This window comes from Pyrus communis, chromosome 16, assembly GCF_041283825.1.
Source record: "Pyrus communis isolate YQ-2024b chromosome 16, ASM4128382v1, whole genome shotgun sequence".
Taxonomy (NCBI): Eukaryota; Viridiplantae; Streptophyta; class Magnoliopsida; order Rosales; family Rosaceae; genus Pyrus; species Pyrus communis.
In genome coordinates, this window is record NC_142580.1 from 16878634 (window position 1) to 16996624 (window position 117991).

At 37.1% G+C, this 117991-nt stretch overlaps 4 protein-coding genes, 1 long non-coding RNA gene and 1 pseudogene across 5 annotated transcripts; 3 read left to right on the forward strand and 3 right to left on the reverse strand.

The window, feature by feature from the left end:
- The first annotated feature begins 34833 nt into the window (after positions 1 to 34833).
- On the forward strand, positions 34834 to 39493 carry LOC137730867 (putative pectate lyase 8). The gene is made up of 7 exons (XM_068469859.2): positions 34834 to 35389; positions 35785 to 35838; positions 36361 to 36435; positions 37567 to 38209; positions 38292 to 38395; positions 38514 to 38652; positions 38748 to 39493. Exons 1-7 carry the CDS (start codon positions 35286 to 35288, stop codon positions 38967 to 38969), a joined length of 1341 nt encoding a protein of 446 aa, XP_068325960.2. The 5' UTR covers positions 34834 to 35285; the 3' UTR covers positions 38970 to 39493.
- A 26473-nt stretch (positions 39494 to 65966) lies between these two features.
- On the forward strand, positions 65967 to 70287 carry LOC137730512 (uncharacterized). Its single transcript, XM_068469502.2, has 2 exons — positions 65967 to 69308; positions 69589 to 70287. Exons 1-2 carry the CDS (start codon positions 66380 to 66382, stop codon positions 70107 to 70109), a joined length of 3450 nt encoding a protein of 1149 aa, XP_068325603.2. The 5' UTR covers positions 65967 to 66379; the 3' UTR covers positions 70110 to 70287.
- A 5583-nt stretch (positions 70288 to 75870) lies between these two features.
- LOC148690063 (uncharacterized) lies at positions 75871 to 77055 on the reverse strand (annotated as a pseudogene).
- Positions 77056 to 86989: 9934 nt separating this feature from the next.
- Positions 86990 to 89164, reverse strand: LOC148690064 (uncharacterized). The gene is made up of 3 exons (XR_015957990.1): positions 88717 to 89164; positions 87502 to 88044; positions 86990 to 87403 (listed from the first exon to the last, which is right to left on the reverse strand). It is a non-coding gene; the product is annotated as an uncharacterized LOC148690064 (long non-coding RNA).
- A 319-nt stretch (positions 89165 to 89483) lies between these two features.
- On the reverse strand, positions 89484 to 93502 carry LOC148690065 (uncharacterized). Its single transcript, XM_088687494.1, has 3 exons — positions 93377 to 93502; positions 92136 to 92270; positions 89484 to 89630 (listed from the first exon to the last, which is right to left on the reverse strand). Exons 1-3 carry the CDS (start codon positions 93500 to 93502, stop codon positions 89484 to 89486), a joined length of 408 nt encoding a protein of 135 aa, XP_088543620.1.
- A 17507-nt stretch (positions 93503 to 111009) lies between these two features.
- LOC137732790 (uncharacterized) lies at positions 111010 to 111693 on the forward strand. The gene has a single exon (XM_068472060.2). The coding sequence runs from the start codon at positions 111010 to 111012 to the stop codon at positions 111454 to 111456; it is 447 nt and encodes a 148-aa protein (XP_068328161.2). The 3' UTR covers positions 111457 to 111693.
- Positions 111694 to 117991: the final 6298 nt, after the last annotated feature.

Consider the following 117991-nt stretch of genomic DNA (forward strand, 5'->3'; position numbering starts at 1 on the left):
AAGATACAGGAATCAGGCACATCCAAATACTTATAAATTCATATTGGGGAGGAGTGGAGAATAATTTTGGAAAAGGGGATTCATTATTCAAAACTTTGGTGGGTGGGTGATTGATTAAACAGTTTGCTATATGAAAGGCCTCAACCCTAAACGTGACAGGTATTGATGCATGAGCAAGTAGTGTAAGTCTAGTTTCTACCAAACGACGATGCTTACATTCTGCTAGGCCATTTTGTTAGGGATGATGGGGACGAGTAAAGCGATGATGAATCCTATTGAGTGTTAAAAACTTTAAAAAATTATGGCTCTTATATTCTCCTCCCTATCAGTTTGAAATGATTTAATGATCCTGCTAAACATGTTTTCAACTAGTTTCTTGAATGAAACAACAATATATATTAAACACTTCTAATTTGAGTTTTAAATGATAAATCCAAGAATATCGTGAATAATCATCAATAAAAACCACATAATATTTAAAACCATCAATCGAATAAGATGGAGAAGTCCATACATCTGAATGAATTAAGTCTAATGGCAACTTTGAAATTGAACTAGAAAGTTGAAATGGAAGTTTATGACTCTTGCCTAGAGGGCATGAATGACATAAAGAAGAAGTCACATGGCCATGAATTGGCAAGTTATTTCTTGCAACTAAAAACTTTAAAATTGAAATAGAGGGATGTCCTAATCTAGAATGCCACACTGCATCTGACATGCGACCACCAAAGTATGCAAAGACACCATTATTGTTTTTGGATAAAAAGCTTGAAAAATGATAGAAGCCGTTTTTACTCCGGCCTTGCAAAAGGGTCCTCCCTATTGTTAAGTCCTGAACACAATAAGAATGAGGATATAAGGTTAGTGAGCAATTGTTATCCTAGGTAAAACGATTAATTGAAATTATATTGGTGGAGGCACTGGGACAATATTAAGTTTTGGAAAGACTAAAGGTTTGATTTGAAGTTTGAATATGGAATCGACCAATTTTAGAAATGTGCAAACATGTACCTCCAACCACACTATTCATGTGGTTATTGCCATTGCATTCTCTGGGATTTTCCATCTAAGCCAAGTCATGTATGATATGGCGCCGAAATCGAATAACCAATTTTGAACCTGGGATGTTACCGTGGGTTGAGCTTCATTAGATTGAGTAGTAGTAGCAGAGGCTGGAGTTTGGAGGCTGGGACGTGACCTTCATATGCCATGTTCAGACGATTGTAACAGTTGGTAGCAGAATGACCATGTCGTGTGCAAATTCGCATTGAACTCTTACAAGAGGGTGAAAACCATTACCACCATGTTGAGGAACAACACCAATAACACCATCATTTGGAGCACGAGGTCTTACTTGCTTGAAAGTGTTGCGACCACTAGGAAAAGGCCCACGGCCACCACGTGCACCGCCAACCTAAAAGCCATGTCCTCCACATCCAGCTGCAAGGGTAGTGGGAGCTCCATCAACAGTAAAGACATTGTGGATCTTTTGACGGCATTCTGCACTGAGGAGTAGTGCCTCTAGAGCGCCATACGAAATGGCTTCCACCCTAGCTTGAGCAGAAGCTATTGTACCTTCGTACACAAGACATGTTATTGAGGATAATGGCCACTAAGTCGGAGTCAGAAACTGGAGAGGTTTCACCATAAAACCAATTAGCAATATGAAGAGTAGTCCAACCTCTTATAAGCGCTTGCAAGGTTTCTCCTTTCACCAATGTGGGACTCTTTTACCTTCACATCCTCACATGTCCCCTCATGTGTGATGAATTTTCAAGTCAAACACGTGGACAACACGAATTGGGTGTGACCGTTGAGCTTCACACATGGAGCAACCTGTCCTGATACCATAAAAGAGAAGTATTCACATATAAAGTTTGAAGGCTAAAGAGTTGTTGATGCTTAACTCAATTAATTCTGAGTGAGGTTTTAACTAGATGATTTACATGAGTCAACTACAAGGAGTCTTATCTCCGATTACAAGTTTACAAAACTGAAAATATACATGAGATAATACAAGTGATTGTGAATCCCAACTCTTCCAGGAGTATATTCAACATAGTTGTTACAACAGACTTGAGCGAGAAATGTTGTTTAAGATATTTGAAAATTCGTGGCTTATCAGTTATAACATTACGATAATTATGTAATATTGGAGTGTAAATTTGAACAGTAATACTGTAACCTTTCGTTAAATGTTGGATAATTACATCATGTTATAACACGATTACGATGTTTGAGATTCCATAGAATCCTCCATTACTTTATAATATGATCTCTCATTCCCATGAATTATTTCTTTATCAAGAAAAGAAGGGCTAACTTTTCATATCATGAAAACTAAACAATGAACAATATAAAAATAAAATGTTGTTTTGATGAATGATTTTCTTCAAAAAGATGCCATAACATATCATTGTTATTCTCTGTCAACCATTAAAAAAAATATATATATATATAATAAAATAAAATTAAAAAAAAAAAAAGCCCTTGGCAAATGCAGCTAGCCAAATTAAATTAAGAATTTCAAAACCCTCTTTTTTTCTGTTTGTCATTGTCTCTCTCTCTCTCTCTCTCTCTCTGTGTGTGGATAAGAAGCTTTTGAAAGACGAGATTCTTTCAGTTAGGATTGTTGCATTGCATAATTTTTGCATTTGCACCACCAACCTGCTGCCTTTTGACCGTACGTACAATCCACGTGGACTCTCTGCTGACGTGTCACAAAGGAAGTCTCTTCAGCCAGAAAGAGATTCTCTCCGGATCTCTCTCCAAAACCTAAAGATCAAGTGATATAACCCTTTTAAATTTGACTCAACGACTTAAAATTATTACAATTTTTAAAAGTTTTTACTAACTTCCTTTTTTTTAACCGTTTGATCAAATTTCAAAAATCCGGATCACTTGATCCTTGAATTTTGAAGGGAAAGATTCGGAGAAGATCTCTTTCTTGTCCCGCCAATCACTCCCCAAGCAAAACAATTTTCCAGTATTCAATTAAAAAATTAAAAAATTAGAATGACAATTAAAAAAAGAAGAAAAATGAAAAAGGTTGAGAATTCAGAAGGTTCCTTAATAAGCGTTGCTGGCCGGGTGGGGTGTGGTGCGGTGGTGGCCATGTGGGTGTGCATTGCATGTGCCGCTGTAGTCGGTTGGTTCGTGGGTGGCTCCCATCGTTGGTCCCACTCCGACCACATTTACGGACCCACTGAAAAGGGTTGGTGAGGGAGGTGGTGGTTCATGGATGGGTCCCATTCGGATTCGGATCAAACATTCAATCTCCCCAGGGAGTTAATAGAGAAATTTTTTAATGTGCAGAAAATACAGTTTAACATATCAAGTATTATAATATAAGTAGTTAAAATTTTTCTATTTCAAGTATCTAAATACTTGTATTAAATTATTTATTATGCCAAATTATGTTTCTAGACACATTGAAAAATTTATAGAGGATGCATGTTTTGTTGCCAAGAATGTGATTAGAAAGAAAATGAGCATTTATAGGATTTGACACTTCGCGTTCTTCACTGACTTTCACTGAATTTTATGTACGTTATCATCTAACAGCTAGCCTATGTTTGCACGAGATGATATCATGTTTACTTACGTCCATGAGAAGAAATGAAAATAAAAATAAATTGCTATGAGATATAATTAAAGCTCAGCCTTATTTATCTCACATCTTTATTTTTAAGAGTTCATCTTTCTTCACCGTCCTAGAATAATGGTGACCATAAAACATCACCACATTGGTTGTCATTCGATAAATGAGATTATAGAAATCTTAAAATTTAAACTAATATAACAACAATCGATGTGATAATGAAATCATCACCATGTTTAAAAAGTAGTGAGAAGAAATATTTTTATTTTTAAAGTACGTATGTCATATAATGTTGTACTTTAACACGTAAAAATTAATCATTTATAATTACCGATCAACATTTTATGTGTTAAAGTTTGATGCAGTGCACCAGTACTATAGACATTCTTCTAATAAATGATTGAGCATTCGTTTAGGATTTATTACTTCCATAGATGCTCATATATTTTTGTGTTCTTCAAGTTGCCAGTATATACGTGAGATGACCATTCGTTGGCTAGATACAATTCTATGTTAAAGAAGCAAAGGGGAACAAAAAGAAGGCTCTAGTTTGCTAGGAACAATTTGGGGCCATTCGTTTCCATTTTAATGCAAAACTATTTTTGTTGCAAGTTGCAACATGAAGAAACTTGCTCTTTCACAATAAAAACAGAGTGCAACATATATGAAAGGTGACAGAAGAGAAAACAATCAGCATCTTGTTACCACCACCTGCAGACTCAGACAGTGGTGGCAATGGATTGTGTTCGGGTTATCTATTTAAGTTGGTATTGTGTTCATCTCAACTTACAAATTAATTAATTAATATGCAAGTCGATATAAAATAATAATAATACAAGAATTCATACATTATCCTAAAAATAATAATACAAGAACTCATACTATTCATATTTGTGTCATGTTTGAAGTTGTCAGCCTAGACTTCACTTAGGTTAAAAATGACTCTCAATCATCACTTCAACCGCTTTTCTAATCTTTTCACCTGTCTGAACAAGTTTACATTATATTAGATCTCATGTTTTCATGTTGAGCAATGGTTTGAGGAGTCTCCTCTTATAGTTTATATGTGAGAGGTTAATTGCCAATATTACCGAAACAATTTTTGATAAAATCACATACATAGTAATAAATAATTAAATTAAGGACAATATCAATGACGGTAGTGGAACATATTCGGTCTAAAAGTTTATCATCATTTCACAAAAAGTTATTAGTAAATGGTGAATGAAGGGACATGACCGGTTTGCTAGCGAGTGTGCTGGTTTGAGAGAGCTCTATCGCTTCTTCTTTTTTTTTTCTCTCTTTTTTTATTTTTTTTATTTTTTTATTTTATTCTTTTTGTTTCAAAAATGCAATTAGTTGTGGTTTCATACAAATGACGTCGATATACGTTTCGAACGTGAGACTCTACATTATTCAACAATCGTTACCATTTAATATTACTAACTCCACGCAATAATTAGGTGCTGTAAATCGGTTAGAGCAGAAGATATATATTAATTCCATAGTTCTTGAGCCCTTTTTAATTATCTCACCAGCTCTGAAGTACTATAGCCAGATCAATTTGGAAAATTTGTGGGTCCTTAGATCACATGTGCTCTAGTTGCATGCATATGTGGCTGTGCCCCATCGAACCCACAAAATGGTTACAAGGAAAACGAAAGCCAATTTCACGTCCAACGAGAATGACATGTTGTTGGATTAGACACGTAATGATATTACACTGCATTGAAGCATGTAGGGAAGTTAGTAACGAAAGCCAATTTCACGTCCAACGAGAATGACATGTTGTTGGATTAGGCACGTAATGATATTACATGTTGTTGGATTAGGCACGTAATGATATTACACCGCATTGAAGCATGTAGGGAAGTTAGTAACGAAAGCCAATTTCACGTCCAACGAGAATGACATGTTGTTGGATTAGGCACGTAATGATATTACACCGCATTGAAGCATGTAGGGAAGTTAGTAACGAAAGCCAATTTCACGTCCAACGAGAATGACATGTTGTTGGATTAGGCACGTAATGATATTACACTGCATTGAAGCATGTAGGGAAGCAAACTAACTTCATAGATAAGGATGGGGATTATTACACTGCATTGAAGCATGTAGGGAAGCAAACTAATTAACTTCATAGATAAGGATGGGGATTATACGAAAACACACCAGACATTCAAATATCTAAACATCCCTATACATGCTTGCTTCGTTTTGGGTTTGTCCTAAAAGAGAAATTTTTCATTGTGACGGGAACACGGGTGCTACACCACTTGTTTTTATGTAAGTGGTGAGAAATTTTATATTTTAAGTTATCAACTTGTTAACACATATCTCACCATTTATACAATGACATGTGGTATATCACTCCGTGTTCCAATCACGTGGTGTACCACCTCGTCCTAAAGTGCTACTGATTTTAGCTTTGAGAAACATAATTAATCAATGGAAGTTTCACATTTTGTTAAAAATAAAAAATAAAAAATTTAGGGATTTCAAACACTTAACACTGAAGTATAACTACGGCTGAACGGTGTAGCGCTAAAGCGTCGATTGAGTCTTGCACGTTATCTTTCTTGTGAGACAACCTATCATGCATGTAAAATGAGTTTCACATACATTCTTGGAGAACCTGGCGAAATACGTCGTGAATACTCATCATCGATATATAAAGTTCGAACAGAATAGTTCTAACCTTCTGATCCCACGCCTTAATCAAAGGATTAATCATAGAAGAATATCAATCACCCTCCATCAAACTTATTTTCTTACAGCCTGGAACAAATGGAACAATCCCCTCTAATGCATGTCCAGTAAAGGATTTAATAATTTACCAAAAAACAAAAAGTAAAGGATTTAATAATAAGTTGAATGACAGCCATTCCGGCTTACCTTTCACATAACAAGTTGACTTTAGAAATTAAATTCTCTATTTATTTTCCAATTAGAGAAAGATTAGATTAAATTAGCTCTTTAGCAATGGTCACGTGCAAGACACCTATCCTCCCCCAGAGTGTAAAGATGTATTAGATGTTTCAGATATTGACAAGTTTATGTAGATTAGGTTGCTAAATAGTTAAGTTTGTTAGAAGTAATTAGATTACTTGGTGACTAAGATAGCCTTGTCTGTATATATGTGCAGATATTGTAACTCAGATTATTCATTCAATACATACAAGATATAATTCCTTTCTCTCTGTAAAACTGCTATTCTCTCAAATCTCTTTCTCTATCAAGAACACATATGATGAACAAAAATTTCTTTGTATTCTTACATGGTATCAGAGCCCCAAAGAAGAGAAAATAGTGAAAAAAAAAAAAAAAAGATCCTGATCAACTGTTTTTTTTTTTGAAACTATTAAGAGAAAAAATTATATATATATTTCCTTGAGAAAATAATTGTCCTTCAATGATTGAGAAGGCCGAAATCATGAGAAGACTCTTTATCCATGTATTGCAGATAAAAAAATTAGTGAGAAAGGGATGGGCGTAGATGCCTGATTGTTACTGACGAGCTAATCTTACTTAATCTTTATCTGTTTCACTTTAGAATAAAAATTCATATATTGCAAATAAATAAAAATAAAAGAAAGTGAAGAGAGACGAGCGTAAATGCTTGGTTATTACCGATGAACTAGTCTCGCTTAATTTTTCATGCTTCTCTTAAAGAAAATCTCCACGTCTTGCCAATATAACAAGGTTTTAAAACCATATTAGATTTTTTATTTTTTATTTTTTTTATAATAAAAACCAGATTAGTGTTAGGGTTAACGCATCTGATAAGTTGACCACATATTTGATGACCCCAGCAAATACAGAAAATGGTGCACATCAGCACATGGGAAACATTATATCATGTAATGATCTCGATCATCATTCGTGCACAACCACTCATAATGCTGCTATATTCACGCGTTGATAGCTGCAAAACTTTAATATTGTCTCGCAAATAATCCCATTTATTTGGCCATTTAGTACTACGATCCAATAGTATTCCTCTTTATTTGTAAGTGAAAGATCTTAGACTTGATTATCCCCAAAAACGTATTTGAGCCATATTATTACTAGTCTATTATGAGACTAAGCTTATCCCCCCCCCCCTCCTCTATTTTAGTGTAGATAATATTCTTTTGTTCAAGCAAAAAATTTCCATTAGTTCGGATAATGTGTGTGCGTATTCCAATTTCCATGGCCTAATTAGTTTAACTTTAGCCATCGTTCCAACCCCATCGCAAGAGAAGAAGGGAAGGGTACCTGTAAATTGGTTGGGAGGTGACCATCGAGCTACAAGATACATCACATTGCATATGAGTTGCCATGTGCATGGTGGAACACCATGCATGGGTAGGGTACCACTTATGACGCCTTAGCACCATGCATGGGTAGGGTACCACTTATGACGCCTTAGCTTATCACTGCATGTTTATCTTTCTACGCACAAAAACTAAGCAATCGTTCCACAAAAATTAAGGAGTTGCGATCATCATATATCTAACCGACAGTATTCAACACAATTATTTTTTATAATATTGTTTATCATGCTAATGAGAGTAGTTTATTTAAGGATTGAGATATATTAATGTTGTTCACTTATTTTTTATCCACTAATCTCTATTATGAGCTACAAAGTAACACATTAGACCATTTTTAATGGACATGTCTGATGCGAAATATATAAGCACACAAATTAAAAGCCTCTTTTGACAATTGTAGTATATGTATAAGTAGGGATCGTTCTAAACTGGAGATTAGGATGGATTGCTAAATCACTTGAAAACTGACTCAAAAACGTAAAACAAAGGTTAAAACACTAAACTAGACTCAAAGAATGCAAAACTAAACACTAAAACACTAAAACAAACCAAAAGACTCAAAACAGCAACAAAACACTCAAAACTGCCTTAAAAACACAATCTGGGCAGTTTTGAACACCTAACACTAATTTGGACGAATTTGGGTTATAAACTGAATCAAAACACTTAGAAACACAAACTAAGACACTTTCTAACTAAATTGAAGCACTAAAGTAAAGGGGCATTTAGTTTTGACGAAATTAAAACAAAGAGCACAGATTGTAATAAAAACAGATTGTAAATACGAATTTGATGAAAATATGGATGGAATGCTAGCTAGAAGGTTCTTCTCCACACATCACACTTGCACACAAGATGATTTTCAGTTGGTCTTTCGATGAATCATGAAACTCAACACCCGGGTTAATTAGGTTCGCTTAAATTAACCTTCAAGTTCTCCTTAAGTTAATGAATTGGATGGGACATCGCATACAACAATTCAAAACATTCTCCAAAAGTCCTTTACGTGAAAAGCACAATAAAGATACAATCAAAGATCATTAAGCAACATGAAAACTATAAGTGTTGACGAGACATTCGTTACTATGATGAGCATGAAACTAGTGCCAAGAATTCATTTAACGCGATCGTTTATAAGCGACCTCCACTACTTGTGAATATAAGTTTGTAACTATTAGGTGAAACTTACTTATATTCTAGCATCATATTCATGCATGAAAACTAAGCGTGCACTCTCAATAAACATACACAAATAAGTTATCAATCAAGCAGTTAAACAAATTGAATCCACAACTCATGAAATTCCAACTGAAGGTAATCAATATATATCGCAAGCATAAACATGGTTTTGAATCACCCCCTAGCTAACTAGGGATCTAGCCTCTCATGTTCATAGAAAGAGAAACACAATTGAAATTAAACATAGAGAACAAAAGATTGATTACACCTAAAACGCCCAACGATTCCACTTTGAATTTCTGCACGTTCAAGCTCCTCTTTCTTCTTCTCCTTGCTGCGGCAGAGAGGTTTTAGGGGATTTTTGGATGTGATTTTGGTTTAGGAAGGGAGTTAGGATGGTATGGTGGTGCGGCAAGGGGTGTGGGTGGTGTATGGAAGTGTAGAATGGTGGCTAGAATGGATGGAAGGTTGCGGCAGAGATGGAGAAGGTTGATGGTGGCTGCGGCAAGGGGTGGAAGGTTGCTGGAATGGATGGAAGGAGGATGGTGGCTGCGGCTAAGAGGTAGAATGCTGAATGAATGATTAAAAGGATCCTCTAGGGTGCGGCAAGGCTTAGAATATATAGGGTTTTCAGAAATTAAAACCCTAACTTATTTTTGTTAACTAAAATTAAGTCAAAAGCTTCTAGAATTAGGAAATCAAATCAGAAATTAAAATGAAATAGGCTAACATATGCGGCTAGGGTTTTATTTAGAAAGGGGAATGTGTTTAAGTGCATAAAATAGGACATAAATACCCCCCTTGCACGTCCAGGGATGGGGAGAAAGGGAAAGGTGCGGCAAAGGTTGGAAGGAGGTCTAGGGCCTTTGTTTTGTGTCCTAAAGTGCATACAAGGCCTTCAAAGTGGCTGGAAAATAAGGACTTTTAAGATTAGGAAAGGTTACCAAAATGGGAAACCTAGGCTTAACTTTCCTACTTCAAGTAGGAATCCTTGTTGGAGTAGGAATCCTCGTTGGAGCAGGAATCCTCGTTGGAGTTGGAATCCATCTTCAATTAGGAATTCATATTTCTTCAAGTCTTCAGCTCATTTATTCATCTTTTGCTCCAAAAGACTCCAATTTGCATCTTCTTGCACACTTTGGCTTTATAATCTGAAAACACACAAAAGTGACTCTAAACACTAAAATAACTAAGGAAACACAACATAAATGCACGAGAACAAGCCAATTAAGTCGCATAAATATGCTCCTATCAAATTCCCCCACACTTAGCTTTTGCTAGTCCTCGAGCAAAACAAAACAACTAAAGAAAACAAGACGAAACAAAACAAACACAACATAACCTAAACCTTCCAACGTTTGCCTCAGGGATTTCCAATTAACATGACATGTCAAAGATCATTAGTCACATAGCTTTTAGTCTTCCTTCCCCTCGAGCACATACTTAATCATAGTCACCATTCACTAGCTCGCATTTAATCAATTAAAACACATTTTGAATGTAGTAACATGCCTTAGAGAATTCCCTCAATTCCTCACTAGTTATGCACTCAATTTTCACTCAGATTTTCTGACTACACACCCTACAATAGTTATATGTGAGAAGATTGATGTAAACATGAAAGACTAGTACTCACATATGTTATAACAAAGAAAGCAATTTCTGGAGTAATTAAACATGTTTAGATATAATCTCATGAATGGAATGCTACTACTTAGATGCGAGAACCAGTGACACCATATGCTCATACCAAATTCAAACTCCGCAACTTGAAATGCACAACACTCAAGATAGAAGTCAAGGGTTGTAACGGGGCTTGGGGTATTGGCTAACAAGGAAAGATAGGGATAAACAAAAGTTCTTTAAGCAATAGCAAGCAAAGTAATGAATTTAAGACTTAGAATTCACTTGGAATGCAGAAATCAACTTTTAGACATATAGGGAAGATTCAAGCAACTCTTAGGGCCTAATTCATTGTTTTGGACCCTTACTTCAACAAACAATACTTTGGAACTCTTTTCACCTCTTTTCAACTCTTTTTCACTTTTTTTTTTCTTTTTCTTTTTTTTTTCACAACTTTTTTTTCTTCTAGCCGTGCCTATGGCACATAAACTCACATCAATAATCCTTCCCCCACACTTATTTTCTGCAACACATTACTCAAAAGGAATTCATTTTTAGTCATGCTTACTATGCTTCAAGAACAAAGGGATGGATGGTCCTAATCTAGGCTAGGTGAGGATAATATGGGTTAACAAAGAACATGGGCTAACACGGCTCAATGGGGTTAAACTTAAACACAAAATGAGTTAAGGGCACACAACTATTTTGCTTTGATGGTGGTCACTACACAACTTCATCTTGAATATGTGTTATGCAAATCAATAACATGCTTTGAATGAAATGGGCATGAGTTCTAGCATTTGGAACTAAATGATGAAACGCCTTCTAAGTAGTAACCAAGCAAAGAATAATGAGATCATGCAACGACTTTAGAAAACAATGATGCGCAGATTATTACTCTCCAAATAAACGTTTAGGCTCAAGTCTCACAGGGATGTAGCGTTAGTTTGAGTTCATTCCTTCAAGCATGTTACAAAAACTAATTTTCCTTTGTGATTACATGTGAATTCATAAACTATAACTACAACCAAGCATAAACCAAAGAGTATATCAAACGTCCAACCATGTTTGTAACATTCTTTAATAGTCATGACATTAAAAACCAAATCCTCATCATTGTGTTGGAAGGTGACATAAAACACAAACAAACACACAAAAACAACTTTTTTTGGGTTTTTCAAAACAATTTTTCAAATTTTTATGGGTTTTTCGGATTTTTAAGTCAACACACACTAAAACACTTAAAAACAACAAGGAACAACATTGGAAGTTATGGGTGATAAAATCCCACGAATTTGCATCAACAACACTTAGTTACCCCCCCCCCCCCCACACACACTTAAATCAAACATTGTCCTCAATGTTTCAAGCCTAAAATTGCACCAAACAAAAGTAAACACACAAACAACAACTAAACACACTAAGCATGGCAGAATGTAAATAACAAAGAGAAGAGGCTAGGGACGCAAATCTGGTTATGGAGTGTAAATGCCATCCTCTCCTTGGTGATTGCATGGGTTGCCTCCCACGAAGCGCTTGCTTTAACGTCTTGCAGCAGGACGATGGTATGCTCATTCCCCATTGGAGCCCACGGCATGCAATGGGATCTCCTCCACAACATGCTCAACAAAGTTCTCATAGTAGGGTTTCAACCTATGGCCATTCACCTTGAATTCTTGTCCAGTTTTCAAACTTTGTATTTGGACTGCACCATGCACAAAAACATTAGTGATAACAAATGGACCAACCCACTTAGAACGTAACTTACCGGGGAATAACCGAAGACGGGAATTAAATAACAACACTTTCTGCCCGATTGAGAAGGTTTTGCCTCTAATCATCTTGTCATGGACGGCCTTGGTCTTCTCTTTGTAAATCCGGGCATTTTCATAAGCCTCATGCCTAATCTCTTCGAGCTCGTTCAATTGTAGCTTCCTATGGGTTCCAGCTGTATCCACATCCATATTGAAGGTCTTGACCGCCCAATGTGCCTTGTGTTCAAGCTCCACGGGTAGATGGCATGGCTTGCCATAGACTAGCTGAAATAGGGACATACCAATGGGCGTTTTGTAAGCCGTTCGATACGCCCACAGTGCATCCTCCAAACGCAAGCTCCAATCTTTTCTATTTGGCCCAACGGTCTTTTCCAAGATTTGCTTTATTTCTCGATTTGAAACTTCGACTTAGCCACTGGTTTGGGGGTGATAAGGTGTGGAAACCTTATGCATCACTTTGTACTTCTTGAGCAATGCCTCAATGGTGCGGTTGCAAAAATGAGACCCACCATCGCTTATGAGCACTCGAGGCATCCCAAATCTAGAGAAAATGTTAGATTTTACAAAATCTGCAACAACTCTAGAATCGTTAGTTTGGGTGGCTTTAGCTTCCACCCACTTTGACACATAATCAACGGCAAGTAAAATGTAAGTAAAACCAAAAGAGATAGGGAAAGGACCCATAAAATCAATACCCCAAACATCAAAGATTTCAACAACAAGGATTGGGGTTTGCGGCATTTGGTCTCTTTGGCCTAAACTTCCTGTTCTTTGACATCGATCACATATAAAGCAAAAAGCCCTAGCATCTCTAAACAATGTAGGCCAATAAAAACCACTTTCAAGAATCTTAAACGCTGTGCGTTGTGTGCCAAAGTGTCCACCACATGCATATGTATGGCAAAAACTCAAAATGGAATTAAACTCAGATTCATGAACACAACGACGCACAATCTGATCAGGGCAGATTTTCCACAAATAAAGGTCGTCCCAAACATAAAAACGTGCATCCTTTTTTAGTTTATCACGTTGGGCCTTGCTTAAGGTGTTAGGAACTTGCTTAGACACCAAAAAAAAATTGCCCAAATCGGCATACCAAGGGGTACTTACCTCAACGGACAGAAGTTGTTCATCCGGAAACGTTTCTGAAATGGGGAGGGCCTCTTCTTCACGCACCATTCGACTTAGGTGGTCAGCCACCACGTTTTCACATCTCTTCTTGTCTCTAATTTCAATGTCGAATTCTTGAAGTAGGAGCATCCAACGAATGAGCCTTGGTTTGGCCTCCTTTTTGGTGAGAAGATACTTCAAGGCTGAGTGGTCAGTGAAAACAATTACTTTAGTACCAATGAGATATGATCTAAACTTATCTAATGCAAATACAACCGCCAAAAGTTCTTTTTCAGTTGTAGAATAATTCAATTGAGCATCATTTAAGGTACGTGAAGCATAATAAATAACATGTGGCTGTTTGTTTTTCCTTTGGCCCAAAACAGTTCCAAGGGCATAATCCGATGCATCACACATCAATTCAAAGGGAATGGACCAATTTGGTGGAGTGATGATTGGTGCCGTGGTGAGGAGGTCCTTGAGATGGTTGAATGCTTTCTCACACGCCTCGTTGAACTCGAAAGATACTTCCTTTTGTAGGAGACGGCATAGGGGTTGTGCAATCTTGGAAAAGTCCTTGATAAATCGTCGATAGAATCCTGCATGACCAAGAAAAGAACGAACCTCTCTCACCGAAGTAGGAGAGGGTAAGTAGCGTACAAGATCTATTTTAGACTTATCAACTTCAATTCATTTTTCAGAGATTATATGACCCAAAACAATACCTTGTTTAACCATAAAGTGGCATTTCTCCCAATTTAACACAAGGTTTGTTTCAACACAACGTTTCAAGATTAAAGTGAGATTAGCCAAACAATGTTCAAAGGAATCACCAAACACACTAAAGTCATCCATGAATATCTCAATAATCCTCTTAACATAATCAGAAAATATGCTAACCATACACCTTTGAAACGTGGCAGGAGCATTGCACAAACTGAATGGCATGCGTCGATATGCAAACGTTCCAAAGGACAAGTAAAAGTGGTCTTTTCTTGATCATCCGGGGCAATAACAATTTGATTATAACCAGAATATCCATCAAGAAAACAATAAAATGAATGACCCGCTAACCTCTCAAGCATTTGATCTAGGAACGGCAATGGGAAGTGGTCATTCCTTGTGGTGGCGTTTATCTTCCTATAATCAATGCATACACGCCAACCGGTTTGGATTCGGGTGGGCACAAGCTCATTCTCTGCATTCTCCACAACCGTCACTCCAGATTTCTTGGGAACACATTGGATAGGTGAAACCCAATGGCTATCGGAGATGGGGTAAATCACTCCACAATCAAGGAGTTTGATTATCTCCTTTTTCACCACTTCCATCATCGGAGGGTTGAGACGGCGTTGAGCCTCTCTAGTTGGTTTGGCCCTCTCCTCAAGAAATATGTGATGCATACATGTTGAGGGACTAATACCTTTGATATCGGCCAAGGTCCAACCTAGGGCAGATTTGAACTCCTTCAAAACACGCACTAGTTTTTCTTCTTCTTGTGCCATGAGTGATGAAGAAATAATGGCAGGTAAGGTCTCATTTTCCCCCAATAAAATGTACTTCAAATGGCTAGGTAGTGGTTTGAGATCAAGGGTAGGTGCCTGAACTATGGATGGAAGCAACTTGTTAGTCGAAAGGGGAATTGAATCAAAGTTAGAAGACTTACCATCGTGCTTAGGCAATGACTCAAGGGCAGCAACCAACTCAATGCATTCCTCACTAGGAGGCACGGCATGCACTAGAGCATGTGTGCCATGGGTTAGCAAAAGTTCCCCCCCTTGGTTTTGAGTTCCATGCTTCTTGTAATGACATTTTCAAGTGCATCGGCGTTCAACTCTTCAAGATATCCCTGCGCCAAAGAGTCAACAATATCAATGGAGAAACATGAATGATCCTCACTAGGATACTTAATAGAATCAGAGAGATTAAAATTAACAACTTCCCAATCAAATTTCATGGACAAAGTTCCATTAAACACATCAATCTTCGTCCGAGCCGTCTTCATGAATGGCCGTCCAAGGAGGATTGGCAACGAAGGGGCATGGTCAGATTCATCCATCTCGAGCACATAGAAGTCCGCCGGAAAGATTAAATGATTGACATGCACTAACACATCTTCCAAAACTCCCTTTGGATAGGCATTAGATCTATCGGCCAATTGTATGATCACACCATCATTTTTCAATACTCCTAGGTTCATAGATGCATAAATTGAATATGGCATGACATTTATAGAGGCACCTAGGTCTAGCATGGTAGATTCAAAACGAGTGTTACCTATGACACAAAGAATGGTAAAACTACCCGGATCTTTGCATTTGGGGGGTAGTTTGCGTTGCAAGATGGCGGAGACATTTTCACCTACCTTTACCACCTATTTGGTCGACATCCTCTTCCTAGTGGTGCAAAGCTCCTTTAAAAACTTGGCGTATCTCGGGATTTGCTTGATTGCATCCAAGAGGGGTATGTTAACTTGAACTTTCCTAAATGTCTCAAGGATGTCATTCTCGGCTGCTTCTTTCTTTGTTTGCATGAACCTACTAGGAAAAGGCACATTCAAAGGAAAAACATTAGTAGGAACCGAATTTGACACATTCTTACCCTTGTTGGACAAATTGGACAGTTTGGGATCACTAGAAACTTGCGGCAAAGGTGTTTCAACCTTTGTCGTGGGTTGGCTTGCTTCCTCCTCTTCGATTTTCAGTTTTTCATCCTTTTTGGGACCTGATGGTGATGGTGTAGGACCTGCCCCAACTTCTTTTCCACTTCTCAAGAGTATGGCCTTTGCACTTTCGAAGCCTCCCTTTGGGTTTGGAATGGTAGAACTAGGAAGTTGGCCTTGGTCACGAAACTTCCCTACAAAATCTGCAATCTGCCCAATTTGTTTCTCCAATTGATCCACCCTCTTGTCTTGGTTTTGCATGGCTTTGGCTTGATTTTCTTGCCCCTGAGACAAATTAGTTAGTAACTTAAGAAGTGTATCATTGTCTAGGGATGTACCTAAAACATTTGGGGCAGATTGTTGTAGAGCATGTGTGGGTGCGTATGGCTTAGTGAAGAAACCCAGGGGTTGTTGTCTAAAGCCTCCTTATTGTGGTGGTTGTTGGGGCTTCCTCCACTTGAAGTTTGGGTGGTCTCTCCAACCTGGATTATATGTGTTAGAATATGGATCGTTCCTTGGTTGGTTTTGGCCTTGAAATCCAATTGCATTTGCGCTTTCCCATCCACCATTTTCAATTAGTTGTGGGCACTTCTCAGAAGCATGTCCTTGGATAGAACACACTCCGCATACAATTGGTCCTTGCATCTTCATTCCTTCGGCCATATGAGACACAATGGAAGTAAGATTAGCTAATTGTGAATGAATGTCGGGTGTGGAACTTACCTCATTAACTTGCTGCCGTGGGGGTCCTCTTTGGCCTACTCCTTCGTATTGTTGAGCGTTCAACGCTCGATTAGCAATTAAGACCTTGGCAGCCATGGGTGTCTTGTCCACCAATGCTCCACCCGCCGAGGCATCGAGCATTTAACGTTCAATGGGTAGGAGCCCCTCGTAGAAGTATTGTAGAAGTAACTCCTCCTTCATCTGATGATGTGGACAAGAAGCAACAAGTGATTTAAAACGTTCATAATATGTAGGAAAAGACTCACCTTCTTCTTGCTGAATTCCACTTATCCTTTTACGTAGAAGGATGATCCGAGAAGTTGGGAAAAACTTCTCCAGAAATGTCCTCTTCATACTCTCCCATGATGTGACGGTTCTGGGAGCTAATTCATACAACCAATCTTTGGCTTTGTCCATTAAAGAGAATGGAAAAGCCTTCATCTTCAAAATACTTCCATCGACGTTGACAGGAGTCATGCTTGAACACATTACTTCGAATTCCTTCAGATGCTTGTTCGGATCCTCCATGGACAACCCATGGTATTTTGGAATGTGGTGGAGCAAACTTGACTTCAACTCGAACTTTTCGGTCTTATCTTGGGCAGGCGTGGGATATTGGATACACAAAGGTGCGGCATTATTCAATCTCGAAGCAGAAAGCTCCTTGAGTGTCCGGTTGTCCACGGCCATGCCTTGTGTTTCTTCAAAAATCCTTGCCGTGGCCTCTTCTTCCTCTTCTAGGACTTGTTCTTCAAGGTCAGGTTCCGGGCTTGGTGGATTTGATTTGTGTTGCTTCCTCTTTCGTCTCAAAGTCCTCTCGAAATCGCTGTCAAAGTCCAAGATATGCTCACGAATCGGTTGAGAACTCCGAGTCATACACTAGTACCTAAAACAAGAAAAACAAAACAAGGTCAGAAACTTCAACAAACTAAAATAAACAGAAAGTAAGCAATCCAAGGGATTAGCAAAGTTGCTAATCCCCGGCAATGGCGCCAAAAATTTTGATGCGAAATATATAAGCACACAAATTAAAACCCTCTTTTGACAATTGTAGTATATGTATAAGTAGGGATTGTTCTAAACCGGGGATTATGAGGGATTGCTAAATCACTTGAAAACTGACTTAAAAACGTAAAACAAAGGTTAAAACACTAAACTAGACTCAAAGAATGCAAAACTAAACACTAAAACACTAAAACAAACCAAAAGACTCAAAACAGCAACAAAACACTCAAAACTACCTTAAAAACACAATCTGGGCAGTTTTGAACACCTAACACTAATTTGGACGAATTTGGGTTATAACCTGAATCAAAACACTTAGAAAAACAAACTAAGACACTTTCTAACTAAATTGAAGCACTAAGTAAAGGGGGATTTAGTTTTGACGAAATTAAAACAAAGAGCACAGATTGTAATAAAAACATATTGTAAATACGAATTTGATGAAAATATGGATGGAATGCTAGCTAGAAGGTTCTTCTCCACACATGTCACACTTGCACACAAGATGATTTTCAGTTGGTCTTTCGATGAATCATGAAACTCAACACCCCAGGTTAATTAGGTTCTCTTAAATTAACCTTCAAGTTCTCCTTAAGTTAATGAATTGGATGAGACAGCCCATACAACAATTCAAAACATTCTCCAAAAGTCCTTTACGTGAAAAGCACAATAAAGATACAATCAAAGATCATTAAGCAACATGAAAACTATAAGTGTTGACGAGGCATTCGTTACTATGATGAGCATGAAACTAGTGCCAAGAATTCATTTAACGCGATCGTTTATAAGCGACCTCCACTACTTGTGAATATAAGTTTGTAACTATTAGGTGAAACTTACTTATATTCTAGCATCATATTCATGCATGAAAACTAAGCGTGCACTCTCAATAAACATACACAAATAAGTTATCAATCAAGCAGTTAAACAAATTGAATCCACAACTCATGAAATTCCAACTGAAGGTAATCAATTTATATTGCAAGCATAAACATGGTTTTGAATCACCCCCTAGCTAACTAGGGATTTAGCCTCTCATGTTCACAGAAAGAGAAACAAAATTGAAATTAAACATAGAGAACAAAAGATTAATTACACCTAAAACGCCCAACGATTCCACTTTGAATTTCTGCACGTTCAAGCTCCTCTTTCTTCTTCTCCTTGCTACAGCAGAGAAGCTTTAGGGGATTTTTGGATGTGATTTTGGTTTAGGAAGGGAGTTAGGATGGTATGGTGGTGCGGCAAGGGGTGTAGGTGGTGTATGGAGGTGTAGAATGGTGGCTAGAATGGATGGAAGGTTGCGGCAGAGATGGAGAAGGTTGATGGTGGCTGCGGCAAGGGGTGGAAGGTTGCTAGAATGGATGGAAGGAGGATGGTGGCTGCGACTAAGAGGTAGAATTCTGAATGAATGATTAAAAGGATCATCTAAGGTGCGGCAAGGTTTAGAATATATAGGGTTTTCAGAAATTAAAACCCTAACTTATTTTTGTTAACTAAAATTAAGTCAAAAGCTTCTAGAATTAGGAAATCAAATCAGAAATTAAAAGGAAATAGGCTAACATATGCGGCTAGGGTTTTATTTAGAAAGGGGAATGTGTTTAAGTGCATAAAATAGGACATAAATACCCCCCCTTGCACGGCAAGGGATGGGGAGAAAGGGAAAGATGCGGCAAAGGTTGGAAGGAGGTCTAGGGCCTTTGTTTTGTGTCCTAAAGTGCATACAAGGCCTTCAAAGTGGCTGGAAAATAAGGACTTTTAAGATTAGGAAAGGTTACCAAAATGGGAAACCTAGGCTTAACTTTCCTACTTCAAGTAGGAATCCTTGTTGGAGTAGGAATCCTCGTTGGAGTAGGAATCCATCTTCAATTAGGAATTCATATTTCTTTAAGTCTTCAACTCACTCATTCCTCTTTTACTCCAAAAGACTCCAATTTGCATATTCTTGCACACTTTGGCTTTATAATCTGAAAACACACAAAAGTGACTCTAAACACTAAAATAACTAAGGAAACACAACATAAATGCACAAGAACAAGCCAATTAAGCTACAAAGTAACACATTAGACCATTTCTAATGGACATGTCAAATTATTAGAGTCGAATTTCAATTGATGGTTGATGTGGCAATTTGAAGTCTTATGCTAAATTTGTGTTTCTCCAACCAAGTTGTCAAATATATATATATATATATATATATATATATATATTTATTAATGTAGAGCTTTAAATGGCTATATTTATTAATTGTTAGAGTGAAATCGAGACAACTAAAACAATATAAGTCTCAACCCAAGAACCAAAAGATCAAGCAATTATTACAGCATTGATTTGCATATGAAGAACAAAGGATAAACCACATATGATAGAGAACTAACCTACAGACATATCCATTGAGGTAGAAGCCATGACTCTTCTTGCAGACAACCTTCTCTTATCTGCAAACCTCAATGCTCTCCCAAGAATAGGTTATTGGTTTGAAAGTGAGAGCGTTGTTTGTGAGAACAGTGACTTATGTTTATATCCAATAAGGAATACTATTCCTCATACCAGAATGAGTTCTATACTTGTGCACATTCAAGAGTTCTCAATATCCCAATCACAATAGGATTTACTCTAGCCAACATGACTAAGACTTCTTTATGATAATTTAATTATCCCAAGACATGCAAGAATCATACTCATATACCCTAACATTCTCCCACTTAAGTATGATTCATCACAATAGATAATCATCTCAAAATATCATAAAGGTGATCACACTATGATTCATCATAATAGATAATCATCTCAACATATCATAAAGGTGATCACACAAGTCTTTTATCAATTACACCAGTGCACAGATACAACCAGCTTACACAAACCAAAACAATGAATTTGTAATTTCCTTTGTAACACGGAATACAAAATCACCTTACAAATCACAATGTTCAGTTTATGCTTATAGCAATGCATCTCAATACAAGAGTGAACCAAAACATATACTCCCATTCACATAGCCCAAAATCGATATAAAAAATATCTATCAATTTTAATAGTAAACTGTTAACTCAAAATCATTCACTATAGGGTGAACAACAGTTATGACACATTTGACAGCTTTATCAGTATTAGAAATGATTCACAAGCTCTTATTGGATTGAAAAATTATTCTCTAGAACAATTAATCACAGAAACATCTGGAAAAATTACACTGAACAAAATCATAACTAACTGCAAACAAACCAAACAAGAAAAGCTAACTAAAACACTTAACTTCCAGAAAATTCTTGCATAATATTTTCCTTGAAAAGTAATCCACTGCCATATTCTAGTAGCTCTAATAAAATTTCTGACTACAATAGCAATTACTCCCACTTTTCAAAAGTTTCCAACACTCCTATCCGAGTAACATGAGACTTGAAAATACCATTAGGCAAAGTTTTTGTTAGAGGATCAGCAATCATCAAATTAGTAGTCAAATGCTCCACTATAATTGCACCCCGTCTAACTTTTTCCTTAACCTTCAAGAATTTCACATCCATCAACCTTGAAGCTGAAGTTCTTTTGTTATTCTTTGAGAAAAACATTGCATAGCTATTATCACAAAACATCTTAATCAGTTTCTGAATTGAATCTACAACTTTTAAGTCACTGATGAAGTTCTTAAGCCAAACTGCCTATTTCATGCCTTCAAAGCATGCCACAAACTCTGCTTCCATAGTAGATGTATAAATCACAGTTTGCTTGGCACTTTTCCATGAAATGGCTCATCCATTGAGCATGAAAACATAGCCTCCAGTCGACTTTCTCTCATCCACGTCCCCAGCCAAATCTGAGTTAGTGTAACCAATAAGCTCTAATTCATTTTCTCTGCCATAGACTAGCATAAAGCTCTTTATTTTTTGTAAATACCTTAAAACCTTTTTCCCAGCTATCCAATGTGCTTCATCTGGATTTGACTGAAACCTTCCCAATAGACCAACAATGAACGCAAGATCAGATCTTGTGCAAATGTTTACATACATTAAACTGCCTACCAGAGAAGCATATGGCTTCATATCCATTTTTTTCTTCTCTAACTCATTCTTTAGACATTATTCTCAAAAAAACTTGTCCCTTTTATTGACAGGTACATTAGCTTTGTTACATTCTTCCATGTTGAATCTTGCTAAGACTCTTTCAATGTATCCATTTTGTGACAGTCCCAATAACTTCTTCTTTATGTCCCTCACAATCTCTATACCCAGAACGTAATGTGCCTGTACCAAATCCTTCATTTCAAATTTTGAGTTGAGCATAGCCTTGGTTTCTTGCAATAATTGCAAGTTTGAACTTGCTATCAGAAAATCATCTACATACAGTACCAAGAAAATAAACTTGGAATATATGCAATCATCCAGTTTATTTTCAGTAAAACCATGTGCTACAACCACTTTGTCGAATTTAATATACCATTGTCTGGAAGATTGTTTAAGTCCATAGATTGATTTATTCAACTTACAGACCATATTTTCCTTCCCCCTTTCAGCAAATCCAGGTGGTTGAACCATGCAAATGTCTTCCTCCAAGTCTCAATTAAGGAAAGCAATTTTAAATCCATCTAGTGCAACTCTAAGCCATAATAGGTTGTTAAAGCCATGATTACCCTCATGGAGTCTTTTGAACAAACTAGAGAAAAAAATATCATTTAAGTCTACCCTCTATGTGTATAACTCTTTACCACCAATCGAGCTTTGTACCTTTCAATCCTTCCTTGAGCATCTCGTTTGGTTTTATAAACCCATTTGCAGCCTATAGGTTTTGATCCACCTTCAGAATTCACCAAAGTCCAAACATTGTTTTTTAACATGGATTGAAGTTCTTCTTCCATTGCTTTCTTCCATAGACTTGCTTGAGCACTTGACATTGCTTGAGAGTATGATAAAGGGTCATCTACATCTCCCAAATCAAATTCAGTTTCTTGTAGGTACACATAGTCATTTGAGGATTGTAGGTTTCTTCACTCTAGTTGATTGCCTTAGAGGTTGTTGCACCATTTAATGATCCTGATGTTGAATATTTTCATTAACCATTGCTAAATGCTCATCAACATATGGTTGTGCACTAGTCTCAGCCATTTCTAAATCTTCATTGTCAATTGCAGATGACACATATGAGAAAATGGGAATTTGCACATACTGATTCTCTGCAAGATCGACTTCTGCAGGATTGATTTCTTCAAAAATAAAGTCTTCATCTTCTAAATTTGCAATATCTTGTTCTTCTAAGAATATTGCATTGTGAGTCTCTTGATTTATTGAATGAGCTTATGGGCAATAGAACTTGAAACCTTTGGATTTCTCAGAGTATCCAACAAAATAGCATGTAGTGGTTCTAGCATCTAACTTCCTTTCACTTGGATTGTAGAATCGAGCCTCACATTTGCATCCCCAAACATGGAAATGCCCAAAACTTGGTTTTCTACCTATCCAAACTTCAAATGATGTCCCATTAACAAATTTGGTTGGAACTTTGTTCAAAATATAGGTTGCAGTCTTAAGTACTTCTCCCCACAAGAAACAAGGCAATTTAGAACTTGAGATCATGCTTCTGACCATCCCAATCAGTGTCCTATATTCTTCTTTTTGATACACCATTTTGCTGTGGTGTGCCAAGAGTTGTATACTGTGCCACAATTCTTTGATGTTGAAGAGAGAGTGCAAAGGGGCCCTTCTGTTGTCCAGCCTCAATATACCAACCAAAATACTCCCCCTATCTGATCTAACAATTTTAATCTCTTTATTTAATTGTTTCTTGTCCTCAATCTTAAAGATATTGAAGCATTCAAGTACTGCTGATTTTTCACTAATGAGAAGGGTATAACAATATCTAGAGAAGTCATCAACGAAATTCACAAAATAGCTATTTCCACAAATGGTTTTGACAGGGAAAGGACCACAAATGTCAGAATGCACAATTTCTAAAAGATTTTGACTTCTCTTTGCATCAAAATTCCTGATATTAGTCAATTTGCCTTTCATACAATCAACACATTATTTCGCATTTTTGAAATCAATTGCAGGTATCAAATTCTATTTAGCTAGTTGCTTAACTTTTTCTTTTGAAATGTGTCCCAGCCTCTTATGCCATAAATCAAAAAAATTTTCTTGTTCATGCTTTCATTTGGTGTTGATATTCAAAACGTGAGATGATTTGTTTTCAATGACATGATCCAATTTCCACAGTTCATCATATATAGTAGTTGTCCATAAAGGTGAATCACATTTACTTCTTTTAAAAAACTTAATGATGTCATCATCATAGAGAAAACCAAAACCTTGTTTCACTAATTTGGATGAAGAAATCAAGTTTCTTCTCATGGCTGGGATGTATAAAACATCTTTCAATTCAAGAACAAAACCCGTTTGCATTTTCAATTTTACAATTCCAATGGCTTCAACTGCTACTTTTGGCCCTTCTCCAACGTAAACATTATAAGAAAACTTATCAGTTTGTTTTTGTCTTTCAAAACCATGTAATGTGTTTGTTATATGCACTGAACATCCATAATCAAACAACAATGAATTAGCAAGAATTTCAACGAAGTTTGAATCCACACAAACATAGACATTAGTTCTACCTGTACTCTTCAGCTAATCCTTGAATTGCTCACAATCCTTTTTATAGTGACCTTTAAGCTTACAATGATGACACCTAATTTTAGTCACATCTTTTATTTTGACACTAAAATTATTAGATTTAGAGGGTTTGGAATATTTAGCAAACTTACTAAACTTATCAACATAATTCGAAGGTTTAGATGCCTTACCAGAAGTCACAATGGTCTCTTTATGGCCAGTTTGCATGAAGTTCACAGATTCTGGCTCCTTACCCTTCTCTTGCCTCTGCCGAGTTTCCTCTTGCACACATTGAGCAATTAATTCATCCACAGTCCAAGTCTTGTCTTGAGTGTTGTATGACACTTTCAGTTGACTATATTTGGCTAGAAGAGCTTGAAGTATCATAAGGACCAATTGCTTCTCACCATTATTCACTTCCATGGAATTGAGTTTTTTTGTAGCATCCGTCATCTTCATTATATGATCTCTTATTGATGTATTCCCTTCAATCTTGTAAGTTGTCAACATAGACATATACTGACTAATTTCAACCTTCTTAGATTCCTTGAACTTGCTTTCAATGGCCTTGAGATAATCAACCGCGAGATCATGTTTCTTAATTCCTCCTCTCACCATGTCTGTCATCCCACTTTCAAGAATGAATAAAGCAATTTTGTTGGCCCTTGCCCACCTTTCAAAATCAACTTTTTCTGATTTGGTACTTTTATCTGTCAATGGTGATGGCTTGGGCGTGTCTAATGCAATATCAAACTCATTTAGAGTCAGCAACATACCAATTTCACGCTTCCATCTCTTATAATTGCTTCCACCAATGAGAATCAGAATAGTTGCCAGATTAAGGGTTTTAAGTTGAATTGCAGGCATAGAAACTCCATAGATAACTCATGGTTTTCGTTTCGAACCAGATCGGAGCAACAATAAACAAAATAGTTAACTTTTGCAGAAGTATCAGGATGTTCATACTAAATCGAATTTTTTTTGTTTTGTTTTGTTTTGTTCTTTTTTTTTTTTTGTTTTTGTTTTTTTTTTTTTTTTTTTTTTTTTTTGTGTGGATTCTAACAATTGAATCAAAGAACATCATGAATAAAGAAAACGAGATTAACAAGAATTACCTCAAGGATCATTATCTTTGAGGGCACACAACGGAATTTTAATTATTGAAACATGAATCCATGAATAATGTGTTTCCTAAAGTGTTTGCGTGAAACTTAACTTAGAACCCGATGAGAAAACGCAGAAGCAGCATTCTGGAAAGGTTCACCTTTCCCTTAGACCAGTCACGATCGAAATTTTAAATTTTTTAAAGAAAACCCTAGTTTTGACCCTTTATATCCCAACGGTAAAAAATTTCTTAAAAAAGGTCAAAAAAAACGATGTCGTTTATTTAATGATTGTTTTATCACAGATTTGTTCTTCCATTCCAGTTCGAAAAAAACTTCATAACTAAAATGTTTTATCAATTGAACTTAATCACAAGATTTGGTAGGCTCTGATACCACATGTTAGAGTGAAATCGAGACAACTAAAACAATATAAGTCTCAACCCAAGAACCAAAAGATCAAGCAATTAAATTACAGTATTGACTTGCATATGAAGAACAAAGGATAAACCACATATGACAGAGAACTAACTTGCATACATATTCATTGATGTAGAAGCCATGACTCTCCTTGCACACAACCTTCTCTTCTCTGCAAACCTCAATGCTCTCCCAAGAATAGGTTATTGGTTTGAAAGTGAGAGCGTTGTTCGTGAGAATAGTGGCTTATGTTTATATACTAATCCACAGATTGCCCTATTACAATCTAATAAGGAATACTATTCCTTGTACCAGAATGAGTTCTATACTTGTGCAAATACAAGAGTTCTCAATTCCCAATCACAATCGGATTTACTCTAGCCGACATGACTAAGACTTCTTTATGATAATGTTAATTATCCCAAGACATGCAAGAATCATACTCATACTCTAACATTAATTTGTTGAAACATAATTTTATTGGTTCAAATGTTAGTGGAATAAGGGACCTACCATTAAATTAATAAAAAAAAGTTGACGTTGATGTCAAATTTGACTCCTAAACACAAAGGCTTCAAATCCAGCTAGCAAATAACACTTCAGTTGGAAGGATTTTTTATGTCAAATTTGTAGTCATATCTCCACCTAAAATTTGACATCTCATTTAGATATTGAATTTCTTTTCTATTTTTTTGTTTAGCTAATCTACCATGATAAGTAAAAAGGGGTGAAATAACTTTGTACGGGCAAAAAAAAAAAGAGAAAGAAATCACACTCGTCAACATGTGAAGAAGTTGAACATACTGCTCAGTCATAGAAACCCAATTGAGATATGTTGAATCTCGTCCCGCAACTAGAAGAAGATCACTTCGAGAGAAAAACTAACTAGCAAGAACTTGAGTTGCGATCAAACTGAATGCATGCAAATAATTAATAAAGTGATGTTTTAGAAGGTAAGTGATAAATAGGCCATCAAAAGGACATATTTTCCTCAAATATATTTTACTTGTCTCTTGAAGATGCACAGCCATCTTTAGTGTGTTCTAACTCCCGAGGTTAGTGTTCCTTTCAAACAAAGATAAAAACTTATGACCTTTGATGACTTTTTAGTTTTCTTATTTAACATAAGAATATGTACATAGATTCTAATATAAGTGATATTCTACACTAAAAGAAAGGAGAAAAGTGTGAAACCTGAACACTATGAGTTAAAAAGGAAAACCCTAATCAACACGGTATCCATCACTTAGATTAAAGAGATTCTAATTTGAATATAAAAAGAAGAAGAACACCTAACTTGCTAATTTAATTGGTTTAAATTGCCGAATTACTCGGCGACTAAAAATGGTCTATCCATTAGAGAAGATTGTGCAGCACAAATCAAGGGTTGGTCGAGACTGTGCAAGTCCTGGCTGCAACTCGCTCGCTTTGGGCAAAGGAGGAAAAAGCACAAAGCTAATGAAGTTAGACTCGCCAGATTTTTTTGGTAGCAAACATTGGCCTACGGAATCTCTCTTTTACTTTCCATTATGTAAAAGGTGCAATTGAGTGAAAATTAGAAGTGTCAAAAGCAACCCAACTAATTGAACCCTCTCTCTCTCTTGCGTGTATGCCAAGTATGAAAGATTGTTTATGCTTGATGGATTTGTGGGCCTCCATCAATAATCTCACTCGTCAAGGAACCAAATTGATCAACAGTGGTTAATGTTAAAAGAAAAGGAGAGAAATTAATAACCACATTATTATTAGTCACTTAGTACTACGGTCTAATAGTATTCTTCTTCATTTGTAAGTAAAAGGTTTTAGGTTTGACTATTGTCAAATGCGAGTTTGAACCACATTATTGCTAGCCCATTGTGAGGCTAAATCTACTCCCTCCCTCTTAATGTAGATAATATCGTTTGTTAAAAAAAAAATAATAATCATTATGATTAACTAAACATTAATGACTCGTTTGAAATTGTTTTAAAAGTTACTAAAAGAGCTTTTCATAATAATGGTTTTAAAACCAATCCTAGCAAAAATCCTGAAAAAAGCACTTCAAGTACTTTTGTAACCAAAAAACATTTCTTTTAAAACCATCTTTAGTCATTTTAAAAGCATTTCCAAACGAACCTTAAGAGACTTTCAAAATAATTCCCAACCAACATGGACCATCTGATTAGATGCAATAGTTAGTATATTACAAATGTTTGAGGGCTATGCAAGAAATTAAAAGGGTTTGGAAACTAAGAACAACAAAAATGCAGCACATTTTTCTTTTATATATATATGTGTGTGTGTGTGTGTGTGAGTGACATGAAATATGTTCCGTTCTAGTCAAGTTAAAAATAAAAAACATGAATCTTACTTGATGATCAAATGGTGATGCGGCTGTAAATTCAAACATAAAATTAAGTTGACACATCTTGTGATATGTGTGACATGCAATATATATATATATATATATGCGCGCACAAATAGCATTTTAGCTTGACCTTTGTGAGTTTTTTATTTTACAGGCTAATGATAGAGTTAAGCTTGTAAACTCAAAAAGTCAAAGCTCATAAGTCATAAGCAACGGAGTTGTTGATGATGCTGTTTCTATGCATGTCCACCTTTTTGCACTGCATGATGAGAGTAAGAGCATAAACCCTCTCCAGTAAAATGGAAGGGCGTGCCAAGTTTGCCATGATGGGAACCACCATTGCTTGTTGCATGGCAACATTATCCTGCCCCCAAAAGGTAATTAATATAAGCGATGGTTTACATTTATCGACACTACGAAGGAGAAATTGAGCTCAAAACACAGTGCATTAATTGAAAAGTTAAATTCTAAAAATTATAAAGACAATCTACCACTTACTTACAGCTCGAAAATTCTAACTTAATCTTCCAATTAAACCTTTTATTTGGTGTGAAAAGGAAAATATAAACTTTCGCCCATTTTCTTGGGTCCAACAACATTCAAGTTTGTGTTCCCGCTTACCCGCTAACTTTAATTCTTTTTCCTTTTTATGCTTTTTTTATTCCATTCGATCTTTTCGAACTTGTTCATATCTTTTTTACCATTTCAACTTAGTAATACATTCAATTGTGGTGAAGGTAAAACTGTAAAATACGTAGCCAGTTCTGGTCGACTCGACATCTACATTCCAATCTTGAGAAATATTAAGGACTCTCTAAAAAGTGAGAGTTTTTATAAACTTTCTATCATTTCATGTTTTCAACACAATATGTATAATATTGATATGAGAATTCACGTTAAATTGTGAGGTAATAGAAAATTCATAAAGAGTACACTTGAGAGAGTCTCCTTAACATTTCTCTCCAATCTTTTATGGGTAAGTTGTGATTAGAACATATGTGTGCAAGTAATAAGGGTAGTTGTCGTTAACTGAGTAAAAACCCAATATAGACTTTAGATCACTTTTTTGCAAGGTTCTAAAAGACGTTAGGCGCTAGTCGGGTAGCGAGTTGGGACCTAACGCCTAGGCAGCTAGGCGGGGTCTAGATGGGCGCCTAGGCAGACTAGGCGGATTTAACTAAATCCATTATATTTAATGTAAATAAGTGTATGTTTATACTTAAAATATATGTAATTTCATCATAAACTACAAAATAGAATGACACATGTATTGTGAAGTATTGGAACATAATGAAAACATGGAGAACAAACATATAATGTGTACTACAATTTATTAAAAAAATAAAATGCAAAATGAAAGTTATCTATTTTCTGTCTAACTGTGTCACAACCTAAGCGGGTCTGAGCGGGCTAGACGGGTGCCTATGCAGTCTAGGAGGGCGCCTCAGCAGGTCTAGGTGCCATTTCTTAATTTTCAAATGCCTAGACATTAATTGCGGCAGTGGCCAGCCGCCGAGGGCTAGACGACACTAGGCTAGGATTTTTAGAACAATGCTTTTTTGTGTCATTTTACTTTAATGTCTCATTGGAGATATTTTTCAATGTGTCAGCTAAACACGTGATAGAACTTCACATATTATTATACAATTAGAAGAAAGTTTTTTTTTTGTTTTTTAGTATCCCTCCAATTGTATAAATGCATGTGGTATCCCGTCCCATGCTCCGGACACACTAAAAATCTATTGTCTCCTTGTTATGAATGGGACCCATTAAAAAAATGGAGTTTTAACGAAATACTCCCGGTACTGTTCACTTTTAACGAAAATGACATTTTTACCTTTCCTAGTACTATTCACTTACACATTTATTTATCATTTTTCATTAAAACGAAAGTTTTTAAGGATTTTTTTGTTAGTTTTCCTTTAAAAAAATCCACATTTTTTTTTCAACTGTAAGATACTTAATTGTTTCTTGTGAACCAAGCAAAATACATACCCTAATTCGATCATCACGTCACTTATGAACTAGCAAGCAACTGTATCTATGTATATATAGATTATGGATACAAAAGACACGTCATAAACGTAGTTTATTATTTTCAAATAATAAAATGATTCTAATCAAATACGAATCGATACTTTAAGATCAGCAGTTTAAAAAAAAATTTAAAAAAACCTATCTAACATGCATTAAGATATTGCTTCTGCTTTGTGATAATAAGTACTCAGGCCATATATCCCTAAGTTCTTTTTTCCTTTTGTTCGGTCAAATATATTTCTGTCATATCCCGGTCCAGGGCGAATCACTTCCCGGGCCCGCTCCACCACCGTAGCATGATATTGTCCGCTTTGGGCTTACCATTCCCTCACGGTTTTGTTTTTGGGAACTCACGAGCAACTTCCCAGTGGGTCACCCATCATGGGATTGCTCAAGCCCCCTTCTCGCTTAACTTCGGAGTTCCTACGGAACTCGAAGCCAGTGAGCTCCCGAAAGGCCTCGTGCTAGGTAGGGATGAGAATATACATTTAAGGATCACTCCCCTGGACGATGTGGAATATCACAATCCACCCCCCTTAGGGGCCCGACGTCCTCGTCGGCACACACGTGGCTAGGGTTAGGCTCTGATACCAAATTGTCACATCCCGGCCCAGGACGGATCACTTCCTGGGCCCGCTCCACCACCGTAGCACGATATTGTCCGCTTTGGGCTTATCATTCCCTCACGGTTTTGTTTTTGGGAACTCACGAGCAACTTCCCAGTGGGTCACCCATCATGGGATTGCTCTAGCCCCCTTCTCGCTTAACTTCGGAGTTCCTACGGAACCCGAAGCCAGTGAGCTCCCGAAAGGCCTCGTGCTAGGTAGAGATGGGAATATACATTTAAGGATCACTCCCCTGGGCGATGTGGGATGTCACATTTCAGTTTGAACAAATTTACATATGCATGATCCATATGTTGACAATATAATTACCAAAAAAAAATTGTACCAAGAATTCAAGATTACGTTGTTGAAGAGGGTTTGGAGATTTATTTGTAAAACTTTAGATTAAACCAACAAGTCTCTGTGTTTGCTCATTGGTCATGTGCTTGTGGAAAGTTCTTCAACTAGCTCTTCATTTAGTGGTATTTTATTTTAGCAATAAAATTTTAAATTCGAATCTCAATACTTTTTTCCTGTTAATTAAAATGATATTCTTAGGATTCATTTCAAAAGAAAAAAAATGACATAATATTGCATGGCACAGGTGGTCGTGACGGAGGGTGGAGTAATGGGCAGGGTCAACCCTAAGGGTAGCCAGGTAAGATGACCGTCTAGGCCCTCGATTTTTTTGGGCCCAAATTTTTTTTGATATATCTATTTGTATTATAAATACTATCAAAGTAAGATAGATGACACCGAAAGCATGCTGACGTTGTGGAACAGCCGTAGTGGTTGCTTCTTGTCCCTTGTTTGAAACTCAAAGCAGCTCTTTCATATATATATTTGTTAATTATGTAACTAAAAAGTCCATGCAATAGCCCAGAAGACTCCCAACAAACATCCAAATACAATTAGGAAACCTAATCTAAAAAGAATTTTTTATTTTTATATTTGGCCTTTCAAAGGTAATATTTAAATAGTGTTTGTGTATTTTTTTTATATTAATTTTTAATAATATTTGATATAGAAATATATTTTTCTTTTCATGTATTTAGTAAATTTTTTTCTACATATTAATGTATAAAGCATCAGGCGTCAGTACACTATAGGGCCCCAATTGGAAGGCTTGCCTACGGCCCCCAAACTCTCAGGGTTGGCCTTGGTAATGGGTTATGAGTAAGGTTAAGATTAGGTTTAGGTTAAGTCTTGGATTTTCTACTCAATATTACTATGATCTAGTAATATTTCTCTTCACTTATAAGCGAGAGGTCTTATGTTCGATTCTCGTCAAAGGAGAATTTGAACTATATTATTACTAACCCATTATGAGGCTAAGCCCACCCTCTCCCCTTTAGTGTAGATAACATCGTTTGATAAAAAAAAAAATGCTTGCTTCAAAGAGAGGATGTTAGATCCCACATTGCCTAGGAGAGAGGATCCTCTATGCCTTATATGTAGATGCCCACCTCCATATAGCACGAGGCCTTTTGGGAGATTAATGGCGTTGGAGTTCATCAGAACTCCAAAGTTAAGCGAGTTCGCGTGAGAGTAATCCTAGGATGGGTGACCCACTGGGAAGTTCTTGTGTGAGCTCCCAGAAACAAAACCGTGAGGGCGTGGTCGGGGTCCAAAGCGGACAATATTGTGCTATAGCAGAGTAGAGCCTGGGATGTGGTGGAGCCTGGGTCTTGATGTGATAATTTGGTATCAGAGCCACTATGTCATATGATGCGAGTGAGGGTGGATTGTTAGGCCCCACATTGCCCAGGGGAGAGAATCCTCTATGCCTTATATGTACATGCCCATCTTCATATAGCATGATGCATTTTAGGAGTTCACTGCCACGAGGCCTTTTAGGAGTTCACTGGCTTCAGAGTTTATCGGAGCCACTATGCCATGTGATGCAAGTGAGGGTGGATTGTTAGGCCCCACATTGTCCAGGGGAGAGGATCCTCTATGCCTTATATGTACATGCCCACCTCCATATAGCATGAGGCCTTTTAGGAGTTCACTGGCTTCAGAGTTTATCGGAACTCCGAAGTTAAGCGAGTTTGTGCGAGAGCAATCTCAGGATGGGTGACCTATTGAGAAGTTCTCGTGTAAGTTCCCAGAAACAAAACCGTGAGACCGTGGTTGGGGTCCAAAGCGGACAATATCGTGTTACGGCGGAGTCGAGTCCGGAATGTGGTGGAGCCCGGGTCGGGATGTGACAAAAGATTAAAACAATTGCCTCAGAATTTAAGGTGAAAATTATGGATGGGATCCGGATAGATAATTAATTGTGGTACCAAAAAGTTTCACAGTTTTGGTGACAATTTCTCGTGCATTAAATTTCAACGCTATTTTTTATTTATTTATTTTTTTTTTTTTTGCATTATTTGTAGGTGAAATGGATGGCTTCAATTCTTGTCCTCCTACCAAAACAAATATGAAACCAACTCCAGAGTTTTTGCATTACATGTGAAAGCCTTAATCATATCTCAACCCCACTACCTTTACCACCCAAAAAAAAAAAAAAAACATTTTGCCCGAAATGATCTAAAATCAAAGTCTAACTGTTGAAATGACCAGTATTTAGCATGTCATCAATATTTTATCGCTATATCGTCGATATTTGACCATTATGTCGTTGATGTTATCATTTCAATAACCAGGGCCTGGAATTAGATTGTTTTAGTTAAATCCCAAAAAAAGCATGAGAATATATATATATATATATATATATATATAAGATGCCAATTGTGAATTTGTAAACTTGTAAATTCATTGCTTTCATATTAACATGGTGTATAAACATGCACACAATTTCTTTGTTATTTATTGCCTAATGTTGCAAATATGAGATTAACCAAGTTGGCTAGAAGCCTAGAACAATATCTTCTTCCATAAAATCGCTTGTACAAAAAACAAACACATTCCCTAATGTCACAATAAGCTATATTAGTCCCATTCAATATTAACAACAGACTGGTCACTTAGTACTACGATCTGATGGTATTCCTCTTATTTGGAAGTGAAAAATCTTAGGTTTGAATCTTGTGGATGACGAATTTGATACCAAATTAAATTGCACATTATGCCAAACTACTCATTCTCTTAGTTTAAAAATATCAATATACTTAAAAAAAAAAAAAAAGAGACTGAAATCTAATAAAATTCCAGACTTAATTATATAACAAATTAGATTGCACATTATGCCAAACTACTCCTTCTCTTAGTTTAAAAATATCAATATACTTAAAAAAAAAAAAAAAAAGAGACTGAAATCTAATAAAATTCCAGACTTAATTATATAAAAATTTAGAAATTAAAAAAAGAAAAAAAAAGAAAAAGAAAACTGCCACCAAACGATCCCTTAAATTCCACAGCAAAGTGTTGTGTACACAAGCTGTAAGCAAAAACGTCCCTCCCTCTAAACCACTTGAAAGTCGAAACCCAGAGGGGCAGTCAAAGGAAAGCTCTTAAGGCCGTGATTGGCGCCTCAAATTACATATGGACCCAAACACGCCATTATTAAAAAATAATTAAAAAGTTATAGAAAAAAAGTAATAAAAAGAAATAGCTTAATCCGTAGCGCAAAACCAGCAGATTACCGTGACGTCTGTCCCCGTGACCCCCGTCCGTACTCGACCTTTCTCTCTCCCGTAACGGCCTCGTCCGACGTGGCAAGAAAAAGCGTTGAGCCGGAGAAGTGCTGTTAAAAGTTGGTTGGAGCAGCGCAGTAAAACGCAGTGAAAAGTGAAAATCCCTGGCAGTAAAACAAAGACGGACAGTACTAGGGAGTATGGAGGGGTGGGGCAGTTAATGCAGGAGGTCGGGGTTGTTTGGTTGTTGGGTTAGAGAGAACCTAATCCAGGGGAGCGAAAAGAAACAAACAGTGAAAATTGGTGTTTGGTGTTTGTTTGTTAGTTAACTGTAAACGGCGTTAGAAGGGAGGAAGGAGGGGGTGGGTGTGCATTGTAGAAAGTGGGGTGTCTATATAAAGAGAGTGATTGTTTGTGGAAGCTCCCCATTCTCTGACTCTACTTGTTTTGCTCTGCTCTCTCTCTCTACATTCTTTTGTGTGTGCGTGTCTTTAATTTCTCTCTGCTCCCACATTCCCTCCTCCTTACAGAAACACAGAGTTAGAGAGAGAGAGAGAGAGAGAGTTTTAGAGGGAGAGAGAGGGATTGCAATAGCAATGGCGGTGTTTAATAGTAAGAAGAAATGGGTCGGTGCGTTCGTGACGGTGCTTCTCATGTTCTGCTTCGCTGCTGCTGCAGTGTCTGAGATCTCTCGCAACAGGTTCACTTCTTCTTCTTCTTCTTCTTCCTCTTCCTTTCTCTCTCTCTCTTTCTCTTTCTCTCTCTCTCTCTACATTTCCTGTGAACTTTAGTGAGAGAAAGTGGGCAATGGGGGGGGTATCTGACTGGAAAATTGGACCTACATTCTTTGTTTTTTGAGTAGAAACTGTAGTACGGACCAAGAATCTGAAGATTCTATAACTTTGAGGGGTGGGAGGGAGGGGGGTGAGTTGTAGACGACTCCATTGAAGCATAGGAAGAGCTCAGACTTAGTGAGCGAGAGAGGTCTTGGAGTTGTCCGTACATATTGGGGGGTGTTTGGTTACATTTCGTACTTCAGTTTCCTACAAATTTGTTTATCTGTATGTTTATTCTGGTAAATTTGTTAATGTGCAGGAATGGAGGAACAGACAAGTTGCAGAGCTCGAGCGACTCGTCAATGGCAGCCAGGTGCGTACCCAACTAAAACCTTAATTCCTTTTTCTTCTTCGTCCTTGTCCACGTGGATGGATCTCAACCGTCGCCCTGTCGGTTCAGTTATTTTGGGCCGGTGGATGATGTTTTGTTCTTACACTAAACCAGTAAAATAAAAAATTTCAACCGTCAAGATCTGGATCCAAAGATCTCAGCCGTTTATTCCGTCATGTTGTGGCCCAGGAGCTGGGACTCCCACCCTTTTTCAAATTCCCGAATTACCCTCGTCCAGTATCCATAATTCCACATATGCACCACTCGCCGACCAAAACGCCCATTAATGGTTTTTACTCGAAAGTATCGGTGGCCCCGAGCTCTGCACTCGCACACACACACTCGCTGTAAATCCTGCTTTCCTCAGTCGTTTGTCCTTTACTTTTGATCTCCGCGACCGAAACGTGTCGCTCTCCCATTGGCCAAATATATTCCGATTGACGCTAATCCAACGGTTTTATGGGTGAAAGTGAATGTTTTGGGTTTTTCCTTTTTTTTTTGCAGAGTGGCTGAAGATGACCAAGGATTCAACAAGCATGCAGTTGAAGACCCAGAAGAGATTGCTTCCATGGTTGACATGTGGGTAACTTTAGCTATTTACCTCTCTCTCTCTCTCTCTCTCTCTCTCTCTCTCTCTCTCTCTCTAACGTATGATCATGTTTGACTGTGGAAATGCACATGGGGTAATCTAGGATAAGAAAAACATAATTTTTATTTACTTTTGGGTTGAATAGTAGAAATTTGAGTGCATTGAGGGATGGTTGGTGGGGTAGTTCAGGGGCTGGGTGAGGCATGGTAGCTAGCTCTTAATAGTGCTCTTATGAAATTTGGACCTAACCAAACTGACTCACCCAATTGCCAATTTACATTTAACCCAGTTTCTAACTTTCAAAAATGCCTCAAGTTATTAGAATTCAGTGACCCATTTGCCAATTTGCATTGGAATATACTTTCCCTTTCTTTCATGCCAATCAAATCTGGTGAGATCCGTTCGTACTTCTTCAAATTAGGCCACCCAAGCCTTTATGCCCTCTCTCTCTTCCTCATGAATTTGATAGGTTTAGGCACCACCCGTTGGCTATAGGCTATTACATTTACATAGAAGAAAAGTGGTAAGAAGACTCTCTGAAAGTCGAACTCTCCGCCACTTCATGTTTTTGAAACAATGTTTTATAATATTGACCAGGGAATTATGCCAAAAACATGAGGTGATCGAGAATCCATAGAGAGTTCCACTTTGAGTCTCCTTAACATTTCCCTTGCTTAGAATTGCAAATTAGGCTTTTTAACTGTTACCGTGGAGGCAGGCAATCTTTGGTTGTAATAGTTTTGGTAATTATTGATCTTACGGTCTCTCTCAGTTTATATGGTAAAACTTTTTACCAATGTGATAGGTTTTACTTTTTACCCATGTGCTGCCAGAGGAACTCTGTTTCTGGACAAAAATCATAGGGGAGTTTTTCTATCCGTTACACTGATGAGATAAAGACCAAATTGTCCTCCTCGCAAATGGACAAAATACTGGTTTTTTCCCTTTCGTTCGAGTGCTCAGGATTTGGTCAAATACAGTAGAGGACGAAACAAGAAAGAAAGTAGGCAGAAATTGCCTCCAATAGATTAATCTCAGTGCTAATGAGTATTTCACTTTAATTATTTCTTAAACCATGTTTGATTATAATGTTGACAGTAGAAACACTGTTGATATTGCAGGAGTATCCGAAACAGCACTGAGAGGAGGAAGCTGGGCTACTTCTCCTGTGGAACTGGCAATCCAGTCGATGACTGCTGGCGATGTGATCCCAACTGGCACAAAAACCGCAAGCGCCTTGCAGACTGTGGCATTGGTTTTGGCAGGAATGCCATTGGTGGTCGCGATGGACGCTTCTATGTTGTCACCGACCCTAATGATGATGACCCCGTTAACCCCAGGGCTGGCACTCTCCGCCATGCTGTCATCCAGAACGAGCCTCTCTGGATTGTGTTCAAGCGAGACATGGTGATACAGTTGAAGCAGGAGCTCATCATGAACAGCTTCAAGACCATTGATGGACGTGGAGTCAATGTTCACATTGCTAACGGAGGATGCATCACAATCCAATATGTTACAAATATTATCATTCACGGCCTCCACATCCACGACTGCAAGCCCACAGGAAATGCTTTGGTGAGGAGCTCGCCTACTCACTTTGGGTGGCGGACAATGGCTGATGGCGATGCTGTCTCCATCTTCGGGTCAAGCCATATTTGGGTTGATCACAATTCCCTCTCCAACTGCGCTGACGGTCTAGTTGATGCTGTCATGGGCTCAACTGCAATTACCATTTCCAACAACCACATGACCCACCACAATGAGGTGAAGTTTAAATGCTTCTGAATCGACTATTTACTTCCATGTGAATTCTTTTTGTTGTAATATTGACATTGATCAAAATCAGGTGATGCTGCTGGGCCACAGTGATAGCTACACCAGAGACAAGCAAATGCAAGTCACAATTGCTTACAACCACTTTGGAGAGGGACTTATCCAAAGAATGCCTAGGTAGGTAGTTAATTCGTCAATGTTGGTTTGGTTTGTTGACAGCAGATATGAAAATACCAAGTTGTTGTACGATGCATTTAGTGTCGATGCTCATAAGACATGAACTGTGATAATGCAGGTGCAGGCACGGGTATTTCCATGTCGTGAACAACGACTACACTCACTGGGAAATGTATGCCATTGGTGGAAGTGGAAATCCCACCATCAACAGCCAAGGCAACAGATATGCTGCTCCAACCAACCCTTTTGCAAAGGAGGTATTTATTGCAGTACTAATAATATTTACGTTTCAATTAGTTCATGTTTACCACCATAATAACCGCTCATTGGGATGATGAATTACATTGTAAAGGTTACCAAGAGGGTTGAGACGGCTACCACTGAATGGAAGAACTGGAACTGGAGATCAGAAGGAGATCTGCTGCTCAATGGTGCCTACTTCACTCCATCTGGAGCTGGAGCTTCCGGAAGCTACGCCAGAGCCTCAAGCTTGGGAGCCAAGTCATCTGCCATGGTTGGATCCATAACTTCAGGTTCCGGTGCACTTCCATGCCGCAGAGGCCACCCCTGCTAGTATCTCATATTTCCAGTTTACCAAAATTATATAGTACTACTCAATTTCCATCCACATATTCCATTGTTTTCTACCCCAATCTTTTGCATTTTTCAAAAATTTGGCAAGTGTACATTATTTACACATGTCATCATATCGTCCAATCCACTCTCCCTCCCTCCCTCCCTCCCCAGATTGTCCCTGTGTTATTGGTCAACCTCGGTCTGCTTCAAGTGAAAAATACAACGCCATTTTTAGGAGCAGGTACAGAAGCGTTGTTCATTTATTTTTCTTCGTTGCCCTTGTGGTCTCGGTCTGTTTGATCCCTTGGTATTCTAACTACCATTTGTGTGTCAATCTTCCTCCTCCCATCAGTGTGAGTCTTTTTTATACCTCTCTGCATACATTTGGGTTTTTACAGGGATATGAATGATTTTGTGGGTTTTCTTTTGTCCGGAGTCTTACAAGCAAGCAAGCAATAGTGTGATATGAGTGTCAAACTTTGAGTTATGAAAGGAAATAGCAAGTGCAGTCGTGTTTTCTTACTTTTGTTACTTAATTTCACCTTTTTTTTCTTCTTTTACTTTTGGCAAGTGCAATGGCAATGGAAGCTATCTTTTACTTTTGCTTTTGTTTCTCTGCCGGCACTCGTTACTGTTTCCATGTGCTCTCCCCAACACACCACATGATCACATCAAGTGATTAACCAACACAATCACCTTTTCCTTCAACTTTCTTCCTCATCATCATCTTACCAAATCATGAATTACTAGACCCAATTTGCTTAATTAATTTGGGATTTGTTTAGCAATAACCGTATCATCATCAATCATGACTCGGATTTGATATTTTAATGCTGGAATTTTGTCCCATCAAAATGCAATGCACCATAATCCATGAATGAAAAGATAAGATGGCTACGCCCCACACCATCTCCAAGTGAAAATTGAATAGGTTTTGTAAAACTAACACGGGTTTTCTTTCGGAGCTATTATCAGCACTCCAAATGTTATGTTGTACTCTTCCTTGACGAAAGACAAAAGAGAGCAAAAAGTGCATGATGACTATTTTAAAGTGCTAATAATAATAATTCCCTTTTTGTTAGTTGATATTGTTAGTTGATAAAAATCAAACTTCAGAACAAAAACCAAACGTGTGGTTGTGTAAGTAATATTATATCGCAAGAGATGTTTACTCAAATGAAAAGATTCCGAGTTGAAGGCTAGGATTATTTGTGGAACAGAAATTGGTATATACACAGATATACCAAGCAGTACAATCCTTACATAGTATAAGTACAAACCAGGACTAATCGATCGAGATCGAGACCTACAAAGAGAAACTGAAAGCCACGTATTTAAGTGCAACCTAAAATTCCCAGCGGATTTATTTTTTCCGAGTGAACCTTGTCAATTCTATGTGGTGTCCCAAATGACCCACTACCATTTTTCTTGTGGGGCAAGAAATAAATGTTTTGGTTATTGCCCACCCCCTCTCTCTTCTAACATGGAGGTGGGCATAGAAATGTTTGTAAAATAGCACATAAGTGGAAACAATGGTAGTGATGCGTCCTATTTCATATGTTGGATGATGCGGCCCACCACCATTTTTCTTGTGGGGGCAAGAAATAGATGTTTTGGTTATGCCCCCCCCCCCCCCCCCCTCTTCTAACATGGAGATGGGCGCATAAATGTGTGTAAAATAGCAGATAAGTGGAAACAATGGCAATGATGCGTCCTATTTCATATGCTCCTCCCTTCCCCCGGAGGTGGGCGCAGAAATGTGTGTAAAATAGCAGATAAGTGGAAACAATGGCAGTGATGCGTCCTATTTCATATGATGGATGATGCAACCCCATCAACATATTGGGGAAGGGGAGGGGAGGGGGATTGGGATGACCATTTTGCAATTGCATGTGAGACGGGGACCATTTGGCATGTGACAATTGGGACCATCCAAATTTCTCTTTCCGAACTTGTGTATGCACTTACAATGATATACTTACACGTAATCGAATTTAAGACATTCTTACAAGTAAAGAGGAATATCACTAAACTACAGTTCTAATTGACAGTGATTCATTGACTTTACTTCTCGATGAGTACAATAGTACATATATATAGAGTAGTTAGTGGACAAGAAAACATTGAGGAGTGAAAGTTTGTTAAGTACTTAAGACTTGAGAAGAGAATTCGAGTCTAATAGTGTAAAGTTTGTAACTAAACATGGTATTAAAGTGATTGGTTGTGTGATAGAGCTAAAATCATGTTGCCAAATGTGTTTTAGTAGCCATTAGTGGTATTATACTTTATTTATAAATGAAATGTCTGAGGTTCGACTTTCATAGATAACAATTTCAATTTTCTAATTATGGCTAGTTCATCGAGTGATTTAGCCTAAAACCTCATCTCCTAATATTGTTGTATAAAGAACAACTTTCGAGAAGCGGATTAAGATTACGATAGGTTAGAGGTTGTAACGTAGCATTGAAAATATAAAAGTTACGTGTTATTTAGGTTTTCACATTTTATTGGTAACCCCCAAATTTGTCTCTGTTTTGGATTTTTTGTTTAAACTGAATTGACAGCCCAATTTCAACAAAACAAAACAAAATCCACAAAAAGAAATGCCAGCCCAACCAAGAAATAAGGATTGTTGCACCGACACTCACTAGGGTAATAGTGAAATCGTGTCAAGTCGTTTAATTGATCATCACCCGTTTTGCTTTGACAAGGGAAAAAAAGGGACAAGTACAAGTTTTTGTTTAAACATGCTCCAAGGGACAAGATCTCTAAGGGTGGGTGGGTATGGTAACCTAAATAGTTGAAGTGACTACTAGTATTCATCTTCGTAAATGTTCTCTCGTCAGACTGTTTAATAATGTAAGTTTCTTATGTTGCCATATCACAAATCCAAAACACTTGGTCATGTTGATTCGTGCTTGAATGAATGATTCAGTTTACAGTCTTAACAATGTAATGTGTGCAAAACTATATAGAAGTATAGATATAGGTAGCCACATTTCTAAAGTATTTTTACTTTTTTGAAGATGGATGAGGCAGCCCTATTTGCTAGCAGTTCAGGTAAGAATTTGGATTTTAAGTATTTGGTTGGCAGAAAAAAGTCTCCAAATTGTGTGAACATATGTAAACTTTTTTCTCTTCCACATTAACTCAAATGTTTGTTAAAGTAGTTTGAAAGTTGATTTTTGCAATTTAATGGTTGTCCAAAGACCAAACCCTAATCTACATTTGGATCATTTACTGGCTGCTCCCTAGTTGACATCAAATACGTCATCTAGTCCCAAATCTATCTACTTCTTCTTCATTTTTATTTTTATTTTTATTTTTATTTTTTTAACAAACGATATGATCTACACTAAAGAGATGAGAGAGTGGGTTAAACCTCACAATGAGCCAGCATTAATGTGGTTCAAATTCGCCATTGGCAAGAATCAAATCTAAGATCTCTCTTTTACAAGTGAAAAGGAATACCATTAGACGTACTATATGGCAAATCTATCTTAAACAACTTTGGGAAACTTGTCCTTCATTTTTTAAGACTAAAAGTTGGGAACTTTGGCCTCGTTTGATACACGTGATTGGATTGGAATTGATAACTTTCGAAATTTAATTTATTTTGAAGGTAGATTAGTATGATTTTTCCTTTTGATGGGATTAGAAGCTGATTAGTTTAGAAGGAATAAGTTTTCTTTTCGAGTAATTCGTGTCCTACCTCCAAATTGATCACAAAATTTTCATTTCTTCTTTCCATACACTTTGAAAATAGTGCTTGTTCATTTCAATCCAATTTTCTATACCAAACGAGGTTTTTGTCATTGAGGTCGCTACTACTTTTAAATGGGCTCTATCTTCATATAACATCAACCACCAACACTCCGTTGGCATTGTGCTGAGGCTGCTGCATCTAAAGTTCACAACATTAGTAAACATTGGAATGCAGGCATTACAGCTAGGGCAAGTCATTTTAACGGTTTCTTGTGCAGTCTAAAATATATGTAGCAGAATAGAACTAATATAAAATCACAATGGCCTATGGACTCCGGTAAGTAGTCTATACTTCACTTTCGTCTATGGTCTGCCCCACTCTCTCTTCAACTTAGTTATTAATATTTCAGAGTGGTGCAAACTCCCGACTTGGCTATTGAATGAATCTTATACATATAAGGAAAGTTTATGTATCTTTCCTTTAGAACAAAGTTGCCTCATCCCTACGAGTTCTATCATTAAAAGTGCTCCGATTGCGCCTAGCTGGAAAGGGAATTGTTTCCTATCTTCGGCTGGTAAGCCTTAAAGAAAACATTGATAAGGGGAAGAAAAGGGGGTCGGAATAAATTTTTTTAGGTGTAGCTATACTAAAGTAAGTAATTGGCCTAACCTTCGGTTTCCGTAAGCAAGTTTTTCTTTCTCACTCCTTTTGTTATGTACTTTTTTCTTACTTAATCCATAATTTTGTGAAGTGCGGGGCAAATGGTGGCCTCTACTTATACATCCAACTAAAGGCGAACTATAGGTATTGCAAGTAAACAAAGCGCCCTGCCCGTCTGAGTTCCAAAGGGGCCGCTTGCTTAAAATTTTTTTATTATAAACAATCAATGCAATTAATTAAAAATGAGTAATTTCTATTTATTATTTTCAAGTTTTCCAGTTTTATATATATATATATATATTTTTGTGAATACTCAAAAATGTATAAATTTCGTTATATTAAATTTTATATGATCAAAATATATTATTCGCAAGTTAATCTTCTTGTAAGAAGATGAAAGTATTATCCCCTAATAAAAGAGATGGGACAATCCAAACATTGGTATCGGGTGGATGGATTAAATTATTGGGTGGAACACTACAAGCAATTTTGCTTTTTTGGGTTGTATTGGGCTTACAAGAGGCTATTTGGACCTGTCGCTGCTAGGCTGTTTTCATAGCCACTGCTTTAAGGTTTTCATTCAGGCTTATTAATGACCATGTCAATAAATAAAGGTCCAAATTGGAGTTTGAAACATAAACGACCAAACTGATCAGTTGGTAAAACATAAAGGATCATTTGTGATAAAATTCTATTCTTCTAGTTTTAGAACATGCTAATGCATTAGAATTGATCTTTATTAGTAAGTAAGAGATTTAACGTTCGATTTTTAATGGGCTCCCATGTAAAATACAAAAGCCTTGCCAATCAAAGTATGTCCATTTTCTTTCTTTTTCTTTTTGTAACAAAATGGTATTATAATTTACTCTAATCAGCCACTTAATATTACAGTAGTGATATTCTTCTTTACTTGTAAGTTAGATGTCTTAGGTTCGATTCTTGCCAAAGGCGAATTTGACCCACATTATTGTTAGCTCATTGTGAGGCTTAACCCACCACATTCCTTTAGTGTAGATAATATCGTTTGTTAAAAAAAAAAAAAAATTTACTCTAATCTACATGGATGAAGATTCAAACTTAAATATAAAAGGACAAACATAATACTCTAGCCAACTAACCGGCCCGACCCACGTGTGCGAGCATACCCGATTCTTGCCTATCCTTTTTTTTTTTTTCCTGAAACCCAATATAGAAGGGAGCAGAAAAGCTTTTGTGGCTTGTGCTCAGCCCTTGTATGCAAGTCCATATGCTATTGTTGGTCTTTTCCAAGCGTCCCTCCCTTCCAAGCAAATGGGCTTTAGCTTGTTAATTAACACGACCTCATCAGGTGAATGAGGAACCAGAAGACACAGCTTGTCTTATTTCTACATGAGACATTGTGAATATATCATTAATGAATGCTTCCTCTTCACCTATATATACACGTTGAAGGTTTTCATGAATGAATTAAGAGCTTTGCATCAAGTGTACGTTTTATTTATTTACTTATTTTTTTTATTTTTTTGAAAGAGTGACATTTTATAACCAAAGGCAAAACACCAGAGCATACAATAGTCCAACAGGCAAGCTCCAAGAGAGGGCCTCTGAAAAACCTTGCATGGAAAAAAACCACTTGGGAAATATTCCAGTGAAGGAAAAGAGACCGAGCAAACCAACAACGACTATGACAGGACATTTAAATAGTTACAGACTTCGATAATAAAATATTAGCAAGCCAAGGGGGGCCAACATCAGTCAAAAAATCGAAGCCTTGATCATGAAAACCATGTCTCGCAATCTAGTGACGGTCCTGAGTGAGAAGGCAAACCATTTCCACGTAGCTGCCTTCATGCGCTAGGCATAACTCATCTAGGGAGACGAGATGGATTATGTTGTGCGAGTTTGATTCAACAATAAGGGGAAACCAGCCTTTATTAATGGGACTAGGCATAGCAACAGCCCCCATTAGACGTCCATGGCAATCACGAACAATCACACCTGCACTCCTCCTACCATCAGTCAAGTTCAAAAGCACCATCCACATTTAACTTGAACCATCCCTCTGGCGGAGAGAGCCAAATAGAACTTTGCACCTGTAAAGGAACGCTTTTATGGGGAGAGAGATTAACATTTCTAAACTCAACAACATAGTCCTTCACTTGTCGGATTAACACATCAAATTCCATACCTTGGGCCTTGAACACAAGTCAGTTTTTGTCAAACCAAAGCCACCAAATCCAAGCTGCAAATAGGGGAAAGAGCAGAGGTGGAATTGAGTCCTAAACTTCTCTTAGCCAATCAGTGATCACCACCATACTGGAGCACCAAACTAACCTAGGAAACCCCAGCTTCTCCTAGAACCTTGTGCAGAAGTAGTAGTCACGGAATGCATGAAGAGTAGATTCCAAAGCATTTAGGCAGCCTGGGCAGGTCCAGTCATCAATAATTCGACACCGTAGAAGGTTTTGGCGAGTCAGAATATAATCATTTGCAACACGCCATAATAGATGAGATACCTTAGGTGTAATTTTAACCTTCGAGATTCGTTTCCAAACCTGAATGAGAGGTGTTTGGTTACAAGACTGTATCCCTATCAGGTCTCTGTACTTTAGCGATACTCAATAGCCATTCTTGACAGTATAACATCCATTTGTTTTAAGGTGCCATATCCGGTAGTCATTCCTATGATCAAGCAAAGGAATGAACAAGATTGTTTATGGCTCCTCTCGATCAAAATTATCATAAACCTTCGCTACACCCCAGTTGTTGCCATCCGAGATGAGAAGGTTCACCGTTGAATGGAGTGGTAGGTTAGGATGGAAATGCACTCTGAAGAACCTTTCGTGTGGGACTTATGCATCTCTATAAATTTGAATTGGCTCGCCATTACAAACTCTCTACCTAGACCCATGATGGAGTAGCTCTCAACCCTAAAGTAAAGATCTCCAAGTATAAGATGGGTAAGAACCTAATTGAGCATCCATAAAGTTGGAATCCTAAAATACCAGGCTTTCAGTAGTCTCGCAATGAGGGACTTAGGAAATTCCATAAGCTTCCACCCTTGCTTCCCCAATAAAGCCTAATTAAAAAATGATATCTCTCTGAACCCAAGATCACCTTGGCTTTTAATCTCGCACAAATCCTTCCAATAGATCCCTCGTCCATTATTATTAGACCACCAGAATTTCGCAATAGTACTGTCAGTCTCTCCACAATTTGCTAGGGGTAGCTTGAAGACACTGGATTTACCCTTAGTCATGTCAAGTGTCAAGGCCAATTTTTTCCTACCGCATTTACCCCTTCGCTTTGGACAATGGATCGTTTTGAAGGCAACAAGGATATTATCCAAGATCATTCTATTAGGAATAAAGGCACTTTGTAATTCTGAGATGACAGAGGGCAAGGTTTTTTCATACACAGTGCAAGAACCTTGCAGATGATTTTATAGATAACATTGCAGAGACTAATCAGTTGAAATTCCAAAGCTCACATAGGAAAATCGAGCTTCAGAATTAGAGCAATCAGAGTTTGATTCATAGCTCTAACATTACCACTACCATTCAAAACATCCAAGCAAGCACTACACACATCATTTCTAACAATACTCCAATTTTTTTTTTTTGTAGAAGAGAGCTGGTATACCATCCGGCCTTGGGCACTTCACAAGCCCAAAATTCTTCACAACAGTCTCAATTTCATCCCTAGTAAAAGGCCCAATGAGACCATTTCACAGATTATGGGGGACCCAGAGTTTCATAGCATTGAAAATCTCGTAATGTAGATTATTCCGATCAGAGGTTAATAGTCCCTTGTAAAAGTCAGCAAGGGTGTTAAAAATATCACCGAACTTTCCCTATTTCCACGATACCAAGTTGTCAGCACAATGACTTAGTTTACCACTCATAGTATGCTCAGTAGACCACGCATTCTAGATTACCTCATTACACTCATCAGAAGTATTCCATAATTCTTCAAATTAAAAGCGACGACACCCCCCCGCCCACCAGTACCGATGCGAGTCACCAGTAGAACAGAGATTATCCGTCGAGATTAAGATTGGATGATGATCAAATGAGTAAGGAGTAAGGTGGTGTGAGGTATGCGGCCAAATAGGTTGCTAAAAGCTTCATTACTGAACCCCCTGTCGAGTCTTGCCTTAACATTGTTGGGGCCCATTCTCTTACTACTCTAAGTGAATTCATAACCCAAGAAATCAAATTCCAGTAGTCAAGCATCTTTAATAGCACTTCTAAACTCTTCAATCTGTGTAACAGGTCTGAGACGGTCCCCCGATTTCTCACTAGTATTAAGGATCTAATTGAAATCGTCATAGCAAATCCATGACCCTCTTCAACTTCGCTAAGACCACGTAGCAGTTCCCATGAATGACACCTCAGTGTCTGAATAGGATGACTATAGAACCTGGTAAAGTGACAAATGGTCTAGTTCTCATATTGAACATGGCCATCAATATGGCTAATTGAAGACGACAACAGAGAGACAGATAGCCTGTATCTCCATAAAAGGCATAAACCACCAGATCTTTATTCTCGGGAACATAGAAAACCCCTTTCACACCAAACGTCACTTTAATCTTCCCATTTACACCGCAGTCATTCTCGTTTCATATAGGAATATCAAGTTTGGCCTCTTATCCTAAAGAAAATTCTTCAGGTCTCGGAACATTCGTCAGTTGCCAAGTCCACGAATGTTCCGGCTGAAGACTAACATTGGGTTTGGTGGGGCTAGCACTTGCCAGCCTTCATCGATTTCTTCTATTTGAGAATAGTTGCAATCTTCTTTCCCAACATCCATTGCGCCTCAGGCTCTTCCAATTCATTCAAGGGACTAACCACAACATCCTACAGATTAAAATCCTCAGTCTTCTAGGTAAGCTTCCTATTTTCCAGTTGTTTTGGACCTCTGACTCCGCGACCTCGTTTGCCTCTCCTGCAAATTATTACAGTCTGGGATAATTTTCCCACAAAAGAATAAGTCTTCAATTTCTTCTCAGCGATTGGGGGATAAGATTCATCCCGATCTCTTCTTTTAGGGTTTCCCACCATGGCACATGAGGGACCATCTTTGTAATGAGGTGTCGATTTTTCAGCCACAACAGGATTAGCTGAGGCAGTTGAAGGAGGTGGGCTAGGCAGAAACTCCCCACATTCCAATTCAAGAATTATTAACAACCCACTAGGCCCAGCCTTATCCTGTAGGGTACTTGGGTTATCCAACAGTCTACAAGCATTGTTAAAAGCCCAAGGAGGGACCTTCCGTGGATAAACCAGTTTCTTTCCAATAAGAGTCCATTAACAGCCAGAGTATGAGTCACATTCCGGTAGTGAGTGCCGAAGCTCTCCGGATTATCCATATTGCTTTAGTCTATAAGAAATGCCTTTCTATGTGTACCTACAGACATGTCAGTAGAGCTAGTACCGACCTGAGTCGCTACACTTGTAGAGATTATCACATCAATTTCTGTCCTGACAGGTGGGAGGTGCCACGTACATCTGATAGCCTAGAAAATGTCAGGTTATTCCGTTCTTCACCTACTTGCACATTGTAGGACCCTGCTGCCACTTCGTTTAGCGACCTCATCCCCCATCACCGCCACCACAGAGCATCCGTTCTGGCCACCACCAACCAGACATCATAATCAAGAAATAGACTTGTAGACCTTTTGGAGATGATCGCCGCCCGAAGCTTCGGGTTATATCTGTTTTCACTATACTCTTCTTGCCAGAACTTGGATCCAGTAAATGGCACGATTCGCTTCAATTTCATCAAGGGATAGGTACAGGGGCCAAAGTTTTACAGTGAAATGGGCCCCCTTGATGAACTAGGGGTTACCTTCAAGGATTATTTTAGCCACTTTCTCATCCCCAACTTCTATGGCATAGACATTCTCTTTAGCCTGAAAGATTTTGATGTTTCCCATTTTCCTCCAGAGATTTCAAAGCACTTCTTTGATTCCTACTCAGCAATAAGGAGACCCACTAAATGGACAGGTTCATCATTCATTTCATCTAGATCTAGGCTATCTTCAAAGTTGATGGAGAGATAATCCATATACTTTTCATCAATGAGAGGATCAAGATGCACCACAAACAACTTAATAGGTTACCAAAGGAACTCATAGAGAACATCGACTCAAGAAAACCATACTTGGAGATACACAATCTCACAAAAAGCTTCAAAACAGAGCACATGGCACACACCCACATTCACCAGATTCACCGCACCTCACTGGAATCATCACTCACCTTCATCGGAATGTTTACACTTACATGTATCAAGAATTTTAAGGTTACACTATAATACACAAGAATAAAACTAACAATCCCTAGTGAAGGTTAATGGAGAAATTCTTTTGATGAAGATGAAAAACTTTGCCGTTTGTTAGCCTAAAATCATGTTTACATCCAGTTTAAACTTAGGGGCAAGCTGTGTATGAAAAATACATAAATTTATTTGAATCACCAAAAAAAAAAAAAAAGTTATCCTAGGTGTTATAGGGCTCGTTTGGAATTGTTTTTAAAATGACTGGTACTGCTTTTCTTGAAATTGGTTTTGTTTGTTTTTTTTTTTTTTTTTACCTAAAACTTGCTTAAGATATTAAGTTTGAATCTAGGGTAATGCGACCTACACACCTATTTTTACCTCTCACACAACCCTCTTCAATTTCCGGTTGTCGGATCAGATCAAATGAATTGAAAAAGATTAATAGACAAAATTTAACAAAGGCTTGTACGAAGTAAGAAAAAAAAAAAAAAAAAAAAGGTGTATGACTAGCACTACCGTAAATCTAATTGTCTATTTTGGATTTGAGGGGTTTTATTAGGTTTAGAGGTTATTCTATGGAGCTTATATTGGAATGAAAACTACATATGAGAAATGAACTTAATTAAGAACTTATTAGGTTTAGAGGTTATTCTATAGAGCTTATATTGGAATGAAAACTACATATGAGAAATGAACTTAATTAAGAACAAATCTCATTTTCTTCCTTGCAGAATGTAGTTCATGATCTGAATCGTTTATATTTTAAAATGTAGTTTCATGGTCTGAATTGTTTATATTTTAAATACATCTAATTTTAAACATCAAGCATACAAAAACTATTCTATTAGAGATGAAATAGTCATCTAATTATAGTTGAAATTTTGAAGAACAAAATAAATTGATCAAAATAGAAAAGATTTTAGTACTTTAATTTACATTAAGGGAAAAAGAGCGTTAAAACTCAGAAGGTAGGAAATTGAAAAAAATACTCAAACCGATCTACCACTTGCAAAACACTAAAAAGAGTTTGTGTTCATGATTGAAAACCAAGACCAATAATTCCATTTAAGTGTCAAAGTTTCAAGTGGCGTTCTTGTATCGTATCAACAATTTACCATTTCATCAAGCAAAGTACGTGAAGGCTCCAAGCAACATGTCATGGTGAGGTGCCCTTTCAATGTCCCTTCTCCTCCACCTAGTCTTTTCTACAATTTGCTATATTTTATCAAATTGCTTCAAAAAGGTTGAGACCTGAGAGGTGGGTGGATGTGAGAGCAACTCCACAGGGACAATAAGGACTGGTTTGGTACTAAAGTGCTTTTATTAAAAGTTGGTATAAAAAAAAAAAGCTGAGCTCAAAAAGTTGTTTGGTAAACACTTAAAAACAACTTATTGTCATAGTTTTGAGTGAAAGAAAGTTGAAAACGTGAAGCATAAAAAATGAGCTTATTCTCACAGCACAGCAGAAATAGTTTTTTTTTTTTTTTTAAAGCACATCAATACCAAACCAGCCCTTAGCCCAATGGACTAGTGACTTTGAAGACCCAATAGCCAGAGCAACCTGATCCAGCCCAGAGGGCGATTGGGTAAGCTGGGGGGGGGGGGGGGGGGGAGGGGGGGCGAGTGAGAGGCATGACTCGAATCGGTGGCCCAAGAGCCCGAAGACCAAGTGATGCAACGCTAACGTCATGGTGGTGTCAGCCACTATTTTATTATTTTTGCGTCAGGCGTGTGCAGGCACGTCCCTGACAACATTTCAGGTGATGGGGCCCGCGGTTCAGATGGCAGAAATGTTACCGTTGGTGGTCACATGTCACGTTCTCATCCGTTGGATTTCCAACGGTAAATTTTTTTTTTTTTTTTAGTCAAACGGCAGAAATTAATTAAGGTAATAAAAATGTTAAAAATTAATAAAAAATCAGAAATTAAAAAAAAAATATATATATATATATATATATATATATACAGAGTTTACTTTTCTATAAATACCTTCTCATTATCTTCTACCTTACACCATAATTTCATATTTTCTCAAATACTTTCAACCACATTCCAATCTTTTTCTCAAAGTTTCAATCCAATTGGTTTCCAACAAAATGACTAATGATGCAGGTACGAATTGGACGCTTATTGAAGATGTTACGTTGTGTTCTAGCTGGGTTGAAGTTACTCATGATCCGATTACGGGTAATGAGATGCAGTTGCAAGAAATGTGGAGTCTTATTCATACCAATTATATTGAGAAAATTGGTGGGAAAAGAACCAAAGAATCGATGTCTAGTTGTTGGAGAACACTCAGCCAATTGTTTAGTGTTTGGAGAGACACCTTGGCACAAGCTAGTGTTAATCTTCGACATGGGGAAAATTTAGCGAATTAGGTAACAATATATTATTTATTTGTTTGTACTATACCCAAATTTACATTAGATACTTTGATTATAATTATTTCTTCTCCCGCATTATGTAGATACTTCAAGCACAAGCTTGGTATAATGCCAAAACTAAAAACAAAAACAAATCATTCACCCAGTGGGAATGTTGGAATATTGTCAAAGATTGTCCTAAATTCAGAGTTGTGCCTGTCGGTCCATAAGTTGCCATGAACAGCACCCCTTTACACTTTACTCCTGTTCATGACTCGAATATTCATGAAACCGACACAGAAGAAGTGCCGGAAACGCCCCTTGAACAAGCGTTGGGGTCGACCTGTTATCCAATGAGGCCTCAAGGTAAGAAGGCTTCAAAGAGAAAAGGGAGTGCTTCCAAGAATGATTATGCAAAATATATGGAATAACTTGTTTGCCAAGGTGAATTGATTTTGGCGTGGGAAATGGCTAAATTTGAGGCTGATAAGGCTAAAGAGGAGGCAAAAGCTGCAGCTGTTGAGAATTATTTCAAGTTAATGAGAGAGAAAGAAAGCTACTTAGGCAAGAAAGGGAAGAGCTTAAAGAAGAAAGGGCTCAACAAGATCGTGACATTATGAAGGAGCCTGTAAAGGGGAAGTCACCGGATCCTAAATATTTTTGGCATTCGAAGAAAGCGGATGTGGTGCGAATGAGGCATGCAAGGGAAGTGAGAGTAAGAGGAGATGATCCTAGCACCACAAGAGGAGATGATCATAGCACCATAAATTGGTTAGGTGATGATTTTCCATTCATGAGGGACTAGGGAATTTGTTTTTAATTGGAGCCCATAATTTTCCAATCACTTTAGGTTATAATTTCTTATTTATTGAATAGAGTACTTTATGTTGTTTCCAATTTATTGAATTTAGTACTTTATTTAAACTAAGAGTATATTTATTTAATTTGGTAATTTATTTAAACTAAGAAAATCCTTATTCAAAGGATATAAACACACTAAATAAAATTACAGAAACATACCAAATAAAATTACAAACACACCAAAAAAAAAAAAAAAAAAAAACTCACTAAATGAACTTAAAAAACACACCAAATAAAATTAAATGAACATACCAAATAAAAACAAACACACTAAATGAACTTAAGTTTCTTGAGCTTGTTTCAATTCCCACTGGTGTTCTATCAAGTCAATTTGTCGGGTATTGTGCATATATGGGTCTTGAAGTGCAGTATATCGTTGAATGAGCCTTTCATTGTAACGTCCATCCATTTGTAATGGCTCATGTTGCATGGGTTCTTTGGTGGCGTCATGAGCACAATATATTTGTGTTCTAGAATTGTTCATCGTGTCTGGCTCATATTCATCAACGACATCATAGTCATACTCATCTTCCATAATCATGTTGTGAAGAATGATGCATGTCATCATGATGGATCGAAGCGACTCTAAATCAAACATTCTGGTAGCACCCTTGACAATCTTTCCCAATGAGCTTCGAGGATACCAACATCCTTCCTACACCCCTCTTGACAACTTGCAAAGTGTTTTTCCTTTGCACTTCACCGATGCGGCATTGTTTTGACAAACGATGACCACCTTGAGTAAATGCCGTTTGCTAAGTAGTATGGCCTGTGGTACTTATGTCTGTTGACCCAGTACGTGACTCTTGGTGTTTTTCCTTGCAGGACATCGTTGAACACTAGGAATTGAGCAAGGACATTGAGGTCATTTTGAGCCCTTTTTGTCCCCATAAGCTCCTTGCCATGCACTTGGACATTTTTTCCAAGTCCAGTGCATACAGTCGATGCTTCCAATCATCCCAGGAAGACCTCGCATCTCGGCCTTGTTCAAAAGCCTTTACAAGTCCATCTCAGTAGGTCTCCAAAGGTACTTTGTAATGTAGATAGATTCGATTGCGGAGCAAAACCTTATCAGGGACTCAACAATGGTTGATTTCCCCATCCTCGTTATCTCATCCACTTGGTCTGCAGATGCTCTATATGCAAGCATTCACAAGGCAGCATTAATTTTTTGCTCAGGAAGGAGACCTATAACACCAAAAGCATCACTCATTTTCACAAAGTAAGAATCATGGTTGCAAACAGCAATCATGATTTTGTTGAACAAATGTTGTTCCATTCTAAAACGACGTCTAAAGTACGTATCAGGGAATGCACTGTTACGGACAAAATAATCGTCCAAGAGGTCCGTTCCTCATCGTTGCTTGCTTTTATCAATGTTTGAGGAACGGCTGGGCCTGCAGATATGAGCCACATCTTGGATAACTCAACGGAAATGTGAGGTTCTTTGGCTTCTTGCTTCGTTATCTCTCCTTTTACACTCCTCATCCTTTTCCTCTTCCATCACATTTTCGCCCACCTGGAGATTGAACATTTCTTCCCCTTGCTTAAACAATTCTTTCTCTTACTCATCAATTTCCCACAACATCCTTGAAGAAAATATTGTAAGAAGGAAGCAGAAACTATGAATAATGATAGAGATTTTGATTTTGGTGTGTGATTTCTGCGTTATATGGAGGAAAAAGAAAGGATTAGGTTGTAGATAATGCCACGTGGCATGCCGTCATTCGTTAAAAATCTTATCGAAATCTATTCTCAAAGATTGTAAACAAATTGTGACATGTGGTGCGACGTGATTGGTTAAATTTTTTATCGAAAATCTATCCTCAATGATTCTGAAAGGGTAAGATACATGGCACGACGACATTGGATAAATATCTTATTGAAATCTATCACCAAAAATTGTCTTTTTGGATAATGACACATGGCGTAACGAGAACGATTAAAAATCTTATCCGAAATTACAAATAAAATTATTTTGTATTATTTTATAAAATAAAAAATATTAATATTTTATTGCCTATTGCCATGGCTATTTAATTTAGGGGTGGAGATGCAAAAGGCAATTACTATTCATTAAAGACAATTACTGTTCACTGGAGTCTATTCAATAGTGAGTTGCCCCAGAGGGCCTTTGCAACGCTGGAGTTGCTCTGAGCAAGGAAGGGTATTTTTTGGATGGGCTTGTGACTTACCTTTATTTTATGAGAACTTTAACGAAAAGCTTTCTGTACTGTTCGTTTTAACAAAAACCACATTTTTACACTAAAAAGTCAATTCTGGTACCATTCACTTTACCCTTTATTTTGTCATTATCGTTAAAACTCAAAGTTTTCAAGCTCTTTTCATTAATTTTCCTTTATTTTATTTCCTCTCACTTTATTGTCGTGTAAATAAATCACTAATACTTACCATAGTGTGTATAATATATAAAACATTACTACAAAAATGTGACTGTACTAATTTTATTATTAAATAAAAATGTTTTGTCAGTATCGGTATTTTTCTTCATTTGCCAGTGAGAGATCTTAGGTTCAAATTTCGTGAATGATGAATTTGATATCAAATTAGGTTGCCCATTGTGTGATTTAGCTAAACTCTCTGTTTTTTTAGTGTAAAGTATATCGTTGTACTAAAAAAAAAAAAAAAAAATTGGTGTGATCAGATAAACAAAAGAAATCAGGGGAAGAAATGTTTGGATTCCCAGCCTCACGTGGAGTGACCTCAAAATAAGGGATGTGTCTTTGGTCTTGTTGTCTTCGGCTAAAGGATTAGGGTTAGGTTAATGGCTACCAATCCTTTCAAACCACTTCCTTCCAAAACCTTAATTATTATTTTTTCGGATAATTTCCACTTTACTACCTTTAAATTTTGCCAACATCACACTTTACTACTCTTACTTTTTTCCGTCTTAAAATCTCAAAAAAAAAATTTCCAAGTATTTGTTTTATGTGTAAAGCTCAATAGACACACGTACTCTATTTCGCCTAGCTTATATTATTCACGTGTTGGGCTTGAAAATTTCACATACATGAGGGGGCAAGTTAAAAGTATAAATCCCACAAGAATGAATTTTGAATGTGTGTAATTGACTTATCTTACATATTGCCAATTAGTTATATGGTAAAAAAGTTTCTTCAAAAATATTACGGCAAAAGCATATAAAAATTTGATTTTGTGGTGAAATATGAAGGTTCTTCCATTAGATGCTAACAATGGCAAAAATGTCTCGATGATAATTTTCCCCTTTTCTTTTCATTTTAAAATTCCAAGTTTGGTATTTCTTTTTCTGTTGTCGACCTGCCTCTCACTTTCCGCATTTGCAGAATCTCTCCTAAGAAATTAAGTATATCTTAGATGACAATGGATGCAATTTTCCATCTCTACCGGATGATTGGTAGAATGGCTTTAAGATTGAACATCGACAACTCTCAAAGGGCACATTTTTGTAGTTCTTGCAATTTTTAGCTACCAACGAGCTTGGAATTGTATGGCGACATTATTTCCACAGTTTTTTTCTTAGCTTATCAACATATGATCAAAATTGACTTATGAATCCAGGTGGGGTCCCATTAAATTGAATGTTGTTGGTGACTCGCATAACATACTAATAAAACTTAGCAATATTATTCTATGTAACATATTGAAATAGGGATGCTCGGAAAGTCTTTAGTTCTGCAGAGCATTCACAAATTACAAGTAAAAACTAAGCTCAATGTGTAAAATACTGAATAACAAAGATGTACAGCTCAAAAATGCCATTGGATCTAACGGCAACCTGACCCTAATCTATTTTTTAAATGTATGGTACCCTTACATTTGTCAGATTAATTATATAACAAAAAAATATAAATTAATAAAGTATGCAGAATGTTTAGATTGGTGTATATTAGTTAGGCCAAACAAAAGAAAAAATGAAAAGGAAAAGATTAATGTATATGATTATTGTTAAGTCACGCTTAAGGCGCATGGCATTGTATAGCATAAGCTTAGCGGGATTAGCAATCTACCATCATCTTCTGCACGCTTAATCCTCTTCCAATTCACATGCATGTAGCTAGCTAGCTAGCCATATACATGTGTATGATCAGAAATTGTCACAGAGTTTCCCGTCAACTTTGTAACAGCTAGTAATGGTACAAACTCACTTGGTGTTGTTAAATTGCATTATCTTCTTGTTTGCATAGATAATTAAACTATTATTTGTTGTGAAGAAATGCATGTTGATATGGTTGTGAAATTGAAGCCGAGTCAGGAATGGTCTAATATCTTGAGACCAATTTGTGGTGTGTGCCAAACATGCATAATTAGAGGGACTGCATGGGATTTTATGAGGTTTTTGATCATGCTCTCTCTGCTATTTGTCTAGAATTTCAACCTTTTTATTGGATAAATCGATGTTGAATTGTTATACAAGATATATCATGCTTCCTTTCTATATGTTCTAAAGCCATATGATTAACATGGCCTGCATTAAACTCTATAAATATTAAAGCATTTTTTGACTGAAGGGCTTCATAAAAAATAGACTGTATTAGTTTGACCCACTTATGAAGCTGCCTGCAGATTTTTTTGGACTTCGGTTGACCCATTTACGACTTGGTTCAAATTAGTTAAGTGCTTGATGTAATTGAATTACCAAATTACGTTGGTCAAACAGAATTAGCAAAAGCCACATTCTCCTTTTAGTTTCTCTTCTCATGACAATTTTATGCAATGATATATATACTAAGGGTAATGCTAGAGGGTGAGGGAACAAGTGAGGCAGCGTGTTAAGCATGTAAAATCCCACAGTGAGAATTCTAAGCCTTGAGTCATAATATACAAAGTAACGTAAGCAAGTTGCTTCACACTAGGGTAAGGAATTTAACGAAGCATACATGTTGATTAGGATTCAAATTTAGACACGGGTTAATTCTAAGAATTAGATCAAAGTTTAGGTTTATCCAATATTTAGGTGTTACAAACCCTATGTGGCTTACAGATCGAGTAATTGTTGAGTTGACTACGTTCATCTTGTGAATATGTGAATGTAGGTGTGTCAACTTGCAACCGAGCTCGGTCGGGTGAGTATAATAGATCAGTGGTGGTGTCGAATGCGCTGCTCACTTCTACACTTATGGTCAAGGAAGGAAGACGCTTCGTTATTGGGTTCTAGAACCTGAAGACAAGGTTTCTTAGTTCATAGCGAAGTTTAGGATCTCTTGCACCAGGTTCAGCCAATTTAACTATATTTGTGAGAATATAGGTGTGCCAAATTAGTATTATGCTAAAGGGCATGTACTCAAAGGAGATAAGCATTTTAATGGTTTTCGGCAATCTGAATGCTGAACTGTAAACTGCACCTAAGAGTAACCAATCATAGAACACTTTAGCTACTCCTATGCTGCTTAATTATGCAGCCAGTGCTATTTACTTATCCAAATTGAAGGTGCCACCGGTTGTCAACAAAATGTTGTTTACTTATCCAAACTAAAGGTGTGTTTACTATTGATTTCATCAAGGGGATTATTGATATTTAGTATTTTTCTTAGGGATGTGAGAATGGTTCGAGGGCTTAAAGCATTTTAAGTTGTTTGTTGAGTTGACAGGGCTTTCCATGTTGCAGAACCTCTTAGATTTATAAGGATGTTGTGACAAACAAGTCTCCCAAGATAAAGTTCTTATGGGACTATGTAACTCGCCATTTACCTGAATATTCTTTCTTTATCCCTTCTAATATGTTCCTTAGCTGAAATTCACCTTTATCTAGTCTCAGCTTCTTGATTTAAACCAGGATTATGAACTTAGTCCCTTTAGCGATTAATTCATTCTTATCTAATCAAGAAAGAATTTTGATCCTTAGAATATTTCACACAGAGGTCATTCTGATCCTTAGCGATTTCAGTTCACTAAGGGCTCGACGGAGTCTTTTCGTGAGCTAAAAGCCCACTAGTTTGAGGGATTATTGGTGGGCCGAGGATTATGAATTTTCAACTTGGGTTAGCCCAAACATTAGGATATTAATCGAGCCTCAATACTATTTTGAAATAATAAAGATTCAAATTTGGATACAAGTTGATTCGATTTGTATTCGAACAATTTACATGCCTATAGTGTTGTACTTTTATGTGCAATCGAAATTGAATTCTAACAAAGTACTAAATATCATCGTCGTGGACAAAAGCAAAGAAACAAATAATCTCAAAACAAGAATACAAGAGATTAACATGGTTTGGCGTAAAGCCTATGTCAATAGGTGAAGTATGGCGATAAATTTCACTAAACAAATGGAGATTAAAAAAGAGTGTTTAACTCTCGCCACCCAAATCCCAAAAATTTCAAACACTAAACCAAACCGATTAGATAATTGAAAACAAATGGAAGAGATTCTCCAAAATTGTTCTCCAACTCTCAAACTACAAATTGACTCTCAAAAATTAGCCACCCAAATAAGCCACACAAAATAAACTAACCCTAAGCCCATTTTATAGAATATAGGACTTATACAATGAGAATCCTAATAGGAAGTAAAATTCAAATTCTAATAGGCAAGGAAATCAAATCCTTATCTTAATCAATTGTTAAATTAACGAAACTTCTCCATCGAGAAAAGAATCCAACTATGAAGTGTGAAACATAACCCATATAGGACACAAAAATAACAAGAATTGCGAGATGATTTCTCTGCCCTTTTTTGATCAATTGCCCTAGAACTTTTCAAACATGTCTTCTATACTTTTGTCTGATCAATCATCACTTCTAGATTCGTATCTAACACTTTAATTTTGAGCTGTAAATCACAAAAATCTCTACCTTGGCGAGAAATTAACAAACTTCCAAAAACAAACTTCAAATTGCGATACCAAAACACAAAACCGCCAAATTGTTTCGAAACTGATCTCCTTGATAACTCAAGATATCTTAAAGTCTCAAAACTTGAAATTTCCTTCTACTCCTTCTCCAACGAAGTCTATTATGAAAACTAACAAATATGGGCTAAAAAAGTCTATGCAAAGCTTGAACAAATGAACCAATGAGTGTGTGCTAACTGCACTCCACCAAAGGAGCTTGAGCATCAAGCTTCACCTTCTCGCTTAATCTCTAGGCGAGTTCACAACTTCTTCTGCAATGTTCGTCTTATGAGCAGAAGAAGACTTATCAGATGACTTCATTTTCCTCTTGAGTCTAGGGTAATCAACTTTCCAATGTACCTTCTTATAGCAATAACTACAAATGTTTTTTTTTTTCTAAGTTCACCCTTATCCTTATTCTTTTCTCGAGCCACCAAAGCTGAATCTTGTGTGCCAAGCACCTTGTTTAAGCTCTTTAGAATTTAAAGCCGCTTTAACATTCTCCAAACTAAGACTTCCTCTACCAAATAGCATGTACCAACAAAGTGATCATACGATGAAGAGAAAGAACACAACAAAGTTATTGCATGGTCCTCATCACTAATTTGGCCGTCCACACTTTCCAAATCCATCATTTTCTATTGAACTCATCAACATTCTTATGGATTGACGTACTTTCAACCATAAGGTTGCTAACTCATCTTCAAATACAAACGTTTGGCAAGGGATTTTGTCATATACAAGCTCTCCACTTTGAGCCACAACTACGGTGCAAATTTAACGATACAACTTCACGTAAGACTTCATGAGGTATAGTTAGTAGGATTGCTCCAAGTGCCCACTCCATAACGTCTTCCTTCTCCTCATCGGACCACAAATTTGACAAAGCCTTCATACCATTTAGTGCCTCCAAAAGCCCTTCTTGAATCAACAAAGCACACATCTTCAATTGTCAAATACCAAAAGCACTCCCATCGAGCTATTCAATATCGACTTTCTTTGACAGCACAGAAGGCTTCATAGCAACCAGTAAACAAAGCCCAAGCCGAAACTTGAGTTCTGGTACCAATTGTTGTACTTCTATGGACAATCAGAATCCAATTCTAATAAAGTACCAAATATCAACATCGTTGGTGACAGTGAAGAAACAAACAATCTCAAAATCAGAAAACAAGAGATTAACGTGGTTCGGTGTAAATTATATGTCTACAAGCAAAGCACGGCAAAAAATTTCACTAAACAAACGGAGATTACAATAAAATGTTTAACTCTCACAACCCAAATCCCACAAATTACAAACCTTAAACCAAAGCGAGTAGAGAACCCAAAACAAAAGGAAGAGGTTCTCTCAAATTGTTCTCTAACCCTCAAACTCATAAATTGACTCTCACAAATTGATTCTCACAAATTTGCCACTCAAATGAGTCATACAAAATAAACTAACCCTAAGCCCTATTTTAGAACTTATACAATGAGAATCCTAATAGGAAGTAAAATCCAAATCATAATAGGCAAGGAAATGCCACTTAGTACTACGGTCTAATAGTATTCCTCTTCACTTGTAAGTGAGAGGTCTTAGGTTCAATTCTCGCCAAAGCCGAATTTGAACCATATTATTGTTAGCACATTGTGTGAGGTTAAGCCCACCCCTCCTCTTATTCCTTATCTTAATCAAATTGGTAAATTAACAGAACTTCTCCACCAAGAAAAGAATCCAATCATAAAGTGCGAAACCCAATCCATATAGGGCACAAAAACAAAACAGGAAATGCGAGTGGATTTCTTTGCCCGTCTTCGATCGATCGACTGCCACCTCCAATCGATCGCCTAGAATTCTTCAAACAATTCTTCTCTGCTTTTATTCGATCGATCATGACTTCTAGATTCGTATCCAACCCTTTAATTTTGAGCCATAGATCACAACATATACATCTTGCCCAAAATAATTTAACCCATTTTGTACTCCTCACTCCCGCAAAAGACAAACCCAAAAAAATAAAAAAATAAAATAAAAAAAAACAAGAAAATTTTATTTTGACATTTTTTAGAAAAAAAAAAAAAAGCATTTCTTCTATGTCCTGATCCAACATGGACAATGTTTACGTGAATGTATATAATTGCTTTAAAATAAATCGTAAGGCACCTTATAAATGTCCGACCTCTTTTTGAACCCTAATATACTTGTCTTACCTATATCAAGGAAAAAACAATGGCCCACTATTGTAAACAATGGGTATGTTTGCCCACATGTATACAGTAAAGATTCATATGCTAAATAGTGAAGTTTTTTGTAAGTTTTCAATGTAGTTGCTCTATAAATGGAGCACTACGAGTGTTCAAAATATATGATACAAAAGCAATAAGAAAAGAAGGATAAGTTAGAATATTTTCAGTATCCTCTTATTTCTCTCTAATATGCAATTATTTTGTGTAATATTTTGCAACAGCCTCGCTTCTATCCCTAGCAAAGGTTATTTCTTTAACTTTTGCCTATTTATAAGGTGCAACAGCCTTGCTCAAAATGGTTTAGCAGAGGCATTTATCAAGCGGCTTCAATTAATAGCTCGCACTCTGCTCATGAAAACGAAATTGCCAGTCTCTGCATGGAGACATGCCATCTTACATGCTGCATCATTGGTTCGACTGAGACCCATAGCCAACCACCAATACTCATCAATACAACTCGTGTTTGGATATCAGCCAAACATTTCACATTTACGAGTTTTTTGTTGTGCTGTTTATGTGCATGTTGCACCGCCACAACATACTAAAATGGGGGCTCAGCGTAGATTGGGAATTTATGTGGGTTTTGATTCACCATCTATCATTAGATATTTGGAACCCTTGACATGTGATATGTTTATAGCTCATTTTGCTAATTGTCATTTTGATGAGACAGTCTTCCCGTCGTTAGGGGGATAAAAGACCATTCCAGAAGAACGACAAGAGCTGACATGGGTTGTTTCCACCTTGTCTCATTTTGATCCGCGAACCATTCAATGTGGAAATGAAGTGAAAATGATCGTCCATCTTCAAAGTATTGCTAATCAAATGTCAGATGCATTTAATCATGCTTCGAAAGTGATAAAGTCACATATACCAGTTGCAAATGCGCCTGCAAGAATTGATGTCCCTGTTGGACAAAATAAAGTGGCAGCGAATGATTCATCTAGTGTATGCCTGAGGCGTGGTAGATCCCCGGGTTCAAAAGATTCTACCCCTCGAAAGAGAAAGATGAGGGCACAGTTAAACCCAAATGAAATCATTCAGGAAAAGAAAATGAATGATAAATCCACAATTCATAATTATGTACTTCCAGAAAAAGAAAATGTCCTTGATGAGACATCTGTCCCTGAAGAGACAGAAGTACATGAAAGCAAAGAAATATCCATAAATTATGCATGTACTAATGAATTGTGGGATTGAAATGAAATAATCATCGACGACATGTTTGCATTTGCAATAGCCACTGAAATTATATTAAGCGATGACATTGAGCCCCACTTTGTTGAAGAATGCAAACAAAGACAAGATTGGCCTAAGTGGAAAGATGCAATACAAGCAGAATTAAATTCCTTGGAAAGGCGAAGTGTTTTTGGACCGGTAGTCCAAACCTTGCCCGGTGTAAACCCCATGGGTTACAAATGGATATTCACAAGGAAATGCAATGAGAAAAACAAGATTGCAAGATATAACACATGACTCGTTGCACAAGGTTTTTCACAAAGACCTGGAATTGATTATGAAGATACATACTCTCCTGTAATGGACGCAATTACGTTCCGTTACTCAATAAATTTGGTGGTTTCAGAAAAACTTGACGTGCGACTTATGGATGTCATCATCGCGTATCTATATGGAGAATTAGATACTAACATATATACGAAAGTCCTAGAAGGACTTAAGTTGCCTGAAGCAACTAACAAACCACGAGGTATGTTCTCAATCAAATTAAGGCGATCATTATATGGGTTGAAACAATCTGGATGAATGTGGTATAATCGTCTCAGTGAGTATTTGATTAAAGAATGATATACTAACGATGTCATCTACCCTTGTATGTTCGTTAAGAAATCAAATACTGGATTTGCTATAGTGGCAATATATGTCGATGATATGAACCTTGTTGGAACCCCTGAAGAGCTCAATAAAACTGCTGCATATCTGAAAAGCGAATTTGAAATGAAAGACCTGGGGAAAACAAAATATTGTCTCGGCCTGCAGATCGAGCATTGTGTTAATGGAATTTTGGTCCATCAATCAGCTTACATTGAAAAAATATTGAAGCAATTTGGCATGGACAAGGCTTATCCACTTAGCACCCCAATGGTCGTTCATTCTTTGGACATTAAGAAAGATCCATTCTGTCCAAAGGAAGATGATGAACTGGTCCTTGCTCCACAAGTACCATATTTGAGTGCAATAGGTGCTTTATTGTATTTAGCACAATGTACTAAACCAGATATAGCTTTTTCAGTCAACTTGTTAGCGAGGTATAGCCTTGCTCCAACAATTCGTCATTGGAAGGGAATCAAAGATGTATTGCGATACCTTCATAGAACAACAGACATGGGTTTATTCTACTCAGAGAAATCCACAAATGACCAAATTCTTGTTGGATATGCAGATGCTGGTTTCCTCTCTGATCTGCACAAAGCCCGGTCACAAAATGGATATGTGTTCACTAATGGAGATACTGCAATTTCATGGTGATCAACAAAGCAAACATTAGTTGCTACATCTTCCAATCACTCGGAAATAATTGCTTTACATGAAGCAAGTCGTGAATGTTCTTGGTTAAGATCAATGATCCATCACATCCGGAATTCATGTGGTCTACCTTGAAAGACAGACAATCCAACTATCATCCATGAAGATAATGCAGCCTGTGTTGCCCAAATGAAGGAAGGATTCATCAAGGGCGATAAAACTAAACACATATCTCCAAGATTTTTCAGTGCACATGTGCTTCAGAAGGCCAAAGTGATTGACGTCAAACAAATCTGTTCCAACGAAAATTTGGCAAACTTGTTCACCAAATCTCTACCAAAGTGCACATTTCAGAAGTTAGTACAGGGAATCAAATTATGTTGGCTTACAAATTTGAAGAATGTGGAATCAGGGGGAGATACAATTCAGGGGGAGCATCCATAATACATGCATGTTGTACTCTTTTTCCTTTGATTAGGATTTTTCCCACTGGGTTTTTCCTATCAAGGTTTTAACGAGGCAACACAAGCATGCTTAACACCGTATCAACAATCCGGGTAAAAGTTGTACTCTTTTTCCTTCGCTATCGTTTTTTCCCATTGGGTTTTTCCAAGCAAGGTTTTAACGAGGCAACTGATGTTGATATGTGGGCATCCAAGGGGGAGTGTTGTAAACAGTGGGTATGTTTGCCCACATGTATACAGTAAAGATTCATATGCTAAATAGTGCAGTTTTTGTAAGTTTTCAAAGTAGTTGCTCTATAAACAGAGCACTACGAGTGTTCAAAATATATGATACAAAAGCAATAAGAAAAGAAAGATAAGTTAGAATATTTTCAGTATCCTCTTATTTCTCTCTAATCTGCAATCATTTTTGTGTAATATTTTGCAACAACCTCGCTCCTATCCCTAGCAAAGATTATTTCTTTAACTTTTGCTTCTTTATAACACCCACAAAATTATGATGATAATTTAGTAAGAACAAATTTATCTCTATTGGACCCAAAATCGATGCTGCTAATATTGCAGACGAAACGTTTGGTTTGGAAACTTGGTAAAAGAGAAAACGTGATTGCATACATGGCAGACGAAACGTTTGGTTTGGAAACTTGGTAAAAGAGAAAACGTGATTGCATACATGGATGGGAGAGAGAAAGAGATTGAAAATTGAAATGTAACTGAAGCCTGAAGTCCAGAAAAAGGTTTTGAATCTGGAAAATACGTGAAAGATAGTAAGCATTGTCCATGGGGAGTGTCTGTTTGCGAATTTTAATTAAGTAATGGTGTTGGCTTCAGATTGAGACAAAAACAACACTGACTTGGAGTTGGAGCTAGCTAACGGCTCTCCTCACTTTTTGCTCTAATGGAGTCAAAAAACAACATTAAAATAATAAAACACCTTATTTCATATCATCTCGTGCACAGTTGCATACACACTATAGTGAAGATATACAACAACAACAACCATTTTCTCATTAAATGGGATCGGCTGTATGAATTCTAAAACATCATTACGCTTGGTTATGTGCCACGTCTCCTCCTAGCTAACTACAATGAAGAAATATATATATAAACAAAATATTAATATAATCTAATTTCATGGGTATCTGCCTTCTTGTGTCTCCCTTAACCTGCGCGTGAACCCACCAAGCAACCCCTCCAATTTTCTATAAATATATAATCTCTTAAGTGAGAGAGAGGTGTGGGGTGGTGGTGCAGGAGGATGGTGGAGGTGCAGTGTTTGTTGATCTCAAGGCAGTGGGTTGGTTTGTTTATTTGGTTTTGAGGTGCTTTCTTTGTGTTCTGTGCTTTGCTTTGGGTAGTGTAGTTGTAGAAAACTAGAAGTTCAGTAGTTTACTGCTTGAGTTCAAACCAAGAAAGCTAAAACACACACACAGAAACCAGAGAGAGGAGAGAGAGAAACCTAGAGAGATAAAGAAACAAAGAGAGACAGGGGGCTGCAAAACCCAAATGATGCAAACCCGAGAAGAAAGGTTTGGAAATTGAGGCAAATGTCTACAGTGCTGCCGCCCAGCTCGAGGCAATCCTTCCCCATCTTCTACACCTCCTCCTCCTCCCACTCTTCTGTTTTTCTCTGTCTCACCCTATTTTTACTCTACACACCCACCTTTGCTTCTGCCGCAAACCCCGAAGCCACCCTTCTCTTCTCCTGGCTCCATTCCTCTGCTTCGCCGCCACCTTCCTTCTTCTCCAACTGGAACCTCCTCCACCCCAATCCATGCAACTGGTCTTCCATAACATGTTCCCCTCAAGGCCACGTCACCGAAATCACAATCCAATACATCCCTCTCCAGCTTCCACTTCCAACCAGTCTCTCCGCCTTTACCTCCCTCCGAAAACTCACCATTTCAGGTGCTAATCTCACCGGAACCATCCCCGCCGACATCGGTGAATGCACCGAGCTGCAAGTCATCGACCTCAGCTCAAACTGTCTGGTGGGTTCAATCCCGCCCAGCGTTTCGAGGCTCCGAAATCTCCAAGACTTGATCTTGAACTCCAATCAACTCACTGGGAAAATCCCAGTTGAGCTTGGCACCTGCATTGGACTAAAAAACCTCCTTCTCTTCGACAACCAGCTAACCGGGTCGATTACGGCGGCGCTCGGGAAGTTCACCAGCCTTGCAGTTCTGAGAGCAGGAGGTAACAAATACATTGGTGGGAAAATCCCAGAGGAGCTCGGAGGCTGCAGCAATTTGACTGTCTTGGGGTTGGCTGACACCCAAGTTTCAGGCACTTTGCCTGCCTCATTGGGTAAGCTTAGCCATCTCCACACCCTGTCTATTTACACCACAATGATCTCCGGCGAAATCCCACCTGAAATAGGTAACTGCTCTGAGCTTGTCAACTTGTTTCTTTACGAAAATAGCCTCTCCGGTTCGATTCCACCGGAGCTTGGTAAGCTTAAGAAGCTGGAGCAGTTGTTATTGTGGCAAAATAGTCTTTCTGGTCCAATCCCAGAAGAGATTGGGAATTGTAGCAGCTTGAGAATGATTGATTTTTCTCTAAATGCTTTGTCTGGTACTATACCTTTGTCTTTGGGAGGTTTATCGAATCTTGAGGAGTTCATGATTAGTGACAACAATGTCACCGGTTCGATCCCTTCCAACCTTTCTAATTTGACGAACCTGATGCAGCTGCAGCTCGACACGAATCAGATCTCCGGTTTGATTCCACCGGAGATTGGGATGTTGTCGAAGCTGACTGTTCTTTTCGCTTGGCAAAACCAGCTTGAAGGAAGCATTCCTTCAACTCTGGCTAGCTGTAGCAGTCTCCAAGCACTAGACTTGTCACACAATTCGCTCACTGGTACCATTCCTGCCGGCTTGTTTCAGCTCAAAAACCTCACAAAGCTTCTTTTGATTTCGAATGACATTTCGGGTTTGATTCCACCAAGTATTGGCAACTGCAGCTCTCTGGTTCGGCTGCGGCTTGGGAACAACATGATTGCTGGTGGGATTCCGAAAGCAATTGGAGACCTTAGGAGCTTAAACTTTCTTGACCTGTCTGGGAACAGCCTTTCTGGGCAAGTGCCTGATGAGATTGGGAGTTGCACAGAGCTACAGATGATAGACTTGAGCAACAATACTTTGGAAGGTCCCCTGCCTAACGCGTTGTCATCACTATCAGGACTTCAAGTCTTGGATGTTTCGATTAATCAGTTTTCGGGGCAGATACCAGCAAGCTTGGCTCGTCTTGTTTCGTTGAACAAGCTTATTTTGAGCAGGAACTTGTTCTCTGGAATGATACCTACATCGCTTGGCCTGTGTTCGAGTCTCCAATTGCTTGATCTTAGCAGCAACAAGCTCACTGGCTCAATCCCCGTGGAGCTTGGGAGGATTGAAGCCCTTGAAATCGCGCTAAATTTGAGCTGCAATGCACTCTCAGGCCCCATCCCACCTCAAGTATCAGCACTAACCAAGCTTTCAATACTAGACCTTTCACATAACCAGCTTGATGGGGACTTGAGTCCACTTGCAGAGCTCAATAATCTTGTCTCTCTTAATGTGTCATATAACAAACTCAGTGGCTACCTTCCAGACAACCAGCTTTTTAGACAGTTGTTACCAATGGATTTGGCTGGAAACAAAGGCCTTTGCTCTTCAAATCGCGACTCATGCTTCCTGAGTGATGTTGGCCGCGCAGGACTAACAAGAAATCAAAATGAAATAAGGCGGTCACGCAGGCTTAAGCTAGCAATTGCATTGCTGATCACCCTGACAGTTGCAATGGTGGTTTTGGGGATCCTTGCAGTGATTAGAGCGCGAAGAGCTATCAGAGATGATGACGAATCAGAATTGGGGAACTTGTGGGCTTGGCAGTTCACCCCATTCCAGAAGCTAAATTTCTCGGTTGAGAAAGTGCTTAGATGCCTGGTGGATGTCAATGTAATTGGAAAAGGATGTTCTGGGGTTGTGTATCGCGCTGATATGGACAATGGCGAAGTCATTGCAGTAAAGAAGCTCTGGCCAGCAACAGTTGCTGCAGACAACGGATGTTGTAATGATGAAAAATGTGGAGTTCACGATTCATTCTCAGCGGAGGTCAAAACACTTGGCTCAATACGTCACAAGAACATTGTTCGGTTCTTGGGTTGTTGCTGGAATAAGAACACAAGATTGCTCGTGTACGATTACATGCCTAATGGAAGCTTGGGAAGTATTCTACATGAGAGGACAGGGCATGCCCTTGAATGGGAAGTTCGGTACCAAATTTTGTTGGGTGCAGCTCAAGGCATTGCCTATTTGCACCATGATTGTGTACCTCCAATTGTTCACAGGGATATCAAGGCCAATAACATCCTCATTGGCCTTGAGTTTGAGCCTTACATTGCTGATTTTGGCCTAGCCAAACTCGTTGATGATGGCGATTTCGCTCTGTCCTCCAACACAGTTGCTGGTTCCTATGGCTATATTGCTCCTGGTAAGTGATATTATAATCACATACAGCTTAATCCGTATATATGTCTCTTAAGTCTTACCATGATTACTTTGTTAGTGGTCTAATCACAAACAATCATGTGATGTTAATGTTTTCTTTAAGTAAAATTTTTGCATAAATTGGACCCGTTAGAAAATTTTAATAAAAAATAAAGCTGGGCGGACACTAAACAGACAACAAGGGGACCTATTTCCCATTCCTATTAACTTGTAAGTACGTGATTTGAACCAATTAGTTAACTTAACTTACTTCCCCTTTTCAGAATATGGATACATGATGAAGATCACAGAGAAGAGCGATGTTTATAGCTATGGAGTTGTTGTATTGGAAGTCTTGACAGGGAAGCAACCAATAGATCCAACAATACCAGAGGGGCAACATGTAGTGGATTGGGTAAGACAGAAGAGGGGAAGCATTGAAGTCCTCGACCCAAGCCTCATATCGAGACCCGAATCGGAGATAGAGGAAATGATGCAGGCATTAGGCATAGCCTTGTTGTGTGTAAACTCAACCCCTGATGAAAGACCAACCATGAAAGATGTGGCAGCAATGCTAAAGGAAGTCAAACATGAGAGGGAGGAGTATGCCAAGGTTGATATGCTCCTCAAAGGTTCGCCCACAAATGACACTCGCGAAAATAAGAACCCTAATGGAGTTTTGGCAACCTCATCATCAGCAGCAATGAAAAGCTTGTTCGCAAAAAGCAACAACACAATTTTTTCTGCATCCACATTGCTTTACTCATCATCCTTCTCTAGTGCCAATAAAATGGGGTTCAAGTGATTAGTTAATTATGTGATATACAGCTAATTAAGCGAAAGATTGTGATTTTTTGTTTAGTTTCTTCAGTTTCAAACTCCATTGTGTCATTGATGTATAGAAGAAAAGGTTTGACATTTGTTATAACCAAGTGCAGAGCATCAAATAAAGCCAACAGTTGTAGGCTTGGATTTTAAGTAAATTTTGTCGATCATGTGCATCCAGGTTTAACTAGTCTTGAATGCACAATATTTGTCATGGGAGATTTTTAGTTATCACCAGTTGTATGTTCCTTTACGCCTTTTCCTTATAAACACAATCACAATCACGTGACGAGCAACATAAACACATTAATATACAACCGATTACAGAGTAGAGCAGATTCACTCAGATAAGAGAATGCTCGAACAAGGACAGAATCTAGGAAAACAGTCCAGGAGAAATCAATGCCCTGAAATCATTTTTTTTTGGTCGAAAGTGTCCTGAAATCTTAACGAATGATGATGAGAAAGATGATTCATGATTTGACCAATCAAAATTCTGTAGGGTGGATCCCAGTATGAAGTGGGAGTGTGTGATTGCTTGCATGTGTGGTAGTGGTACAATAATGGGGGTAGCCTGGGACTGGACTTTATGATGCACCTTTCCTCATTCCCTAGTTGGTAATTAGTTTGAAAGAATTGATTCCTAAATTTGCACTCAAGAGTACCTTTCCAGAGATCTTGGACTGCGACTGCTGTGCTGCTTTTACGTATGCATCACTTTCTACGATTGCAGAACAAATTTTCTTTGTCATGTGTATCTAAATTCAAATGGTCTAGTGCAACCTTTTGGTTCAATATAATCTAGGAAAATATACACAAATGAATCCGATTATATACTTTTAGTCGAGAATACAAACCAGAAGGACACTAAGACGTTGCAATAAGGACTAGAAGCTTTATAAGCGGTTCTATTTTTCTGTATTGTCTCTATGATCTATTATCTTGAGTACCAAGAAACCAGTAGGCTGACTGCCAGGACAAATTGTGCATCATTCTCATTATCTATGAACAATTTTACACTTGCCACTAGCTTTTTTTGGTTGAAGAATTAGGGGAGAGAGAGAGAGAGAGAGAGAGAGAGAGAGAGAGAGAGAGAGAGAGAGAGAGAGAGAGAGAGAGTACTAGTACATGTGAATGGCTTTTAAAAGACACAAGATTGACAGTTTGAACACCACTCCTATATAAAAGCAGAACAAAATTGACAATAGGGACACATAATGCACTGAATCAAGCAATTACAATTAGGAACAGTCCTGCTTAAGATGCAAAACATCTGGTAAAATATACAAAAAGATGTATCCTTTAACGGGGTGTTTGTTACACCGGAATGGATTGGACGGACTAATTTTAGCTAGTGAATCGATTGGACTGGTAAAGTATAAAACAGGAACCAAAGAACAGCAGATGAACTATCAATTGCAGTTTTAATTGGCTGATTAAAAATGATAAAAAAAAATCTAGAGATACGGAATGAAAACTGAAAGCATGATTTGTATGTCATCACATGGTGATTGGTGAGGGGTCACAAGTCGCATATTATCTTCGAAAAAGTGATGCCACTGATTAAAATCTAGTGAGTGTTTGATTGTGATACTCTTTATGGTGAAGCAAGGACCAAGAAAAGCTCCTCGAAACTCTAATTTCATGTATGAGTTATTAGAACCAATCAAATATCAATCATAATATATATATATATATATATATATAATTACACAATTTAATACGAATTACAATTTCACTATATATACAATCTACTAGAATATAAATAATTAATAAAATTGCATATAAAATCACAACAATAATCACTGACTTGATTTCGAAAGATAGAGACATAAATACGCCCCTAAATAGTTCACGGACGTCTATCTTGCAGGATACAACTATCTAACCCAAGTTCTTGCACTCGAACTTGGATTCTTGGCGAATTTGCTATGCGAAGGATCAAAGAGAGAGTGTGGACTTGTATTCTTCGTTTTTGATATCACAACCATATTTATAATGGCGTTTTTGCAACAATTATGGCTATTATGCAACTATCTAACCCAAGTTCTTGCACTCGAACTTGGATTCTTGGCAAATTTGCTATGTGTTTCTCGGTGAAGTAACAAAGAGAGGGTGATGGAACTGTGTTCTTTGTTTCTGATATCACATCCATATATATATATATAATGGAGTTTTTGCAATAGTTATGGCTATTCATTCTTATCTTTTCACAAAGGATGTAACTATTTTTTGTAAACAGTCTTATCCTTTCGAAAAAAACTGAATCCCAAGGCTCATCTTTAAGATTTAATACATATACCAAAACATTCCAAGTCCAAGGCCCAAGGTCCATGGCTTTAACCCAATTTCTTTCAAACAATAAGTGAGTGAACTCACTTATAAAGAGTAATTAGGGAGAGTTTATGGTCGATGTGGGACAATGGTCCCTCACAAGTTCCAACAATACCCCACATTTTCTATTCAAACTCTAGCAATATGCCACATTTGAATAGAAAACAAGATACTAACTAAATTAGTAATGTCTTTCTTTCCAAAGAACATAGATATGATACGCATCGAGATAAGTGTCTTTTGGACTTAAACCTTTTCTAGTGAGTACTCATCGGATTTACTTAATGAAGCTGTGAATTTAATATCTTGAACTAATCATTCTTAGTAGTAAATCGAAACAGTAAGTATCACACATATCACATCTTGGCACACTTCAAATTCATACGGTTGTGTTCATTTTGGTCTTGAACATATCCTGATTTCATGAGACCTCTAGAGAATTGTAGCCATAACAATTCTCAAAGATGCAACCTCACATCAATCTCACATAGGTAATGCTAATCAAGAATATATGTTCTATTCATCTTGACCATAAGATATTAGCATTATTAAGAATAATGATTCACCCTCTTCGTCTTACAGGCAACATGCTGTTTTCCATCATAGGAATCAGTAAAGATTGTGTGTTTCTTACCTTGAGTTTTCCTCAACTAGTTTGCCTATTGAACCTAGACCATGGAATCTCCAATTAGCTAGTTTAGGTTTCCGTCAAGTTATAACTCATTGAGTTGCCTTTAAACCCATTCCCCTCAATGTAAATGCCACTTAATCCTTAGGCCTTTTGTCAAAGGATCGGCAATGTTCTCCCTTAGATTTAATATAGTTAATGGAAATAGTTCCATTCTTGAGTAGTTGTTTAATGGTTCTATGTCATCGCCTTATATGTCTTGACTTCCCATTATACTCAGTGTTTTTGGCTTGACCTTGTGTAGCCATACTGTCACAATGTATACATACTGTACTCACAAGCTTAGGCCATAATGGGATATCTTCTAGAAAATGTTTAAGTTATTCAGCTTCATCAGCAGCTGCATCTAAGGCTATAAACTCTGATTCCATTGTCGAACGTGCTATACACATTTGCTTGGACGATTTCCATGACACAACTGCTCCACCAAGTGTAAATACATATCCACTTGTGGATTTACTGTCAGTGCTCCCTAAAATCCAATTTGCATCACTATATCCTTCTAATACTAGGGGATATTGAGTGTAAAGCAAACCATAGTTCATTGTATGCTTTAAGTATCTTAATACTTTTTTTAAGGCATTCCAATGATCTCTTCCAGGATTACTTGAATACCTGCTTAATCGGCTTATTAAATAAGCAAGATTAGGTCTTGTACAATTCATAATGTACATCAAGCAACCTATAACTTGGGTATGCTCCAATTGAGATACGCTTTCTTCTTTGTTTTTAGTAAGTTTATGAATGGGATCAAATTGAGTTACTGCAGGTTTACAATCATAATGTCTAAATCTTTTTAGAACCTTTTCGATATAATGTGACTGAGTTAGAACATATCCTTCTGAATTCCTTAGAATTCAAACTCCAAGAATCACATCAGCTATTCCCATATCTTTCATATCAAAACTAGAATTTAGCATTTTCTTTGTGGAGTTAATCACATCTTTGTTTGCTCCCATTATGAGCATGTCATCAACATATAGACATACAATAACACAAGCATTTTTTGTTTGCTTAACATAAATGCATTTATCACTTTCATTGATCACAAATCCATTTGTGATCATATTATGATCGAATTTTTCAAGCCATTGCTTAGGAGCTTGTTTATATCCTTATAATGAATTAATCAATTTGCAAACTTTCTTTTCTTGACATTTGTCAATGAAACCTTCAAGTTGTTCCATATATCTTTCTTCATCTAATTCACCATTTAAAAATGCAGTCTTAAAATCCATTTGATGTATCTCGAGATAGTAAATAGACATTATAGCTATTAATAACCTTATAGATGTTATTCTAGCTACTGGTGAATAGGTGTCAGAGTAGTCAGGTCCTTATTTTTTACAATACCCTTTGGCAACTAGACGAGCTTTAGACTTGTCTATGGTATTATCCGGTTTCAATTTCTTATTGAAAATCCATTTGTATCCTATTGGTTTATTTCCTAGAGGCAGATTAACCGATTCCCATATATTACTTTGTATCATGGATTCCATTTCACTTTGAATAGCTTCTTTCCAATAAGGTGCTTCAGAGGGTTCTAATGCAGCCTTATAAGTTTGAGACTCTTCTTCGGTTAGATAAGTAAGGAAATCAAGACCAAAATCCTTTGCAAATTTTGCTCTTTTACTATTTCGTGGTTCCAAATCTTGGCTTTGGACTTTAGAAGTTGAAGCATAATTATTGTCATTATTTCTCGTAGTATCATCATGTACTCTTTTATTCAAACCATATGACCTATCTTTATAAGGAAAAATTTCCTCAAAGAACTCAGCTTATGCAGATTCAAGTATTGTATTTACATGAATTTCTGCAATTTTAGATTTATGAACCAAAAATCCATATGCTGCACTATTATTGGCGTGACCAATAAATATATAATCCATTATATTTTGTCCAAGTTTTTGTCTCTTCGGAAGAGGCACTTGAACTTTCACAAGACAACCCCACACTTTCAATGTTTTATATATTGGTAACCTTCATTTCCAGTTTTCATAAGGAGACTGATTATTTTCTTACGTGGAATTCGGTTCAATATTGTGTTGGCAACAAGGAGTGCTTCACCCCACAAATTATGTGGTGCGCCAGAACTGTTTAACATGGAATTAATCATATCTATCAATGTTTGTTTTTTAAGTTCAACTACTCCGTTTTGTTGAGGAGTATATGGTGTTGCTGTTTGATATATTATTCCATGGTTTGAACAAAATTCGACAAGGTCATTAGATTCGTATTCACCACCTCTATCCAACCTTAAGACTTTTATTCTTTTGTCTAGTTGATTTTTTACTACGGCTTTAAATGTCTTAAACATGTTTAAAGCTTCACCTTTGCTATGAAGCAAATAGACATAACAATACTTGTTGCAATCATCAATGAAAGAAATATAGTAGTTCTTTCCTCCACGAGTTGGTTGAAATCACAAAGATCACTATGGATTACACCAAGTACTTCATTGGATTTTTCCACTAATTTATATAAATGTCTTGCATATTTGGATTCTATGCATATCTCACATTTAGCCACTTTATTCATGGAACATTTGGGCACTAGGCCTAAGTTAACCATTCTTTGAAGAGAATGAAAATTAACATGTCCTAATCTTGCATGCCATAATGTAGAGGACTTAATCAAGTAAGCAAAAGAAGCATCATCATCATCATCATCATCATCATCATCATCATCAGTAGAAAGTACATTCAATTTGAAGAGCCCCTCACCTAGGTAGCCCTTTCCCACATACACCTTTATTGCTCAGAAGTGATCCAGAAATTAGATTCTTGCGAATATCATGAACATGCAGAACATTGGTAAGTGAAAGCTCTTTCCCAAAAGTGAGTTTGAGAGTTACTTTTCCCTCCCCTACAACAAAAAATGCAGTTGCATTTCCCATGTACAGATTTTCTCCACCATCAATTAGTTTGTAAGAAACAAATAAATTCTGATCAGCACAAATATGCCTTGTTGCTCAACCCACCAGTCATTGGAATCAGTCAATAAATTGACCTCAGATACAACAACAACAAACTTGTTTTTTGCAATGTTTACTTGATTGGAATTCTCAGCATTCTGATCCTTCTTGTGGCGGTAATCCTTTGCCCTTTGGCTTGTCTTTCCACAAACCCAGCAACCTCCTTTGATTTTCTTCAAGGTTTTCCCTTTCGCAGTAGTCAGTGCTCTCTTTGCAGTATCCTTGCCTATGTTTTTCTAATGGTGCTTTGCCTTGTGTGAGTCTTCTCCTTCCACAATATTGGTTTTTGCCTCCAGCGACGAGGCATCATACTTCTTATTTTTGCGATGATCCTATTCTACACCCAGTTTGAGAATCAATTGATCCATGCTCATGTCTTCAGTTAGATGCTTCAGATAAATCTTAAAGTCCTTCCAATTTGAAGGCAGTTTCTTTACAATAGAGCCAACCACAAAGCCTTTTTTCAGACCAAGATTCTCTTCATCTAACTCATGAACAATCACTTGAAGTTCTTTAACTTGCTTGACAACAAACTTGGTGTCACTCATCTTGTAATTCAAAGAATTTTCGATCATAAACTTCTTAGAACTAGCCACTTCAAACTTATATTTTTTGTCCATAGACTCCCATGGATCTTTAGCCGTCTTCTATGATGAATAAGCATCATATAGACAGTCATCTAAAGCGTTCAGAATGTAGTTCCTGCATAGAAATTCACTGTGAGTCCAGGCTTCTATAGCCTGCAGAATTTCAGCAAGAATATCTCCCTCTTCTGGTGCGTCAGGGGCCTCAGAAGTAATGATATGACTAAAGTTCAGAGTTGTCAAGTAAAAAAACATCTTCTGTTGCTAACGTTTGAAATCAACTCCCTTGAATTTCTCAAGTTTCTCAAAATGTTGTTTGACAAACACCAACATTTGATTTATCCATAATTCTGTATTGTTAGAATGCATCAAATATCATTCATAACGTACACACACACACACACACATAATTGCACAATTTAATACGAATTACAATTGCACTATATATACAATCTACCAAAATATGAATAATTAATAAAATTGCATATAAAATCACAACAATAATCACTAACTTGATTCTAAAAGATAGAGGCTTGCGATAGCAATCTCCTAAGACAGAAATACACCTTTACACCAGTGCAGTAGTTCATAAACGTCTATCTTGCAGGATACAACTATCTAACCCAAGTTCTTGCAATCAAACTTGGATTCTTGGTGAATTTGCTATATGTTTCTTTGTGACGGAATTGTGTTGTTCGTTTTTTATATCACAGCCATATATATAATAGCATTTTTGCAACAGTTATGGCTGTTCATTCTTATCCTTTCAGAAATGATGTAACTATTTTTTGTAAATAGTCTTATCCTTTCGTCTATCTTGCAGGATACAACTATCTAACCCAAGTTCTTGCAATCAAACTTGGATTCTTGGTGAATTTGCTATATGTTTCTTTGTGACGGAATTGTGTTGTTCGTTTTTTATATCACAGCCATATATATAATAGCATTTTTGCAACAGTTATGGCTGTTCATTCTTATCCTTTCAGAAATGATGTAACTATTTTTTGTAAATAGTCTTATCCTTTCAGAAAAAAGCTAAATCCCAAGGCCCATCTTTGACATTTAATATATACACCAAGCCTTCCAAGTCCAAGGCCCAAGGTCTATGACTTTGGCCCAATTCCTTTCAAACAATAAGTGAGTGAACTCACTTATAAAGAGAAATTAGGGAGAGTTTATGGTCAATGTGGGACAATGGTCCCTCGCAAGTTCCAACAATACCCCCACATTTTCTATTCAAACTCTAGCATGAGTTGCCTGCTTGAAAATATCCTCAATCTCCTTTTCATTTTCCAGCCAATTCTGTGTATCTTTATGTAGAAAATTGATTGATGGAATAGATGTTCCAAATTGCCTCGTTTGATAACCATTTCGTTCCTAGTATTTAGTTTTTGTTTTCTTTGGAGATAGAGGGGAAATACATGGAAGACAGAGATACAAACAAAGGTGGGGAGCAAAAGATGGTAGGGTTGATGTGAAAAAAATGTATCTTGTTTCATAGTTATCACCAGTTATATGTTCTTTTACATCTGTATCTCCTTTCAAGTTTCTGTTTCATAATAGCAGCTCTTGCAAGTGATGCCAAGGGTAGAGAATATGTTACACTGGAATATCATTTTCATCATCATCTAAAGAGTTCTTATACTTGCACTTCTTATTAAAGTTATACATGAAAATATGAAATTTGAGGCACTTAGTGGACACTAACTAGAAAGATTAAGGTTTGTATCTTAACAATGTGCATGTGGTCCAGTATCCTGGTGGACAGGATGTTGAGTTTTTATCCATGCGTCTTAGGTTTGCAGCTCTTGCCTCTTTTAAATTAATGTAATAGCTTCGAACTCTTCGTCATCTCTATAATAATAATTTTTTTTTTCTTTCTGATAATAACATATTTTAACAATGCGATCAGTCAATTCTTCACCAGGATGTTGATTGTGCATATTGTACACATTAAAGTGACAAATGAGAAATAGGGATTCAACCGCTGCAGGTCTTAGTTAGCCTATCTGTAATCAGATACTTTGATTAGTGTTGCGGTTTTTGAGAGATTCTACATATAAAACCACCAAACCACCAAACCATCAAAAAGAAAAAAGGAAAAAAGAATATGACATAATGTCACCAAATAATCAATCAAACAAGATGGTCATATATATAGAGTCGTGATAAATTAATATTAATTAGTGTGCAAATACCGTGGTTTTCCTTGATCGAAATGCACACTCCAAGCTTTTAAATTGGAAAGTCGAGTCATCTTTTAGTCGGAGGCAGATTGTCTGCTCTTCTGTTTGGGTGCCCTTCCCATCCTCTCATATTTTGTGCAGTCACGATTAAGCCACGGCAACATTTTATATTGATTTTTTTTATAGAGATAATAAGACAAAAAACAATAGGAATATAAAATGTTGACGTGGCTTAACCGTGACCACACAAATAAGAAAGAATGGAAAGGGCATCCAAACAGGAGGGCAGACAATCTACCTCTCTTGTAGTCAAGGCTGCAGCCTGCAGAAGATGCCCTTTTTATTTTGGAAAAGGGCACTGATATCATATTCTACACTGTATAATTAGCCGTTGTAATAGTTAGATGCGAAAATTTGGGTGCGCGCCCGAGTATCCAAGTTCCCGTTAGATGGCTATTGTGGGTTAAAAAATGAACAACTTTTTTCTTCCCATATTATGTTTCTAAGTGAGCAGCAAAATTGACAGAGTCTCTAATACACGTCGACTCGTCATATTAATACAAACTTTAATTACAAATTGTGGTATGAAGATCGAACTTTAAGAAGTAAAAAATCATAACGATCTCTCTACAACCAAGAAAGAGAAGATAAGACCTTGTCACACCAGTGTGGTGTGAGTCAAAGGCCCCTTGATACCTAAATTAGACTTAACTGAGAAGTATGAAAACAAGCTATGAGTTTCTTGGAAAATGACTAATTACCTTTTCATGGAAATGATCATGCATTTATATAGTAACAAGCATGGGCTTGAGGATGATTCATTAAGGCATGTGTGTGAGAAATATTTTCAAGTGCCTGATACTCGAGCAAGTACTCCAAATGTGATAAAATAAATGGAGCGACACAGAAAAATATATCGTTTGGCCACTTGTATTATGGTATGTGGAATACCACTTGAATACCCGATACTTGAAAAAAAAAACAACCCAAGTGTAGGGCTTCCTAAGTCGTTGTTTTGAAACCACACTATCTCACGTATTTAGTCAACGAGAGTTAACTATGGGAGACATAATGGGGGGTACCAATTAGGAGTCTCGTTTGGGTATCTCTTAACAACGTCAGTGATTATGGCCTATGCCCTCTTGAAGATCATGTTGGGTATTCCCTGACAGACCTCTGATAGGCTAATCTCGTATACGACCCCTCTGGACTTGTAATATTATTTGGGCTTTCACTGAGCCCGCTGAGCCCATCTACTCTAATGAGTGGAATTGCCCAACGCCTTAGTTAGAGTGAGTCCATCACATGAGTGGTCGAGAAAATGATGGCCCGACAGAAGTGTCATCTCTATTGGGTGTGATTTACGGGGAACTTCCCCTCTAACATTTAATGTTTAATCCATTAAATGCTGGTGAAAACCTATAAAAAAAAAAAAAAAAGACTTTTAGATCTAGGTCCAAAAACATATATGATTTTTAGGAGTAAGTTTAATTACCTAATTATATGTATTTATTTTTTTAATGCTCATTTTATATTTTCTAAAAATATTAAAAATCAATTAAAATCTTCTAATATTATGAATTTTCAACCCCAAAAAATATAATTAATATCTTATAACAAAAAAAATATATATATTTACATAAATCTATCTACAAATCATTCTATCCTAACTCAAGTAACAAATATATGAATGTATATCATACCTATAAGTAAGATATGAAACTTAACTAAAAAGTAGAAAAAACATAATATATCTACAAGCAAGACACATGAATCGTACTTGATTATAAAAAGGAATTTGTTATATAGGTAGATAAATATAATTAACCTATGATATAGGTTGATTATAAAAATAAAAACTAAAATCTATAAATGAGGTTTTAAAACGGGATAAAGAACAAAATAAATAAATAATCAAAGAAATTATTAGGAAGAAATTTGATTTTTATAATAAATCTTATCATTTAAGAGATAATTATTGATAATAAAATAATAAGATTTAAGGAATTGAACTTATTTTAATAAATTGGACTATTCCTATTATTGGCTCAAAAAATTGGACCTATATCAAGTTTCCCCTAAAAAAAATCTTGAATTGGCTTACTTTAGTACATATGGGTTCTCCTTAGAAGCCAATAAAATTTGATTAATGTGGGATCATGATTTTCCAGAGCCAGAGTGAAATGGATTGGAATACAAATATCTCAAAAGTCCAACCACAGACTCAACAACTTCAATTGCCTGCACAGACGGATCATTGATGCCACAATCTTCCTGTTCCAAAATAATAGGCAACGTCCAGTAACTTTGCTAAGAGATTGACCATGCTTGTTTCGCAAGATCTGAAAACCTAATCTAGTAAGGAATCAGCAGGTTCCTATATTCTTGGAGTCCTTATAATCGAAGAATTTGCATCACCGCAACTAATAACTCCTAAGAAGATACAATCTCTATTTCTAGATATCCTCTGGATTCTCTCAGTTTAATGCGAATTTCATATCCTAAAAGGTCTCTACCTTAACTGGTATAAATACACCCATATAAGGTTCATATCTGGTAATGCAATTATGGCTAACTTATTTTCTTGCCTACTGCTTGGGTATGTTAATATTGCTTACTAACTTGACCATTAGAGAGCATTTGACTAGCATACCACCCGATCTTTGGCCACTTACGGTTGTTTGTCCTTTTATAGGTAAACGAATTTGTGCATCCTCCACCACGTATGGTGGAGACCACTCTCCATACCTTCAATGGAACTCCTGTTTGATCCCTCGGGACAATGAAACCATGGAACTCATGTCCAATCCCTCGAGATAGTGAAACTGGAGGTGCAGGTGGAACCATACAATTACCTAGTGTCTTTCCACGTCATAGGTTGCCCGATTCCTCACAATGCTATACTTGGCTGAAACTGGCTCTATAAGATAGGAGTGATTCCTTCATCTTACCATCAACTACTCCGTTGCCCCACACTTGGTGCAGTAAAAAAGATTAATGGTGATCAAGCAGCAGCACGATGCCACGCCGTGGAATCTGATCCGCAAAGGAGAATGAAGCTCTACCATTCCCATGGATGAATCAACATATCAATCATTGAGGGTCAATAGATAAGCTACAAATAAATTTGACCTAGACCTTGACCATCAAGATGACAACACTCCATAATCCAAAGCAGAGGATGATGTTGTCAACATCAGTCTCGATCCCAACAAGTTGGAACGCAAAGCCAAAATAGATTAAAGCTGTCTAATTGAGAGAATGAGCTTTTCAATGTCTTCCCATGGGCCAACAAGGATGTGTTTGCCTAGTCCACAGAAGACATGTCGAGAGTCGACCTTCAGTAATTTTCATGGCCACGACTTGGACACAATCGCAAAACCAGTTATCTAACAAAAATTTAGTCATGGATCAGAGTGAAGCAAAATCATCAAAGCTGAGATGGATAAACTTAAGAATGCAACCTTATTATCGAAGTTCACCACCCATAATGGCTAGCTAACTTGGTGCTCGTACAAAATAAGAATGGGAAGTGGAGAGTCTATATAGACTCTACGAAGGGGCACGACTTGGTGAGCTTTATAGACGCCTACTCCGACTACGACTAGATCAAGATGTACGAGCCAGACATGGTGAAAACATTCTTCATCATTGATCGAGGTACGTACTATTACAGGGTTATGTTTTTTGGTCTTAAAAACACAGAGTAACCTATCAAAGGCTAGTCAATCGGATCTTTAGGGAAAAGATTGAAGAAACGATGGAAGTCTATGTGGACGACATGTTCATTAAAAGAAAAGAAAAGAAAGGAAGGACTATCTCATTCACCTTCAAGAATCCTTTGACCTACTTGAAAGTACAACATGAAACTCAACCCAGAAGTGTACTTTCAGAGTGACGTCAAGTAAATTCTTATGCTACTTGGTCACCAAACACGGAACAAAAGCCAATCCGACCAGATCAAAGTAATTACGAAAATGAAGTCTCTCAGAATTGTAAAGAAGATACAAATCTTAAGAGGAAGAACTGTGAAGTTTTATAGAACAAACAAATGCGAGGAAGCAAAGTTAAATGAGTACCTGCCCAACTCATTTGCTATCCAAACAAGTGGATATGGAGGATTTGTATTTGTACTTAGCAGTGTCGAACTACATAGTTAGTGCAACTCTGATTCTCGAGGGAGTAAAAATTAGTGTACTGCATGTCTAAAACTATTCTCGAACTAGAAACCTGATACCCGAAGATGAAAAAGCTTATGCTCACATTAGTAGCAACAACCAGAAAGCTCCAAACGTACTTTAAGTAATTCCAAGTTATTTTACATGACCCAGTACCCACTTCGATCCAGCATAGGCTTAACGCGTTATCCAAAATCGCTAAATAAATCATCTACTTGGGGCAACATGAAATCGTTTATCGGCCTAAGACTTCGATCAAAACTTAAGTGATTACGGACTTTTTGGCATAGTTTACTTCAGAAAATCAAAATGTCACGACCTTCACAGACCTGCAGAAATCACTTGAGAATCCTTTTTCTTTGGAAACTCTACATGGATGGATTGTTAAATGTGAACATAGCATGAGCAGAAATGGTCTTGATGATGCCAGACGGGTCCATACTTAAAAGAGCCTTGGAACTCGGATTCCAGGTAAGCAACAATGATGTGGAGTACAAAGCGTTGTTTGCCAGACTTAGGGTAGCAGCAGAGCTCTAAGTTAAAGAACTTTCAATTCATTGTGATTTGATGCTAATAGTCAACCAAGTAGAAAAAACTACTTTGCTCACAATCCCACAATAGGACTTTACTTAACCAAAGCTGTGACATCCCACATCGCTCAGAGGTGTGATCCTTATATGTATATTCTCATCCTTACCTAGCACGAGGCCTTTTGGGAGCTCACTGGCTTCGGATTCCGTAGGAACTCCAAAGTTAAGCGAGAAGAGGGCTAGAGCAATCCCATGATGGGTGACCCACTGGGAAGTTGCTCGTGAGTTCCCAAAAACAAAACCGTGAGGGAATGGTAAGCCCAAAGCGGAAAATATCGTGCTACGGTGGTGGAGCGGGCCGGGGAAGTGATCCGCCCCGGGTCGGGATGTGACAAGTTTGGTATCAGAGTCTAACCCTGGCTGCGTGTGTGCCGACGAGGACGTCGGGCCCCTTAGGGGGGGTGGATTGTGACATCCCACATCGCCTAGGGGAGTGATCCTTAAATGTATATTCCCATCCCTACTTAGCACGAGGCCTTTTGGGAGCTCACTGGCTTCGAGTTCCGTAGGAACTCCGAAGTTAAGCGAGAATGGGGCTAGAGCAATCCCATGATGGGTGACCCACTGGGAAGTTGCTCGTGAGTTCCCATAAACAAAATCGTGAGGGAATGGTAAGCCCAAAGCGGACAATATCGTGCTACGGTAGAGTCGGGCCCGGGATGTGGCCCCGCCCAAGTTAGGATGTGACAATTTGGTATCAGAGCCTAACCCTGGTCGCGTGTGTACCGACGAGGACGTCGGGCCCCTAAGGAGGGTGGATTGTGACATCCCACATCGTCCAGGGGAGTGATCCTTATATGTATATTCTGATCCATACCTAGCACGAGGCCTTTTGGGAGCTCACTGGCTTCGGGTTTCGTAGGAACTCCGAAGTTAAGGGAGAAGGAGGCTAGAGCAATCCCATGATGGGTGACCCACTGGGAAGTTGCTCGTGAGTTCCCAAAAACAAAACCGTGAGGGAATGGTAAGCCCAAAGCGGACAATATCGTGCTACGGTGGTGGAGCGGGCCCGGGAAGTGATCTGCCACAGGCCGGGATGTGACAATTTGGTATCAAAGCCTAACCCTGGCTGCGTGTGTGCCGACGAAGACGTCGGGCCCCTAAGGGGGGTGGATTGTGACATCCCACATCGCCCAGGGGAGTGATCCTTAAATGTATATTCCCATCCCTAGTTAGCACGAGGCCTTTTGGGAGCTCACTGGCTTCGGGTTCCGTAGGAACTTCGAAGTTAAGCGAGAATGGGGCTAGAGCAATCTCATGATGGGTGACCCACTGGGAAGTTGCTCGTGAGTTCCCAAAAACAAAACCGTGAGGGAATGGTAAGCCCAAAGCGGACAATATCGTGCTACGGTAGAGTCGGGCCCGGGATGTGGCCCCGCCCAAGTTGGGATGTGACAATTTGGTATCAGAGCCTAACCCTGGCCGTGGTGTGCTGACGAGGACGTCGGGCCCCTAAGGGGGGTGGATTGTGACATCCCACATCGCTCAGGGGTGTGATCCTTATATGTATATTCTCATCCTTACCTAGCACGAGGCCTTTTGGGAGCTCACTGGCTTCGGGTTCCGTAGGAACTCCGAAGTTAAGCGAGAAAAAGGCTAGAGCAATCCCATGATGGGTGACCCACTGGGAAGTTGCTCATGAGTTCCCAAAAACAAAACCGTGAGGGAATGGTAAGTCCAAAGCCGACAATATCGTGCTACGGTGGTGGAGCGGGCCGGGGAAGTGATCCGCCCCGGGTCGGGATATGACAAAAGCCAACGCGTTACTTGAAGGGCTTGAAAGGTACGAGATCAAGCAAATTTGAAGGGATGTGAACAACACATGATGATGCATTAGCAAACATCGCATCCAATGTTTATTACTTGCTCCGACGAACGATTCCCTTTGAGTACCTTGAAGCCCGAACCATCTACGAGCCAGAACCAGACATGGTTACTATTATCAATACAATAGAGAATTGGATGGACAAAATCAATAACTACATCCAAGATGGAAAATTACCCGAAGATCGCCATTTGGCCAGAAAACTGGTCCAAAGGGCTTTGAGATACACCATCATCCACGAGAAACTCTACAAGTGTTCCTACTCCGAACCTCAAACCCTATGCATCACTTCTAAAGACAATCTTACAAAGCCTCAATGACATCCACTCCAGCATATATGGAAACAGTGTAGGCAGAAGATCACTTACAACAAAGGCATTAATGGCTAAATACTACTGGCCCACAATTAGACATGACGTTTTGGATTGTGCCTAGACTTTCGATAAATACCAAAGGTACACTCCCATAAATTATCAACACGCATAAAAGCATAGCACTTTGACTAAACATGGCCTTTCATGTAACGAGGCATTGATCTCATAGGTTCGTTGAAGAAAGCCTAGGAAAATAATTAGTATCCTGATAGTGGCAGTAGATTATTTCTCAAAGTGGGTCGAGATAGAGGCTTTGTGTAGAATCACTTTGGCAGTTGTCAAGTCCTTCGTTCGAAATAACATCATCTGTCATTTCAGAATTCCCCATACCATACTTACAAATAATAGGCTACAAACTAGTAGCTCTGAAGTCACGGACTGGTATAAGGAATTCGGCATTCGTCATTTTACCTCTACTCCTCAATACCCATAAGGCAACATGCAAGTAGAGGCATCAAACAAAAGTATCCGACTGTGACTAAAAAAGAGGCTTGAGAAGAAAAGCAAGTTGCTAGAGAAATTGCTTGGATTCTTCATGGCCTATGGAATAGAAGCCATTATTCCAGTCCAAGTTATTGTGATGTGAAAGTTGAATACTAGAGAACGAACTGCATTGAAAAATGCTGGAATCCTTAAGCCCAACCTCCACTTTTCCTAAGAACACAGAAAATGAGCCCAAGTCCAACTTGGCGTCTACCAACAGCAAATCCAGTTGTACTTCAACAAAGGTGTTAAACCTCGAAGCCTTCAAATTGGAGATCTGGTCCTAAATGAAGTATTTGAGAACACCAAGGTACGAAGAGAAGGCAAACTGGGAAAGACCATACAAAGTTGTTGGAGTAGGAGGGAAAAAAACCTACAATCTTTAACACATTGATGGAACTTGGATTACCAAAAAGCGGAATATCGCTCAGCTTAGGTGGTACTACTAGAGATTTCCAACACAACAATCTGTGCGAAGGCAAATTCCTGGAGAACTCCCCTTAACACCTCACCATAGGCTATTGTCAAAGATAATCTCGGATGTAAAACTTGCATTGTATCATCTTTTTAAAGAACTACACCAATGATTTGATTTTCATTCCCAGAGATATGTAGGCAATTCTTTTCGGATCTAATCACACCACTTGTCAAAACCCCTATTCTCTTTATTAATAAAGAAATTTTCAAAATTTATTATCTCTCTTCTATTACATGTTTGTTCGTTCTTTTCCTTTTTGCAGTGCATGGGATACCCCAAAATCCTAAATAACACACATCTTTGATGAAGCTGAAAAAATAATTATAAAATAATAATTAAAAATATGAATATAAATATTCATTACCTTATACTTTTCACTCTCAAAATGAGTGCCAAAGTTAGTCCCACTCACCCACCCTCTCCAAAAACTCCTTAGGAGGGTCCCCTGCACTACCTCAAGTGTCAGACAATACTTGTAGTACTTGTGGAGCTCGTACTTCCACTCCTTGAACCGCAACTTCCAGATCCATTCAATGTACTCCATACAACCTCTGTCAAGCTCATTCCATGAAAAGTTGGACTATAATTTTCACATAGAATAACAAATAATTAATTTAAAACGACAATTAATTAATTTTTAAAAATATTATGACTTTGACAAAGTAGTTGTATACTTACTGAAAGCTGGGCAGTACATCTCCCGGCAAACCTCCTGCCTATATGAAATCTATGAATCAGTATCCATGGGGCATTTGTTATGGATGATGGCCTCGCAATCGTGAGTCCACAAACTGTTGACATTGGCACAGGCTCAACGGTGGTTGGGGAGGCTTACAATTTGGATCGGAGCCTAGGTAGTTCGAGTGATCTGGTTTGTCTTCAGACCTGACAAAATGCCCCGAGTCTTTTTATTCCTTGGGCCGGTGGGGAGTTATCCTCTCGTCTCCTCTCCATCTACGAGGGCTGATTCGGCCTCTACGTTGCCAGAGTGGGGGTGAAGTGCTAGCCGGCGATGCTGAGGTGGTTGGTGGCGACTGGTGATATGGAGTCGCTAAGTGGATCAAGGAGAGAAGGGTAATGATGTGGTCGAACTGGTGTCAGCTACCGACTCTGCAGTCAGTGCTTGGATACCACTGGCCACCACAGTACCATTGGGGTCGACTGCTCACTTTGAGCCAAAGATGAAGCAGACCAGTGGCACGTGATCAATCGGGGAGCCATCTGCAAAAATACACCATTTCAAATATTTCTTAAACCTATTTGCATCACTTTCATTTAGATAATAATCCACTATGAATTCATTTTCAACCTATATGCATCATTTTCAGTTCACAAATCGCATACACAAATATCCATCATTTTGAAATCACAATTCAACTTTCACATATTCAATTCACAATTCCACTTTCACTTAATGAATTCACAATTTCACTTTTACATATTCATTTCACATTTTCATTTTCACTTTCAGAAACCCCATTCAAAATTACACCGTGTATAATCAATTCTAAAACCCTATTCACATGTTGACATATATCACAGATTGAGAGCATTGAGAATTAACACCCAATTCTAATTCCAAAACCCAATTCCAATTCAAAAACCCAATTCACAGATTGACATATTATCACCAAATTCTAATTTGTTGTTGACCCCATTTTATCAAAAACCCACTATCCTAATTTCGTTATCTAGAAGAAACCCCACATGCATGTTCACAGATTCACATACAACCCGATTCACAGATTCACATACAAACCCAATTCACGAATTCACAAATCCATTTCATTGTCACAAATTTAATTTAAAAAACCCAAACGTATGCACAAGCCCATTTCAATTTCACAAACCCAAAACAAATTAACAAATAAAACAAAATTGAAATAAACTTACAATTACAGAGTGAGAATGTTACTAGGTTTGAGAGTGGGGGCCGATGAGAGGGAAAGTGTTGTTGGGTTTGATAGCGGAGGCCGATGAGAAGGAGAGTGAGAGTGAGAGTGAGATAATACTGAGAGGGATAGTTTGAGAGCAAAGAGAGGGAAAGCTTGAGAGCACAGAGAAAGAGGTTGAAACGGCAAGGAGGGAGATGCTAGAAGGTTATAACATTTTAAACTCTTACCTGGCAGAAGGTTCGTCGGGTAGGTCTTTTTAAAATTGCGACACATGTTCGTTAATCTAACTTATCGTCGGATAAACAATTCATTCTTCGGACAAACTTCAAGAAAATTCAAAGATTTTCGTTGGGAAAAAATGGTGGGAAATATTGATTGCCCAACGAAATATAAGCAAATTCTTTTAGGCAACTTAAAAATTCGGGGCGAATTTGATTTTGAAGTGAATTTTCAGGCGGCTTTTTCTGAACTTAACCGACAAATTGTGGTGGTTGCCTGACGAAATATTAATTAAGTAACCGACGAATGTCATGGTTCCGTCGGGCAATAACTATGTAAGAGAGCCCAAGAGCCTGCTCGAGACCTTGCCAAAGCACGTTAAAATTAAAACAAATTTTCATCATTCTCGCAGGGAGAATTATGTGTGGATATCCCAGCCAACAATACTATTATTTAAAGAAACTCACTTTAAATGATAATAGTTGATAAGAATTTGTAAATCAGATTTAGCTTATTTGTTGGTGTCAATCTTCATACTCTTGTATTTCACTTGTCCACTACTTTGTCCTTGATAATCTCTACAGTATTCTTGGCAACTCCCCATGCGCTTGAGACGGTGCCCTTTGTTTTGTTCGTGAGGGTTTCTGCTGTTTCAGTTACCTTATCTGTTGTCTCTTTTGCCATTTTGTTCATCTGATTTCCAAAACATACAAAAAAAAATTGCTTCCTATAGTTAGGTATCATCTCATAAATTATCAATACAATCATCATCTAACAGTTAGATATATTTATGTCAATATATGTTTTAATAATTACATTATGACTGTCGAAATAGTAACTGTATTAAATACATACAAATATTGTAGCCAAATCCAAAAAAATTAAACAAACAAATGAACAAATAACAATATTGCTTTTAGACAGGCTGGCCCAAAACGAAATGAACCAGGCCTACACTTCGGCCTCGTATACAAAAGGTTAGCTGTTCACTTGATGCCTTCAAGTTGATTGAGTTGGTTAATCTCAACCATTCATATGTGGGGAAAAAAAATTGTGCAGGTGAGCGAAGTTCATGGACATAAATCTTTATGATTAGAGATAAAATTTGACTAAAATTGGGAGAAAGTAACACTATTGACTGCAATACTTGCATGTCTTTAATACAATTTTCATCTCAACAGTCATATTGTAATTTTATTAAATAAATATATTCATATAAATATATCTTACCGTTAGATGATGATTGTACAAAATACATGTAAATATTGTAGCAAACCCCGAAATTAATTCTTCAAGACAATAAATTCTGCACATTTTTTTTTTTTTTTTTTTTAATCTTCTCACCCCTCTTTATTGTGGCCCTTTATTTTCTTTATTTGTATCGTATGGGAAAAATGCATGTAGGAGTAGAAAAGGATGTGAAGATATCATTTCATTATCCTCAAAAGTGTTTAAAACTAATGGTTTGAATTATTATTATTATTATTTGGAAAACTTTTGTTCCGGTCTCTTGTCAAACAAAATCTTAGATTGAAACCTTATTAATTTAAATATTTTGATTGAAGAACGAATGTTAACCATCACATCCCAGTCTAGGGCGGATCACTTCCCAGGCCCGCTCCACCACCGTAGCACGATATTGTCCGCTTTGGGCTTACCATTCCCTCACGGTTTTGTTTTTGGGAACTCACGAGCAGCTTCCCAGTGGGTCACCCATCATGGGATTGCTCTAGCCCCCTTCTCGCTTAACTTCGGAGTTCCTACGGAACCTGAAGCCAGTGAGCTCCCAAAAGGCCTCGTGCTAGGTAAGGATGAGAATATACATTTAAGCATCACTCCCCTGGGCGATGTGGGATGTCACAATCCACCCCCCTTAGGGGCCTGACGTTCTCGTCGGCACACACGCGGCCAGGGTTAGGCTCTGATACCAAATTGTCACATCTCGGCCCAGGGCGGATCATTTCTCGGGCCCGCTCCACCACCGTAGCACGATATTGTCCTCTTTGGGCTTACCATTCCCTCACGGTTTTGTTTTTGGGAACTCACGAGCAACTTCCCAGTGGGTCACCCATCATGGGATTGCTCTAGCCCCCTTCTCGCTTAACTTCGGAATTCCTACGGAACCCGAAGCCAATGAGCTCCCAAAATGCCTCGTGCTAGGTAGGGATGGGAATATACATTTAAGGATCACTCCCCTGGACGATGTGGGATGTCACATTAACTTTCAGTATTGATTAAGAAAATTAATAACGAAAAAACAATAATTCCTCTGTAAAATTATGCAAAGATTAATACTAAATAGGAATTTTAGTTTTTCCTCAAATTTTGACGGTGTGAAATCTTATGAGGTTTTTAAATTTTTCTTTTTAATTTTAAATATGGGTACTTCTTAAATTAAAATATAAAACATTGGTGCATTATAAATATAAAATTGAATAGATTTAAATTAAAAGAAATGGGACATTTTAAAAAAAGTGTACATTTTGCATATAAAAAAGTGGTACACTATTTATAAAAAAAAATCAGTACATTATGAATACCTATTGGTACAAATAGAAAAAATTTATGAGCACAAATAAAAGCTCAAATTATGAGCATATAAAAATAAATAAAATATATGGATACAAAATAAAGCTGAAAAGAAAATTTGTATAAATAAAAAAATATCTGAAATTAAAAAATGGTACAAATTAAAATAGAATATACGATACAAAAACTTTAATCAATAAATATAATTATACTAAATATAAACCTTTATGAATATATTCGAAAATGGTTGAATAATTTTTTATTATAAAACTTAGATATGCTTACATGTAAATCTTTTTTTTAAAATAATGATGTGGACAAAAACCAAAGACTTCGACAAAAATTTGAGAATGAATGAGGTTTCAATCAATTAAAAAAAAAAAACGGATAAGAATTTTTTTTTTCTTTTTTTTCAATCAAACTGCACGTGTGAGTGGAAAAAAAAAATGGTCCGCTTATATGAAGTGGATATTTGATTGCTTAGCAAAACAAAAGAATTTTTTTTTTTTTTTTTTAAGTTTTCCTTTCACATGCTCAACTCCCACAAGTAAATTTTGCATTGAAAACTTTCTACAGTTACACTAACGATCCAATAATTTTTCCTTCAAATCATTGTGCTTGTACTAATCTAAGCATGATCGTGTAAGTGGTATATTTATTGAGTCTTACGGCTTTGGCAGTATTTTCCATTGTGTCTCTCATGAACTCACATGTATGTCTCACCTCTTTGGCTCCATCTTTAACTACATCTGCTGCTTCTTTTGTCTTTTCACATGCGTCTGCCTCGTCATCTTCCTTCTTCGACTGTGATTTACCCTACTTTGTTAAGCAGTAGCATCTAGTAACATAAATAACTATAATCTTTCAGACATGCACAATGATTTGGAAGTAAGAAAAGCAGGTTTTAGATATATTATTTATTTATTTAAGGTTTTTTTTATTGAATTTATTTAAGGTTAAAGGACAATATTAACATTTTCATTCATGTTCCAACAAAAATTAGTTTCATATCATTGTGGTCTTGCTAAGGCCCCGTTTGCTATTCTTTTATTTTATTTTATTTTTTTATAAAAATTACTTCACATTAAAGTTAAGCAACAAAAAAATGTTTGGTAAAATTAAAATATCTAGCTTATTTTAAAAGTGAAGCCCTTAAGCAGTGCTTTTCAAATCAGATTGTAGGTTACTTTTAAAAGTTGCTTTAATAAAAAGCGGAGTTAAGCATTTACTTAATAGTTTCAATTCATACGATATCCTCATTAGCTTTTTTAACAATGACATTTTATACCTTAGAGAATAAATTGACAGCCACTACTTACTACTACCAACTCTAACCTTACACCACAACCGTCATTACCATCACAATTATTGCCACCACGACAACCATCACCACCTCCACTACCATCATTATTACCTTTGGTCCCCAACCATCATACCCCCATACCTTCACCACGGCTAACATTGTTTTTGCCACTGCTGTTGTCGCCACCACCCCGACTGTCATGTTTATATTGTTATTATATACAACATATCACTTTTACGTTAAAAGCAAACACTTTTACACTGGTTTTCACTTACAATACTTTTAAAAATACAGCTTATCAAACAATTAAAATAATTGTTAAACTTTTAGGTGAAATGAGAAATGTTCTGCTAGGTTAAGTTATTTTGTTAACAAAACTGTGCCTACTGCATGCTAACAAAAGTGCTATAAAGATAGTGACCGAATAGTATTGCATACCAACCTACAGCTAGTTGATATGTTCCCAATATTTGATCAGATGTTTGTTTTAATATTTCAAAATATCGATCAAGCAACATCAATTAAGGCAAAATATCGATTAGATACAAAAGGAAACAACATGTCGCTACAAATGGAACATATACATATGCAAGGAATTAGAACTCACTTGCAAAAATCTTGTGGGAGCAGTGACAAAACCTTTAGTGCTTAGGATGGTCAGAGGATCCTTGTTGGTTATTATTTTGCCCGGGAGATATGTGGAGAGCTTTGCAATGAGCTTCAAGGATGACATCGTTTGCATCGTATAGTTATTTGGTTAGGCATTCACTTGCAGAAGAAGTTAAATGTTTGCTTGGTCTTGATCTAGATTTAGTTATATATTGCCACATTTGAAGTCCTAATCAACATGTTGTGTCACACATCAAGCATATTTCACTATTTTGTGGTCTAATAATTGTCATTGTAAAAATGGAGCTTCTATTATAGGCATGCATGCAGATTTTTGAGGAGTACTGTGAGGGGCTTGAAGTGAATATTGCTCTCTATCTCGTGTACAAAAATATGATGCATATAAACTACATACTTGGGATATCAGCTTCAAGTGCCAAGAGTTACTTAATTACAAATTGTCTTTTGAATAAAATTGAGTGAGATGGACAAAATTTTGGTTATTGATATAGAAGACAATCAAGCGATGAAGTCAAATACGAACGTTTCATGTTAGGAAATCTGGGATTAGTCTCTCTTTTTCTTTACAAGAAGACATTCTAATTAAACAACTCTGATATATGAGGAGAGTGGTTAAAAAGTAAAGGGTTTACGGTACTGAGAATTCTCTAATAATCTCACAAACTTCATAATACATTATTCTTCTTCATAAGGAGGTTTTTATAAAATTACAAAAGAGCAATAACAAAAAATAATAAAATCTTACCGTTGTCCACGAGACAAGGAAATCTAAACCAAACCCTAGGTAAACAAAATCTCTGAAATACTTTGTTTTATAATCTAAACCAAATCCTAGTTAAACAAAATCTCTAAATTACGCCACTTAAACTCATGATGTGGCCAAGAAGAAAATGACATTTAATTTGAAACTTTGTAAATTTTACCCCCTTCACGTGGGACCACACATTAAGTGAGCCACACAATTATGAAATCTTCACTGATATGTTGAAAGCCTGAAACAAACACCAATTTTTTCGAAAGTTCAGAAATTAGAATCCGTTGTGACTAACGTCACTTTTCAAAAGCCTAGCCCACAAACGTCAATCTTTTCGAAAGCCTAATTGGAATGAATGCCTGTTTCTGGAAGCCCGAGAAAATCTCTTAGTATGATGAAACTAATGCAAACTTTTTTGAAAGCCCCACAAATAAATCTCTTGTGTTTAACTATAAATCTCTTCGCATGTTGGAACAAACGTGAACCTTTTCGAAATCCCAACAACCAAATCTCTTTTTTTTTTTTCATCATTTTTTCCTTTTTCTTTTCATCATACTCAAAACCAAACTAATACTAAGATAAACACCAAACAAGGAAACCTTCAGGAAATGGATACCTTACTATGACAAAAAAACTCTTTTCTACATCTCTTTTCTGTTTGGGTCATAAATTAAATAAGGCATGTTATGGTGTATGTCCATTTTTATTTACGCTAAAGTTTGACTTCGGTCTACCAACTTCCAATCCCAAACCAAAGCTTGGAAGACCATCTCATTTTTCTATAACCTATTAGAGCGCTTAGACACGGTTTTCTCTAAGATACATTTTCCAAACAGACGACCAGAGGCCATAAATATCTTGCCTTCTTAAATGCATATGCATGTGTCATCCGAAACGTTGAGGTCGTCATTGCAATCATGCAAACCGCCTCAAGATACAGCTAAAGGCCACCAATTAGGAAATTATGTATAGTCACTGTCAGCGCCAAATAACTCATCTCTGATATACCACTACTCCATCTCAAGGATATGATCAAGGTTGCTCGTTTTTCTCTACCTATAAGTAGAGCTAGAGCCCTTCAAGGGCCTTCGTCAAATTCAATCCCCACGATTAAACCAAAACCAGGAGTGATTCTACAATCAACCCAACTGCTTTTCATCACAAACCCAATTACTCTTCAAGGAAACTCTCTTAGGTCTTTGGCTACAATCTCAAAGTCTTCCTTCGAAGCAATCACTACCTACGATCCCTGAGATATAGTTTTTTTTTTTTTTTTTTTTTTTTTTTTTTTAGTTCTGCTACCCCATTGTATGATTCGGTTGATGTGCAAGTCCAACCGCCATGATTTTCTATTTGAAGCGCAAAATTTGTACCAAGTCTAATCTGACTCCAACGATCATAGTGGAGTTTATTACTTTTTATTCAAAGAGAGTTTATTACAACAAAGGTAGCGTAATACTACATGGACCATCTATTTGTACCATAATTTTATACCATCTTAGGTGGACATCCACATGTTTTAAAATAAGCTAAATAATGTGCCCTATATTTAACTGACAGAGAGATGGGGCTAGCGGCACAAAGAAAATATAGAGAGAGAGATGTGTTTGCAGGGTTGTGTAGTAGATGTCTTATTTCCCCTACACAGTGCCTTTATTTATAGTCCTAATAGGGAAGGATAACTAAAATAAAATCTAATCTAGGATTTACACAATCACACTTAAATAAGAAGTTTATAACACTCCCCCTTGAGTGTGTAAATACTCAAGTAGATTCGGCATCATGTAGAGTTGAGGAAGTCGACTCGTCAGCACTGATTCTAGGAACACACTAGTCTCAATAAGGTAGGAACTTGCATAAGGAAATAAGTCTCACAAAAAACCTTAAGGCTATGGTAAAAACCTGAGTGGGGACAAAATCCATAGTTTAAGGAAAAATGCGTCAGTAATGCAAAGTCAAATGAACCGTCTACAAGACGTCATCAAGGATATGATCCACCCAAGGTGGGTGCCTCGTCAAAACCTCGTTAGGTAGCAAAAACTCAGTGGGAAAAATGCTCCTAATCATAGGGAAAAAGGGTACATTAAGATCAAGCAAGTGTACTTTAGCATACTCCCCTTAAGTTTGGCACAATTCTAAAGAGAACTAACAAATGTTACAACTTATAAAGTTTATGCATACCAATTCCTTAAACAAGCTTATGAAACGTCACATTCAGTAGTGATTTGGTGAAGAGGTCAACCAGATTGTCTTGTGAACGAATTTACGTAACTTCAATCTTTTGATGCTCTTATTGCTGATGTGAGAAAAAGAACTTTGACGTAATGTGTTTGGTGGTGTCTCTTTTGATGTAACCCTTCTTGAGCTGTTTGATGCATGATGCATTGTCTTCACAAATCATCGTCGGGACGTCAACAACAAGGTAAAGATCGCAGGAGCTTCGAATATGGCCCACAATTGCTTTCAGCCAAAAGCATTCCCGAGTTGCTTTGTGTAAGGCGAGAACTTCAGCATGGTTAGATGAAGTGGTAACTAAGGTCTGTTTAGTTGACCTCCAAAATACTACAGTGCCTCCAACGGTAAAGACTATATCCAAACAGTGCTCTATCTCAAGACCGAAACAGTATCGAGTCTTTCCTAAATCTTTCATCTCAAATTCCAACTTCAGGTGTGTGGCAGTTCTTTGGAGCTCTTCAAGAGTTTTGATAAGATTCATGTCATCGATATATACTGCAACAATCGCAAAATTGGAATATGACTTCTTAATGAACATACAAGGGCATAGTTCATTGTTCACATATCCCTAACTAGTTAAATACTCACTCATACGGTTATACCACATTCTTCCGAATTGCTTTAAACCGTAGAGTGAACGCCTTAACCTAATTGAGAGCATGTTCCAGGGTTTGGAAGTATTTGATCCAGTCAATGTAAGTCATTTGGGAACTTTCATATAAATTTTCGTATTAAGATCCCCATGGAGATACGCATTTACTACGTCCATCAACTGCATACTCAGTTTTTCAAAAACTACCAAACTAATAAGGTAGCGAAAAGTAATTACATCCAACCGAGTGAATAAATTTCGTAATAGTCAATCCCGGGGCATTGTAAGAAGCTTTGGGCAACAAGACGCGTTTTGTAATGCACAATTTCATTCTTCTCATTATGCTTTCAAATGAAAACCCACTTGTAGCCAACGGACTTCACATATAGGTCGAAACACCTTACATTTCACATGCAAATCGAGTTTGACTTAGATTGCTTGTTTCCAGTTTGACCAATTAGTTCTACGTCGACATTCATCAACGGAACGAGGTTCAATATCATTGCTCAACATGATCTTAATAGCTACTGCCTATGCTAATGCACCGTTGACGATCATCTCATTTCTACACCAAACATCATCCAAGCTAGGATAATGGACCCGAAATCTCACGATTTTTTAGAGGTAGATTCGTTTCTTCAAGGATGCTTCCATAATCTAGAATTTTCTCAATAGTTGGATAGAATAAGTAAGCGGCAGTTGGATTCACAGTAGGCTCTTCAGGAGCTTGTGCCATGGATTTCCTCTTCTGAGGGTGTGAATACTTTGAACCAAGTGGTCTGCCACACTTATTTGTAGGAGCAGATGATTGGCTAGCCACTAATGTACGTGGATCGGCCAAAGTGGCGTCCCGGGCCTTCAGGAAGGAATTCCTTCGTACATTTGGTAATTCCATCTTTGCAGGCACATTTTTAGTTAAAAGTATCTAGCATGCTCTGAGTTACGCTCTGAAGATCTAATATGCGCTGCACTTCAGTCTCAGACTGAGCGATGTGGGGATTTAAATAAGACAAAGTGAGAGTCGTCCACGATAATTCGCGTTTTTCTTCAGGAACGTTGACGTTCTTATCTCCCCCTAATGACAGGAAGATTGTCTCATAAAAGTGCCAATTCTTGAAATGAGCGGTAAACAGATCCCCTGTCAAAGGTTCTAAGTAACGAATGATTGAAGGAGAATCATATCCAACATAGATTCCCATCCTTTGCTGAGACCCCATTTTTGTACGTAAAAGCGGCAAAATCGACACATAGACCGCACAACCAAAAACGTGCAGATGCGATATGTAGGGTTCGTATCTGGTAACCAATTGAAGGATACTATATGGTTGGGTCACAACAGGCTTCATGGGGACCAACATGGCTGCATGCAATATTGCATGGCCCCAAGTAGCATTTAGGAGCTTAGTACATATGACTAACAATCGAGCAATCATTTGTAAGCGCTTAATGAATGCCTCTGCTAGGCCATTTTGGGTGTGAACATAGGGTACTGGATGTTCCAATTCAACCCTAATTGACATGTAATAGTCATCAAAAGTTTTAGATGTGAATTCTCAAGCATTATCTAATCAAATAGATTTGATTGGATAATAAGGGTGGTGATCCCTAAGCTTGATACCTCGAGCTAATAGTTTGGAGAGTGCAACACTTCTTATGGACAACAAGCACACGTGTGACTAATATGTGGAAGCGTCAACCAAAACCATAAAATATCTAAATGGTTCGTATGGATTGTGAATAGGTCCACAAATGTCCTCCTGAATCCTTTGTAGAAAAATAGGAAGATTCGAGTGAAACTTCTCATAAGAAGGCTTAATAATAAGTTTTCCAATGAAGCAGGTTTAACATGCAATTCCTTGAATCAAACCTAAACTTTGGGTTAGTGGATGCCCATGTGATGATTTGAGGATACGGCGCATCACTGTTCATCCGAGGTATCCCAAATGATCATGCCAAAGTGTAATTTCGTGCACGGTCCTAGAAGTAAGGTTGGCCATATAGTGGCTTTCTATAGGGCATATGGTCATAGTATACAGACCACTCGGGATACGCTCCATCTTTTCTAGAATACACATTTGGCCATATTCGTAGAAAGTTATGCACAGAAATTCAACTCCCTTTTCTACATAGGTTTCAGCATGGTAATTATTATCTCTAATGTCCTTGAAACTCAACAACATTCCACCGGAACACGGAGAATAGAGTGCCTTATCAATGGTCAAAATTGCACCATTGGACAACATTATACATGCCTTGCCGTATCCTTCGATCAGGTTGGATAGTCTTAAGGGGGTTGTCAGAGGTGCATTCTTAGGTATGAAGTTAATGAAATAGATACGTTCACGTAAAACAGTGTGCGTGGTTGCACTCTTTGCCAGACAACTAACTTTCCCACTAGTCATACCTAGAAATAACAATTAATTTGAATTGGTCACATGGATAAAAGTTCTAAATATAGATATCCATTCAAAATAATTTAAGTATTTGAGGATGGTAATTAATAAAAAATTAATATCCAAAAACAAATCACCAACAATAATCCAAACATAAAAGAAATCGTTCAAAATTAAACCAAAAAACAAGATGGGGTTTGGCCACTAGGTGGAATTCAGCCCCCAGGGTTCTAAATTCAACTAAAAATAGTTCATGTCTAAGATTCTAATATTCCATAAGGGTGGTATCCTCCTGAAAGTCAAAAACCTCCATCTTGATACTTTATTTGCACAAAGTTTGATTCAAACTTCTTACGATGAGAATGATATTCTGCTACAACCTTCTGGGGAGCACGGCAAATGTAGGACCAATGGTACTTTGAACTACAGCGATAACATATGTCTGCATCCATGGTTTCAATTGCTTTGGCCTATTAACCTTGACAGAATGGCTTTTGGTCGCCCTTACCACGCCTATGTTACAGTTTTGGGTGTTGGTTTATGCTATAATGTGCTTTAGGCACAACTATGGCCCAGTAGGTCGAGCTTGATGATTTTTCATCAACAACAAATTCTGCTTTCCAACGAGAAGTAAAACTAAGTTCAATTCCGAAAACTTAGTAAACTTCTGAGTCCTATATTGTTGCTATAAGACAATATTGGCAACAGAGAAGGTCGAATAGGTCTTCTCCAGGAGATCCTTTTCAGTCAAGTTATCGTTACAAAACTTGAGAAGTGATCGGATTTGACAAACTTCAGAATTATATTCATTCACAAACTTAAAGTCTTGGAAGTGCAAATGTTGCCAATCATGTTTTACTTTAGGCAAGAAGATGTCCTTTTGGTAATCAAAACGATCAGCCAAAGCAATCTAGAATGCTCATGGATCTTCCTCAGCAAGGTGCTTGGTTTGTAGTGCATCATGAATGTGCCTTCGGATGAAGATCATGGTAGTGGCTTTCTCAACTTCGCCAACCGGGTTGTCCATCTCATCTTCAATGGTGGGACGCAAATTCTATGCAATGAGGTGGAGTTTCAGATCTTGGACCCACTTAAGGTAGTTTCTTCCAGAGACCTCCAAAGCAGTGAAGTCGAGTTTGTTCAAATTCGACATGTTCTTATCACAAAATAAATGGACAAGATGTGGTTAGTTTAACGGAGATCAATCCATTCACATAGGAATAGAACATTCAGGTTTTCAAACAAGGCATGTTTTTAGAAACTTTAGGTTTCGAAAAAAAAAAAAATTTTGAACTTCAAGTTCATATGTTCCTACAGAAAAACACAAATATATATACAAATATATGCAACAAGAAAATATGCAAATAGATATTCAAGTCTAAAATTATAAAACCTAAATAGATATTTAATTATTTGGAGTTTGGGCCAAAATTAAAGTGTGGGTGAAAAAATTATAAAACCCAAATTGTCTAAAAAAAATAAACAATTACGCTTGGGGGCCTAAAAATATGGGCCAAAACCCACATGCAGGTTGTGCGAATTTGTACCATATAGTCCAGGGCCAAAAGTGGGATGTGGTGGACATAAGCTGATCAGGTCAAAAAGAATTAGGCTACCAGCCCAATAGCAACAAACGGGTTGCAAATAGGGTCCAAAATAGAGGCCCATGTGGGAACACAGATGCACTAGCATGGGGCTGGGATCTAGTGCAACACGTGCATGTGGAACACCATAGCCCTTGAGTTAGTGTCACATGTTGGGCCGAGCCGTGGTGTTGGGCTGCTTCAGGCGAACCCAGTTAAAAGAAAATTTCTTCTTTTTTTTTTTTCACAGGCCGAGCAAGCCAACCCAATACGGGCTTCTGGTTTTGGTGTCCAGACTCGATCAAGGGATTTAGAACCAAAGATTCGAAAAAAAATTCAAAGGAATTCTTCTGGAATTCCATTCAATTGTCGTCCAAGACGATGAAAGTAGCCCAAGAACACGACTTCAGGTCGTGGTTGCCCAGAAAAGAAGACAGCAAAGGGCGGTTTTCTAGGTTTTGGGATGATGCCAGGGACGGCGTCATTTTGCTGCGTTCACGGGGGTAGAGCTTCAAGCTCCACGGGGTTGGCTCGGGTCCTGGATTCAAAGAACCCTAGAAGAATTATGTTTTAATTTTTCTTCAATTAGTTCAATGCATATGTCTTCAAATAATTTATTGCATGGATATATATAGTTGATGCAATACATGGAAATATCAAATTCACATAATTCAAATTATTGATATAAGGCACACACAATTCATGCAAAATCTAAAATTCGATAAACGTAAAGTTGAGTCATGCATTATGGTGAATGTTCATGTTATCAGGGCTGCAAAAATATCGAGATAAAAATCGTTGTTTTGAAAGAACCTGATTGCGTGATGATATTGGTGAACTGCTTTGATCAGAAAACTTCCATGTCAAATTCCTAAGCGCAGCGGTAAGAGCGTGCTAATAACGTGTTGTGACCTATATTTAACTAACAGGGAGAGGGGGCCGGCAGCATAGAGAAAATATAGAGAGAGATGTTTGTAGGATTATGTAGAGATGTGTTATTCCCTTACGCAGTGCCTTTATTTATAGTAATAAGAGAGAAGAAATCATTCGCCTCCTAGGAATACAAGTCCTAAAAGGGAAGAATAACTAGAATCAAATCTAATTATCAAATCTAATTTAGGATTTACACAATCACACTTAAATAAGAAGTTTATAACACTAATTTTTTTTATTTAAGTAATAGAGTTAAAAAGAATAAAGGAAGAGAACAAACCCTAAAATCTAGCGAGGAACATGAAACCTAGTTTCCCACCCTTTCACAGTCACCGTCCTCCCCATAAAGGATTCATCGGCGCTCCACACTCCTTGTTTTGATTATTGACAAGCATTTGTCATTTATTTTTCATAAATCCTTAAATTGGTTTGTATTCACTTTTTTGTCATTTGCTCCCCATTGTTGTAGACTAGTTTTTTGCTTGTTTCATCCAAAAATTTATGCAATTGGTTTTATCAAAGTAAAAACACTCCTACACAATTTTGGTGTCGCTACGACCGTTAATTGAAAGGTTTGTGGGAAAGACAATGGTTGTGAGAAGCTAGATGAAGGAAGGAGGATGGGAGGAGCAGATAATGACAAACGTACTTTAGGTTCCAAGGGTTTTAGGGTTTTCACTGTTCTTCTTTCTTTTTGGTTTTTTTTTTAATTCTTCTTAATTAACTAAAATTTTTAATTTATTCTAAATGATGTGGCTGTCCACCTAGGACGCCATCCAAGATATATAGTAGGCCAAAAAAATTTCTTGGTCCCTATGGTGACATGGCACTTTCAATGTGACCCTTGGGTGAAAAAGTTATGAATTAAACCCCCGTGGTGAGCCCTGTTAGCAATTGAGGTCCAAATCCAAACTTCCGTTCGTATTCCGTTAAACTCATGTGACTATCACGTGGATGAGTCAAATTCATTATTTCAATTCAAATTACATCCTATTCCATGGACATCTAGCATGAATTAGGTATAATGTATACATGTGTTCTTTCTGGGTGAGTTATGACATGCACTTGTTTCTCTTGTGAGTTGGCATCTGATTCCAGTGTACAAAGCAAATTGAAACAAAGAGGAGATAATTTACATTAACCATTCACAAAAGAAAAAAATAACTTCATCATTTCTCAAACCATAATGTATTTTGCACACTAATGAAAAAAGCATATATCCAAACCCCCACCCCCCCAACACCCCCCCCCAAAAAAAAAAAAAAAAAAAAAAAAAAAAAAAAAAAAAAAAAAAACAAACAAACAAACAAACAAACAAAGACAAAAGTATGTCTTTCACTAGGCCTGGCAAACGGGTCATGTATGTTTCTTATAACACCAGTTATCTTAACGGGTCATGTCGTGTCACACCCATTATGACCCGTTAAGAAAAAATTGTTTTTTCTTAAATTTGCACATACCACACATTGTCACATAAATATTACTTCAAAACATTAAAACACATGTCATTTAAGTACTACATCTACACACAAAAATAAGAGCCTAATAAACAAACATCTAAACACTACTAGTCTATTACAAAATATTAAATGTGCAAGCATATGCAAAATGAAAGAATTTTTGTTTAAAAGGTTGTGAAGCCTTTCTCAAAAGTTTAAACCTTGCCAATGGAACTCAAAGCTTGCATGTTATTCCTTTTACAAAATCATCAATTTTCATCGATCATCATGACATAAGATTTTGTGGTATCCATTAGTGTAAATATTTTGAATTGAAGATTGAATTCATTCATTGTATTCATATAGGTTTAAGGAGTGTAGCAGTAAAAAATCATCAAAATCGAAGTTAAAATAACTGTTAAATAGTGATTTTTCGTTGATAACCGTCAAAAAGTTTTGTCCCGTTACTTGACATCTGAATGTTTGTTTTTTTGCAATTTTTAGCACATGTGTTCTTGAAGCATATACAAACAACTTTGACAGTTAGATTGTTGAAATTAGTTTCGTAGAATGCATATCCCATCAAAACGATAGATTCACTAACACTTAGAGTTTATTTATACTTTCATTAAGTATAACATAAGATTTTGTGGTATCCACTAGTGTAAATATTTTAAATTGAAGATCAAATTCATTCATTGTATTCATATAGGGTCAAGGAATGTAGCTGTAAAAAATCATCAAAATTGAAGTTAAAAATATTAAATCTTGATTTTTTGTTGTTAACCGTCAAAAAGTTGTCTCATTACTTGTTCTCTGAATGTTTGTTTTTTTGCAATTTTTGGCGTATCTGATCTCGAAGTATATATAAACATGTTTGATGGTTGGATCGTTGAAACTAGTTTCATAGAATGCGTATCCCATCAAAACAACAGATTCACTAACACTTCAGAAGTTTATTCATACTTTCATTAAGTATAACACAAGATTTTGTGGTATCCACTAGTGTAAATACTTTGAATTGAAGATCAAGTTCATTCATTGTATTCATATAGGGTTAAGGAGTGTAGCTGTAAAAAATCATCAAAATCGGAGTTAAAATAACCGTTAAATCGTGATTTTTTGTTGATAACCGTCGAAAAGTTTTGTCCTGTTACTTGATCTCTGAATATTTGTTTTTTGCGAGTTTTAGCGTATGCGATCTCGAAGCATATACAAACAAGTTTGACGGTTGGATCGTTGAAATTAATTTCATAGAATGTGTATCCCATCAAAACGATAGATTCACTAACACTTAAGAGTTTATTCATACTTTCATTAAGTATAACATAAGATTTAATGGTATCCACTAGTGTAAATATTTTAAATTGAAGATTGAGTTCATTCATTGTATTCATATAGGGTCAAGGGGTATAGCTGTAAAAATCATCAAAATCAGAGTTAAAATAATCGTTAAATCGTGATTTTTCATCGATAACCGTCGAAATGTTTTGTCCCGTGACTTGCTCTCTAAAAGTTTGCTTTTTACAATTTTTGGTGTATGTGATCTCGAAGTATATACAAACATGTTTGACGGTTGGATCATTGAAACTAATTTCGTAGAATGTGTGTCTCATCAAAACAATAGGTTCACTAACACTTGAGAGTTGATTCATATTTTCATTAAGTATAACATAAGATTTTGTGGTATCCACTAGTGTAAATATTTTAAATTGAAGATCGAGTTTATTCATTGTATTCATATAGAGTCAAGAAGTGTAGCTGTAAAAAATCATCAAAATCAGAGTTAAAAGAACCGTTAAATCGTGATTTTTTGTTGATAACCGTCAAAAAGTTTTGTCCCGTTACTTGATCTCTGAATGTTTGTTGTTTACAATTTTTGGTGTATGTGTTCTCGAAGTATATACAAACATGTTTGACCATTGGATCGTTGAAACTGGTTTCGTAGAATGCATATCCCATCAAAACAATAGATTCACTAACACTTAAGAGTTTATTCATTCTTTCATTAAGTATAACATAAGATTTTGTGGTATCCACTAGTGTAAATATTTTAAATTGAAGATCGAGTTCATTCATTGTATTCATATAGGGTCAAGGAGTGTAGCTATAAAAAATCATCAAAATCGAAGTTAAAATAACCGTTAAATCGTGATTTTTCTTTGATAACCGTCTAAAAGTTTTGTCCTGTTACTTGATTTCTGAATGTTTGTTTTGTACGATTTTTGGCATATGCGATCTTGAAGCATATACAAACAAGTTTGACAGTTGGATTGTTGAAATTAGTTTTGTAAAATGCATATCTCATCAAAACGATAGATTCACTAACACTTAATGAGTTTATTCATACTTTCATTAAGTATAACATAAGATTTTTTGGTATCCACTAGTGTAAATATTTTAAATTGAAGATCGAGTTCATGAGTTCATTCATTGTATTTGTATAGGGTCAAGGAGTGTAGCTGTAAAAAATCATCAAAATCAGAGTTACAATAATTGTTAAATTGTGATTTTTCATTGATAACTGTTGAAAGGTTTGTCCCGTTACTTGATCTCTAAATATTTTTTTTTTTTTTTTTTTGCGATTTTTTGCCGATGCGATCTTGAAGCATATACAAACAAGTTTGAATGTTGGATTGTTGAAATTAGTTTCGTAGAATTTGTATCCCATCAAATTCAATGGTGCATATATATTTATTAAGTAGATTTAAATTTATTTATTTTGTACGTATAACACTTAAGAAATTGAATGGTATGTATATTTAAGCCAATCCAATGGTCACCAATTTTTAATTTTAATTTAATATATATATATATATAATTATTATAGTTTTTAGGGGTATAAAATTGTTAAATTAATATAAATAATTATTATAGTATTTTTTTTAGGGTTATAAAATTAATATTTTTCTTATCGTGTATTATATTACCCACGTGTATACCCGAACCAACCCGTTGTCTTAATAGTGCTTATCGGGTTACCCGATAACTACCCGATTCATTATCGTGTCGACCCGAATACTTACTAATTTTGTGTTGTGTCGTATCGGATTATCGGATCGTGTCAGAAATTGCCAGGCCTATCTTCCACTATAAATTGTGGTTCAACATAAAACAAAGTCATTAAAAAATGTTTTCCACAAAATAAACAAATAATCTAGTTTTTCACAAAACAAAATCATTTCCCTTCAATTCATAATATATATATATATATAGCAAGATATTGTGCTTTTTCATCTGTTGATTTTGCATGTTGTGCATTGGGGCCATTCCAGAAGGTCTCCAAGGATTTTTAGCATTTGATGACATTGCAGAGGTCATTCCAGGAGGTCTCCAAGATGCATTGAAAGGTTGTGTATTGCAAGACTACAACCTGCATCAAACCACACTACGAATTAAAGACAAAATTGAAAGACATATATGCAGACTGGTACAAATTGATAGAAGAATTAAAATTCAAATAAGACTAAGTCTCTAACTCATGATCAATGACGTGTTGGCATTGAAAAAAAAAACAATAATTTATTAAAAGTATAAGGATTTCCAAATGAAATCATACCTAAGAAATTCCGCACGACTTAACATTCACCTCTTCTCCTAGCCATTGACATGGTTTTATAGGTTTAGTTTCACTGCGTTTAAGGGTTTTTTTTTTTTTTTTTTTTTTTTTTTTTTTTTGTAAAATCTAATTTCAGTTAAACCCTAAGTCATACTATATCTCCACCGCATAAAATGAAATTTGAATTGAAATGACAAATTCCATGTGATAGTCACATGAGTTTATTTAACTGAAGAATAATGGAAGCTTGGATTGGACCTCAAATGCTAACAAGGCTCACTACAAGGGTTTAATTAACAACTTTTTCACCACGAGGGTCACATTGAAAGTGTTGTGTCACCACAGGGACCATGAAAAAAATTTGGCCAAGATAGTATAAAATTGTGGTACAAATAAATGGTAAGGATAATACTATTGTAAAAGAAATTATAAGCAAATGCATATCGCTATATCAAAAAAGAAAAAAAGATGAAAAAAAGAAAACGCTATAGATATTTATTACTTTTTATTCAAAGGGAGTTTATTACAACAATAGAAAGGCTTTTTTTATTAGCATCCGACATAATGTTAAATACACCCCACATGAAAATTTAATATTAAATAATTTAATACCCTAATATGCAATGTCAATTTCAACCTCAGAAAGTTTAAAAGAAATAAAAAAAAAAATTCTAAATACACCCCAAATCACTTTTAACGTGTATATCTGATGATTATTCTCAAAACCATTCTCACCCTCTATTGTAGAACAAACCTACTAATGAAACTACAAAGAGACATCAGTAAAACTAGAAAGAGCTCAAACAGGTACTGAAAGGGTGGTGTTCGATCAAATAAGCTTAAGTGTTATTTCGAAATACTGTAACTCTCAAAGAATGAGTAGTGTTTGGTTTGATTTAGAGGGAAACGTTAGTGATTTTGAAGAGCTTCTCTAAGACGGTATTGAACAGAATTTGTTGCAAAAAATTGTGGTAGAAGTTTGCCCCTGTGAGATGAAAATGATGTTGGGAACTTTCCTATTGCTTTGAAGAATTTGCAGCCTAATCGTGATACAAGTGACTAGAACTTGAAGAGATTTGACATGATCATTTTCGTGCCGATGTTGAAGGGAAATTCAAGGATTTTACAATGTTCGGGAAAAGGGGCAGACGGAGGCTAAATTCGTTTTTGATCTTCAGTCTATAGGGCTTAGAGAGTTACTATTTTCGTTATTTTATTTACGTGCATATTGAGGGCAGCCATAGCCAAGAAAGAAGGGAAATTGTAATTGTATTGGAATCTACATGTTAAATGATTAATAAGATTTGTTTCTTTTTTAAAAAATCTAGTGGATGTGAATTGTGCATTGGCTTTGACACTACTGTTAATAATGCGAAGAGTGCGGTATGTATGTAGAAAATGTGGGATGTATGATGTAAGGCATATGTTGAGAGTGTGGGGTGTGAGGGTATTATGGGAATGTTTGTGGGGTGTATTAACATGAATTTTAATTGAAAAGGCAAATATGAGGTGTATTAAGTATGTGAGGTGTATTTAACAATACGTAGGATGTTAATATAACAAACCCAATAGAAATTATAATGGGATCCCTTCTCCCTGTCCCTGCCTATCCCTCAATACACAAGGCAACTATTATGTTTCATAACAACAAAATTGAAAAAGTGGTGGATAACATTTTCCTCCTTTAAAATCAACTCTTGTGCAAAAGGCACTGCAATCAAGACAATCTTCACATTTTCCCGGCACTGTTCTTCAGGGCTTACCGAAAAACAATTGTAAAATAGAAATAGTTAGTAGGAATTTAATTTGGTGTATACGAGAAGAAAAATGCAAGAAATTAAAGCTCAAAATATATATTGACTACATACCGAGTGAAAAGAAGAAGATGGCTATGGCTTCTACAACGATTAAGTTCTTGATAATGAGATGGTGATTGGAATGCTATATGGCTCCGAGATGGCGATGGTATTAATTTATAGGATTACGAGCAGACCTTAATTAGGTTCATGTACACAATTATGCCAATATTTATGCATCCTCCAATTCTACTAAAATTTTAATGCCAAATGATTCAAAACCTTATGTTTCAAAACTTTAGTGTCCTTTCCATCCGCAGTTTGAAAGTCAACCATGCACTTACTATTATACATTTGATCAATTGAAATACAAACAAGCCATTACCACTACAGTTTAACGGTAGTATATTAACTTATAAGAAAAACTACAAGATTCGGCTCACCTGAATAAGAAAGCTGATGCTTAATTTTCATGGCTAATCCATTACATGAACATAACCTAGCAGATATGAGAAAAATGCAATAATTATTGAAGAAGAGAAAATTTCTACATTGGAGTAGTGACAAACTACTTATACTATTGTTAACCTTAAAAACTACAAGCCTACGTGGCTTGCATACCAAGTAACTAAGAGCTAACTACGTCCTTCTTCTGGTGGATGCGGGCATGTTAACTTGCCACTGAAGTGAATCAGGCGAGTAAGATGAAAGTAGTGGTGGTGTCAAATCACGCTGCTAACTTTTGGACTGAGCGACTACAGTCAAGGAAGTATCCTCAACATCAGGTTCAACGAGTTCAACTGTATTTGTGAACACATAAGTGCGCCGAATCGGTATCAAGCTGTAACGGCAAAGATAATCAAAGGAAATGAGCTTCTTTATGGTGAAGGTTGTTCGGCTAGATGAATGCTGAACTCTGAAATATACCTGAGAGTAACTAATCATAGAACACCTCATTTCGCCGGAAGGCTAATGAAGTAACCTTTTTTAGCAAGAGAATCAAAAACTCTTCACTGACTAAGACTTGGATAGGTAACCAACAAGGATAGGAGAGTGTTGGTTTAACCAAACTGAATGTCTCCTAAGCCTGGTAGGTTCTACAGCTCTAGTGTTGTTTAACCAAACGGATGATGTCGCCAGTTGTTGACCCTAGGATGTTTAACTAAACTCAATATATGCCAAAGGGGAGGGGTTAGAGCAGTTAGTATTTTCACAAGGTGTGAGAGGGTTTCGCGTAGAGCGTTGATTTGTGTGTTGAGTTGAAGGTTTTTTTCTCATTGCAAAACCTCTTCTATTTATAGGCAAGGCTTCAAGGGTAAACATGTTTGCCAAGGTAGAGTCCTATAAGACTAAGCTTCCTCAGTATTTACCTAAATATTCCAAATTATCCTCTCTTACCTAAAACTTAACCTTCATCCAGTCTCAGCCTCGATTTGAACCTAGTCTCTTTCTGAACTTAATTCATTCTTATCTGATTAAGCATGAATTTTGATCCCTTGAACAAATCTAATCTTATCAAATTCTACCAATCCTTAGCGGTTTTAGTTCATCTAGGACTCGACCGAGTCCTGCTCAAACATGATCTCTTCACAATTCTTCAGTCATAAAGACTCGGTTGGGCTGATGTCATATGGGGCCAGAACACCCTTAGCTTATTGAATCAATGTTGGCCCGAATATTGGGTCTTCCCATTCCAAATTACTCATTCTCAGCCCAAAATTATATTTTGGGCCCAAACATTTATATACGTATATATACATAGACACACATAAAATAACTTTCCAGAGCATAAACGATATATTGTTGTCAGACAACTCTGTATTTTGTTGGTAAGAAAGCATTTTTGGACTCGTATTGTAATATAATCCACCTAAACTATTGTATACCAGCTCATAGAAAAGAAATTCGTGTACCTCGTCTCGGAGACGCACATGAGTCACAACAGAACCAAATTTGGCAATGCACAAGAATGTCATGGCATCTCAACTCACTTCCTTCATTTTTTCTTGTTTTCATTCCACCTAACTATCCATGCTTCTGATCCGAAAATTCAAACCCCTCATTCATTTTTTGTTTTGCTTTTTCCTTTCTCGAGACCATTAAAGATCCAAGAAGTCTAAACTCTTCCCCCCATTCAGTCATTTACTACAAACCCTAACCCTTCATTACTACACTCAACCGCCTCCCACCTTCACACCTCTTCACCACTCGGCGCACCACCCCTATATAAACCGAATGTTCACAGAGGGAAAAACCACCAAGAGGTAGAGAGTGAGTAGAGAGAGAGAGAGAGAGAGAGAGAGAGAGAGATCCAGAGTTGCCAAAGATGGAGATGTGGCGTGTCGTTTTGGTGCTTGCTTTGTCATCAGCGCTACTGCATGCAACTAGTGCACGCAAGATGCCTGGTGATGATGGTCATGGCAGCACAACTGAGCACACAATGCTTGTGCATGCAAGTGCACCAGCGGCAGAGTCACCTACTGGCCTTCGTGACAAGAAGTGCATCTTTGGCGGCGTTGGTGGGTTTGCAGGGATGGGAGGGTTTGCTGGAGTTGGCGGGGTGATGCCGGTTCTTGGTGGAATTGGTGGAGGTATTGGGAAAGTTGGTGGAATTGGAGGAGTAGGAGGTATTGGCGGTGGTGGTCTTGGTGGAATTGGCGGATTAGGCGGTGCTGGTGGCGCTGGTGGTCTTGGTGGTGTTGGAGGTGGCGTTGGTGGTGCAGCTGGCGGTGGCGTCGGTGGTGGAGCTGGTGCCCTTCTTCCACATCCTTGATCATTTGTCTAGGGTTTCATGACTTTGCGTGCATGCATAGCTAGCTATCCAATTAGTAGATTGATCTTTTTGTTAAACTAGTGGTTGGTCCTTGTTTCAAGTTTCTACTTCTTGTCACCGTCGGTTTCTAGCCAGTACTGTGATTGTTGGCTTGTCTCTATGACATGCATCGATCTTAATTATGAATGTATTTGCTTTCAGTTCTAGTGCTTTCTAGTTAATTATGGTTGAAGGGAATTAATCTGTGTCCTTGAAATCATATATTATCCAGATTCTAGTCCATTGATTATAAAAGGAAAATGAAAACGGAAAATGAAAACTTGATAATTTTGATTATAAGCATAATATGATCTCAACACAGATTATGATACCAACTCCAAAATAACAAAAACGGCCTTTTCATTTTTTTCATGAGATAAATGCCAGGCAAGTGACCATTCTCAAAATATCACAATCTTGAAATTAAGAAGATACACTTTCATGTCATCTCATGTCTTGTTGGCTATACATTAATTAATTAATTTGTGGACGAAATTATAATTTGGAACAAATTAAATTGATCTGGATTACCCAGTGAATAGGGATGATAGAGATTTTTTTTTCTTTTTCAAATCACCGAGTCTTAGGTTTCAACTCTTGCACTTTTCATAATTTAGATACATTTAATGTAAATTATTATTATTTGTTTCGAATTCAAATCCTCCTACCTCCTCATTTTTAAAAAGAAAAAACAAATTTAATTGATCTCAACTAATTTGCCTAGGTCTCTTCATCTTGGCAGTGGTGCTCCCACTAATATTAATGGATCTATACTGAACTTCCATTTGCATGGATACCACCTGTACGGCTTGAACATGCCATGCAGAGGGGCATATGTCTGTGTATAATTAATGAGATTTATGCCAATTTAGTATGACGGTCTAGTAGTATTTTTTTTTTACTTGTAAGTGAGATGTCTTAGATTCGAGTCTAGCCAAAGACGAATCTGAAGTACAATATTGATAGCTATTGTAAGGCTAAGCCTACCTCATTTTCCTAATTACAATAGAGAAAAAACATTTGAAGGAGTCATTAATTAATTTAGTAAAAGAAATGCTGGCAACCCAAGAAATGCTAGCAACCCTTTCCACTACCATTTGAAGATTCTCTATTCATTGAATTTTTTTTCTTTCAAAAATATGATTTACGATTGTTGGGGACTTTTTCTTCGAGTTGGATTTGGACTTCGGTGGAAATTCTTAGCTCTCTGGTTCATTTTTGGCACCAAGTTCTAAAATACTTTGAAAGAATTAGCATGTCTTTGGAATCGTTCCAAATGAATCAATGACTCTTGTTTAGCAATGATTAAATAATTACAATAAATTGTGACTTGCCTGAGTAAAACGTGGCGTGAAAGCTAAAAGATCACTGGTTTAGTGTGAGAGAGAGCCTGTGCTTGCTTGCATGATTTAAGGATGACTAATCTAGGGTTTCTCATAAATTCACAATTTTACAAAGACTAAGGAAGCTTAAGGGAAGGCTCATAATAAAAGGAAAAGCATATCCCTCAAGAACTAGGGTTTCCTGACTTAAAGGAAGCTTGCTCTGTTTGATGTGTTTTTACCCTGGTTTATTCCTTCCTTTCCTCGTTGTCCTCTTTCAGCGTACTGACTTCTCTTACTTATAGGTGCACAGATTCCTTCAAGTTCTAGTTAGGGGAATCCCTTGGTTTCCTCCCTTTTCCCTATTTTGCTAAGTTCTCTTCCCCTTTCCATGGTTACAACTACAAAGTTCTTCTTGGGTATAACAACGCAGAGGGTTGCTAGCCTCGTGAAGCCTTGGTTGAACACACTCACTAGTAGAAAAAACAGCTTGCGCGACTTCATTTTGTGCGATGAAGACATTTTTGTTGCTTGAGAGGCACTTGAGTGATGAAATATATACTTCATCGTGCAAAATAGAAAAGATAGGAGAAAAAAAAATTGTGCAACGAATAATTGTTGGTGTCGCTTAAAGTCAGCAAGAAAACGCAGGGAAATTTTGTTTGGCACGAAAACTTGCTCGATGAAAAGGTGGCATATGCGCGACCAACTGTTTGTCACGCAAGTTCCTGTTAATTTTGACCATTTACTACAGGTGAATCAGAGGAATTAATACGACATTTAATACTAGTGTTTGCATGACAAAGGCTTCGTCGCGCAAATGTCATAATCTTCCTATAAATATGTGTTTCTACTATCCTGATTCTTCACAATTCTATTCTTCTTATTCTTCACAATTCTGTTCGTGCTGGGTTGGCGGATAAAAACAAGGATGAGAATGTACGCGACGCCAACCCGCATGATTTAAGGAAACATTTTGAGTTTGCGCATGTGATCACTATAGCCATGGGGAATAATTGTCCCATTGCTGAGTGGTGTTCTTGGGAAGATGTGCCCGAGAATGTGAAGAACGCTGTGATGGATGAACTATTAGTAAGTATATTGTTGACAGATTAATAATTAAGTTTGTGAAATTTTTAGTTATATGTTGGAATTAATTATTTGCATATATGTGTAACAGTGTAAGTACACTCTTGATGATGATACGAACGAGCAGTTGATCAAATTGATGGATAATGCGTTGGAGGGAGGTTACAATCGATGGCGTTATGAAGTCTTGCGGAATAGATCAGGACCATCCAAATAGTAGTTTTAAATTTATGTTTTGTATGACAATATTTAAATTTAAGGTTTTTTTTTTTCATAAGTTATGTATTTGGACTTAATTAGGTTTCAAATCTTGTTGGGTTTTTTTAATTGAAACCTAATGTAAGCACCCTATCCTCGGTTTATATGTGTTTTCAATTTTCAATAAATATCGTACTTATGCTGAAAATAATTGTATGGATTAAGGCATTAATTATATATAGAATAAATATTTAAGGTATTAATTATTTATAAAATAATATTTCAGGTATTAATTATTTATAGAATAGATATCTAAAGTATTAATTATTTTCTGAACATTTGTTTGTAATTATAAAGTTTACGTAAACATAGATATCTATGTTTATGTAAATTTTATAATTACAATTATTTTATTCGTTGCGTAAGACATCTTTGCGCGACGAACATGTTTGTTTGTTGCACAAAGCACGGTCATACCTTCCTATTTATTGCGCATTTATCACAAATTTTGCGCGACAAATTTGTTCATCGCGCAAAGTTATCCTAATGCTATATAAACACAGTTTCAGAGCCCTAGTTTTCAAGATATTTTTGTTTCAAAAAGAATGGTTGATTCTAGAGAAGGTTCTGGCAAAAAGAAACTTGTAGTGCGATTAGAGAGGTATCGATGGAAGCAAGTGCTATACTTTGAAGGCAAAAGTATGGCTGAGGTGTACGCCGAATTTAAGTATGACATTAGGAATTTGGTGCGGAGGGATTGTTCTGCCGAGTTTGAGTCTTGGAAAAAAGTCCTTGAAGAGTTTTTGTTACAATGTAATATTTTTTTAAATTACTAATTTATTGTTATTGGCATTAATGTAGGTTCATTGGGATGTTGATGAAACCGATGAGAAGCAACATATTTATGTGGATGGGCTTTTCAAGCAAAGTTTTCGGCAATGGAAGTTTGATGTGTTGCAGGCGAGGGAGGATTGAAGTTGATGAGGCTTGGTTTTTTTTTTTTTTTTTTTTTTAAGATTTTGTGGACTTTATATTTAATTTAATGAATAAATATATGTTATGTGGATGAGTATTAATATTTGCATTAATTATAATTTCTATTTGGGATAGTAAATTAGTTTTGTTAATTAATTTAATGTTTAATTAGGTTTGAGTTTTTTATTTATAATAAAATAAAAATTTACAATACATACAAATAAAAAAGAAAAACATAAAAAAAATTAAAAAATATGCATTGCGCGACGATACATTCTTTCATCGCACAATGTGTTGAAAAGAATCAATTGTAAAGTAAAGGAAATAAAATAAAAAAAATGGTAAAATTGCGCGACGAAGGTTTCTTTTTTCATCGTGCAAATTGTTTTTGCGCGACGAAGATCATCTTAGTCGTTCATTGTGTGTTTGCGCGAGGAATACCTTGTTCGTCGTGCAAAATTGTCGTCCTTTTTAAATAGGATTCAACCATGTCCAGAGGCAAACTGGAAAAAAATTGCAGATTGTGCCTCTGCACTCATCCCTTCGATTTTGCTCAATCCGTCATCCGCCATTTCCATTTTCTCTCAATTGCATCATCTAATACTCCCTCCATCTTCTTCTCTAGGTTGATCGAGCTATCTCAGTGTGTCTGGTAAGGTTTTTTTGTTGTTAGGGTAACAATATTAATGTAAATTCATACTAACATCATTAATTTCGTTGTCTATAGGGATATTGTGTGTGATTAGCGATTGGTGGAGAACGATTTTGAAAGTATTTTCTTCGTTTTGTATTGGACATATAAAATTAATTAAATTATGTTGAACTTAGTTTATTATGTTTATATTGTGTTGTGAAATTATATTTATATTATGTTGTTAAATTTGTACGTGACGTACAAATATGTGTTGTGATGTACGAGTTAATTGAAATTAACTTTGTACTTGTTTTTTATTTTTAGTAAAACTTAGTTTCCTATTCGAGGATTAGTTGGATTTCGCGCATGGATGCTAAAGCATGACTGCGGTCCAATTAATTCTTGAATTGTCCCATTATTTGGACAGTTTGGGAATGCACAGTTATGATGCGTAGTTTATGGTTAAAGGATTAGGTTTCGGTTATGGAGATTTTGGTGTCATCTCTATACGCTTTTCGGGTCATACACCTAAAGAACTGTATCAAGATGCTGCCGAAATTCATCCACGTCGAAATCTAATATGATGTAGCCGTAAATTACGTGACATTACTATACATTCCCGAATGGGATAGGGCCTTTACTGGAGGCATAAAGTGACATTATCATTTTGAATGAAGTTGTTGTGATTGTTGTATTGTTATTGTGGTTCCAGGAATTATAGACAGGACGTGGATATAGAACCCGAATAGATGCGCGGATGAATACTTGGATGGAATCAAGGATTTTATTGACTTTGCACGTACATACAACCCGGGTGCAACTAGAATCCGGTGTCCTTGTAGGAGGTGTAACAACACGTTAAGGGAGACAATTGAAAATGTTCGATTTCATTTAGTAAGGAATGGAATGATTGAGACATATAATACTTGGAACCATCATAGGGAACAATTAGACAATGCTTCGTCTTCAAACGCCACAAGAGTGGACAATGTTGAACCTATTGTGGATCTTAATGATCAAGTCATGGATATTATAAATGATGATTTTCCATTTGCATCAACAAACACCAATCAGGAAGGGGAAGATGATGTGCCTACACTAATGGATAGTGCAGAGTTCGAACAATATGAAAAACTATTAAAAAAATACCAACTAAGAGTTATACTCGGAGTGCGAGAATTTTTCCATTCTCACACCATAGACATGCGCAAAAGGTGTTGAATGGTCTTGGATTAGGTTATGAAAAAATTCACTTTTGCAAAAATAATTGTATTTTATTCTACAAACAGAATAAAGCATTGGATAAATACCCTATATGCAATGAGTCGAGGTTCAAAATGATATTTCATAATAGAACAACTAAGATCCCACAAAAAGTTATGCGTTATCTGCCCCTAAAACCTAGGTTGCATTGATTGTATATGTCAACGCATACTGCCACGGACATGAGATGGCATAAGGAAAAGCTAATTGATGGCGATGTCCTAAGGCATTCTACATATGGAAAGGCATGGAAAGAGTTCGATCGAACGTTCCCTGATTTTGCTATTGATTCTCGTAACGTTAGATTGAGAATTGCCATTGACGGATTTAATCCATTTGGGGTTTTAAACCAACACCATAGTACTTGGCCAATTTTTGTATTTCCGTATAATTTCCCATCATGGAAATGTATGAAAAAACAATACATGATGATGAGTCTATTGATAACTGAGGATCCTGGTAGGTCAATCGATGTATATGTACGACCGTTGGTGGATAGCTAAAAGATTTATGGACACACGGTGTGTGCACATACGATAAATGTACTAGCAATATCTTCACTTTGTGGGCTACAGTGATGCGGACTGTGAATGATTTCCCTGCATATGCAATGGTTTCCGGATGGAGCACTAGGGGTTATATGGCATGCCCTGTATGCAAGGAAGACGTAACACCTAGTTGGCATGCCGAAAAAGTTTGTTACCTTGGTCATCGGATATGGTTGCCTTGGGGCCACGAGTGGCGATAGAAGGAGGCGATAGAAGGATAAAGAATTTGACTGAGAGAAAGAGCATTGCCTCAGACCCAGAGAATGGTCCGGTGATCAGATTTTGGAACAGCTTAACCATTTGAATTTTGCTCATTTCGAGAACAATGTTAATAGGACCAGACCTTCTACACATATGAATTGGACGCACAAGTCTGTTTTTTGAGCTCTCATATTGGTCCAAACTAAAATTAAGACACAACCTCGATGTTATGCATGTTGAGAAAAATGTATTTGACACATTGGTCA

What these genes read in the sequence shown, in the direction of transcription:
- LOC137730867 (XM_068469859.2), top strand. Translation starts at nt 35,286, where the DNA reads ATGGCGGTGTTTAATAGTAAGAAGAAATGGGTCGGTGCGTTCGTGACG. An exon ending in ACATGACCCACCACAATGAG is followed by an intron (nt 38,210 to 38,291) that starts GTGAAGTTTAAA and finishes GATCAAAATCAG; the next exon opens with GTGATGCTGCTGGGCCACAG. An exon ending in CTTATCCAAAGAATGCCTAG is followed by an intron (nt 38,396 to 38,513) that starts GTAGGTAGTTAA and finishes GTGATAATGCAG; the next exon opens with GTGCAGGCACGGGTATTTCC.
- LOC137730512 (XM_068469502.2), top strand. Translation starts at nt 66,380, where the DNA reads ATGTCTACAGTGCTGCCGCCCAGCTCGAGGCAATCCTTCCCCATCTTC. An exon ending in CTATGGCTATATTGCTCCTG is followed by an intron (nt 69,309 to 69,588) that starts GTAAGTGATATT and finishes TCCCCTTTTCAG; the next exon opens with AATATGGATACATGATGAAG.
- LOC148690065 (XM_088687494.1), bottom strand. Translation starts at nt 93,502, where the DNA reads ATGTCATCCTTGAAGCTCATTGCAAAGCTCTCCACATATCTCCCGGGC. An exon ending in CTCCCACAAGATTTTTGCAA is followed by an intron (nt 92,271 to 93,376) that starts GTGAGTTCTAAT and finishes GGTAAATCACAG; the next exon opens with TCGAAGAAGGAAGATGACGA. An exon ending in TGGAAAATACTGCCAAAGCC is followed by an intron (nt 89,631 to 92,135) that starts GTAAGACTCAAT and finishes TTTGGAAATCAG; the next exon opens with ATGAACAAAATGGCAAAAGA.
- LOC137732790 (XM_068472060.2), top strand. Translation starts at nt 111,010, where the DNA reads ATGGAGATGTGGCGTGTCGTTTTGGTGCTTGCTTTGTCATCAGCGCTA.